Here is a 144,179-nt window from a genome sequence, read left to right as displayed (position 1 = left end):
GGGTTTCCACTGTTTAGGTACATCAGGGGTTTTCCAATCGCGACATGGTGTCCGATCTCAATTCCAGCCAAAAACGTCAAATGGCGCTGCTTCCCTTCCGAGCTCTGCCATGCGCCCAAATAGTGGTTTACCCCCACATGTGGGGTATCAGCGTACTCAGGACAAATTGCAAAATAACTTTTAGGGTGCTGTTACCCTTGGAAAAATAAGAATTGAGGGTGAAAAGATCATTTTTGTGGAAAAAATATGATTTTTTAATTGCACGGCTTTATGTTATAAACTTCTGTGAAGCCCTTGGGGGTTCAAAGTTCTCACCACACATCTAGATAAGTTCCTTAGGGGGTCTAGTTTCCAAAATGGTGTCATTTGTGGGGGGTTTCCACTGTTTAGGTACATCAGGGGTTTTCCAATCGCGACATGGTGTCCGATCTCAATTCCAGCCAAAAACGTCAAATGGCGCTGCTTCCCTTCCGAGCTCTGCCATGCGCCCAAATAGTGGTTTACCCCCACATGTGGGGTATCAGCGTACTCAGGACAAATTGCACAATAACTTTTAGGGTGCTGTTACCCTTGGAAAAATAAGAATTGAGGGTGAAAAGATCATTTTTGTGGAAAAAATATGATTTTTTAATTGCACGGCTTTATGTTATAAACTTCTGTGAAGCCCTTGGGGGTTCAAAGTTCTCACCACACATCTAGATAAGTTCCTTAGGGGGTCTAGTTTCCAAAATGGTGTCATTTGTGGGGGGTTTCCACTGTTTTGGTACATCAGGGGTTTTCCAATCGCGACATGATGTCCGATCTCAATTCCAGCCAAAAACGTCAAATGGCGCTGCTTCCCTTCCAAGCTCTGCCATGCGCCCAAATAGTGGTTTACCCCCTCATGTGGGGTATCAGCATACTCAGGACAAATTGCACAATAACTTTTAGGGTCCTGTTACCTTTGGGAAAATAAAAATTGGGATGAAAAGATCATTTTTGTGGAAAAAATATGATTTTTTAATTGTACCGCTGTACGTTATAAACTTCTGTAAAGCCCTTGTGGGTTCAAAGTTCTCACCACATATCTAGATAAGTTCCTTGGGGGGTCTAGTTTCCAAAATGGGGTCACTTGTAGGGGGTTTCCACTGTTTAGGTACATCAGGGACTCTCCAAACGTGACATGGCATCCGATCTGAATTCCAGCCAATTTTGCATTGGAAAAAGTCAAACGGCGCTCCTTCCATTCTGAGCTCTGCCATGCGCCGAAACAGTCGTTCCCCCCCACAAATCAGGTATCAGCGTACTCAGGACAAATTGCACAATAACTTTTGCAGTCCAATTTCTCCTGTTACCCTTGGTAAAATAAAAAAAATTGAACCTGAAGTATTTTTTTTGTGAAAAAAAGTTAGATGTTCATTTTTTTTTTAAATATTCAAAAAAATTCCTGTGACGCACCTAAAGGGTTAATAAACTTCTTGAATGTGGTTTGGAGCACCTTAAGGGGTGCAGTTTTTAGAATGGTGTCACTTTTGGGTATTTTCTATCATATAGACCCCTCAAAGTGGCTTCAAATGTGATGTGGTCCTAAAAATAAAATGGTGTTGTAAAAATGAGAAATCGCTAGTCAACTTTTAACCCTTATAACTTCCTAACAAAAAAAAATTTTGGTTCCAAAATTGTGCTGATGTAAAGTAAACATGTGGGAAATGTTAGTTATCAAGTTTTTTGTGTGCCGTATATCTGTGATTTAAGGGCATAAAAATTCAAAGTTGAAAAATTGCGAAATTTTCAAAATTTTTGCCAAATTTCCATTTTTTTCACAAATAAACGCAAGTTATTTGAATGAAATGTTACCACTAACATGAAGTACAATATGTCACGAGAAAACAGTGTCAGAATCACCGGGATCCATAGAAGCGTTCCAGAGTTATGACCTCATAAAGGTACAGTGGTCAGAATTGTAAAAATTGGCCCGGTCATGAACGTGCAAACCACCCTTGGGGGTGAAGGGGTTAAATAGCATATAGCAAATAACAACAAAAAAGGAAAAGAAAATCACCAATCCTTATTATGGGGTAACATTCTTGGAAGGAGATACAACGGCTATGTTTAGGCCTCAAAATATAATACCTCTTAATAGGTCTATTTGATATAGAATTTGTTGTTCCAAGTCTTCCATTTTTTTTGTATATTTGTACATGTGATTGTTGTTAATCGCAAAAATGAGTTCTAAATCACTATGTTGGCCTATCTTATCAAGTATGTCCGAAAACTTAGGAACCTCGACTTTCTTCCACCATTGTGCTAACATGGTCTTAGTCACTAAGAGGATGTGTATGATAATGTATCTTACCGAATCATCAAACTGCTCCATATCTAATGAAAGAAGTGCTCTTTCAGGCGTAATTGTGAAGTCCTTAGCAATGAGGTTAATGTGCTATGTGACCTGGAACCAGAGGTTTTTGATCTTTGAACAACCCCAAAATATATGGTAGAGGATCCCTTGATGTCCACAGCACAAAGGAAGATTATTATTATGCATTTATATAGCGCCATTTATTCCATGGCGCTTTACATGTGAAAAGGGGAAATATAGACAAGTATAGTAAACATGTGTAAGACAAGGGACACACAAGTACATAAGGAGAGGGGACCCTGCCCGTGAGGGCTCACAGTCTACAGGGATGGGTGAGAATACAGTAGGAGAGGGTAGAGCAGGTCGTGCTGTGGTTCAGTAGAGCGAGGATCATTGCAGGCTGTAGGCTTGTCTGAACGGGGGTCTTCAGGTTCTTCTTGAAGGTTTCCGTTGATGGTGAGAGTCTGATGTGTTGCGGCAGGGAGTTCGAGTATGGGGGAAGCACAGGAGGAGTCTTGTATGCGGTTGTGGGAAGGAGATCTTTAGATGATCGAAGGTTGCGTGCGGGTAGGTACCTAGAGACCATGTCACAGATGTATGGAGGAGACAGGTTGTGGATGGCTTTGTATGTCATGGTTAGGGTTTTGAATTGGAGCCTCTGGGCGATAGGAAGCCAGTGAAGGGCCTAGCATAGGGAGGAGGCTGGGGAATAGTGGGGAGACAGGTGGATTAGTCGGGCAGCAGAGTGTAGGATGGACTGGAGCGGAGCCAGAGTGCTAGAGGGGAGGCCAGAGAGTAGGAGGTTGCAGTAGTCGAGGCGGGAGATAAGAGCATGCACTAGTGTTTTTGTGGTTTCGTGGTTAAGGAATGAGCGGATCCGGGAAATATTTTTGAGTTTGAGGCGGCAGGAGGAGGCGAGGGCTTGGATATGTGGTTTGAAAGAGAGCGCAGAGTCGAGGATCACCCCAAGGCACCGAGCGTACGGGACTGGGGAAAGAGAGCAGCCGTTGATATTGATGGATAGGTCTTGTGGAGGGGTAGACTGAGATGGGGGAAAGATGATGAATTCTGTTTTGTCTATGTTCAGTTTGAGAAAGCGAGCAGAGAAGAAGGCTAAGATAGCAGACAGACATTGTGGGATTTCAGTCAGTAAGGAGGCGAGGTCGGGTCCAGATAGGTAGATCTGCGTGTCATCGGCATAGCGGTGATACTGCAAACCGTGGGATTCTATGAGCTGTCCCAAGCTGAAGGTATAGATGGAGAATAGTAGGGGTCCTAGGACAGAGCCTTGGGGAACACCGACAGACAGGGGGCGAGGTGAGGAGGTGGTGTGTGAGAGGGAGACACTAAATGTTCGGTCTGTTAGGTATGATGAGATCCAGGATAGGGCCAAGTCTGTGACAGACAGGTCCAGGAAAAGGAGGACAGAGTAGTGTCGCTTGCTCTTGGCGGTTAGTAAGTCGTTAGTGACTTTAGTTAGGGCAGTTTCAGTTGAGTGATGCGGTCGGAAGCCAGATTGTAACCGGTTAAAGAGGGAACAGGAGGAGAGGTGGGAGGACAGTTCAAGATATACATGCTGTTCCAGTAGTTTTGAGGCGTAAGGGAGAAGAGATATTGGGCGATAGTTAGACACAGAGGATTGGTCAAGGGAGGGCTTTTTGAGGATGGGTGTGATTGAGGCATGTTTGAAGGATGAAGGAAAGACACCATTTGTAAGTGAAAGGTTGAAAAGGTGTGTTAGAGAGGGGATGAGGACTGTGGCCAAGTTAGGGATGAGGTGAGGAAGTGTCAATGGAGATGTTGAAGTCGCCCATGATGATGGTGGGGATGTCAGCAGAAAGGAAATGGAATAGCCAGGTGGTGAAGTGGTCGAGAAAGGTGGAGATGGCTAGTTCTGGGGGGCAGTAGATGACAGCCAGTTGGAGGGGGAATAGATGCAGACAGAGTGCACCTCGAATGAGGGAAGAGTAGCGGAGGGTGGCAAAGGAATTGGGGTAAAGGAGCAGGTATCAGACAGGAGCATGCCACCTCCTCCACCACGTTTGTTGCTGGGGCGAGGGGTGTGAGAGAGATGTAATCCGCCATAGGAAAGCGCAGCTGGAGAGGCTGTGTCAGAGGGAGTGAGCCAGGTTTCAGTGATGGCGAGGAAGGAGAGTTTGTTGGTGATAAAGAGGTCATGGATAAATGATAGCTTGTTGCAGACAGAGCGTGCGTTCCATAGGGCTCAAGGTAAGGGGGTTGAGGGAGTGGGGGCTGGATGAATGGGTATGAGGTTATCATGGTTGCGAAGACGTGTAGAGGATCGTGGCAGGGTGGTAGAAGTGAGTGTAGGGATGTGTTGAGGAGGGCCAGGATTTGGGGATATGTCGCCAGCAATAAGGAGTAGTAGACAGAGCATTAGAAGGTGGGAGCAGGATAGGACATGATGTGGCCGTGTGTGGCTGGAGGAACAGTGACGAAGAGGTGAGATGGCTGGGAAGGATGGAGGGGGAAATGACAAGTTCCTTACTGGGTGGAGTGATTGCAGGAGTTAGGGAGAAATAGAGTAGTATGGGGGTGATAGTAAAAAGAAGGTGAAACATTGTTGTGGTGTTATAGTCCGTTACCTTACAGTCAATTCCAGTCCAATTCAAGTCTAATTCAAAGTACTTAGAAATTAGTACTTTGAAATTGATGGAGCTGACTATGTCTGGAGCAGACTCATGGTGGTCAATATATGTGCAGTTAAAGACAATCAGGTGTGAGTGAAAAGTGGGGTGTGACTGCCCAGGCCAAATGCACAGAGTTAAGCAGAGGTCATAAAAGGGGGAAGGGGTTATACAGACCACTTAGATGTGTGGCAAAGATAACGAGATGGAGTAGAATTATGGATACAAGAAGATGGGTAAGCTAAGCATACCATTTAAAATACAATGCAGTTCACATGGGGTGTTCAGGAGCATGAGAAAGTGGTGGAAATTCAGCAAAGCATACCTGTGGGAACAGAAGAACATCTCGGTCAGATGATGATGATGATGACAGTACTGTAGGAGTCATGAGTGGCGAAATGCATTCTAGAATTCAAGTCTAATTCAAAGTACTTAGAAATTAGTACTTTGAAATTTATGGAGCTGACTACGTCTGGAGCAGACCCATGGTGGTGAATATATGTGCAGCTAAAGACAATCAGGTGTGAATTCTGTGTTAAAATGTGATAACCTTGTCGGGGTATAGTACCACCTTTTTTGAAAGTTTAAAATAACCCTCGTGAAGACCCATTGATATGTTGGAGTTGTAAGTGAATTTGATGGCATCGTTCCAATTCTCGAGACTGATATCAGCACCTAAATCGGACTCCCATCTCTTCATGTATATGTTTTTGTGGCTTGTTAGGTCCTTGACGACAGATCTATACAAATTACGCAGACTCTAGAGGTTTTTATTTTTACGGTTGCACAACAGTGAAGTTAGCATTTCTGCATAATCAAACTTCAACATGTTGAAAAAGATATTTGCCTTTCATGTTATTATCTTTCAACCCTAGTGCACTTCTCCCAGTCTCTAATAATATAACTTTCCCTGCGGTAGTCAACTACTTGAGCCTAAATGAATTAGAGGCTCCTCAACTTAGGTATTTTATGCATGCGGGCAGGTCTGCCACGGCCCCCTTGAGACTACACCCAGGCTCCAATCCAGCTCTGCCTCCACCCCTCTAACCTTCCATAGTCCCACTGCCTACTCTTGGAAAGCTCTACTTTTGCACCATATCCTCACCAATCACACATTAACAGTTCCCATCAAACAACAGATCACATAACCAGCAGCTTTTTGGGGGCTAAAATATTTTTAAAACAGCCACCACAACAAAGTAGTCTCTTCTGGCAGGGCCCTACTCTACTCTAACCTATTAAACATTTCTTAAAATATCCAGTACAGTTGTGCTCAAAAGGTTACATACCCGGCAGAATTTCTGCTTTCTTGGCCTTTTTTCAGAGATTATGAATGATAACACCAACACGTTTTCTCCACTCATGGTTAACAGTTGGGTGGAGCCAATTGTCAAACTACTGTGTTTTCTCTTTTTAAATCATAATGACAATCCAAAACATCCAAATGACCCTGATCAAAAGTTCACATACCCCATTTCTTAATAGCGTGTATTGCCCCCTCTAACATCAATGACAGCTTGAAGTCTTTTGTGGTAGTTGTGGATGAGGGTCGTTATTTTCTCAGATGGTAAAGCTGCCCACTCTTGGCAAAAAGCCTCCAGTTCCTGTAAATTCCTAGGCTGTCTAGCAAGAACTGCGCGCTTGAGATCTCCCCAGAGTGGTTCAATGATATTGAGGTCAGGAGACTGAGATGGCCACTCCAGAACCTTCACTTTGTTCTGCTGTAGCCAATGATAGGTCGACTTGGCCTTGTATTTTGGATTGTTGTCATGTTGGAGCGTCCAAGTACGTCCCATGCACATTTTCCAGGCTGATGATTCCAAATTTGCCTCCAGTATTTGCTGATAACGTGCTGCATTCATCTTTCCTTCAACATTGACCGTTTCCTGTGCCTTTGTAGCTCACACATCCCCAAAACATCAGCGATCCAGTAGCTTTACAGTAGGAATGGTGTTCCTTTCATCATAGGCCTTGTTGACCTCTCTCCAAATGTAACGTTTATGTTTGTGGTCAAAGAGTTCAATTTTGGTGTCATCACTCCAAATTACCTTGTTCCAGAAGTTTTGAGGCTTGTCTCTGTGCTGTTTTGCATATTGTAGGCGAGATACTTTGTGGCATTTGCGCAGTAATGGCTTTCTTCTGGCGACTCGACCATGCAGCCCATTTTTCTTCAAGTGCCTTCTTATTGTGCATCTTGAAACAGCCACACCGCTAGTTTTCAGAGAGTCCTGTATTTCAGCTGATGTTGTTTGTGGGTTTTTCTTTGCATCCCAAACAGTTTTCCTTACCTTTAGTAGCCATTCAAACCCATTTGTGTCAACTTCTTTGCATGCTATCAGGCCAAAATCACCAGGGTATGGAAACTTTTGATCAGTATCATTTGGCTATTTTGGGGTGTCATGATTTAAAAAAGAAAACACAGTAGTTTGACAATAAATGGCTTCACCCAGCCATTAACCATGAGTGGAGAAAAAGTTTTTGCCGGGGTATGTAAACTTTTGAGCACAACTGTATATTGTTATACATTTCTCTTTAAGGGAATGTGCTGTATACATTTTTTAAATTGACCAATAATACAACATACAAGGGACAAATAATGCCACACCATGACCAGATCACATCTAACCACCACATAGTCAACGAATAATGCCACATACAAGGAACAAACACCACCACACCATAACCAGACCACATATTACTATCACGTAGTTACCGAATATTATCACATACAAGAAACAAATACTGTCACACTATGACCAGAATACATATTACCACATGGTGACTGTTAATACCACATACAGGGACATATACCTCTACACCATGACCAGACCACATATTACCATTGCATAGTGACCAAATACCACATGCAAGGAACAAATACCGCCACACAATGACCAGATCACATATTACCAGTGACCAGACCACATATTACCATTACATAGAGACCGAATAATACCAGATACAAGGAACAAATACTGTCACACCATGACCAGGTCATATATTATCACCACATAGTGCCTGAATACTACAATACTGATGATTAATAAAAAAACAACAACAATGCTAACATTACCATAAGTGACATTATACACTGGAACGCTGTACATAGTGTACAGTGTATAGTGTTAATGTACAGGTAATACAGTGATCACCAGTGACATTATACACAGGAGCTCTGCATATACCACATACTGTATGGTGTCAGTGTACAGGTGTGGCGAGTAATCCTACTGCTGCATATACATTAAATGGGAGTATACTCTGGACGACAGAACAGGAGAAGGACTTGGGTATTCTGATTACAGGTAGCTGAGCAGCAACACTCAATGTCAGGCAGCAGCTGCAAAAGCAAACAAGATTTTGAGGTGTATAAAAAGATAAAATCAGGTGATCCCAGCGTATTGTTACCCCTTTATAAATCACTGGTGAAACCACATCTAGAAGAGCCAGTTTTAGGCTCTGCATTTTAAAAAGGACATTCAGAAATTAGTCAGTTCAATGGCTGGAAACTAGATTATTTCCAGGGATGGAAGGCTTCTAAGATGATGAGAGGTTGGAAAAGTTGGGCTGGTTTAGCTTCCAAAAAAATAGAAGATCTCATTCATATGTATAAATACATGTGTGGTCAGTACAAAGGACTGGTGCATAACTTTTTCCTACCAAGGACCATACTAAGGACCAGGGGGCACTCATTACGGGTGGAAAAAAGGTGATTCCGACAGCTAAATAGGAAAGGGTTCTTTACAGTTAGAGCAGTCAGACTGTGGAATGCACAACCACAAGAAGTAGTAAATGGCAGACACTAATAGCTTTTATACAAGGGTTGGATGATTTCATCAGTACACATAACATTGGGGGTTATAGATAATTTAGAGACACAATTAATGGAGAAAGGTTGAACTTGATGGACTGACTGTAAGTCTTTTTTTCATCCATATTTGGACTTAGCGGAAAGAGGAAACAGTCACCGGTTACCTACAAATTCCTGAAGAGGCAAGTGGTCAAAAACCCACAAGTGACTGTAAACTACTTACAGCAAGATTTGGTGGCAGTGGGCACTGAGGGTTCATTTTGCAGTGTGAAGTTATCTACACGCAAAAGTGTTTTGGGGTGGTCACAAACAACAAATTTTCAAGGGAAAACTGTTTCATGAAATAATTTTTATTTAGGCAGAGGTCACACGTGGCTTTTTTTCGCGTTTCCGCGGCGGTTTTAACCGCGCGATTTTGCCGCGAAAACTAAGCATCCCATGCATTCCTATGGGATTCCGCAATGCTGTGCTAATGCTGTGGTTTTTACCGCGGCGGAATTGCTTCGCGGTAAAAAGTATGCTCATTAATTTCGCGGAATCGCAGCGATCCCGCACACATAGGAATGAATTGTTCTGCTTACTTTCCGCATGTGGCTGTGCACACCAATACGAAAATTAAGCAGAACATTTGCGGATGGTACCCACGGTCCGGAGGAGAGAAGACTGTCCTCCGGGCTTTGGGAACCATATCCCTGTAAAAAATAGAATTTAAAATAAAAAATATTGTTATTCTCACCTTCCGACGTCCCGCACAGCCTTCCCGCCTCTCTCCACGCTCCCTGTCCCAGTAAGCCTTTGCGAGCGATGATGTCCGTTCTTGCGGGATCGCGAAGTTTCACGGTCATTCACGCGACGTCATCGCGAATGACCGCGAGATGTCACGATCCCGCGAGAACGTACGTCATCGCGGTAATTGTCGCAAAAGATTAATGGGACCGGGAGCATGGAGAGAGGCGGGAAGGCTGCGCGGGACGTCGGAAGGTGAGAATACCAATATTTTTTTTTTTTTATTATTTACATTCTATCTTTTACTATTGAGGCAGCATAGGCGGCCTCAATAGTAAAAAGTTGGTCACACTCGTCAAACACTATGTTTGACGAGTGTGACCAACCTGTCAATCAGTTCTCCAAGCAATGCTACAGATCGCTTGGAAAACGCTAGCAATTCTGCAAGCTAATTACGCTTGCAAAATGGTAGTTTTTCCGCGGGAATTAAAAATGCGATTTTCCCGCGGAATGGAATTCCAGAACTCTCAAGGTAATTTCCGCGAGAGTTCCGCTACATGTGAACCCAGCCTTAGGGAATTTTTGGAAACCTTGAGTAGTTTTGAAGAGTTTTTAAAGCATTTGGAAGAGAATTTTTTTTTTTTTATTTCTGAAATGTGTTTTCATTTTTTTCCAGCCTTTTGATTTAACAGTGCCTAGTTTGGAGTGGATTTCACCAGGAGCCCCTTCGTAGAGGTAGAAATCACTTTCTTTCTTTTTTTTCCCTCCACATTTATGGACAGCAAAGTGATTTTACAATAAAAATGAATAGGAAGAGTCTTCGGGTAAATGCAGAATTAGACTTTTTCATGTGGTTTCTGCCTGAAAAAGACTTACACTGAGAGCTTGTGCCCCTTACTTTCACTTAGTCAGTCAGAGATTGCAGTCACAAGATGGCGCCACAGGACCAGAGAAGCAAAGGGAACAGATGAAGCTGGTAAGTATAGTACTAGGGTCAGGGAGCTTGGATTACTCTAGCGCTGCAATAAAAAAAAAACCTGCTGGAGTGGTGCAGATCTGCTCCAAAAAAAGTCCTTAAAAATCTCTGTGCACACATACCCTCACTAGAATACTAAACTCTAAAGACGTAAACTTCCACTGACCCAAAAAGATCAGAAATTTCAGTTCCCAAATTTTCAAAACCATATACATACAGTTATGGCCAAAAGTATTGACACCCCTGCAATTCTGTCAGGTAATACTCAGTTTCTTCCTGAAAATGATTGCAAACACAAATTCTTTGGTATTATTATCTTCATTTAATTTGTCTTAAATGAAAAAACAAATGTCTTAAATGAAAGAGAATGAAGCAAAAAGCAAAACATTGATCGTTTCACACAAAACTCCAAAAATGGGCCAGACAAAAGTATTGGCACCCTCAGCCTAATACTTGGTTGCACAACCTTTAGCCAAAATAACTGCGACCAACCACTTTCGGTAACCATCAGTAAGCTTCTCACAATGCTCTGCTGGAATTTTAGACCATTCTTCTTTGGCAAACTGCTCCAGGTCCCTGACATTTGAAGGGTGCCTTCTCCAAACTGCCATTTTTAGATCTCTCCACAGGTGTTCTATGGCAGTGGTCCCCAACCTTTTTTGCACCAGGGACCGGCTTGAACCAAGACCATTCTTCCATGGCCCGGCAGGGCGGGGATGGAGGTGTGACAGGGGTGGGGCTTTGGTCATAAGGGGGCGGGGCTATGGACGCGGTTGTAGTTTAGCAGTGCATATTTATCATTTAATTATAACATTTTTAATGTGACTCAACTCACCATAGGTTTTGAATGAGTGTGAGCACCTGGCTTGTTTCTCTGTTTCAGTGGGAGCACTGGGCTACTTCTACTGATGACCGTCACTGCTAATGATGATTGGAACCTACAAGGAAATGGAGCATTGAGCACTTAAGAACAATTGTACTGGAGTACTGTACATGCTGATTATTTTCTAATCATCAGAAAATGTATGTGTGGTCCCCCCCGTCCAGCTCTGTGTGGCTCCCCCTGTTGTATGCATGGCTCCCCTGTCCCATCCTGTATACATGGCTCTGCTCCCACTCTCCCATCCTGTATACATGGCTCCGCTCCCATCCTCCCATCCTGTATGCATGGCTCTGCTCCCACTCTTCTATCCTGTATACATGGCTCCCCTGTCCCATCCTGTATGCATGGCTCCGCTCCCACTCTCCCGGCCTCCCTTGTATATATGGCTCCACTCCCACTCTCCCTCCCTTGTATATATGGCTCTGCTCCCACTCTCCCTCCCTTGTATATATGGCTCGGCTTCCACTCTCCCTCCCTTGTATATATGGCTCCGCTCCCACTCTCCCTCCCTTATATATATGGCTCCGCTCCCATTCTCCCTCCCTTGTATATATGGCTCCGCTCCCACTCTCCCTCCCTTGTATATATGGCTCCGCTCCCACTCTCCCTCCCCTGTATATATGGCTCCGCTCCCATTCTCCCTCCCTAGTATATATGGCTCCGCTCCCACTCTCCCTCCCTTGTATATATGGCTCCGCTCCCACTCTCCCTCCCCTGTATATACGGCTCCGCTCCCACTCTTCCTCCCTTATATATATAGCTCCACTCCCAATCTCCCTCCCTTGTATATATGGCTCCACTCCCATTCTCCCTCCCCTGTATATATGGCTCCGCTCCCACTCTCCCTCCCTTATATATATAGCTCCACTCCCAATCTCCCTCCCTAGTATATATGGCTCCGCTCCCACTCTCCCTCCCTTATATATATAGCTCCACTCCCAATCTCCCTCCCTTGTATATATGGCTCCGCTCCCATTCTCCCTCCCTTATATATATGGCTCCGCTCCCATTCTCCCTCCCTTGTATATATGGCTCCGCTCCCACTCTCCCTCCCTTGTATATATGGCTCCGCTCCCACTCTCCCTCCCCTGTATATATGGCTCCGCTCCCATTCTCCCTCCCTAGTATATATGGCTCCGCTCCCACTCTCCCTCCCTTGTATATATGGCTCCGCTCCCACTCTCCCTCCCCTGTATATACGGCTCCGCTCCCACTCTTCCTCCCTTATATATATAGCTCCACTCCCAATCTCCCTCCCTTGTATATATGGCTCCGCTCCCACTCTCCCTCCCTTATATATATAGCTCCACTCCCAATCTCCCTCCCTAGAATATATGGCTCCGCTCCCACTCTCCCTCCCTTATATATATAGCTCCACTCCCAATCTCCCTCCCTTGTATATATGGCTCCGCTCCCATTCTCCCTCCCTTATATATATGGCTCCGCTCCCATTCTCCCTCCCTTGTATATATGGCTCCGCTCCCACTCTCCCTCCCTTGTATATATGGCTCCGCTCCCACTCTCCCTCCCCTGTATATATGGCTCCGCTCCCATTCTCCCTCCCTAGTATATATGGCTCCGCTCCCACTCTCCCTCCCTTGTATATATGGCTCCGCTCCCACTCTCCCTCCCCTGTATATACGGCTCCGCTCCCACTCTTCCTCCCTTATATATATAGCTCCACTCCCAATCTCCCTCCCTTGTATATATGGCTCCGCTCCCATTCTCCCTCCCCTGTATATATGGCTCCGCTCCCACTCTCCCTCCCTTATATATATAGCTCCACTCCCAATCTCCCTCCCTAGTATATATGGCTCCGCTCCCACTCTCCCTCCCTTATATATATAGCTCCACTCCCAATCTCCCTCCCTTGTATATATGGCTCCGCTCCCATTCTCCCTCCCCTGTATATATGGCTCCGCTCCCACTCTCCCTCCCTTGTATATATGGCTCGGCTTCCACTCTCCCTCCCTTGTATATATGGCTCCGCTCCCACTCTCCCTCCCTTGTATATATGGCTCCGCTCCCACTCTCCCTCCCCTGTATATATGGCTCCGCTCCCACTCTCCCTCCCCTGTATATATGGCTCCGCTCCCACTCTCCCTCCCTTGTATATATGGCTCCGCTCCCACTCTCCCTCCCCTGTATATATGGCTCCGCTCCCATTCTCCCTCCCTTGTATATATGGCTCCGCTCCCACTCTCCCTCCCTTGTATATATGGCTCCGCTCGGCTCCCCCATCCTCCCCATCATACTTACCCTCACGTCGCTGAACTTCCTTCCCGTCGCTGCACGTCCCTGCATCTCGCGGCGCTTCAGCTTCTTCCTGTGCGGAGCGGTCACGTGATACCGCTCATTAAGGTCCATGAATATGGACGCCACGCCTAAGGGAGATGAGTGGCGTCCATATTCATGACCTTAAATGAGCGGTAGCACGTGACCGCTCAGCGCTGGATGAAGCCGCCGCGGGATGAAGCCGCCGCGGGATGCAGGGTGAGTATCAGCTGCTGCACCGCCCCCCGGCTCCCCTTGTGTCCGCGGACCGGCAAGGGCACTGCAACGGCCCGGTGCTGGGCCGCGGACCGGCGGTTGGGGACCCCTGTTCTATGGGATTCAGGTCTGGACTCATTGCTGGCCATCTTAGAAGTCTCCAGTGCTTTCTCTCAAACCATTTTCTAGTGCTTTTTGAAGTGTGTTTTGGATCATTGTCCTGCTGGAAGACCCATGACCTCTGAGGGAGACCCAGCTTTCTCACACTGGGCCCTACATTATGCTGCAAAATTTGTTGGTAGTCTTCAGACTTCATAATGCCATGCACACGGTCAAGCAGTCCAGTGCCAGAGGCAGCAAAGCAACCCCAAAATATCAGGGAACCTCTGCCATGTTTGACTGTAGGGACCGTGTTCTTTTCTTTGAATGCCTCTTTTTTTCTCCTATAAACTCTATGTTGATGCCTTTGCCCAAAAAGCTCTACTTTTGTCTCATCTGACCAGAGAACATTCTTCCAAAACGTTTTAGGCTTTTTCAGGTAAGTTTTGGCAAACTCCAGCCTGGCTTTTTTAATGTCTCGAGGTAAGAAGTGGGGTCTTCCTGGGTCTCCTACCATACGGTCCCTTTTCATTCAGACGCCGACGGATAGTACGGGTTTACACTGTTGTACCCTCGGACTGCAGGGCAGCTTGAACTTGTTTGGATGTTAGTCAAGGTTCTTTATCCAACATCCGCACAATCTTGCGTTGAAATCTCTTGTCAATTTTTCTTTTCCGTCCACATCTAGGGAGGTTAGCCACAGTGCCATGGGCTTTAAACTTCTTGATGACACTGCGCACGGTAGACACAGGAACATTAAGGTCTTTGAAGATGGACTTGTAGCCTTGAGATTGCTCATGCTTCCTCACAATTTGGTTTCTCAAGTCCTCAGACAGTTCTTTGGTCTTCTTTCTTTTCTCTATGCTCAATGTGGTACACACAAGGACACAGGACAGAGGTTGAGTCAACTTTAATCCATGTCAACTGGCTGCAAGTGTGATTTAGTTATTGCCAACACCTGTTAGTTGCCACAGGTAAGTTACAGGTGCTGTTAATTACACAAATTAGAGAAACATCACATGATTTTTCGAACAGTGCCAATACTTTTGTCCACCCTCTTGTTTATGTTTGGTGTGAAATTATATCCAATTTGGCATTAGGACAATTCTTTTTGTGTTTTTTCATTTAAGATAAATTAAACGAAGATAATAATACCAAAGAATTTGTGTTTGCAATCATTTTCAGGAAGAAACTGAGTATTATCTGACAGAATTGCAGGGGTGTCAATACTTTTGGCCACAACTGTAAGCCTCAGAAGTTTTGGGATTATGTACTGTGGAACAATAAAAACAAATCTGGAACTTTTCTCGAGGATGAAGAATGAAACATATGATAATAAATGGATATTAGTTGAACTGAGATATTTAAATTGCTTTTTGATTGGTTTAATGCAAGTGGCATAAATCTTGGAAAACTTGTAGTGGGGGATCAGTGATTTTTATTGCAATTCTATAATAATTGTGGATATAAGTTAGAGCTTTTTGGGCCGCACTTACGTAAACACTGTGTTGCAGGGGCGTAGCGAGGGATTCAGAGAGGGTGAGGAACAAATCTGAGTTTGCCCCCAAACCAGGTAATGCATATGCGTGTTTACAAGGGAGGTACACCCTAATTATAGTGGGCACCTTAGCAGTGAACAATGCTGTTACTAGATAAAAATCAAGATATAATGACTTAAATTGATATTACCATGTAGTCGTTTATACCAGACCATATACTGATTACAATACAGTAATATGAATGTTATATATGACTTTCTTTGCTAACCCCAAAAAGTAATAACGCTCTTCGAGCGTCACCAAAAAGTAACAATGCCCCCTGGTTGGCCCCAAAAAGCAATAATTCACCCCCAAAACAGTAATAACGCCTCCAGAATGCCCCCTTAATAAATAATACATTTCCCTGAGTGGCCCCCCCAAATGAATTTATAAGTCATAATACCCTAGAAAAAGAAAAACTCATTCCAAGTCTCCGACAAGCAAACTGGCTGACTCTTCTATGAGCATCCAAGACATCGTCATTCCGCCTGCATCCTGATCCTGTGAGTGCCCCCACTGTTTTGAAGGGCAAAGGCCTAAATTGTCCTACAAGACGATGAGTAGTAGTAATGGAGGGAGCCCAATGGCTTGACAACAGATTTTAACTGTATTGGCATTGTGTGAAAATTGGTGCAGCTGAGAGTGGCGCAAGTCCAGGGATCCGGGAGGATTCTTCCATGTGAGTGGACTAAGATGCTTATTGTAGAAAAAAGGTTGTCCAACATTTTTAAAATGTCCAGAATTACATCTCAGTCCAGCAACACCACTCCATTGGTCCCGCCAGTTTTTATTATCTGTACTGCAGTGATAACATTAGGACTTCCTTCACATGAGTGCTGCCGCCAATCACTATCCTCAGTGTAATATTTACTGACCATGCCACCATCAATGCTTAAGCCAGTGATTGTCTGCAGGTGTCTTATGATTTGGAATGTTATCATTGCAGTACAGCTAGCAAAGACCACCGCAGTCAATTTATTTTGCACTTTCATTTTTTCCTTCCCTACTCCCAGAAGTTTTAAAGGTGTTGTCTGGTCTAAAATGAAAAGTCTGCTGTCACTATGTGTGACTGTAGATTTTTAAATCCTCCCAGTGCGCGCACTGTTCCATTCTCTGCCCTGGGAACAGCGGTCAGGTATGCATATGAATAATCCTGGGCAGAACCTGTCTAGTGGGCACGGACTCACTCAATAGAATCATGTGATGACATCCACCTGAAGGCTACAGACCAGCAAACTGCCAAAACTTCTATAGAAAATGAATGCAAGGGTCTGACGCTTCCACCGCTAAGGTGACAAATACGTAATAAGGCACGATGAAAAATACAAGTATAAATAAATATAGTACCGTGAAAACGTCATCTGCCGATACAGCTCAATCAGCGGAAAAATTAAACTATATAGCACTCAGAATAAAGCGATGCAACAATAATTTTTTCTATAAAAGTTATTTTGTAAAAGCACCAAAACATAAAAAAAGATATAAGCACAGACACAATAGGAGCCTGGAGAGCAATTAGGAAGCTGTATAAGCTCCCAATTCTTTGTATCTAAATATATGTTGATTTGGAAAAACCCTAACTTACAAGGGTTACAAAATTAACTATTTAAAGTATGGAAGGGGAATAAAATTAAACTTTTGGGAGATATACCTATTAAAAACAGACGAGGGAAGATTATTAAACTGGAAAGAATTGTCAACTAAGTTTAAGCTGGAATACAGCAATTATTTTTAATTTTTGCAGGTGACTAGTTATTAGAAAACATTTTAATAAGAGACTTAGGGAGAGTAGAGAAAATAAACAATTTTGACATTTTAATAGGTATGGAGACAAATCTTGATTAATTATCCAACATTTATAATCATATTCTGGCTCAAACGCAAGTATTCTGGAAAACTAACATTTTCTATTTATGGTCACCATAGATGAGGACTTATATGATAAAATGTTGTTAGGCTGGGAAAATATTAGGAAAATAATGATAAATGAACAATGGAGATAGATGCACTTCAAATTGATGCACTACGCGATTGACGCCTTTAATTTCGCTTACAAAAATGCTCCTGCTCATTTCCTTAGCAGCTGTCCAAAATGTTATTTACAAAAAGCTAAGTTAATACATAATATATGGGAGTGTCCATACATTCAAGAAGTTTGGGAAGATACAATTATACATATCCAAAAAATGTGGAAAGTTGATTCCCAAAACTGTACAATCTTGTTTATTTCATTTTATCAGATTGGAAAATGAAAACAATACAAGAAATGGCATCGTCCCTGACAATGTGCAGTCAGTTCTGCTGGTAGTAAATAAATGTATTCTTAGACACTGGTTGGAAAAAGAAACACCTGAAATATCAGAAATAACCTTGAAATCACTATTAGATAAAACGGACACAGAAACACAAAAGGAGAAAAACAGGAAATTTCTTTATAAAATGGAGGACATTTATTGAACATACAGGTGCTTCTCACTAAATTAGAATATCATCAAAAAGTTAATTTATTGCAGTTCTTCAATACAAAAGGTGAAACTCATTATATCCTCATACTATAGTTGTTACACACAGAGTGATCTATTTCAAGTGTTTATTTCTGTTTATGTTGATGATTATGGCTTACAGCCAATGAAAACCCAAAAGTCATTATCTCAGTAAATTAGAATACTTTATAACACCAGCTTAAAAATGATTTTAAAATCCGGAAATGTTGGCCTACTGAAATGTATGATCAGTAAATGCTCTCAATACTTGGTTGGGGCTCCTTTGGCATCAATTTCTGCCGCAATGCGGTGTGGCATGGAGGTGATCAGCCTGTGGCACTGCTGAGGGGTTATGGAAGCCCAGGTTGCTTTGATAGCAGCCTTCAGCTCATCTGCATTGTTGGGTCTTGGATCTCTCATCTTCCTCTTGACAATACCCCTAGAAGAAGAGGGGATGGGAGGAAAAACAGCAGACATGAACATGCAGCAGAAGGACAAACTAATCAGGGATACTAAAGGTGGTAAAGAGGACCCAAGACAGGGTACTCAGGAGGAAGCTAAGAAAAATGAAGCAAAACTTCTTTCCTGCATGCTGACCAACACAAGAAGCCTGACCAATAAGATTGAAGATCTGGAGTTGGTAATGTATGAGGAAAAATACGACATAGTAGGAATACTTGAGACATGGTTAGACGACAGCTATGACTGGGCGGCTAACTTGCAAGGATATGATTTGTTTAGGAGGGATCGTAAAAAAAGGAAAGGGGGTGGAGTCTGTCTATATATAAAGTCCACTTTAAAGTCCACACTAAGAGAAGATATACAAGAGGGAAATGAAGAGGTGGAGTCTCTATGGGTGGAGATGCAAGGAGGGAAAAGTAATAAAATCCTCATAGGGGTTTGTTATAAGCCACCAAATATAACAGAAGCCACTGAAAATGTATTATTGAAACAAATAGACAAAGCAGCAAATCACAATGAGGTGATTATTATGGGGGACTTCAACTACCCCGACATAGACTGGGAAACTGAAACCTGCGTATCTCAGAAAGGAAACCAATTTCTGTCAGTGACCAAGGATAATTATCTGTCACAACTTGTGCAGGGCCCAACTAGAGGGACAACCCTTCTGGACTTAATTTTAAGCAACAGGCCAGATAGAATAACAGAAGTACGAGTCGATGGGCACCTAGGGAACAGTGACCACAATATAATACAATTCCACTTGTCCTTCAGTAAGGTGCCCTGGAAGGGGGTTACAAAAACGCTGAATTTCAGGAAAGCAAAGTTTGATCAACTTAGAGAGGACCTTCGCCGAATTGATTGGGACAATGTCCTCAAAAATAGGAGCACAGAAAATACATGGGAAATATTTAAATCAGTTTTACACACCCACTGCGAGCTAGCCATACCGTACAGAAATAAAAGGGCTAGAAACAGGAGAACACCAATGTGGCTAAATAAGGATGTAAAAAGGGCAATAAATAACAAGAAAAAGGCATTTAGGAAGCTAAAACAAGAAAAAAAGTGTAAAAAACAAATACATTTAGCAAAAGTGGAAACTGAGAGACTCATTGCTAAGGAAAGTAAAACAAACCCCAAACTATTCTTTAATTATATAAACAGTAAAAAGATTGAAATTGATGGTGTCGGCCCTTTAAAGAGCAATGAGGGTGAAATCATAGAGAGCGATGTGGGAAAAGCAAATGTTTTAAATACTTTTTTCTCAACAGTGTTCACACAGGGAAAAGGATTTGCCAGGGGAAATGCAGAGTGATAATGTAAACTCCCCATTAAGTATTACCTGCCTAACCCAGGAAGAAGTGCAGAACCGCCTTAGTAAGATTAAAATTGACAAATCACCAGGCCCTGATGGCATTCACCCTCGGGTATTAAGGGAGTTAAGTAATGTGATAGACAGGCCTCTATTCCTTATATTTAAAGACTCAATAGAAACAGGGTCTGTTCCTATTGATTGGCGGCAAGCAAATGTGGTGCCAATATTCAAAAAGGGGTGTAAAAGGGAACCTGGAAACTATAGGCCGGTAAGCTTAACATCTGTTGTGGGTAAAATTTTTGAAGGGTTTCTAAGGGATACCATTATGGAATATCTCAATGTTAATAAATGTTTAACTCCATATCAACATGGATTTATGAAGGATCGGTCCTGTCAAACTAACCTGATCAGCTTCTATGAGGATGTAAGCTCTCAAATGGACCAAGGAGAATCATTGGATGTCATTTATCTCGACTTCTCTAAAGCATTTCATAGAATCATAGAATCATAGAATCGTAGAGTTGGAAGGGACCTCCTGGGCCATCTGGTCCAACCCCCTGCTCAAAGCAGGATTCGCTAAATCATCCCAGTCAGATGTCTGTCCAGCCTCTGTTTGAAGACTTCCATTGAAGGAGAACTCACCACTTCTCGTGGCAGCCTGTTCCACTCATTGATCACTCTAACTGTCAAAAAGTTTTTTCTAATATCTAATCTGTGTCTCCTCCCATTCAGTTTCATCCCATTGCTTCTAGTCTTTCCTTGTGCAAATGAGAATAAAGTTGATCCTTCTACAATGTGACAGCCCTTTAGATATTTGTAGACAGCTATTAAGTCTCCTCTCAGTCTTCTCTTTTGCAAACTAAACATTCCCAAATCCTGCAACCTTTCCTCATAAGACAGGGTTTGCAGACCGGTCACCATTCTGGTCGCTCTTTTCTGAACTTGCTCCAGTTTGTTGATGTCTTTTTTAAAATGTGGTGCCCAAAACTGGACACAATATTCCAGATGAGGTCTGACCAAAGAGGAGTAGAGGGAAATAATGACTTCACGTGATCTAGACTGTATGCTTCTGTTAATACATCCTAGAATTGCATTTGCCTTTTTTGCTGCTGCATCACACTGTTGACTCATATTCAGTCTGTGATCTATTAGTATACCCAAGTCTTTTTCACATGTGCTGTCACTTAGCCCTATTCCTCCCATTCTATATATGCTTTTTTCATTTTTATTGCCCAGATGTAGTACTTTGCATTTCTCCCTGTTAAAAACCATTCTGTTAGTTGCTGCCCACTTCTCCAGTTTATTTAAATCTTGTTGAATCCTCTCTCTCTCTTCTCTAGTATTAGCTATCCCTCCTAGCTTTGTGTCATCAGCAAATTTAATCAGTTTACCCTCAATTCCTTCATCTAAATCGTTGATAAAGATGTTGAACAATACAGGGCCCAGGACAGAGCCCTGTGGTACCCCACTTGAGACATTCTTCCAACTGGATGTGCAGCCATTTACGACCACTCTTTGGGTCCGATCACTAAGCCAGTTATGAATCCACCTAACAGTTGCCTTGTCCATTCCATACTTAGTCATTTTTTCAATAAGGATTGTATGAGAGACTTTGTCAAATGCTTTGCTGAAGTCAAGATATACTATATCTACAGCATTTCCTTGATCCACCCAATCAGTGATACCGTCATAGAAGGAAATTAAGTTAGTCTGACATGACTTATTAGTTACAAACCCATGCTGACTCTGTTTGATCACTTCATTCTTATCCAGGTACTGACATACATTTTGTTTAATAATTTGTTCAAAGATCTTTCCTGGTATAGAAGTCAGACTCACCGGCCTATAGTTGCCTGGGTCCACCTTCTTCCCCTTTTTGAAGATAGGAACAACATTTGCTCTTCTCCAGTCTTCTGGCACTTCTCCTGTTCTCCAAGAATTTTCAAAGATTATGGAGAGGGGTTCAAAAATTTCTTCTGCTATCTCCTTCAGTACTCTGGGGTGTAATTCATCTGGACCTGGAGACTTGAATTCATTTAGGTTAGCCAAGTGTTTCCTCACTATCTTTCTGTTTATAGATATCCTGGATTCTTCTATTCCCTTAATAGGACAGTGAAGAACAGTTGATGTTACATTTCCTTTCTGAGAGAAAACAGATGCAAAATAGGAATTTAAAAGTTCAGCCTTCTCAACATCCTGTCTTACCATTTCATCATTTTCATCCTGTAAAAATCCTATAGCATCTTTGACTTTTCTTTTACTTTTGACATATCCCCAAAATCCTTTATTATTGCTTTTGACATCTCTTGCAAGCCTCAATTCATTTTCAGCTTTAGCTAATCTGATTTGTGCCCTGCAGGTTCTGCAGACAGCATTATATTCTTCTTTAGATATGCCTCCCTCTTTCCATTTTATAAACATGTTTTTCTTCCTTTTTAGCATGTGCTTAAGTTCTGTGTTCACCCATCCTGGTTTCCTTAAATGCTTCCTATTCTTCCCTCTTTTCGGAATTGTTAACAACTGTGCTTTGAGAATTTCATTTTTCAAGATTTCCCATCCTTCCTGGACATTTTTGTTTTTAAGGATATCCCGCCATTGGATCCCTCCAATTATCTTTTTGAATCCCTTAAAATCTGCCTTTCTGAAATCTAACCTTGATGTCTGAGTCTTCACAGGTCTTCCGCCTCTAGTTATCCAAAATTCTAAAATAGCATGGTCGCTACCTCCTAGGGTTCCAGCCACTTTTACCTCCTCAACCATTTCCTCCCTGTTTATAAGGATTAGATCCAAGGTAGCAGTTCCCCTTGTTTTCTCCCCTACCTTTTGGAAGATAAAGTTGTCAGCAAGAGAGGATAAGAATTTCCTTGACCTGTTAGTTTTGCCTGAGAGAGATTCCCAACAAATGTCTGGATAGTTGAAATCTCCCATGACAACTATGTCATATTTTTTGGAGAACTTGGCCATTTGATGCATAAAGAGTTCATCCATATCTTCAGCTTGCACAGGCGGCCTGTAGTAAATGCCTACAATGGTGTCCTTTCCATTGTTCTGTCCTTGTATTCTTACCCAAACAGTTTCCACAGAACTCCCAGTCTCTGAAGCTTCAATCTCTGTGCAGATATACGCGTTTCTAACATACAATGCAACACCCCCTCCTCGTTTATCAAGTCTGTTTCTTGCAAATAAGTTGTATCCTTCTAGTCTTGTATTCCAATCATGTGTATTGTCCCACCAAGTTTCAGTGATTCCAATAACATCATATTTCTTTTCCTGTGTTAGTAGTTCCAATTCTCCTTGTTTGTTGCCCATGCTTTGTGCATTAGTATAGAAACATTTTAGTTTGTGATTGGTTTCTCTTTCTCCAATATTTTTATTAATTAGATCCTTTCGTCTTTGTTCTTCCTTTCCACTTCTAATAGCAGAGTTCTCAATAACATTTGTCAGGTGTATGGCTTTTTCTGGTCTTTTGCTTCCCTTCCCATGTTGTTCTAGTTTAAAGCTCTCCTTACAAGTCTAGCAAGGCGACTTCCAAATGCATGCTTTCCAGTCTTCGTAAGGTGCACCCCATCTCTAGCAAGTAGTCCATCGTATAAGTAGTTCACTCCGTGATCCAGAAATCCAAATCGTTGCTGACGGCACCATCGACGTAGCCAGTTGTTCACCTGCAGAATCTTATTCCACCTCCTTGTTCCATGGCCATCCACTGGGAGGATGGAAGAGAAGACCACCTGCGCTCCCAGTTCTTTCACTTTCTTGCCTAAGTCTTCAAAGTCTCTGCAGATGGTTTCCAGGTCGTTTCTTGCGGTGTCATTTGTACCCACATGTAGTAGCAGGAATGGGTAGTCATCTGTAGGTCTGAAGAGTCCTGATATCCTGTCAGACACATCTTTAATTTTTGCACCTGGAAGACAGCACATTTCTCTTGTAGTTATATCCGGTCTGCAGATAGCGGCCTCTGTTCCTCTCAACAGGGAATCCCCCATGACCACCACTCTCCGTTTCTTCTTCACAACATTTTTCTTTCTCCATCCAGGAGGACTCTGAAGGCGTACAAGGTTGCTGTTTGTTGGCAAAGTCTTATCCTGATGTATTTCTTCATCGTTTTCCTGCGTGAGAGCCTGGTACTGGTTTCTGAGCAGTATGGGTGCTGACTGCCTCCTGATCCTCCTGCTTCTTTGGGTCACATGTCTCCATTCCTCTGTTTCTTCAGGTGCACTTCGAATTTCTTCTCTTTCTGTAACATGAAGAGATAATTCTGCTCTGTCCAAGAACTCTTCACCTTCCTTAATGATCTTCAACGTAGCTAACCTCTCTTCGAGATTTTGCAACTTTTCCTCCAACAGGGACACAAGCTTGCATTTGTGGCATGTGAAGTTTGGCTTTTCCACTGGTAAATCTGTGAACATGTAGCAAGAAATGCAGCTCACCAAATGGCTCCTGGCCTCTTCCATCTTGAGATTTCTTAAAAACATTTGACACTGTCCCACATAAAAGATTGGTAAGTAAGATGAGAAAGCTTGGGCTAGGGGAAAATGTGTGTAGATGGGTAGGTAGCTGGATTAGTGATAGAAAGCAAAGAGTGGTTATTAATGGGCATACTCAGATTGGGCCAGGGTTACTAGTGGGGTACCACAGGGTTCTGTATTGGGCCCCCTACTATTTAATATATTTATTAATGATCTAGTGGATGGCTTACACAGTAAAATATCAGTATTTGCAGATGATACAAAACTATGTAAGGTAGTTAACACAAAGGAGGACAGTTTGCAACTACAGACAGATTTGAGTAAATTGGAGAATTGGGCTGAAAAATGGCAAATGAGGTTTAACACAGATAAGTGTAAGGTTATGCACATGGGAAGGAGAAACAGATGCTACAATTACTTACTAAATGGGAAACTGCTGGGGAAATCAGACATGAAAAAAGACTTAGGCATCTTAGTCAATAAGAAGCTAAATTGGAGTGCCCAGTGTCAGGCAGCTGCCAACAAAGCAAATAGGGTCATGGGATGCATTAGAAGAGGTCTGGGGACACGAGATGAAAACATAGTTCTCCCTCTGTACAAATCACTCATCAGACCACACTTGGAGTATTGTGTGCAATTTTGGACGCCGGTGCTCAAGAAAGACATTACTGAACTTGAAAGGGTTCAAAGGCGGGCTACTAAACTGATAAATGGAGTTGGTTCACTACAATACCCAGAAAGGTTATCAAAATTAGGTCTATCTACTCCAGAAAAGAGAAGACTTAGGGGAGACTTAATATATATGTACAAGTATATCAGAGGGCAATACAGAGATCTCTCCAATGAACTGTTTGTACCAAGGACTGTGACAAGAACAAGGAGGCATTCTCTTCGTTTGGAGGAAAGACAATTTCTGCACCAGCATAGAAGAGGGTTCTTCACGGTAAGAGCAGTGAGGCTCTGGAATTCTCTTCCTGAGGAAGTGGTGATGGCCAACTCATTGAATGAATTTAAGAAAGGAATGGATGCTCTTCTTGTGAGTAACAGTATAGAAGGTTACGAATAACAGAATATTATAGGTAGATGGTTGACCCAGCTTAGGGGAAGGAATTTTTTTCCCTATGGAGAAAATTGGCTTCTACTCTGCGGGTTTTTTGCCTTCCCCAGGATCAACAATGCAGAACAGCTGCACTAAAAATAGGCTGAACTAGATGGACATAAGGTCTTCCTTCAGCCTTCAAAACTATGTTAGTATGATTCTCTATGGGGTTAAAGTCAGGTGAGTTTGCTGGCCAATCAAGCACAGAGATACTGTTGTTTTTACACCAGGTATTGGTACTTTTGGCAGTGTGGACAGGTGCCAAGTCCTGGAGAATGAAATTTCCATCTCCGAAAAGCTTGTCGGCAGAGAGGAGCACGAAGTGCTCTAAAATTTCCTTGTAGACGGCAGAAGAAAGGAATAGATATTCCTAAAAACTCAAAAGTAGATGCCGCAAATAGCATGCAAAGGGAAATAGAAGTACACATAAGTGAAATACTTATCCCACAAAAAAAGGACTTGGTGTAATAGTTTATTAGTATCTAAGACTGGGGGAGCTTGTGGAGACGTACTTTCTTCTGCGGACTATGTCTATTTGTTCTACATGTGGTGTTTTGAACCATCAGGGGTTATGATTATGTTTCCCTATGGTATATAAGTGCCAGAGTGATAAGGGTTTTTTGCAGCCCTCCATGGGTACAGTCAAATTTGTACATTGACTATATTGTGCCTGTTATTATGGATATTTATGCTAATTTATTTTCTTTTGTATTGCCATTTGAGATATAAGGTATTATAAACCACATGCTTATATGACTATTTTGGGGGAGCTTATAGCTCCTTTTTGGGCTAATAAGGTTTGTTATTTGTGTCATGTTTATGACTTTTAAATGTTTTTAATTGGTTATACCTGTTTGTATCTAATGTATTTGCATATTCAGGTGATCCTGGTCAAAGTCTGTAGCTTTTCTCTTTTTCTTATGATTGTTGTTTGCAGACTTTCTGTGTATCCCTTTAGTGTGGTGCACTCTAATCCTTTTTTGACTAAATGTGGAATCCCTGTGCTCATACTGACCGTACGAATAAAGCTGCCTTATCAATTTTACCACACACGGAACGATCAAAAAAATGTCATGTGCCCAAAAATGTTACCAATAAAAACATCTACTCATCTGGTTAAAATACAAGCCTTCACATGACTCTATCACGCGAAATATGGAAAAAATTATAGCTTTCAATATATGGTGATGCAAAAACTAGTTTTTGCAAAAAAAAAAAAGACTTTGTGTGTGACAGGTGCCAAACATAAAGAAAGCAATATAAATCTGGTATCGCTGTAATGGCACCAACTGAGGAATGAAGTTGTGTAATCACTTATACCGCACAAGAAAAAAAAATAGATAAAACCATTTCTTCACCTGCTGTTGATTTGTTCATTTTGCCTCCCAAAGATTGCAGTAAGGGTTGGCTCCTATTTATCCTACGCTCTATCATGAGCGCTTACATTGGGGTTTCAGTGTAAATCTCTGAAAGACGTGATTCAAATAGAACATCCGGCAGAAGATTCCCAATAACGAGGCAGATTGAGGCACTGTGCATGCTGTCTGACCTGTATTCTGGCGGTGTCCGTCTGTTTATTAGTAGCACATAAAAGTGCTGTCAGCTGCAGTTTTGTGCACCTCTGAAAAAAAGGACTCCACTCAACAGAAGCCATACGGAACCCAGAGTAGCTCTGCTGCATCATTATAGTGAGTGCCTCCCTCAGGGGTTTCATCTGAATCACGTCACTCCGAGGTTTAGATGGAAACCCCAATATAAGTGCTCAGCATAGAGCATTGGATAAATGTGCTCCCAAACATGTAAAATGTTCCTAACAAAAGCTTTAAATCAATCCACAAAAAAGCAAGTCCCCACTAAGGTCCATCATCTGTCGATGGAAATTTAGGGGCTTCCACGTTACTGGTAGTACAAAGGCTCTGGAAAAGTGATATGCGTGACGACTCCTGGAGTGGACCCTCTGGGTCGTGACACCAACCCTCCCAGGGCGAGCTGACCTAGTGAAGACCACCCCCTATACAGGGAGTGTCAGGGGCAAGCCTCAGGGGGTGAGGCACCGCGACTGCTAGCACAAGGCGGCCGGCTCACAGGAGACACGAGTGGGTGAGTGTGTCTGCAGGAACGTGTAAAGCGTGGACACGGGAACACGTGGTATACAGAGACTTCGTTCATGTGAGTGAAGCAGGATGCGTGCAAGGCGCACGTCAGAGCACTGAGTCAGGCAGCAGGTGTGCCAGGAGGTGTAACAGAGTACAGGAGCAGGCTGTGTGCCAGAGGGCACAACTGAGCATAAGACAGAGCGCAGGATTGGTACATGTGCCAGGAGGCACAACAGAGTAAGAGACTGAGTACAGGGTCAGAGCATGTGCCAGGAGGCACAACTGAGTATAAGACAGAGCACGGAATCAGAGTGTGCCAGGAGGCACAACTGAGTATAAAACAGAGCACGGAATCAGAGTGTGTGCCAGGAGGCACAACTGAGTATAAGACAGAGCATGGAATCAGAGTGTGTGCCAGGAGGCACAACTGAGGATGAGACAGAATACAGGGTAAGAGCGTGTGCCAGGAGGCACAACCGAGTATGAGACAGAGTACAGGGTCAGAGCATGTGCCAGGAGGCACAACCAAGTACAAAGCAGAGGACCTGAATACAGCACACAGCCAGGCAGGGACACGGCAGACCAAGCCAGGAAGCACAACAATAGCGCCCGCCGAGATTTGCCGGCAGGCACCCAGCAACAATAGGAAGATTTTTCCTATTGGTTTATTTTGGTCACTGTGATAGACCCTATCACAGTGAAATTAGAACAGTGGGGAAAAAAAAAATTTAATATTCCAAAATAAACAATTGAAATATATGATGAAAGATATGTCAGAAAAACCCCTCTGAAAAAATTGGATGGCAGACCATCCGGTAAAAAGCCACTCTATGCTCCGGATGTAGTGGAAGGTGAAACCGGCAGGGTATAAAAATAAAGAAAATATGATGTGTGTAATATACAATATAAAAAAACACACAGAATAAAATAATCAAACAATGGCCTTTATTAGGGTATAAAACAACAATAGATGTACACTTAGAATAATTAAAAAAGGCACCCCAAATGTAAACATGGTATTATAAATCCATAATGGGCTATATAGTAAAGCTTTCCTAATAACCATGCTATACTGGCTCAATGAGTAACAGGTAAGAAAATTATATATACATGAAATGACCCCAAAAACACAAAAATAGTGCAATGTGTGGCAACAAATGCCAGCTTCAAGTAAAAAACAATGGTGGTATGGCTCAAAAAGTGAACGTGAATACCAATGAGTGATGAAAATAAATATAAAGCGCCACAATGAAAAAATTCCACAAGGGATAAGCATTACCTGATGGGCCAGCTAATGGTGCCTGAATGAACGCGCCCTGATGCGCGTTTCGGAGTAAACACGGCTCTACGTTATAAACCTCTGTGAAGCACTTGGAGGTTCAAAGTGCTCGCCACACATCTAGGGGCTCTCCAAACGTGACATGGCATCCGATCTCAATTCCAGCCAATTCTGCATTGAAAAAGTCAAACGGCGCTCCTTCCGTTCCAAGCCCTGCCGTGCGCCCAAACAGTGGTTTACCGCCACATATGGGGTATCAGCATATTCAGGAGAAATTGCACAATAAATTTTAAGGTTCATTTTCTCTTTTACGCTTGTGAAAATAGAAAAATTGGTTCTGAAGTAAAATGTTTGTAAAAAAAAATAAGATAAATGTTAATTTTTTCCTTCCACATTGCTTCAGTTCCTCTGAAACACATAAAGGGTTAAGAAACTTCTTGAATGTGGTTTTGAGCACCTTGTGGGGTACAGTTTTTAGAATGGTGTCACTTTTGGGTATTTTCTGTCATATTGACCCCTCAGGCTGTGTGCCCACGATGCGATTTTTAAGCTTTTTTGCCGCGATTTTCGGCGCGAAAATGTTTAAAAATCTTGTACAGAACACCCCCCATGCATTCCTATGGCATTCCGCACATGCTGTGCTAATGCTGCGCTTTTTTCCGCGGCGGAATCGCATTGCGTAAAAAATCACAGCATGCTCATTCTTTTGTGCGGAATCGCAAAGAATTGCCGCGATTCTGCCCGCACCCATAGGAATGTATGAGAATCGCTTACTTCCCAAATGTGGCTATGCCCACCATGCGTGAAGTTAAGCGTTTCATGTGCGGTTGGTACCCACGGTGTGGTGGAGAGGAGACTGTCCTCCAGGCCCTGGGTACAATACCACTGTAAAAAAAGAATAAAAAAATAAAAAATTGGGGTATATTTACCTTCCGACGTCCTGCGCTGCATTCCCGGGCCTCAGCGTTCCCAGTAATGCCTTGCGGCAAGGTCCTGTGATGACATAGTCTCGCGTGACTCTAGCGGTCTCGTGAGATCGCTATAGCAACGCGAGACTAACGTCATCATAGGTCTCGCAAGGCATTACTGGGAACGCTGAGGACCGGGAATGCAGCGCGGGACGTCGGAAGGTAAATATACCCCGATTTTTTATTTTTTTACTTTTTACATTCTATCTTTTACTACTGATGCTGCATAGGCGGCCTCAATAGTAAAAGGCTGGTCACACTTGTCAAGCATTATGTTTGACGAGTGTGACCAACCTGTCAATCACTTTCCAAGCGATGCTTGGAAAGTGCTTGAATATCGCACGCGAAAATCGCTGCAACATCGCGATGAAATCGCGGTAAAATCGCACGGAAAAAACACGCGATTTCTGGGAAGGAGTCCGGTTTTCAGTGTCTGGATTAAAACGCTACGTGGGCACATAGCCTCAAAGTGACTTCACATGTAATGTGGTCGCTAAAAAAAATGGTTTTGTAAATTTTGTTGTAAAAATGAGAGCGCTGGTCAACTTTTAACCCTTATAAGTTCTTAGCAACAACAAAAAAAATTTGTTTCCAAAATTGTGCTGATGTAAAGTAGACATGTGTGACATGTTATTTATTAAGTATTTTGTGTGACATACGGGCATAAAAATTAAAAGTTTGAAAATTGCAAAATTCTAAAATTTTTCGCCATAGTTCCTTTTTTTTTTCATAAATAAACGCAAGTCATATGGAATAAATCTTACCACTAACATGAAGTACAATATGTCGCGAAAAAACAAACTCAGAATCAGCAGGATCCGTTAAAGTGTTCCAAAGTTATAACCTCAAGACAGTGGTCAGAATTGTAAAAATTGGCCTGGTCATTAAGCTGCAAATTGGCTCCGTCACTAAAAGGCTAAAATGGTGTCTCTTGTTATTCTGTTCTGTTATTCTGGCACCTCAGGGGCTCTGCCAATGTGGCATAGCACCCTCAAACCAGTCCAGCAAAATGTGAACTCCAATATAGCGCTTCCCTTTTGAGCTTTGCATTGTGCCTCAAAAATAGTTTTCGACCACATATTAGGTATCAACGTACTCAGGAGAAATTGCACAACACATTCTGTGTTCTATTTTCTCCGGTTACCCTTCTGAAAAAAAAATCTGGGGCTAAAAAATTTTTTGTGGAAAAATGTGATTTTATTTTCACGGATATATGTTTTATACTTCTGCGTTCACTACACATCTAGATACATTCTTTTGATTGGTCTAGTTTCCAAAATGGGGTTATTTGTGTAGGTTTTCCACCTTTTAGGCACATCAGGGGATCTTCAAACGCGACATGACACCTGCAGACCAGTCCATCAAAATCTGTCTTCAAAAACGTCACGCCTTCCTTTCTGTGCCCTGCCGTGAGCCCAGACAGTAGTTTTTCTCCACATAGGGGCTGAGTACTCAGATGAAATCGCACAACAAATTTGGAGGTTAATTTTTTCCTGTTACTTTGTTAAAGTAAAAAATTTGGGACTAAAATAACATTTTCATGGGAAAAATGTGATTTTTTTTTTTTTTTTTAAATTTTATTTTCACTGATCAATGTTATAAACTTCTGTGAAGCACTTGGGGGTTTAAGTTACTCACCACACAACTAGATAAGTTCTGTGAGGGGTCTAGTTTTTAAAATGGTTAAAATACTTTTGGGGTGTTTCCACTGTTTAGGCACATCAGGGACTCTCCAAACGCGACATTGTGTCCGCTAATTACTCCACCAAATTTTACTTTCAAAAAGTCATATGTCACTCTTTCCCTTCCAAGCCCTACCATTCACTCAAACAGTGTTTTTTCCCCACATATGTGGTACCAGCATGCTCAGGAGAAATTGCACAACAAATTTTGGGGTCCATTTTTTCCTGTTACCCTTGTGAAAATAACAATTGGGTCAAAACTATCAGTTTTGTGGAAAAAAGTTAAGTAAAATTTTTAGTTCCACATTCTAAAAATTCCTGTGAAGCACCAGAAGGGTTAATAAACTTCTTGAGTGTGGTTTTAAGCACCTTGAGGAGTGCAGTTTTTATAATGGTGTCACTTTTGGGTATTTTCTGTCATACAGACTAGAAAAAATGGTTTTGTAAATTTTGATGAAAAAATTAGAAATCGCTGGTCAACTTTTAACCAGAAAAAAAAATATCTTTCAAAAATGATGTAATATAGACATGTGAGAAATGTTATTTATTAACTATTTTATGTGACATAACTCTTAATTTTTATGCCCTTAAATCAAAGTTTGAAAATTGCAAAATTTCTGTTATTTTTCACAAATAAACGCAAGTCATATCGAACAAAATTTAGCATACAGATGCACCAAGTATATCATGGTGGCTCACGCTGGTGAATACATTTGTCCTATGCTAAATGTTGGTTTCCTATTGTATAACACCTCCTTTGGGTGGTATACTTAAAGGGGTTGTCTACTACTAGGACAATCCCTTCTCACTCTGTATGTTTCCCACAGTTAAAGACACATAGACTCACCTAAGGGGCTGGCGGCGTTTCAGCAGTGTTGGCACTCACGTTCCCAGGGCTCGTGTGAGGTTGCTACGTCACACGAACCCTGCCTTCCATCAGCGCTGGCGTTACTGTACCTACATAGACTCACCTAAGGGGCTGGCGGCGTTTCAGCAGTGTTGGCACTCACGTTCCCAGGGCTCGTGTGAGGTTGCTACGTCACACGAACCCTGCCTTCCATCAGCGCTGGCGTTACTGTACCTACTTCCAGATAATTTGAACATCAAGACGAAGTGGTTGAAAAATACGGAAGTGGTGACTTGTTTCTATTACATTTTTCACCTGATTTTTCCTATTCTGGGTTTGGCTTAGAAATACTGAGGTAGAAAACTCACTAAATACTGAACTTGTAAACATGGCCTTAAAATGGTGTGCTCTACAGATTCCTCTGTAGAACATATGAAATTTAGTTCCTCCTCAGTTGACAGTTGTCTCTAACACGTTGGACCACAGAGCAGTAATAGATCTTACCGCCATGATGTCTGTAAGTGCTGCTTCATTGGCTCCTTCTCAGTCTCTGGAAGGAAGGCTTAGTTTCTTGATAGTCACTTCCCTAAGGTCCAGTTGGCACCTTAGGTGAATTTGAAAACGAGAGAACAATGAATGCGGTGACATTGTGTCAAATCGAGATTGGCCACAAACAAGAAAGGTAGAGAAAGATGTAGATATTTGCTTGGATATGACCACTGGGATTACACTTATGTTGCCCACTAAACAGTAAGAACCAAACAGGGAACCCTAAACTCTCAGGCCTGTAAGGGGTGTGGACTGGACTGTCGTGTTCCTCCCCTGAAGATACCAATTGCTTTGTGTGTAATGTGTCATTCGTCTTTTGTATATATTGTACTGTGATGTTTGCATATGTAATGGGTAGTAATGTGGTAGGCGTCAGGTTCCTGTCGCTGCACAGCAGGAATCCTGAGCCTTGCATTCAGCATTCTCCCATTCCTCTCCGGCCGCAGAGGAGGCTGCTCAGCAGACTCGGTCGATTCCGGCGCTCTGCTCAGACCAGCTCTGTGGGTTTGGTTGCTGCTGCCACCTCTGGTCCAGCTATAGAAACGCATGCAGGTCAGCAGCGAGCTACTACAGGGACTAAGTCCTCTTTTCGGTCCACTGAGCATGCCCATGGGACGATCTCTCATTGGAGATCAGAGGTCACATGCTCAGGTCCTTCTCCAGCTCGGATTGGACCATCAGGAAGGTCCCGGAAGGACGCTGCTATAATAGGTTCGCATGGCCGCTTGGCCATGCGCTAATATAGAGATAGATTTAGACCATGTGGAGTGAGTGTTGTATGCATGTATGAATGTCTCTGGTGAATGCCTCATTGGAAACCCCTACCCTTGGTACGCATGTGTTGTGTAACCTAGCCTGCTAGCGCCCAGGCTGAGGTCCAGGTAGAGGTAGAGTCAGACTGGCATCAACATCCACCGGTGGCTTTGTCTGTACGCCACGGTGCACATAGTCTGCACTCCTCTGTTGTCAGCATTCATTAGAGGCGTCCGCAGGTGCGACGCCGCACGCTCAGTAGGTCTAGAGGGACTCAGGCCTCATGTCCTTGGGGCTGAGTTCTGTGACCACATACTGAGCGCTCTCTTGCCGAGTGCTGTGAGTTTAACAGGCTCCGGCATTTATGTTCAGCAGTAGAGCGCTCTGTGTCGTAACAGAGTTCGCTTCTGTTCACACTGGGTGACGTTAACCCACGTGTGACCTTTTGTATACCGTTTTATTCTGCCGCCATTACCACCCCTGCACGGTGGACCCTGGGCTGCGAACGCACCTTACTATTATTTTATTATTTGGTGCGTTCCGCCAGCCTCAACATTATATTAGCGCCAGGGTCTGGCTAGTAATGGCGGATGAACAGCAACTGCTGCAGCACATCCAGCAGCTGGGGGGCAGGTTGGCGGCTCTAAAGCGTTCAGCTGCGGATGTTACTGCGGCCGCTGTTCAGGCAGCCATGGAGGCTGTCTCCCGTGTGACCACTGCCATCCCTGCTCCGACTTTGTCCCGCCTCCCTCTGCCCGAGAAGTTCTCTGGTGATAGTGCCTCATGTAGGGGTTTCGTCAGCCAGTGCGCTATACAGCTAGAGCTGCTGGCGGCACGATTCCCCTCAGAGCAGGCTAAGGTGGGATTTATCATCTCCTTCCTGTCGTGCAGGGCTCTGGAGTGGGCCACTCCGCTGTGGGAGCGCGGTGACCCCGTACTACAGAGTGCCTCTCAGTTCCTGGTCACTCTGAAGCAAGTCTTTTTGGGGCCTCGGGTCACACATGACACTGCGTGCCAGCTCCTGGCTTTAACACAGGGTTCGTTCTTGGTCAGCCAATATGCCATCCACTCTCGGACTCTGGTCTCAGAACTGGAGTGGTCCGATAAGGTCCTCATTCCCATCTTCTGGAGAGGCCTGGCTGATCATGTCAAGAACGCCCTGGCCACTAGGGAGGTTCCCGCAACGCTGGAGGAGCTCATTACCGTCACCACCTGCATTAATCTTCGTTTTACTGAGTGAGGGTTGGAGCGGGCCCAGTCCAGCCAGAGGTTTAGATTGGCACAAACCTTCACTAAACCTCTAGAACTCCCCGATCAGATGTCTGAGCTCCCAGAACCCATAGAGGTGTATCGCATGGGTTCCAAGCCCCAGTCCGCGCGAGCATCCCTAGTCTGTTCCCTCTGTAGGCAGCCTGGTTACCATGCCAACAGGTGCCCACAGCAGTCGGGACGCTCGCTTCTAGTGGCTGTCAGAGGGGGTCTATTAGACACAGCGACATTTTCATCCAAGTTGCCCTTTAAGGGGACACTTGAGTTCGGCTCTTCCACTCTGGAGGTGCAGGTTTGTGTGGATTCCGGAGCAGAGGGCAATTTTATGTCCTCCACCTTCGCCCAACGGCACGCAATCTCCTTGGTCTTGCTACCTCAGCCTGTCACTATCAGAGTGGTGAATGGAGTGACACTACCCTCCCAGATTATCCACCAGACTGCTCCACTGAGTCTCTCCCGGTCTCCATCCCATCAGGAGACGTTATCCCTCCTTGTTATGCCCGAGGGCATCGATCAGGTCCTCCTAGGGGTTCCCTGGTTGCGTTTCCACTCTCCTCATATAGAGTGGTCCTCGGGAAAATTTCTCAGTTGGAGTAAGTCCTGTCAGGGTAGATGCCAGAGGGACTGCGTACAGGTCACTACCACAGAGGTTCCCGCAGATCTTTCCTCGCTCCCCAAGCACTATCACCAGTACGCAGACGCTTTCTCCAAGAAAGCGGCGGAGAGTCTTCCACCGCACCGTCCCTATGACTGTCCTATTGACCTCTTGCCCGGTGCTGAGACTCCTCAGGGTCGTGTCTATCCCCTATCTCTCCCAGAGACCGAGGCCATGTCTCAATACATCTGGGAGAATCTGGCAAGAGGATTCATTAGGAAGTCAGTGTCACCAGCGGGGGCGGCATTCTTCTTTGTCCAAAAGAAGAATGGAGAATTACGTCCCTGCATTGATTAAAGGGGTCTTAACGCCATCACCGTTAAGAATAAGTATCCTCTACCCCTGATATCAGAACTGTTTGATAGATTATGAGGAGCAAGGGTTTTTTCCAAGCTGGATCTGCAGGGGGCCTATAACCTGATACGCATCCGTGAGGGGAATGAGTGGAAGACGGCCTTTAACATCAGGTATGGCCATTACGATTATCTAGTCATGACCTTTGGGCTCTGTAATGCTCCTGCCGTCTTCCAGGACTTTGAGAATGATATCTTTCGAGATATGCTCTCTACGTCGGTGGTTGTCTATCTGGATGATATTCTCATCTCTCCAGATATGGACTCCCACCGGAGAGAGGTTTGCAAGGTCTTCGACCGTTTACGGGCAAATTCCCTCTGCGCCAAGTTGGAAAAGTGCCTATTTGAGCAGGAGTCCTTGCCTCTCCTGGGCAATATCATCTCTGCCCAGGGTTTGGCTATGGATCCTGCCAAGCTGCAGGCGGTAATGGACTGGCAGGAACCCCACTCTCTCAAAGCAGTGTAGCGCTTCTTTGGGGTTCATAAACTACTATCGCCAGTTCATTCCCCACTTCACTTTGGTAGATCCCTTGGTTGCCCTCAACAAAAAGGGAGCTAACCCCAAGTTATGGTCGGAACAAGTCTCCAAGGCCTTTTCCTCCATCAAGTCCCACTTTGCTAGTGCTCCCATTCTACATCGTCCCGATGTAGATAAACATTTTATCTTGGAGGTAGATGCCTCTTCCATCGGTGCCGGAGCGGTCCTCTTCCAGAAGGACGCTCAGAGTCGGAAGCACCCCTGCTTCTTCTCTAAAAATTTTTCACCGGCGGAGAGGAACTATTCCATCGGGGACAGGGAGTTGCTAGTGATGAAATTGGCCTTCTCGGAGTGGAGATATCTCCTAGAGGGTTCTCGGTACCCTTTCCAGGTGTTCACCGACCATAAAAACTTGGTCTATCTCCAAACCGCCCAGCGGTTAAATTCTCGCCAAGCTCGATTGTCTCTCTTCTCCCGGTTCCACTTCACCCTACATTTCCTTTCTGGTGAGAAGAATGTCCGGGCCGGTGCGCTCTCTCTCTCCGTGGTATCGACGGAGGAGGAGCCTCGGTTAATTGTACCATCTGAGAGCCTGAGGACAGTGGCTCTGGTCGCCCTTGAGTCTGTATCCCCAGGCAAAACTTTTGTCCCTGCCCATTTGCGTCCGGAGGTCCTTGGGCTCAAGCGTCCAGGGTGGGCGGATTCTTTGGTACTAAGCGGACATTTGAGCTTTTGGCGAGGACGTACTGGTGGCCGCATATGGCCTGTGACGTCAGAGACTATATTCAGGCGTGCATCTCCTGCGCCAAGAATAAGTCTTCCCAGCAACGACCCGCTGGGTTACTTTACCCTTTACTGGTGGTGGACAGGCCCTGGGAGATGGTTGGCATGGACTTTGTGGTGGGTCTACCCAAGTAGCAGAGTGCCGGGATCGACGAGTCTGCTGAGCAACCTCCTCTGTCGCCGATTCCACCGGCCAGACCCCATTCCTCCTTAACTACGCCAACATCCTCGTGTCCCTGTGCCCATGCCCGTGTTATCCACCGACTCTAGAGTGGCAGACTGGGCGGTGGAGGCACGTAATATTTGGGACCCCACCCAGGATGCTATTCGGGCCTCTAAGGAGAGAATGAGGGTCTCCGCGGACGCACACTGGCGTCCTGCTCCAACCTTCTCCCCTGGCGACTTAGTGTGGCTCTCCGCCCATAACATCAGGCTGCGAGTCGAGTCCACTAAGTTCGCCCCTCGCTACATTGGTCCCTTTAAGGTCCTCGAGCAGATCAGCTCTGTGGTCTATCGGCTGGCCCTTCCACCACACTTGGCTATCACTGACACCTTCCATGTGTCCCTCCTTAAGCCGGTCCACATGTCCCGGTTCTCAGAGGTATCTGCCGGAACATCAGACCTGTCCTCAGACGAGTTTGAGGTTAATGCCATCGTGGGATGCAGGGTAGTGCATGGAAAAAAGTTTTATTTAGTGGACTGGAAGGGTCATGGTCCAGAAGCTTGGACCTGGGAGCCACTGGAGAACATCCGCGCTCCTCTTCTCATTGCGGCATTTGAGCATAGCGAGGCTCAGAGGGGAGGGGGGTAATGTTAGGAGAAGGGTTCCTGTCGTTGCACAGCAGGAATCCCAAGCCTTGCATTGGGCAGTCTCCCATTCCTCTCCAGCCGCAGAGGAGGTTGCTCAGCTGACTCGTCGATCCCGGCACTCTGCTCAGACCAGCTCTGTGGGTTTGTTTGCTGCTGCCACCTCTGGTCCAGCTATAGCAGCGCATGCAGGTCAGCAGCGAGCTACTCCAGGGACTAAGTCCTCCTTTCGGTCCACTGAGCATGATCGTGGGACGATCTCATTGGAGATCGGAGGTCACATGCTCAGGTCATTCTTCAGCTCGGATTGGACCATCAGGAAGGCCCCGGAAGGACGCTGCTATAAAAGGTTCATGCGCTAATATAAAGATTTAGACCATGTGGAGTGAGTGTTGTATGCATGTATGAATGTCTCTGGTGAATGACTCGCTGGAAACCCCTACCCTTGGTACGCATGTGTTGTGTAACCTAGCCTGCTAGCGCCCAGGCTGAGGTAGAGGTAGAGTCAGAGACTGGCATCAACATCCACCGGTGGCTTTGTCTGTACGCCACGGTGCACATAGTCTGCTCTCCTCTGTGGTCAGCATTCATTAGAGGCGTCCGCATGTGCAACGCCGCACGCTCAGTAGGTCCAGAGGGACTCAGACCTCGTGTCCTTGTGGCTGAATTCTGTGACCAAATACTGAGCGCTCTCTTGCCGAGTGCTGTGAGTTTAACAGGCTCCAGCATTTATGTTCAGCGGTAATGCGGCTCTGTGTCGTAGCAGAGTTCGCTTCTGTTCACACTGGGTGACATTAACCCACGTGTGACCTTTTGTATACCGCTTTATACTTCCGCCATTACTAAGCAGCAGTTTAACACCCCTGCACGGTGGACCCCGGGCTGCGAACGCACCTTACTATTATTTTATTATTTGGTGCGTTCCGCCAGCCCTAACCGTAATGTATAGCGTAAGACATAGGTTATGGCTGAGGACATAAGATAGGTAGGATGAGCTAGTGACTGTACTTAAGTAATGAAATTAGGGCAAGATAGTGTTAATGTTTGGGGCTAGCACATAGTGTGAGGGGCTTGATATTAGGGCGGGTGACTGTAGTTAGGCAGATAGAGACAAGTTCAAGTTGATGTATGAAGTGTCTGTGAGCATTGCTGTCATTTGGGTGAACTACTAAGATGGAGATTAACGGACAAGGAAGTAGTGTGACCTGGAATCAGCCAAAGATGAGACAGAGTTGACTTACACCTTCAAGGGGTCCTTGGATAGGACGTGCTTACAAAATGTCAAAGGTAATGGACCTAAACAGGACTGAGTTTGTGGGACTAGTGGGTGCTCTCGAGTGGTAGATCCAGGGCGCCGGTAGTGGAAGAAACAGAACGCAGAACCTTACTTTATGCGCTGGGGAAGTCATGGGCCTAAACTGTTCCCACAAAGCTGAAAGCTACAATTGTCCAAAATATCATGCTGAAGCTAAAATCTCCCCTCACTGGAGCTAAGAGGCCTAGGCCGACCCCTGAAAAACAGCCCATATAATTTCCCCTACTACACCAAATGTTACAGTTGGCACAATGCAGTCAGGAAGGTAACGTTCTCCTGATATTCACCATCCCAGGCCCATCCATCAGTTGCCTCACAGAGAAGTGAATCAATCAGCCAAAAATGTTTCTTCTGCTCCAGAGTTCAGGGAGGCAGCTCTACACCACATAATCTGTCGCTTGGCATTGTGCTTGGTGATGTAAGGCTGCATGCAACTGCAAGGCCATGAATACCCACGTCATGAAGCTCCCAACGTACAAGCTTTGAGCTGATGCTAACGAAAGAGGAGGTCTGAACTCTGCAGTTATGGAGTCAGCAAAAGGTTGGTGACTTTTCTGCCCTTTCCTCCTCAGCACTCGGTGAACCCGATCTTTAACGTTACGTGGTCTCCACATTGGTGCTGAGTTGCTGCGGTTCCTTCCGCTTCTCAATATCACGCACAGGTGATGGGGGAAGATTTAGGAGGAAGAAATGTCAGGAACAGACTTGTTACCCTGGTGGCTTCTATTACAGGACCTTTCTGGTGCCAGTGAGTTCTGTACCACTAGCCATTCTGTCACGTTAGTAAAGGCGGACGGCATGGCGGAGTGATGGAGATTATATACCAGGAGTAATGGGACGGAATGAAAAACCTGAATTCTATAATTATAAGGTGAGTTCTTTTGTCAATAAAGTGTATGTCATCGTAATCCTGCCCTTGATAATAATGAAATTATTCTTGTAAACTTGGAGCAGGGCCCTCACTTCTCTTGTTCCAATTATTGAATAATGTCTGATATGTATCTTCTGAATCGTAAAGCGCTGCGGAATATGTTGGCGCCATAGAAATATGGACTAGTTTACTAGGAGGCTCAGTGGCCACTGTTTTTGACGGCAAGATTCTCTCTTTTTTTGCTTTTTTTGTATAAATGATATAATGATATGGGAAATTTAAAAAAAAAAATCACTGTAGGTGTGGTAATAGCAGGTACGCAGGATGCAGTGACGAGACGCGAGACAGAAATGACTTTAAACGTTAACTTTAATAGATAAATGCCGTTAGGGCTATTGTTACGCAACCAACAGAATAACAGTAGTTGTCCTCGCAGGAGCCAATACACATAAGCAAGGATTGGGAGAACATGACTAATCCGGCAAAGACCAGTCACTATATGGCCACGGAATGGCCCGACTACTGGTCCTTAGTCACTATGTATCACTTATCCGTCCTGACGTCCCTCGGCGTTCTGTTCCACGGTGTGCCTGCGTCGCAGCCACTGGGCCCAGCCGCTGAAGATCTGGCGTAGTCTTCGGGCATTCCGACGCCCAGGAGGAGTAGGGGCACAACAGGCCCGCGGAGAGTTCTTTGGCGAGATGACCCCCAGCGGAAGTAGCGGGATACTGCCTGGGAGTGGGAGAGTGGAGGCCGCAACTCCCTGACAGGGACTGGCAGCGGCGGTGATAAGTGGCGGTTGATAGGCCACAGGCGCAGTCTGAGGCCGCACTGGAGGATCCGCTGCGGGCACAGGCCCAGTCTCTACCGTGGACTGGAGCGGTGGCAGCTGCGGGTGGCAAAGGAGTCACCGCTGTGGTCAGGAGTGAAGCGGCTGCTGCGGGCGGCAGCGAGGAGGCCACAGCCGCGAGCTGGAGTGAGGCGGCGTCGGCCGCGGACGGCTGCGAGTAGGCCGCAGCCGAGAGCTGGAGTGAGGCAGCTGTCTTCTTTTGTCGGTAAGCTCGGCGCCGTCTCCCTGTGGTCCACCGAGAATCTCCCTCCTGTCGCTGTTCTCTCTGGAAGCAGCTCGTGGCTCTGGCTCTCGCTCTCTGGCCCTCCCCAAGTCTCCACCTCCTTCTCTCTCATTGTGCTGACTCACACAGTCTGGCCCTCTCCGCCCCTCTTCTCTGGACTCCTCCCCCAACTGCCTTGTCAGTCTCAGCAGTCCATCCCCTAGCTCTGCTCCCTGGAAACAGATACCCCAGGAACCTGGAAGAAGGTCCCCTCGGTTCAGGCCCGGGTACTCGGCGGAGGCCTCTCCTCCTACATAGGCATCAGATTTGTTTTTCTTTACCCCCATTACAAGCTTTAGAATGACAAATTTCATACAAGTGCAAATTTAGATGCAAAGTTTTATGTTAAAATAAAGACATTTATTCAATGTATCATACACAGAAATTATATATTTCATTAGTTATTGTAAATAATTGTGTTTCCCTTAAGACCAACAGGATGGGATAGCAATTATTTATCGCATGATACATTCTTCTTCTTTCTCTGTTGGCTATTGATGATTGCATATGGCACATACGATAGATTAGGATGAAGCGCTGGGCAGACAGTGGGGGTTATTCCGTGTAAGTGAGCGATATCAGATTCATACAGATGCAGCAGAGGTGAATTATGCCCTCACAACGTACGCAATAAAGCCGTAGACCATGTGAGTACAGTGGGGCCCTTTAAGAGAAGGGACCTAACCCTGGTTAGTCTCATAACATTAAACAGTCCAGAGGAATTGCAGTTTGCAAACTAAGGCGGAGTGCACACTGCGTCTGCGCACTTAGCCTACATTGTAGGTCCGCAAGTTTTCCTGATGTGCACTGTGACCTTCACATAGGCCCCCTTGTCATAAGACATAGGGGAAAATGTGTGGTCTTTTGGTCACTGTCAGGCCAGGAAAGTGCAGCAGACTAAGAATTACTATATAGAAGGCCACTACAAAAAAATAATCGTATATACATATATGTGTACTTTTTTTTAAGAATGAGTCCTAGTTTATAGTTATTTTATTTTGTTAAATAAAAATCCGCCACAATTTGGCCAACATAGTTACAGAGGAGAATAAACAATAGTCCATAAAACTCATAAAACTATAGAGAAGGTAGAAATATGGTCTTGGATAGGTTAATCAGCAGCCAAACGCTTGTAAAATGGTCCCATATGGTGGATGGATGCCTAGGCATTCTGCCTGTTGTGGCCACATACCTCTTGAGAGTGGGCTCAGAGCAGTGTCATACTGGGTTGGCAAAGGTCCACCAGTAACATTGATCCATGAGGCCCACTTGTCCAGCTACATGCAAAAATAACCTGACCCTACTACTCACATTTACTTTTGCTTCTATGTAATATTAATTTGGCTAGCTTATTTAATGATTAGATGGTAGATGAATTTCTGCAAATTGTGAATCAACTGTAATAGCACTACTCATTAGCACTCCATCACAGAGGCCTACCAGAGGATTTTCCGGTTCCCCCGTGGTCCAGTCCCCCAGCCTTATCAATGGGAAATTAGAGCGATGGTTATGGGAGCAGCTGGCATCATAATAGTGGGCACATTTTGATCTTTGTTCCTTGTCCTTTTTTCTATGCATTAATAAAAGAGCCAAGTGGACACAACCATACTAACTGGGATCCACCTATAACAAGCCAAAATAGATAATGAAGAAACCAGAAAAGACGATACCAAATCAGGGACCCCTATTTTGGCATATTTATTTTCTGGTTTCTTCACTCTCTTCTATGCATGACACAGGTGAACCCCACATAGGAAAGGTAGTGCGTTCGGAATCTGCTATAGGCAAGACCTTTGGGTCTGTTCTACATGGGCTTTCATATGTGACACCCAATAGATTTTTCTGCAGATGACACATCATGATATGACCATGTATTGTGCCTAATGATAAACTCAGTTCTGCTGCATATGTATGACATAAATTGATATTGAGTCATGGATGAAGCACTGTTCTGTTATATCTCACTTAATAACAGTGACTCTTATTGGATAACCCCCAATGTTTGTCCGTGTCCTCCATCCAACAGGTTTCTCAAATCTGAAAACAGAACATACATTTAGTGAAGAAGCCTCTCTCACGTAAGTAATATATTAAAACTGATAATGTAAAAGACTTAGAGAGGTGAGGATCAAAATCATTCACTTATTGCCGTGTACACATCACCGGCCCACTGTGAAGGCAACCGATCTGGAAGAACCACCAATATGATGTAGGTTCGACCCTAGCGAGAAACGTCTGACTACACCGTGTGCAGGTGACCGGTACATTTCAATGTGGTTATAGAGATACATACAGAACAATCCAGAATATATTACACAAAATACATCCACATTCTCCAGCAGAGCCCTTGAGAGCCGCCATCTTCCTCTCTCTTTACACAAAAGCTGGACGGAAGACAAGTGCATAGAAAAAAAACGCAGATTGTAACATCAAACCCATTGTTTCCCGATGTGCTCATCATCCTTTGGTCCAGCCTTCGCACGGACAAACACACAATTATTATACACATCACCACATTTCACAATTCCTACTTCCTCCTACAGTCTCACGGGACCGGCCTGTGAATCTGGGGACAATAAAACCTAAGAGTCAAAACCAAACACTTACTCACACGTCCTACCAAAAACCCACTAAGCAATTACAGAGCAGCCAAGTAAGAAAGGATGTATAAATGGCACAAATACTCCTAAAAAACATACCAAAGAACAAAAAAAAAAATATATATAATGTACTCATATTGCACAAGAAAGATGTCACATGTTTTGGGGTTAAAGGCCATTTCCTACATTAGGAATTTTTTTTTTTTTAGGTGCAATCTTATTTATCAATATATATAGATATAAAACTTTATATAAAAATCTGTTTCATTTACAATTTACAAACTTTTTTTTGTACTTTTTTTTCTATTTTGTTTCTAGAGTCAGTAAATTCCATTAATATGGTTTAAAGGGACCCTGCCACCAGGTTTTGCTGATACGAGTTTACGGCCACCACCTTTCAGGGCTGATATTGAGCATTATAGATCTGCTCCCAACCCAACCTGTAAGAGAAGAAAAAGAGCTTTTATTATACTTGCCTGCGGGGCGGTCCGGTCCGAGGGGCGTCGATGTTCTTGGTCCGGCGCCTCCCATTTTCTTACAATTGCCATCCTATTTCTTGGTTTGTATGGATGATGCGTCCCTATGTCATCCACAGGAGTCTCCTTAGCATCGTTCTTCTGCGCAGGCGTAATTTGAGGGAAGAGCAAAGTCCTGCAGTGCGCATGCGCCGAGAAAGGTCAAAGAGCCTTGGCACCTTCGCACTGCAGCACTTTGCTCTGCCATAGTCAGGGCAGAGTTGTATGCCTGTGCAGCAGAGAAATGCCGAGGAGACTGTGTGGATGATGTAGGGACGCGTCATGCATACAAAGCAAGAAGGAGGACAGCGATTGTAGGAAGATGGCAGGCGCCAGACCAAAAGGAGCGACACTTCTCGGACCGCACCGCAGGTGGGTATAATAAAAGCTCTTTTTCTTCTCTTTCAGGTCAGTTCCAGGGCAGATATACAGTAATATAGCATGCTGAATATCAGGCCTGAAAGGTGTTGGCCGTATCTCATATCGGCCAAACCTGATGACAGGTTCCCTTTAAAGATGTTGTCCAGGCTTGGGATAAAAAGTCACTTTAAGTGATTGCAGAACCAAGACAGTGTTCAGTGCACACACAGTCACGATTCCCCTTGTGTGAGCGGGCGGCCATCTGTATTCATGCATGTGACTTGCATACTTGCCGACTGACGTGTGTCCGGCGTGTGACCGGAAGTGTGCAAATCGCCTACATGAGGTCTCGTAGAAAACTGTGGAATCATGATGGCGCACACACTGTCACAATTCATCAGACTGCAGTCACATAGGGTGGCCGCAGACTTTTCTACCAAGCCTTGACAATCATGTTAAAAGGCCTAAAAATTGTTGTTGGTTTTTTTTTTTTCTTTTAAATATCTTCCAAGAGGAAATTTTTGTTAAGAATACTGCCATATTTATTATATATATTGGTTACAAAAAAAATTAGCTTTTCTCAAATAAGATCTCCCTCTTTCTAGGGGTTACAGTATGTGTGGTGACCTTGCCCAAGGTTATAAAACTCTGTCACTTGCAGTGACTTAGTGTTTTGGAGAAGCTAATAATCTAATAGTTCTTTACTGTCACAAATCCTCTCGTCAGGTACATGAAGTGGCCGATATGCTGCAGTCGCTTCCCTGTGGAATAAAAAGAAGAGGTAGCTTGGCTTGTACATGGTCCTCTCCATTAAAGTCTATTGGAAAAAAAACAAAGCAGTTTTCTTCAAATCCACACAGAAAAAAAAAAGTGTAGAATTTATAAGCCCCGAATCATCAAAGTTTTTACACCCCAAAAATAGAGAAGAAACTTTGAAAAGTTGCAAAATTTTTGGCGCAATTCAGAGTTTTCACACCAGCACCACTTTTATAGGCGGGATGGGGGCACCGTGGGGCATGACGCCACAACTCATCTAGTTCAATGGCGAAACTACACTAGAAGTCTTACTCAAGTCCTTGAGTGAAGTAACATTTCTAGTGTGGAGCGCACTACTCATCAGATGCTCCTGATTCTTTGAAAGGCGTACACCTCTTAATGAATCAGGAACGTCTGACTCCACCACACCCCCTCATCAACACCGGGCTAGAAAACTACGGGGCATTATGAATCCGTCCATGGTGTTGGAAAGATGAGGGTCCCAGAGATGGAGATGGAACTTCTTTAATGGAAATTTGCAGCATTAGCAGACCTCCTTGTCCCTCGAGGGATCAGCCAAATAATCATCAACAATATTAAACTCTGTATATTAGCTTAAAGGGGTTGTATAGAATTAGAAATACCCCCATGTCCATACCGGTCCAGGACCTGTGATAGGTATTGAAGCTCATCTCAATTGAAGTGACTAGGGTTGGGCGCAACGCCACATGCAACTCATGGACAGGTGTGGCACTGTTTTTTGGAAAAATACATCTGTGTCTTTCTAATGCTGTACATTCACTTTAAGGGGGCAGGCACACGGCCGTATAAATCGTCCCCAGATCAGAACCCAGTGCACCGACGGACTAGCTGGCAGCTCTCCCGACCTGAGCATGACAGCTGTATAGAAATATATGAAGCTGTCACACTCAGCTCGGGAGAGCCGCCAACCAGTCCGTGCACTGAGTTCTGATCTCGGGCCGATTTATACTGTCGTCTAACTGCGGACTAAGAAATATATGAACCCATTAAAGTTTTTTGAAGAATCCAGCAAAGGAGAAAGTTTAACCTCTATAATTTAGGCTCTGATCACACAAACATCATAGCTTCCATTCACACAGAAGCTTTCTGAACAGACCCTGGCCACTTACAATAGAGTTCATAGAAAAAAAAATGTAACCCCTAATGGAATGGCAGAAATGTAAAATGTGAGTTTTACCCTTGAAATCAACCTCCACTACCAAATACTGTCATGTCACCATCTAGTACATTTTTAACCTTTTTTTTTTTACTTATATTCTGCATTTTAGCTGTAGCGAATAAATCCAATAAACTCTGCGAGGATCAAACCAATATTAGAAAATATATAAGTGCTCTTTTGAAAAATGTATTGGTAATGGTTCGAGGCCGTAACAGAAGTCTTAAGATAAATATAAAGTTTGTAAGAAACAATAAAAAATAATAACAATAATCAGAGTAATCTCCTTCAATATCCGTAAAAATAGTTTTGACCACGGAAATAAAGCAGCGGACTTAGGATTTCCCACACTGCAGTCCTCCCCGCTGTGGTCTCCTCCCGCACGTCACAGTTCAGTCATACGCAGAATATTTAAAAGTGTTTGAAAATGATGGACCCATTTTCCAAAGTTTCACAAAAAATGAACCAAGATGCAGCCAGGGAATATTCTTCAGATGTGAAGAAGCTGAAGTCTGGTGGAAAGACATAGGCTATTGCTAGGCAAGAAAGGAATAAACTGTGCTGCATCGGAGGGCAAGTCAAGTACAAGACCACTTATAATAATACCGTTACTTGGCTGGTATAATGCCAAAAAGGTGCCACGTGGTACAGGTGCCATAGTCCTTGGTTTTTTCTGGTAGCGTATCATCTACATGTATCAGCTCATGCCATGAAACAGCCTCCATAAGGTACAAATGGCGAGATGCCAAGAAGCCCCAAACACTTCCAACGCTCTGCATCTATCCTGATAAGTGCCATCTTCCTAATACCTCAGTATTGTGGCAAGTGGCTGATAATGATCCGAAGGCAACCCATCTTAAAGACAGAAATGGGCATCGGTCATGGGTACGGGCTTCACTGGAGAAGATTTTCAGCACACGAGGAGTGAGCCATTTCATACATAGACTGGTTGGCAATTCTCTGTCTCACTTGTGCTTGTTTCTTGACTTTCTTCCCTAGATTCTTCGAAAGGTGAGGGCTCCATTCGAGATGGCTTTGGATAGCGGAATGGATAGCCATTATCATCGAAGAACCTTCTGAAGGTAAATTCGTAGAAAGCATGTTCCGTGTGCTTGCTATTAGGCGACATGAAAGTGTCCCAAGCCATGGTGCTGTCCCCACTCTCATTCCACGGGCTTTCTTCATCCACCGGATCAAAATTGGATGTGTCCATTGGGTGACTGATTTTAGGGACATAAGGTGCTGGCTGCCGCCGGATATCAGAAGAGAAGTCAATGGACTTGAAGAATGGATGGGCTTTAATTTCATCTGCCCCGTTTCTGCCGAGTCTGTTCTCTGCAGCACAACAAAGTTTGCTGATCAGATCTGTCGCCTCTGGACTAAGCTTGATCTGGGAGGGAATGTGAAGCGTGTTCTCCCAATTTATTACCTTTAGAAACAAAAGTGAAGCCAATATTAGCGCGCAAGATACAACATACAGCTGATGTAAAAAAAAAAAAGTATAAATTCAAACCAAACTAGATCAAAGCCATTTTTGCCACTACTGACTACTGGAGATGAGCAAGCGTGCTCGGATAAGGTGTGATCAGAGCATGCTCGGGGGCTATCCGACTATATGTGTTGACTGAGCGTTTTCGACGTGCTCGAAAAATATGTTTGAGTCCCCGCGACTGCATGTCCCTCGGCTGTTCGACTGCCGCAACACATGCCGGATTGCCTAAAAAACAAGCACTATTGGCAAATGTATAACCCCAATATTACGTGAATAAAGCTGTAATTACCGGAATGTTCAGGAAAAAAAAAGTTTAAATATAATTTCTTTTTTTTTCACCATTAAATTAGCTGATGTCCAGACTGAATTTATTGACCAAACCTTGGCCAAAAAAATCCCCATGTTTCAGTATTGAGATTGGAGGATTTTATCTTAAATAAAGTGTACAAATAAATGGATAAATAACAAATAAATGAATGAAAGAATGAATAACTACTGATATGTACATAGAAAAAAAAAACAAAGGAGCTCTTACCTTTAGTTGCGTTTCAGTAGGGTTGGGGGCAAGGAAAGGAGGCTGTCCGACCAACATCTCAAACAGGATGACGCCCACACTCCACCAGTCACAGAGCTGCGTGTACCCTGCACAATGACAGCAGACCGTGGTAAGAAAGCATTCATGAGAGCAAATCGGAGTTATGTGATCATTCAATATTTTTTTTAAGTCTGTTTGTATAAAATATTTTTCATGATTACATATCGTATAATCGTATAAGTATATCCATCAAATACGGAATGTATCTAACTGTACATTTGACTCAATGACAGAGTAAATTTAATTTTACAATATTTAAATAAAAAAAGTTAATCCTTTGTATTTTTTCCTATATTCAGAGTTTAGAAAAAAATGCTTACATGTTAGAATTAGTGATGAGGTGAACGTGCTTGGATAAGGTGTTATCCACCATGCTCGGGTGCTTACAGAGTGTCTTCAGCGTGCTCGAAAAATATGTTCAAGTCCCCGCGCCTGCATGTCTCACAGCTTTCCGACAGCAATAAGACATGCATGTCTTCGCGGCTGTTTGTCAGGAAATCCATGTATGTGTTGCAGCTGTCGAACAGCCACGAGACATGCAGCCGCGGGGACTCGAACATATTATTCAAGCACGCCGGAGACACTCTGTTAGCAGGTGAGCATGGCGGATAACACCTTATCCCAGCACGTTCGCTCCTCACTAATTAGCATATAATAATGGTCTGTAAATTAGACAAGACTGATGATGGTCCATGGTCATTGTACATACATTATATTATCCATAGGCCTGTTTACTTTTACAGTACAGTCACTAGAGGCGTTAATTGCAGAGGAAAAATCTGACACAGATTTGCACTCCGCTAATTTAAAGGGATGAAGTCAGGGGTTAATATCCACAAAATGCAGATTTAAAATCCATACCGGAAGCTTATTTCTATATAGATCATTCTAAAATCTGCATTCCAATATATTAATGGAATTTGACAAAAATTTTGCCCAGTTTGCTGCTAGTGTTAAAAGCCCCAACATATCTACCCTTAATCACTTCCCACCATGGACAATTTAAATGTTTTGCCATTTTTGTTTTTTTCCTCCTCCTCTTCCAACATTCATATTTTATTTATTATTTTCATAGCCATATGAGCTCATGTTTTTTTTTTTCGTTTTTTAGAGACTAGCTGTAGTTTTAAATGACACCATATTGTAAAAAAACAAAAAAAAACAAACAAACAACATACTAGAAAACAGGAAAAAATTCCAAGTGCTGTGAAATGGTGAAAAAAACAAACAATTCCACCATTGTTTTTTTGTGGTGTTTTATTTTAAATGGAACCTGTCAGGAGAAAAAAACGCTAATAATCTGCAGATATGGTGTTAATCTGCAAGTTAATAGATTTTTTTTTTTATTTGAGTCGATTAAAAAATAAAATTTGTATATTTGAAAAACAAAAATTGATATTTGGTTTGTGTCGCCTTTTTTTAGCCGTTGGATCTCTGTGAGGGCTTGTTTTTTTGCATGTCTAGGTGTCATTTTTATTACCGTATCATTTTGGGATTCATATGTTTTAACTGCACTTGTTAAAGGGAGCGGTGATGACCGAAAAACGAATAATACTGGCTTTTTCTATTTTTTTTTTTCTTGTTTCACGGCGTTTAACGTACGGGTTAAATACACTGTGTTCTAAATTATTAAGTGTCAGAAAGATGTAATTTTTTGTTTTTCAAATAAACTCATAGATGGTATTGTGTATCAGGGCTCTTTGGATCACTGAAATCAATCTCAAACGCCTGTGATAATTAGTTTACCAGGTGAGCCCAATTAAAGGAAAACTACTTAAGAATGATGTTCCACATTATTAAGCAGGGCACAGGTTTCAAGGAATTTAGGAAAGAAAAAGGATCTCTCTGCTGCTGAAAAGCATCAAATAGTGCAATGCCTTGGTCAAGAGATGAAAACATTAGATATTTCCCAAAAATTTAAACGTGATCATCGTACTGTTAAGAGATTTGTGGTTGATTCTGAGCACAGACATGTTTGTGCTGATAAAGGCAGAATGAGGAAGGTTTCTGCCAGGCAAGTTCATCGGATTAAGAGAGCGGCTGCTAAAAAGCCATTACAAACCAGCAAACAGATATTTAAAGCTGCTGGTGCCTCTGGAGTCCCTCGAACCTCAAGGTGTAGGATCCTTCAAAGGCTTGCTGTGGTGCATAAACCTACTATTCAGCCACCCCTAAACAGTGTTCACAAGCAGAAATGGTTGCAGTGGGCCCGTACATACATGAAGACTAATTTTCATACAGTCTTGTTTACTGATGAGTGTCGAGCAACCCTGGATGGTCCAGATGGATGGCTGGTGGATGGCCACTATGTCCCAACAAGGCTGCGACGTCAGCAAGGAGGTGGAGGAGTCATGCTTTGGGCCGGAATCATGGTTAAATAGCTGGTAGGGCTCTTTAAGGTTCCTGAAGGTGTGAAAATGACCTCTGCAAAGTATATAGAGTTTCTGACTGACATTTGTCTTCCATGGTATAAAAAGCAGAAATGTGCCTTCAGGAGCAAAATCATTTTCATGCATGACAATGCACCATCTCATGCTGCAAAGAATACCTCTGAGTCATTGACTGCTATAGGCATAAAAGGAGATAAACTCATGGTGTGGCCACCATCTCCCCTGACCTCAACCCTATAGAGAACCTTTGGAGTATCATCAAGCAAAAGATCAATGAGGGTGGGAGGCAGTTCACATCAAAACAGCAGCTCTGGGAGGCTATTCCGACTTCATGCAAAGAAATCCAAGCAATAACTCTCCAAAAACTCCCAAGTTCAATGGATGCAAGAATTGTGAAGGTGATATCACAGAAGGGTTCCTATGTAAACATATAACTTGGCCTGTTAGGATGTTTTGGAGTTAAATAGCTTTTTTGTTCAGTGAATGTGATCTCCTAATGCTGCAAATCCCACAAATGAGCATTTTCAGTTCTTTAAAACAGATCAAATGTTTAGAAATTCTACTGTGCCTAATAATTTGGAACAGTGCAATTTGAGTTTTTATTCATTTTGGAGATTATACTGTTATCATTGGGAGGTTTCTTCAATAAAATTTGATGTATACTCTAACAGGTGATGACTTTTATTAGACTGACTGTCATTTGTACCGACAATTTAGGAAAATCATAGAAAAATATAATTTGCATAATAATTTGGAACACAGTGTATTTTGATACATCGGACTTTTGAAGATATGATAATACCAAATATGTTTATTTGTTTATTTTTACAATGGAAAAAATGGGTGGATTTTCTTTTTGCCAAGGTATTCTTACAAACTCTTTTTCACTTTATAAACTGTGATGATTAGATTACTTGTTATATATACTGCAATACAATATACAGTGAAATTCCTAGTCTCCTGTGCAGCTTTACATGAGTACCAGCATGGCAGAAATGGGGGTCCTTAGCATGCCCTGAGCTCCTAAGACATCCCGCATTTGCGTTGATGGTGGGAGGCAGATGGACGCCCAAATTTCTTCACCATGGAGGTTGCACCACTGAAATGCTGCGGTCAGTGATGACAGTGTCATTTAAAGGGTTAAACAACAGTGATTGTACCTAGATCGGGAAGTGGGCGATATCGGAAACGGTGTCAGTAATCATTTGAGATCTAAGGGGTAATGTTTCTCTTTGTGGAGAGTGACAAGCCAAGACTGGCATTTCAGAGTGAGGAGACTTATATGCCATACAATGCTCCTCTGGGAAATTAAATATGCAATTTGTCTCTGCAGAGAGGAAGAGGACTAAAACTCAAGTGCCGCCTATTGGAAATAGCAATTCTACAAGTCAATATCGACCCTTTAATGAGCCTTGCAATATGACAGGATAAAAGCCAAATCAGAATCCCAATTTGCAAACGGTGTTTTGAGGGTATTGCCCCTTGTAAGTGCAAAGTATTAAATTTGATCCAATACTTGCTACTTCCAATAGGTGGCACTAGAGTTCAAGTCCTCTTCCTCTCTTAACCCCTTTACCCCCAAGGGTGGTTTTCACGTTCATGACCAGGCCAATTTTTACAATTCTGACCACTGTCCCTTTATGAGGTAATAAATCTGGAACGCTTCCATGGATCCCGGTGATTCTGACACTGTTTTCTCGTGACATATTGTACTTCATAATAGTGGTAAAATTTAATTCAAATAACTTGCGTTTATTTGTGAAAAAAACGGAAATTTGGCAAAAATTTGGAAAATTTCTCAATTTTCCAACTTTGAATTTTTATGCCCTTAAATCAGAGATACGGAACACAAAATACTTAATAAATAACATTTCCCACATGTTTACTTTACATTAGCACAATTTTGGAACCAAAATTTTTTTTTTGTTAGAAAGTTATAAGGGTTAAAAGTTGACCAACGATTTCTCATTTTTGCAACACCATTTTATTTTTACGGACCACATCACATTTGAAGTCACTTTGAGGGGTCTATATGATAGAAAATACCCAAAAGTGACACCATTCTAAATACTGCACCCCTCAAGGTGCTCAAAACCACATTCAAGAAGTTTATTAACCCTTCAGGTGCTTCACAGGAATTTTTTGAATGTTTAAAAATGAACATTTAACTTTTTTTCACAAAAAAATTACTTCAGGTCCAATTTTTTTTATTTTACCAAGGGTAACAGGAGAAATTGTACTGCAAAAGTTATTGTGCAATTTGTCCTGATTGACTTTTTCAATGCAAAATTGTCTGGAATTCAGATTGGACGCCATGTCACGTTTGGAGAGCCGCTGTTGTGCCTAAACAGTGGAAACCCCCCACAAGTGACCCCATTCTGGAAACTAGACCCCCCATTGAACTTATCTAGATATGCGGTGAGAACTTTGAATCCGAAGGGCTTCACAGAAGTTTATAACGTACAGCCATACAATTAAAAAATCACATTTTTTCCACAAAAATGATCTTTTCACTCCGAATTTTTAATTTTCCCAAGGGTAACAGGACCCTAAAAGTTATTGTGTAATTTGTCCTGAGTACGCTGATACCCCACATGTGGGGGTAAACCACTATTTGGGCGCATGGCAGAACTCGGAAGGGAAGCAGCGCCATTTGACTTTTTTGGCTGGAATTGTTATTGGACGCTATGCCGCGTTTGGAAAGCCCCTGATGTGCCTAAACAGTGGAAACCCCCCACAAATGACACCATTTTGGAAACTAGACCGCCTAAGGAACTTATCTAGATGTGTAGTGAGCACTTTGAACCCCCCAGTGCTTCACAGAAGTTTATAACGCCCGGGCATGAAAATAAAAAAATCATTTTTTCCACAAACATGATCCCTTAGTCCCCAATTTTTTTCATTTTCCCAAGGGTAACAGGAGAAAATGGACCCCAAAAGTTGTTGTCCAATTTGTCCTGAGTACGCTGATACCCCATATGTGGGAGAAAACTACTGTATGGGCACACGTCGGGACTCGGAAGGGAAGTAGTGACGTTTTGGACTGCAGACTTTGATGGAATGGTCTGCGGGTGTTATGTCGCGTTTGGAGAGCCCCTGATGTGCCTAAACTGTTGACACTCCCCAGAAGTGACCCCATTTTGGAAACTTGAACCCCCCAAGGAACTTATCTAGATGTGTGGTGAGCACTTTGAACCCCCAAGTGCTTCACAGAAGTTTATAACGCCCGGGCGCGAAAATAAAAAAGTCATATTTTTTCCACAAAAATGATATTTTTGCCACCAATTTTTTATTTTCCTAAGGGTAACAGGAGAAATTGGACCCCAAAAGTTGTTTTGCAGCTTGTCCTGAGTAGGCTGATACCCCATATGTGGGGGTTAAACACTGGGCGCATGACAGAGCTTGGAAGGGAAGGAGCACCATTTGACTTTTTCAACGCAGAATTGGCTGGAATTGAGATCAGACGCCATGTTGCGTTTGGAGAGCACCTGATGTCCCCAAACAGTGGAAACCCCCCAATTATAACTCCAACCCTAACCCCAACACACACCTAACCCTAATCTCAGCCCTAACCCTAGCCCTAATGGGAAAATGGAAATAAATACATTTTTTTAATTTTATTATTTTTCCCTAACTAAGGGGGTGATAACGGGGGGTTTGATTTACTATTTATGGCAGGTTTTATATTTGGCAGCTGTCGCACGCTAAAAGACGCTTTTTATTGTAAAAATAGCTTTTGCATCACCACATTTTGAGAGCTATAATTTTTCACATTTTGACCAACCGAGTCATGTGAGGTCTTATTTTTTGCGGGACGAGTTGACGTTTTTATTGGTAGCATTTTCGGGCACATGACATTTTTTGATCGCTTTTTATTCCGATTTTTGGGATGCAGAATGAACAAAAACCAGTATTTCAAGAATTTCTTTTGGGGGGTGCGTTTACACAGTTCCGCGTGCGGTAAAATTGATAAGACGGTTGGGTCAGTACGATTACAGCGATACCTCATTTATGTCTTTTTTTATGTTTTGGCGCTTTTATGCAATGAAAACAATTTTATATAAAAAATTATTATTTTTGCATCGCTTTATTCTGCGAGCTATAACTTTTTAATTTTTTCGCTGATGATGCTGTGTGGCAGCTCGTTTTTTGCGGGACAAGATGACGTTTTCAGCGGTACCATGGTTATTTATATCCGTCTTTTTAATTGTGCGTTATTGCACTTTTTGTTCGGCGGTATGATAATAAAGCATTATTTTTTGCTTTGTTTTTTATTTTTATTTTTTAAGGGGTTCGCTAAAGGGGTTAACTAATGGGAGTTTTATAGGGCAGGTCGTTACAGACGCGGCGATACTAAATATGTGTACTTTTATTGTTTTGGGATTTTTTTTATTTAAAAAAAATGAATTTATTAGGGAGTATTGTTTTTTTTTTAAATTTATTTAGCGATTTTTTTATAAATCATTTTTACACTTTTTTTTTTTAACTTTATTATACTGTCCCAGGGGGGACATCACTGTCATGTGACAGATCGCTGATCTGTCACATCACAGATCGCTGTGACAGATCAGCAATCTGTCACAGGCAGTGCTGCAGGCTTCCTCATGCCGGCGCTTTGCAGGCATGAGGAAGCCGGCTCCCTGCAGGCCCTCGAAGTCCCCTCCCTTCCAATGCTTCCCTAAACCCCCGGTACACTGCGATCGTGTTTGATCGCAGTGTGCCAGGGGTTAACGTGTTGGGGCGGCTGATCGCGCTAGACGTACTATCCCCTCCATGGGCATAGGGGCACGGGTACCATGGACGGGATAGTACGTCTGATGTCAGAAAGGGGTTAAGTGGCAGTTTGCATACAGTAATCATTTGGGAACACTTGTGTCTTGGGAAGGATTGTTTGCTGCCTTTCTTGGATCTGGTATAGAACTCTGCAAAAATCCTTGTGCATTGTTTTACATGTGAAAGTTTTTGACCAGCATCTCATTTTTGTGTTGTTTTCCATATATGTTTATTAAATCTTTTATTGTTGGGATCAATAAAAAAGGCTTCTGAATCGGTCCGACTAGCTTTGTATGTCAATTTTGAATTTCACAGAAACAATGGCTCCAAGTGCTTACGGACTCCTCACCTTTACGCAGGAGAACTTCTGGGGCAATATAGTTAGGGGTTCCTACTAATGAATGAGCCAGACATCGATGGTGCTGTCTCTTAGCTCTATGTTCCAGCGTTTTCAGACGATCTCCACATCTGCAGTTGGATACGTCGTCCCAATGCTCGCTGGGCTCCATGCTGTCCTGTCGAATGTGATTCCCTGAGAGATAGAAAAATCTGGAATGAGCATAAGAGTTTCAGAATATTTCTCCAGTATATTGGCTGACTTAAATGTTAGGCAGAGTAAATACATTCAGATACTTATTAATAACAGATAAAACAGGATTTTTGGGTTGCTTACCGTAAAATCTGTTTCTCGGAGCCTTCATTGGGGGACACAGAGACCATGGGTGTACGCTGCTGCCACTAGGAGGCTGATACTATGCACAAAAAAAGGGTTAGCTCCTCCTCCGCAGTGTACACCCCACCGACCGGCAGGAAATTCCTCAGTTAGTGAGAAAGCAGTAGGAGAAGTAACAGAATAGATTGAAAAACAGGACAACTCAACTGTAAATAACCAACAAACATAAGAACAGGAGTTGCAGAACATGGGAGGGTGCTGTGTCCCCCAATGAAGGCTCCGAGAAACAGATTTTACTGTAAGCAACCCAAAAATCCTGTTTTCTCGTTTGCCTTATTGGGGGACACAGAGACCATGGGACGTCCCAAAGCAGTCCCTGGGGCGGGAAAGCAAACTTCCATCAGGCCTGCGGACTCACCACCGCTGCCTGCAGAATCCTTCCACCTAGGCTGGCATCCACCGAAGCGTAGGTGTGGACCTTGTAGAATTTCACAAATGTGTGAACCGATGACCAGGTTGCAGCTTTACAAGCTGCAGCGCGGAAGCTCTGTGGCGCACCGTCCAGGAGGTACCCACTGCCCGGGTAGAGTGAGCTCTAATTCCCGGAGGGGTCAATCGATGTATGACCCGGTAGGCCTCCAAAATTGCCGATCTGATCCAGCGAGCAATAGTAGCTTTGGAGGCCGGCTGACCTCTCTGCACCCCATCTGGAAGGATGAAGAGAGAGTCTGTCTTCCGCAAAGAAGTCGTCCTAGCTAGGTAGACCTTCATCGCCCTGACCAAGTCCAGCTTGTTCAAGGAGCGGTCCCGAGGACGAGCTGGACCCGGACAAAAGGACGGGAGAACAGTATCCTCATTCAGGTGGAAAGTGGACAGCACTTTAAGAAGGAAAGCGGGCGGAGGCCGCAGAACTACCTTGTCCTAGAGGAGTACCAAGAAAGGAGAGCGGCAAGAGAGGGCCGCCAATTCCGACACGCGCCGGATGGAGGCGATGGCCACTAGGAAGGCTACTTTCCATGAAAGGAGGGATAGGGGAAAGTTCCCTGAGAGGTTCAAAGGGAGGACCTTGCAGAGCCTCAAGAACCAGATTAAGATCCCAAGGATCTACGGGCGCTCGGTACGGAGGAGCCGTATGAGCCACTCCTTGAAGGAAGGTTTTGACCTGAGGACGGGAGGCCAACATCTTCTGAAATAAAATGGACAGCGCCGAAACTTGACCTTTTAAAGAGCTGAGGGCAAGGCCTGCATCACGCCCTGCCTGAAGAAACGCCAGGACAGAAGGGAGCGAAAAATGTATGGGCAGAATGTCGGTGGACTCGCACCAAGTGAAATAGGCCTTCCAGGTACGGTAATAAACTTTGGAAGACGATGGATTTCTGGCCCGGATCATAGTATGAATAACTCGATCCGAAAAGCCTGATCGTTTCAAAACCTCGGTTTCAACAGCCACGCCGTTAAATTGAGTGGCCGAGAATTGGAGTGGCAAATCGGACCTTGAGACAGCAGATCTGCCCTGTCTGGAAGCTTCCAGGGGGCGTCCGCGAGAAGGTTGACGATGTCCGTGAACCAAGCCCTTCTGGGCCAATTCGGGGCGATGAGTGACTGGAATTCCTTCCGCCTTGATTTTCTTCAACAGCCTGGGAAGAAGAGGCAGAGGAGGGAATAGGTAGGGGAGCTTGAACTGCGACCAAGGAATGGCCAGAGCGCTGGCGCCCACTGCGAGAGGATCTCGAGCCCTGGATACAAACTTTCCTGTTGAGGCGAGAATCTAGCAGGTCTACGTCCGGGGTTCCCCAACGACGGCATAGCTGAAGAAATACCTCCGGACGTAGGGACCACTCTCCCGCCACTAGACCCTCGCGGCTGAGAAAATCGGCGGCCCAGTTGTCCACGCCAGGAATGTGCACCGCGGATATTGCCGGGACTGAAAGCTCTGCCCAATGAAGAATCTTGGACACTTCTGCCAGGGCTGAGACACTCCGTGTCCCCCCTGGTGGTTGACATATGCCACCGCTGTGGTATTGTCTGTCTGAATCCGGATAGGCAGGCCCTTGAGAAGCCTCTCCCAGTGAACAAGAGACAGATAAATCGCTCGTATCTCGAGGACGTTGATCGGCAGAGCTGACTCCTGAATCGACCATCGACCCTGAACAGTGTGACTGCGGAACACTGCCCCCGGCCGAGGAGGCTGGTATCCGTTGTCACAATCTGCCAGTGAATGGGAAGGAATGGCCGTCCTAGGGAGATGAGAGGAGACATCAGCCACCAATTGAGGGACTGCTTGACCCGGTATGAAAGACAAAATGGGCGGTCCAGGGAAAGAACAGACCTGTTCCACCGAGACAGTATGGCGTGTTGGAGGGGTCTGGAGTGAAATTGGGCAAAGGGAACCGCCTCTGTCGCTGCCACCATCTTTCCCAGGACTTTCATGGTTGTCCGGAGAGATGGAAGTCGTAAGATATGCAGCGCTCGCACATCCCTCTGCAGGGAGCAAGTCTTTTCTTGTGGGAGAAAACCTTCGATAGACGATTGCCGAACAATAGACCCAGAAACACAAGACGTTGTGTCGGAAAAAGGCAGGACTTCCTTTTGTTGATGAGCCACCCGAAATTGGACAGGGTGTCGGGGACGATGGTAAGACTTTGGCGAGCTTGATGAAAGGATGGAGCTTCGATCAGAATGTCGTCGAGGTACGGAAAAAGAACGAGACTTTTGATTCTCAACAAGGCCATCAACGCTGCCATGATCTTCGTAAATACTCTGGGTGCAGTGGCGAGATCGAACGGCAGTGCAACGAATTGGTAATGTTCCTGGCGAATCGCAGGAATTTCTGATGGCCGGAGAATATGGGAACATGTAGATAGGCATCTTGAATGTCTATTTAACACATGAACTCCTGCGTCTCTATGGAAGCGATTACCGACCAGAGACTCCATTCGGAAATGACGCAGTCGGACTGTCTTGTTGAGTAACTTGAGGTCCAAGATGGGGCGAACTGTACCGCCTTTTTTTTTTCGGTACCACAAACAGGTTTGAGTAAAACCCTGTGAACCGTTCTGACTCGGGGACGGGCACGATCACTCCAGAAGTGAGGAGAGAGGCGATGGACGCAAAGAACCCCGGAACTAAGGCAGGATCTTTTGGAGGTTGGGACTCGAAGAAACGATCCCGGGGACGAGAAATGAACTCTATCTTGTATCCTGATGATACCACCTCCCTGACCCAAGCGTCCTCTACTGAGGCAAGCCAGCCGTCTCTGAAGAAAAGACGTCGACCTCCCAATTGGGAAGGACTCTCGGGGGTTCGTTGATAGTCATGCTGATGTGGACTGTCCAGATCTGGATCCGGAGGTTCTGCCCTGGGAGGAGTGAGATCGCCTGGAGGGAGTGGGTCTGAAAGACGCCTTTTTTCTATCCTGGCGTACCTGCGTTTTCTGTTGGTTAGAGAAGTTGTCTGCCGTATTGAAACGGTGGAATGTCCGAAAGGGCCGAAACTGACGTTTTAGCGGAGGTCTGCGAGGCTTGGACTGAGGGAGGAGGGAACTCGTGCCTCCAGTGGCGTCCTTAATAATCTGATCCATCTGGGATCGGAAGAGACGCGCTCCCTGAAAAGGCAGATTGGTAAGAGACTTATCTGAATTCAAATCCGCCTGCCAAGCCTTGAGCCAAATTGTACGTCGGATTGCCACAACGCTGCTTGACGCCTGAACTGCGCAAGTCGCGACATCCAAGGAGGCAGAGAGCAGATAATCCCCTGCATGGGAGATCTGGTTGGCCAGTTCGGACAATTGCTCTGGTTGGGCCTTACCTAGGATGCCCTTGCAGAGATCCTCTGCCCAAGTGGCTATGGCCTTCGCTACCCAAGAGGAAGCGAAGGCTGGGCTTAGCACCGCTGCAGCCGCTTCGTATGCTTTGCTAAGGATTCTATAATCCTATCATTCGAATCCTTTAGTGACGCCACACCTGAAATCGGGAGGACCGTGCTGTTAGACAGTCTGGACACGGGTGCGTCTACCGAGGGGGAAGCAGACCAGTTGTTGGTGAGCTCCTTGGCAAACGGGTACAGCACGCCGAGGCGCTTCCCTCTTTGAAGGCGCCTGGTCGGATTTTCTCTTTCCCTGGTAAGGATCTTGCCAAACTCAGAGTGGGAGGCGAAGACCCTGGAAGGTGTTTCTGCCCGTCTGAACGAAACCTCCTGTTCTGAGGATTTCGCAGGGAAGTCTGAGATTTCGAAGGTGTGGTTAATCGCAGCAATGAGGTTCTGTACCGTAACCTTCATGTCCGCGTCCAGCTCTAAGATCCCTTCGGATGACACATCCGAGAACGCTTCACCTGACTCGGGTCAGGAGGCACGGGAGGGCGACTGCTGGGAAGGAGTATGTGGGGATGTGAGGCCAGGAGGGGATCCCGGCCGGTGATCCTGTCTGGGCCTTTGCGGCTTCTGCTGGCTGACTCAGATGGAGCTTCATGTGACCTGCTGGACCCTGCAGAAGTGTCCAGGGGCAACTTATCAAGGACGGCTACTATGGACTGAGACACCCTGGTGAGGCCTGCCACAGATTGTGAAAGAGACGAGGCCCAACCAGGAATGGGGGGTTCGCTTTCACGTGGCGCAATAGGTGGCTCCTGGACGGAGTCATGCTGAATGGGATTGCTGCAGTCCAGGCAGAGGGGTGGGGGCAGGCGGACGGCCATGCTCAGCCTTAGAGATAGGATAATGAAGGAGAAAAGAAGAAACCTGCGGAAATGCTGGAAGGTTGAGAAGGGTGTCAGTCTGCAGTTGCAGAGCTACTCACGATGCGGTGTCCCCAAAGGTGCTGATACACGGCTCGTCTGAAGATGCAGGGCTCCAGCAGAGGAGAACGTGGAATCCCTCTGTGTCCAGCTGACATGGTGATAAAATGGCGGCAGCCTGAGGGAACCAGGATAAACGCGCGCCTTCAAACGAAGAAGATGGGCGGAGCTAGCTGCTGAGGCAAAGAGGGTACCGCCCGCTGCCCACCGCAGGCTCTGAGAGGCGGTGGGTGGTCCTAGAACGGGCGGGAGAGAAGCCCGCCTATGAGAGAGAGAGCGGGGGGCGTGGCCGCGACGTCAGAGAAGGCCCGAAATGAAGCCAGGGACTAAACTAATGGCGACGGCCGCCTGTCAGCGCGGGGCGGCGCGGAGGTCTCGCAGCGTCGCCGCGGCCACCTCCCTACCTATCACCTGGATCCCCTGCCGAACGCCGAAGAAAGAAGGAGGTGGAGAAGCATAGAACAAGGCCCGCGCAACAGCCGGGGCCCGTACGAATGCGGCGGCCGCCGGGAGGCGCGGGCGGAACAGAGACTCCACAGTACTCCCTCGGCGACCGCTCCCAAGAATCCTGAAACCGCCAGGGGGCTGCGTCTTGGACTGCATACTCACCTCCGTTTGCAATAAAGGTACCTGATATATCCCACGCTGTCTGCGTCTTTGTGGTATCCGCGCCTCATCCGACCGACAGGCTCTGGTAGGCGAGTGGGTGGGAGGCGGGGGGCGAGGACTCTCCTGATCGCTGGCACGCACCCGTGCTAAGCTGTGGTCCCGCCACTGACAGCTATGAGGATACGGGGTGGCAGTACACGCCGTACTCATAGTCTCTTGTGGGAGTACAGTAGTGACCATTCACACTGTATCCCTCCGGAAACCTGAAAAGGAACGACGCACATCGAGGTAGATATGGGTCTAATGAAAGACCCGTGTCCACCTCCTACTGACACTAAGCTAAACTGAGGAATTTCCTGCCGGTCGGTGGGGTGTACACTGCGGAGGAGGAGCTAACCCTTTTTTTGTGCATAGTGTCAGCCTCCTAGTGGCAGCAGCGTACACCCATGGTCTCTGTGTCCCCCAATAAGGCGAACGAGAAATATTATATTTATCACATTTACAATAGGGATGAGCGAGTATACTCGTTAGGATTCGGTACTCTGCGAGTAATGCGGTACTCGCGGTACTTGAATCCTAGCAAGTAAATTTCACTACCCGCCTCGCAATATTCGGATCTCCCGCCCGGCATGTGTCAGCCAATCACAGTAAAGCCAACGCCTTCTTTGTTGTGGCATTACTGTGATTGGCTGGCCGCGCAGCCTCATATGTGTGTGCGGGGGTCTGTAAAGGCTCTGCCGGGCTGATCGAGGGTCTGTGCGTGCTCTGCCGGGTTGATCGGGGGTCTGTGCGTGCTCTGCCGGCAGAGCCCTCACAGACCCCCAATCAGCCCGACAGAGCACGCACATACACAGCCCCACAGACCCGGCACACATTCTCCACCCATTACTCGCATTTCCCATAGATATACATTGGACTCGTTACGAGTACCCGAGTATTAGGAGCTACTCGTAACGAGTACAGTGAGTCCGAGTATTTCACTACTCGCTCATCCCTAATTTACAATAATTAGTTTTCATTTTTTTAGTACATAGTAAAAGATACAATGTATTTCATGATCTTTCAGAAGATCGGCTTAGTTCAGTTTAGCCACAAATATACTCTATGATAGCATGGCTAGTGGACACATGGGCCACAACCACAAGAGGTGTAGAACAACATTTTTGCCAGGGACGAGTCCTGCTTTGAATATTTGGGCCATTTGTGTGCCACAAATAAGCTAAAACAGCTTTTTGTTATAATATATTTTTTATGTAAACTATTATAAATTCGTCAGGTTTTGGACAACCCATCCCTAATGCTGAGGGCACATCCAGACTGCTGTGCACATCAGTCCCAGATCAGACCACAATGCACGGACGGATTGTGGGGCTCATGCTTAGGGCTCATCCAGACAGTCATGCCATCGGTCCCAGATCGGACAGCAATGCACAGACTCGCCGCAGGTCTCATGCTTAGGGCTCATCCAGACTGTCATGCACATCGGTCCAAGATCAGAAAGCAATGCACAGACTGGCCACAGGTCTCATGCTTATGGCTCATCCAGACTGCCGTGCACATCTGTCCTAGATCGGACAGCAATGTACAGACTGGCCGCAGGTCTTATATTTGGGGCTCATCCAAACTGCCGTGCACATCGGTCCCAGATCGGAAAGCAATGCACAGACTGGCCACAGGTCTCATGCTTATGGCTCATCCAGACTGTCGTGCACATCTGTCCTAGATCGGACAGCAATGCACAGACTGGCCACAGGTCTTATGCTTATGGCTCATCCAGACTGCCGTGCACATCTGTCCTAGATTGGACAGCAATGCACAGACTGGCCGCAGGTCTTATATTTGGGACTCATCCAAACTGCCGTGCACATTGGTCCCAGATCGGAAAGCAATGCACAGATTGTCCGCAAGTCTTATATTTGGGGCTCATCCAAACTGCCGTGCACATTGGTCCCAGATCGGAAAGCAATGGACGGACTGGCCGTAAGTCTCCAGATCCGAACATAACAGTTTCATAGGTTGGGAGAACCGCAGCCAGTCTGTGCATTAGAGGTTCCTGTTCATATCAATGTGCACAGACATCTGAATCATCCCTCAGCCTGTTTACACGCATCTGTTTTTTTGTTTTTTTTAAATTGAAGCAAGATGACTTTCTGGACTTTTTTTTATCTGCTGACTCTTAGCAATGTATTAGTTAATTACGGATGAAAAACTCAAGTACCAAGTTTGTCTTCTGTGTGTCATCCGTATTACACAAATCCCTATAGGCTTCAATGGCCGAGCCTGATATGCAAAAAGAATGAGAATTGGACAAGCTCTGAGTCTCACCAGAGACAGATACATTTTTAAAACTGATGAGTGTACGGATCAATTAAATTCTATGGGTCAGTTCGCCATCCGAAAAAAATAGACAGCGCTAAGACGTGTCACATAGAAGTGTGAATGTAGCCTAACTGATCAACTTTTTGAGAAGTGGCAAAGGTGATGGAAAAAGTGCAATAGGTCAAATTATTTGCAAATGTGGGTTGCGCAAATATTTTCACCTTCTCTTACCACAATTGTCGTGTATAGCTTTTCATAAACCCACCACATTGTCTAACAAACACATAGAAACAAGCACAGCATGCGTTTGCATTGTGGATACCCATAAATACTTACTTACCTTTCTGATAGTATTTGGAGTTATGCGTCCATCTAAACCCAGTACAAAGTCCAAAATCTGTTAACTTTATATGTCCATCTAGATCAATGAGGATGTTGTCAGGCTTAATATCCCTGTGGATGAATCCCATCTTGTGGACACTTTCAATGGCCAGAGTCAACTCTGCAATGTAAAACCTGGCCAAATGCTCTTGAAATACCTCCATGCGTATTAGGAGACTCATCATATCGCCTCCAGGGATGTAATCCATCACGAAGTATAAATTATCTTTGTCTTGGAAGGAATAGTAGAGTTTCACCACCCACTCATTGTCAGCCTCGGCCAAGATGTCCCGCTCAGCTTTCACATGGGCCACTTGATTTCTGTTAAGAACATCCTTCTTTCTCAGGGTCTTCATAGCGTATAAAGCTTTGGTGTCCACTTTGCTGGCCAAGCAAACTTCCCCAAAAGCACCTATGCCCAGGGTATTGATTTTCACAAATAAGGACTTGTCCATTTTGGCTCTTTTTAACCTGTTGTAGTTGGACTCTTTTTGGTAAAGGATTTTTCTCATCTGCTCCTTAACGGCTTCACAGAGTCCAGCCTGAAAAATACGAGACATCAAACATACATGTAACATAGTACGGTATAAAGGAGACATGGTTTCTCTCTAGATCAGTGATGTCAAATTCAAATACATAGAGGGTCAAAATTAAAAGCTTGGACAAATTAGCAGGACAATCTTGATATTTATTAAAATAAAAAGTCTACAATGAGGAAGTTTTTCCTTATCTTCAACTATAACGGTGAAACTTTTCATAAGGAAACAAACTTAAAGTTGTCCCACGAACAAAGTACATTTTAATTAATAGATCTTAAGAGTCAGATCACATGACCGGTATTTCCTTGTGGGCAGGGACATACATAGAAACTATATAGCTCCATACCAGAAGTTCTCATTGGGGAATGTAACGAACCCACACCTTGCCACCCTGCCTGATGTCACTATTATGTCGGAGGGATCACGTGGTATAGTCTTTGCACTTGCACCAATGTGACGTTCCGCACCCCCTGGGGACACATAAGGTCAGCTTGACACAGTTTTACACAGACAACCCCTATCCACACAGGCCCAGGGAGGCACGGGGAGTGAGAGGATGTGGCTCACGCAGTCATTGACGTGGTGCCACACTTGCTCACAACCCTGACACGCTGAGAGGCCCCTTTCACTAGCAGCAATGAAATTGCGCCTGGCAGTCCAGTGGGACTGCCACCAGTTCCTCATTAGATATAAGCCCCCGGTCCATTAATGGGATTATATGAGGTCAGAAACCAGCCCCATTAGCAAGGAAAGTTCAGCTGAGAACATGAGAACACGGACGTGTGGATTTGTGGATCGAGATAAAAGAGCAGCCCAAGGTTAAATTATATATTTAATCGCCTTATGAGCACACTAAACTAAACACTTTATACACGATTGTTATACATATATAATGATTAGATATGCAAATACAAATAGTGGAAATACAAAGTATGCAGAAGATAAGAGTCAGTTACCAGTCAGATGAAAGGCTTGGCTTGTGGGGGAAGGGCTGCCACATGGGAGGCTGATGGTCCCCTCTGTTCCTTGACATCTCCCCACACAATATGTCATTGTTACCTCCCCAGAAAAAAGCAATAGGCCATGATTTATACATGAGGATTTAACCCCTTGGGGTCACTTCCATCCAGCCCCCCTGGACTATACCTAAATCCCCTTCCCGTGCATCTAGCAGCTAAAAACTAAAAAACTTAAATGATGACATTTGCAGGAAGGGGGGGGGGTGAGAAAAGGTGGGATTATGGTTTAATGTCATGAACATACTGTAATTGTTTGTACCCCTTTTCCTTGTTGAATTAATAAAAACAGTTTAAAAAAAACCCAAAAACCTATGATGGGTCATAACTCCTTAATGGACAGTCCTAGGGAGGCGGTTTTGGCATCATTGGATCCAGCTAGGTCCCTGCTACACGTTGAGAACAAACATGGCTTTGATACCAGGCTCCTACTAGCTATTTTACGCACTCCCCACCCTGGGGTGCTTCAATGGATCAAGACCCTGGAAGGTGTTTGACCCCTACCAGAAATCTCGAAAAAGTAACCAGTGTGTGGCTAGGACGTACGATAACTCCATATTCTCCTTATGAATTCCTAGCTGCCTGAATAAAGCAGTTACCCTGCATGGGCTCCACAGGAGGTTTTCCTGTAGGAGCTTGGATACTAGCTAGTGTGGCTGGACCACCTGCTGCGTTAGGTTTCCTATTACAGCTACACATGCTTTCAGTAAGATTGCAAGCTGCTATTAAATCCCTCCAACCTTCAAAGGAACCCCCCCAAAAAAACAAAAAATAAAAATAAACCTAAATATTTGGTCAGATCATGGAAGAGATTATCTTACAATTTTGCAGCCCTTACAAATTAATTTTCCTCTTATTGAAGCCCTTTCATTGCCCCCATAAAGTATGATGTCAACAAGAGTCCCCTAACCATGGTATGATACTCCCAACAGTGAATTTCTCCACAGTACCCACAATACGTGCGGTATGATGACCCCACTGTACCCTCAACCCCATAGCAAAGTATGGTCACCCCAATACAGTATGATGTCCTAACTGTGATCCCCACTCAGCTCTCCATCCAATATAAAAGGCTCTACATAGTCCTCCATAAAGTATAATGGGCCCCACATAGTCCTCCATAAAGTATAATTGGCCCCACATAGTCCTCCATAATGTATAATGGGCCCCACATAGTACTTCATACAGTATAGAATGGAGCCACACAGTCCAGTCCAGTAGAGATTAGTGGATCAACAGCTGGTGAGGAATTAACAAAGAATCCCAATAGGGATATACCTTATATATACCTTATACTTTGGCAAAACCATTGTGGATTTTCCAAATGTAACAATGCAGACAACTAATATAAATGCAATATAAATGCAAAACAAAACTAACAAAAATTTTACTGAAAATTTAAAAAATGCCTCACTTATGCAATTTCTATAATTACTATCCATCTTGTTTACAAGGTACTGAAGCAAATATCTCGTGAATGTCATGTACTGGAGACAGTAGGAGATCCTTGAATCGAAAATAGATGATTCTTTCTCTCCAGCTGTCACAATTAGACAATCTCAAAATAAATGTTTCGGGAAAAATGTCACTAAATATAGCAAATAAATGACCACATCATCTAATATAATCTGGGATTTATTTTTAAGCGGTGCCCATGATCAGTCTATATGTCTGACAGCAGGAATGTAACACCAGCTCTTATTACCCAACCAGCAACTGTCTGCGCTCCAGAGACATATTTTTATGTTGAATAACTTATTATCCTTATCTACATTTAGCCATGCTATTGTCGGACCTGCAAAGCTAGGCTACTGCCTATAATAATGCGTCCACATTTTAGCATCTCAAGCCATTGCCTCAAACCCTACTGTAAAATCTTATGTAGTCCGAGTTGAGGAGTCCAAGTCTTGTGAATGCTAAAATGTACTCCTCGTTACGGGAATCTGAATATGACCTGGAAGAGGGACCTTTGGATCAGGTCTCCATAATATCATGGTTCAAGACAACTTACGTATTGCTGTATTGCCACTTACTGGCATTCACCTATACCTGGCAAAGACTGAATTGGAGGGCACTGCAAACTGGATTTTCATTCCTCGGAAAAAAACGGACCTCAGATAGATAGCACTATTGCCAATGTTATTCAATTGGGTTGTTCAGGTGTCCATTTTTTACATGGACCAAAATGGTGTGCGGAAAAACAAAATTGCGGCATGCACTTGCCTCCTCCGTACTTCAGATGACTCTCGCCTATTCAGATCTCATACAGATCATCCAGATTAGCATCTAGTATTTACAGAAACATTGAAAGTTTGCTGATGTACAAAAGCAAAACGAATGCCGTGTAGATGAAAGGTCATCCATTGTTTCTGGATAATAGACAAGGATTTCAGAATCTCGTGTGCACTAAGGAATCGTTCCGTGTGCTCCATGAACTGCACATAGAGAGCAAACGTTCATACATTATAGCCAAAGTGCCAGTGCACATGGCCGATTTTCCATAGAGACCAACGGTCTGCGTGGAAAAAATGTCATCTACACTGGTCTGACTTATGGTTCACACTAGTGTATGTAATTAGCAGGCAGCTCCATCACTCGTCTGCTATGCGGATGAGCAAAAGGAACCAGTATCGAGAACTATATAGTGATAGGGGTGACAGAGAATGATTCTTACCCATGTTATTGACACTTATAGATTAGTGTTAAACTCGAGAAAGAGAGACAATTACCTCGGCCATCTCTTGTTCCAGCTGTAGCCGCCTATTAATCTTTTGCTGGTAGGTTTTTATTACATTCTCCACATGTTGCTCCATGTAAAACTTGAAGGCAAATGGTGAGTAGCTCTTGATTCTAGACTCCCTCTTCTCCTCATCCTTGCTGTTTTTACGCACCGGTACAGGTGACGTTTGTATCTGTTTTTTATCCTTCCCAGGCTTACTGGTTTTTGAAGGTTTATTTGCTTTCTCATGTTTTACATCACCATTGACTTCCTCCACTTGATTATTTGTCACGCTGTCCACAACGCGTAGATTCTGCTCCACTCCTTTGCATATAGAGTTTATATCATGCTGTTCTGGGTGGAAAATGTGCTTTGGGTAGGGTGGTGGTGGTGGAAATCTCATATCCTGACCACTATAATCTACATCAATCCCATAAGCACCTTGGCCGCCAACAGGTAATGGATGGGGCTCAATCTTCTCTAGATTGTCTGAGACTGCTGTTTGTGAAGGCAACCAGGCAGGATGTGTAGGGCCCACTGCAGTCAGGGGTTCTGGCCTCATAACCCTCATACTTTTCACTGGTTGAAGAACGTGGGCTGAAGTCACAGTTGTGATGGTTGGGGAGACCATAGAAGTATCTGGTTTGTTCTGAGGCGTTTGCCACATTGGCACCTGCTTTTGTTGCTGGTGGTTATTAAAGGAGTTAGTACGGCTTGGTACCTGGGACTCTGTTCTGAAGGGGACATGTTGCCGTATTGAGGATTCAATCACAGCACCTTGTAGAGAATCACGGCGTGACTGCTGATTTTGCCACACACCTCCCATATCATACATTTCCATATTAATGCTATTCGGTGTTGGATTCATGAGGTTCTGAGGCACATCAGGAAAGTCGTTAGTATATGGAGACCCCCTAGACATGACAAGCATCTGATGGGAAGGACTTGACTGCTTGTGGTGGGGATGTGGCATGTACAGACCTGCTGATGCTGGCTGAAATGTATGGCCTGGGCTTGTCTGTACCACTGGTCCTTTGTTCTGAATATTTGCATAGCCCCCATCTTGTTGCATTTTGTTTTGAAATGAAGGGGTTCTTTGCACACCGTAGCCCATTGGCTCTCCCTGTACCATCATATGCTGACGGGCATAGTGTGGGCTGTTTGATGTGTGAGGAGGCTGCATTGGTAGACCCTGGTTGGTGATGGTATAGTTCATGGCAACTGATTCTACATTGGCAGCATAGGCCTTCTGTTGGTGCTGATGACCTGCGGTAGAAGTATGAGCAGTAGGTCTTGGAGATGGTCCATTCATTGCTCCTGACTGAGGAGCAGACAGCAAATAGTCCATGTATTGCCGTGGAACATCATTAAGAACATTGGCACCTTCAACAGGAAAGTTTGGCCCATCATAGGCTGCGTTATTCATTGGATGGTAAGGCGGAAAAGGTTCACTTGGTCCTTCAAAGCTTGACCGGTGAAGAACATTATTTGGGGCTGGACCTTTCCCTTCAAAATAAAACACATACAAATAAGAATTAACAGCACTAATTACTTTCCAACTGCTTTTCCGTATGTACTGAATTAATGCACAGGAAACAGAATTTTATAGGGTAACCTTCACTTGACACCAACTCCATATTTTATTTAATTACGTCTCGGTATTTATATCAAATTGGAACCTGTAGAGAGTGTTTTTAATTGTCCCCTGCCATATTTAACCATAAATATTGTCTTAAATTATAGTATTTGACTCTATTTAATCTCAGCATTGTGCCTAATGTATGTCCCGGACCTATGCATATGTATACACACATATGCCTATATAAATATATAGTAAAGCATAGGCCAAAATGGCAATGGTCTCTTGGCATAATCAAGCTTATGGGTACATCACATTATAGGTTTCTCTGGTTAGTGCAGCCTTCGTGACAAACTGACAAAGGGGCCAACCTCTTTAAAGAGAATCTGAACCATGAAAAATAGCCCCAGACCACTATTATATGTGGGTAAGGGGTGTACCGGGACCGTGTAATACTCCACTCCCTTCCTTTAAGTAAATATTGCCTTTATGTATAACTATATATCTTCTGCTGATATATAATTGTAACATAGGGAAAGCATAGTACCGGAGTCGGTCACTAGATGGGGTACATGACACCTTAGTGTAAATAGACAGTGTATATAGGTAACTATAGGAGTAGTTTACTGGGGGTAAGGGAGGAACAGTTTCCTGGTCAGTGGAGAAGGAGTAGGGAGCCCATACTGCTCGGGTGGGCTTAGAGACTGTGCCACCCAACAGCTCCATAACATTTAAAGCTTAGGACCCAGCCATCCTGGGTCCAGTGGACAGAAGTGCAGCTGAAGCAGCAGTGTGACAGCAGTGGGGAGCAGAAGTGGAGAAGAGGTCCAGAACAGTATGGGGACGCAGGTTGCTCATCATATGGCAGATCATCGCATGGGCTAATGCCCTCAGATCCGGGGCGAAACAGACAAGGGAACCCCCCAAGCACAGAGTCTGAACAGGGAGGATGCTGTATTCCCGCAAGAGGCGGTACGAGCCGGGCACATACTGGGGGACTAAGGAAGGAGTGCAGGGAAAGTGGAGAATGGAAGCTATTTGGAACCCTATGCAAATGCTGTCTCTGATAAGGATGTGCTGTGCAAAGAGAAAAGTAAAGTTCTATGTTTTCAGTTTGAAATGGACTCTGTCTCTTATTATGCAACAACGCTAGCAGTGGAACTTCAGCCAGCCCGATGGGACCCTGATGGTGCAGAAGGTGAAGCAGAAGGTATGCTGCAGAGGGGACATTATATTCATGTTACGGGAGACCAGGGCGCGGTAAAGCACATACTCTCAGCCACGACTACGGCCCTGGCACTCCCTCATATGTGGATAGCTGTAATTTACTCAATTTCTGAACTCCATTTTACTCTTCTTCAATAAGCTGGCAAATAGTCCATGCTCTGCATCTAATACATCTAAAGACTCCTAAGCTAACAAAATAGTACACAGAACTCCTACATGCCTCATTAACATATATAAAGGACTGTTCGATAACAGTCCCTGAGAACCTGCTCTTCTCCACTTCCTGGGACCCCGCTAGTTTCCACTCCCAGGGAACCCGCTGGACTCCACTTCCTTAGAACACGCTGGACTCTCACTTCCTGAGAACACACTGGACTCTCACTTCCTGAGAACACACTGGACTCCATTCCCTGAGAACCCGCTCGTCTCCACTCCCTGAGAACGCGCTTGTCTCTACTCCCAGGGTACCGGCTGGTCTCCACTTCCAGAGTACCGGCTGGTCTCCACTCCCAGGGTACTCGCTGATCTCCACTCCCAGGGTACTCGCTGATCTCCACTCCCAGGGTACCCGCTGGTCTGCAGGGCTTCACTTCCTGGGAACCTGCTGAACTCCACTACCTAGAAACCCACTGGTCTCCACTGCCTGATAACCCACTGAACTCCACTTCATAGGAACCCACTGGACTCCACTTCCTGGGAATGACTCCTTAGCCAGTCACAGGCTGCAGTGGTGACCCACCCCAACATGCCGTTGCCTGAGTAGTCATTTCCTGTGTGTTGAAGAAAACCAAGAAGTTGTGGCTAGTGAGAACCCATGAAGCATTGACACAAGAGCAATGGGAGATTGAGGAGCATAATTTATTTTATTTTTTAATTAAATTTTTTTTTCTACATATTAGCTGGACAACCCTTTTAAATACACTACAAATAAAACTAATTTTAACAAGCATAAAACAGCATGGATGTGCTTACAGTGAATCCATTATTCATATGGGATTTTACCTGGTGACGTTTGCTTTATTACTTGAACGATCTGCTCATTTCTGGGGTCCAGATATCCCATTTTACTGTAAAATTCAAGTGCTGCCTCAATGCTTCGGCTCCCAGTCTGCTTCAAAGCTCGTATTGCCATTTCCTATTTACAAAGACAAAATAAAAAAAGAATAAATGACAAGATTAATGGTATCCAGATATCTTAAGGAATAGTGTTATTTTATCAGAATACAGCAAACTTTATAGAAGATGGGGAGTGTTGTTGGGTTACTGGTTGATGACTTTGAAATATATGAATACAGTAACTGCAACTGTTCTTGGAAGATACTGGGTCTCCTTGTGGAGATTCAACTGCTGCAGGGAATTCGACAAGCAATGCTTCCTAGGAAAAAATATGTCAATTAGCTCTCCAGTAGGAGAAAAACAGTTTCTATAATGCCCCCTATAGGTAGCAACTCTGTAAGTCAATTTACTACCCATTAATGAGCCTTGAAACTTAACTAGGGTTACGAGCCAAACAAGAGCCACCCATCTGTAGACATCTGTTCGAGTTCTTGCTTCTCGTCAGTATACAATACCACTGTATGCAAATGAATTCTTCTCCAAGAGGAAAAAGGGTGACTCTGTAGTTCCAACCAGTGGAGATAACTTTCCTTCAGTATAGACTCAGCTTTCTTATTTGGACGTGAGCTAATTTACATATCCTTATCCCAGGGTACACTGCCAGGCCTTTTAAGTATCTAGCTAGCTGCAGACTTCAGATACAACTGTTGAAATAGCAGATTTCCACCATTATCTTCACAATTATTGCCCTTTACTTGATAGCTATCCAAACGCCATTCTCAAAAGGCTTTATGGGGTTTTTTTTGTGCGTGTCTATGATGGCGTTAGTAAAAAGTATAATTAGACTAGTGATTGTGCATCTTTTGGCTACTTCACACCTCATGTTTATTGGCAGGTAAAAAGTCATAACTAAAGCTGCCAGTGTAATCAAGCTGCCAATCACCCAATGAAGGAGCGAAACGCAGAGAAAAAGATCATCGTTCTTGGCGGTGTATTGTCCTGCACAAATAGCACTCACACTGTCAAGAACAATGGCAGCCTGTGCTGCGAGCACTGAGTGATCTAAGATAGATCGTGCCGTATGGATCATTTACCACGGTCTGCCTCTATATATGGGCCATTAACTTACTGCCGATCAGTGAAGGTTGGTGGTTGTTTAGTTTCGCAGGTTGGTCCATGTAGACGTACCCTAAGTCAACATGGTATCAACATACACATTCAAATTACTACGATTGTTGGCCAAATTAGATAAATGTCAGCTGATGGCTCCAATGTTGGTAGAATACATCTGATGTGTCTGTCGGCAGCACAACAGGTTCCTGGCAATGGAGGAAACATGGACTGGCACATTGGGTTGCAAAATGCCCGATCCTGTGTTCCACCAGTTGATACCAGTCCTCTTTACTTTCCAGTTCTCAGGCCCAGGTTTATCTACCAGTTATTTTGGCATCCTTTTAACGACAATTAAAGAGCAGTGGCATCAGGGTTTAACCCCCCAAAAAAAGATATTGCGAAAGGAAATCTACAGAAAGGAGGTTCAATGAAACTAAGCAACAACAACAAATAAAGACCGGCTCGTAATATGACTTCAGGTTTCCATTCTGAACAGCAGTGGCTAAAATAAGAGATGGTGTGACCGGTTGACACTTCATGGATGCCATGAGCAGTTTTTCTTAAACCATCAATTATATCACCAAGAGCGAACCCACCCAAAGCACATAAAGTGTTCTAATTATCTCAACCTTGACTATAACTAGAAAACCAAATGAAAAGGTTTTGCATAGACCTGTCCAAATTTCCATTCTGTAGCTGTTATATTCATGAACACATCCCATAGCACATGGGCTATCCTGCGTTGGAAGGCAATGCTCAGAATTTTGTTGTACAGAAATGACCCACTTGCTGTTGGGTTGCCCACCGGTTACAAAAGATTTCTGGAGGTCACAAAAAATGTGACCACCTTTTACCAGATTTTAGTTTAGGGACCCTACTAACAAAAAGGGATTATCCAAAGTGAACAATCCGTTTTGTTGTCAAGACAGCTTGGAGCAAAAGAGCAAAAAGGTTTACCCGTCCAGGCCTCCAGACAAATGCACTATCAGGATGCAGTGGACCCATATAGTTAAGATGGTAGCACAGGTGCAAGAATACCAATGAAACAACCGCTCACAGCCTACCAATACATGGAGGGGGCGGTTGCATGGTATGTTAATGCACAATAAAAAACTTGTATGCAGCGTTGTTCACACTATGGCAATGCACTAGCATCCAGGCCAGCCTAGTAGTGACACCCTTCTATTAGCTCAGGCAGGCTGCCCAGCGTTATCAAAATGCATGCCATGTGAACAGACACCACAGTTTACAAGATAAAATGGGCCCAACTGCACCCTGAATAAAAAGTGCAAAAAACACATTAAAAAAATGTGGAGTATTAGCTGATATTTTGGCCAAAATACGTGAGCCCGTAACCTGCGCCAAAGGTCTCCACGTTTACGGGTACCTTTTAGTGCATTTGTCTGGAGGCCTGGAGGGGTAAACCTTTTTGCTATTTTGCTGTTTTCTATTATTGGAGGATTTTTAGTCCTCTTTCTGTGCTATTTTAGTGTCAAGACAGCTTGGCCCAACATTGCAAACTGTGATCAATTTGAAGTCTTCATCTTCATAATTGTATCCCAAGCTGTATCTATACAGAGCAGCAAGGTATAAACCAAGCTTACCCTACAGATGGGTGCCATGGATCGCGGGTGTGACCTTTAGCTGCACATGGCTATCACAGGCACAGGGGGGCTTATCTTAGTTATCCCACCGCTGGCACCATGTGCTAAAAAAACAGCAAGCTAGTCTTACCCTAACAATTTACTGCAGAGGCTTTATTTTAGTTATCCCACCACTGCCACAATATGTTACAAGCTGTTGAGATTTATGTATGTCCCACTTTCCAGTTCCACTTTGGAACTTGCAGCTCTCCGGCGCCCCCCTTACCCACAGGTCAGTCAGGGAACTACACCTAGGATAATTAGTCGCCGGACGAGCTACTTGTTGTGCAATGACTATTAGGCCCGCTTGCTGTGAGGGAGTTATAACTAGTCCTGGCCGCAGCAAGACAAATCAGCTTATGAAGCCCGCTCAGGTCACTGCCAGCGCTACCCACCTAGCCAGAACACACTTCGCTGCCACCAGCTTCAGATTTCTCTTATTAATATGTAAAATTAATAGAGGACTACAAAGCAAACCCAAATCAGTAGCGTAATTAGCTTACAGGCACGTGAATTCGTCACAGAGCAAAGAGACTGAACTAATAAATTTTATAGTTTATTCCCAAAAGATGGGCAGTATTTACAGAAGATAAAAAGGTTTTATGATATGAGACAATAACAGTATGTACAATGCAACTATAAATAAAAGGGATTTAAAAACAGAGAAACTTACATATTGCTTAGATCATTTCAGGCAGAACCAAGCTGGGGGTCGAGCCAGACTTCATAGGTTATGGATGAGGTCTTGTGGCAACAGCTCCCAAGCAGCAACTTTGACTGGGGGGGCTCAGTTGCAGACTTATAAGTCTGGGCTTGTGACCTCACCAAAGGGGGCTGGCTTGTGACAGTCCTCCCCCCTGCTCATCTGGCTGAAAAACTTATCATAACCATAACTCACAGAGGGTGCCTCGTATAGAAACGCACATAGTATCATCTTTTCCAGTCTGTCGCTGGCATTCATCCAAAACCAAACACAAACTAGTTATTCCACACCGTTCAGGAGAAATCCATTTCTCTGGTTCTGTTGGCGCTGGAACTTAGCAAGAACCACTGTAGTGAAGCCCGATCGGGGCACATCCCAATATGTAATTTTTATATTTCTGTCACGGACGGGGTCCGATGTACGCCCATTTTACTATCTCCTATATATATATATATATATATATATATATATACGACCACATGTGCTTAGACAAAGAGCATTCCTTTTGGAAGGGAGGGGGGAAGAGCAGGAAGGAGTGAGTGTAGTGTTACAAGCTGTAAATGAAGATGCAGGCAGGGGGAGAATACAAAGCTGCAATGTGTGATAGGCGCACAGGGACAAGAACAGGGGGGTCACTTATCTCTGAGCAGCTATGCACCCTTCTAGAAAGTGTAGTGAATGGAATGTTCCGAAAAAGTCATACATGATATTTTTACGTTATCGTTACAATGGGTATCAATTTGTGCCTAAATTTGCAAGATTTTCTGGTGTAAAGCAGAATAAAATCTGTCTAAAAGTTGTTCAGCATGAAGAAAGAAAGAGGAAAAAAAAGACAGATACAAGCTAAATTGTTCTTTACACAATTTGTAACTTTTGCAAGGTCTTGCACAAGTTGCCACTTTTTTGGGCTCAGTTATACGAACAACTTGCATAAATTGGTTGTTAAGCATGGTTCAAGCTGTAAAGAAAACCAAAGAACTTTCTATGTGATGCAAGGGTAAAAGAGGCCACATGACATACCAAGAGTTTAGTTTTTCATAGTTCAATAAATTAATGAGACTGCAGGAATTCACCTATCTCACGCAATGGATTACTTCAAGTCACTGCTGAGAATAAAGCTGAGTTAATCTGACTTCTAAGAATTTCGGGAAAAGAATTTTAGATTCATGGCTAAGATTATAAGCAACCTCCAGCTGTGGCCAAGCATCATGGGAGACGAAAAACTCAAAGACGAACATCAAACTCTTCTTTGTATGAACCCATCACAGAGATGGAAGTACTGCCGCCCATAACAAAGCTGGAGCAAAACAAGAGCAGCTATGAACAATGGAGAGATGGGACCAAGAAGAAAATGCATTCTAAATACGTGCAGACGTTACTTTTTTATTTTTACACAATATGGCATATTTAACATTGCTGTCTAATTTTTGGACAGTCCAACTTAGACTAGACTGCATTACTGTTTAATTTTTGGACAGTCAGATTTAGACTAGACAGGTTCAAAGTGCACCCGATTTTTCATATCTGCTCATACTGCTTGACAAATTTGGCAACTATTAAGACTGTCTAGTATAAGTTTACAGTATCTATTTACTGACCTAACTTGTGTCATAAACTTGTCCGAAAAATTTTGCACATGGTGTCACACATTAGGCCATGCCTCTCCCACTTAGCCATGTCCTTTCACCAAAGCTACACTTCATAGACGCTGAAATTGTTGAAAACACATGTTAAATATCAGTGGAAGTCATGCAAAGAAGCTTCTTGACGCAAATTGTGCAATTTTGTGTATTTTTTTTTTAACAAGAAATCACTTCATATCGCGGCGACCATTACAATTGAGTGCACAATTTTGCAAATTTAAGAGTTCTCTGCAAAAAAAAAAAAAAAAAAAGCTTAACCAGCAATTTGCAATTTTGCTGCACAATGCATTGTTTTGGCCAGTCATTCTAGTTTTACACTTGCATCTTAAGGCCCCGTTACACACAACGATGTCCCAGCGATTCCACCAACGAGCCGACATGGATGGGATCGCTGGGACATCATCGTTAGGTGATCGCTGGTGAGCTGTCACATAGACAGCCCCTCTAGCGGTCAGGACCAGCGAGCAAGCTGGTATCTAGGGTAAACAGCGGGTTTCTAAGAGACGCGTGGCTCTTTGTTACCCGCTGTTTACCCTAGATACCAGCGTGCAGCATCGCTGATCGTTGGTCTTCCGCTGCCACGCGATGCGTGCTGGCCAGCGGGAGACCAACGGTCAAAAAATGGCCCAGGACGATCCTGCGCGATCAGCGATACTCGGCAGGGGGGCCGGTCGCTGATGGATGTCACACACAGCGAGATCACTGGCGAGATCGCTGATGCGTCACAAAATCAGCGATCTCGCTAGCGATCTCGCTGTGTGTGACGGGGCCCTTAGAATAGGTGTCTCAAATATAATCTTGGACTCCCTGAACAATTATAGGTGAAATAATCGTATATTAGTTGACACCAATAATTGATAACCAGGCGATCTCTGCATGCTCTTTTTGAGTAGCTCCAAACATTCGGCAGTGACCCGGTAACTATATCAATGCTCCCTTTCCATCCCAAACTTCTCAAAAGCACTCTCCCTTTCCATGGTTTTCATTAGGGTTTCTACCAGGGGACTGGTGACTTCCAGTGGGGTAGAGGAACCTTTGGTCCCCATTAAGCACCAAGGACTGGCAATGGTCTCTGCACAGTTGGTGTTTCTAGCTTCTACTTATGCATACAATGCGCTACCTCCTCTAGGTTGCTAAGAAAGTGATCCCTGTAACCTGAAAGACCTAAAACCTTCTTATAAATGGTGGAATAATTTGAGGAAATACGGTACTCTGAGGTCTTGAGGATACAATTTGGTATCAAGGTACCCATCGTAACTTTTCTAAACAATGTTTTAGTTGCATCCTTTATTCCCTTTTGTACCTTCTGCTCCATGGTCCTACTACATAGCAGCCTCTCACCATATATGATGCCTGTCTTCTTTGGCCAAGCACTAGACTTTATGCTTTGCGGCCTAATGATCTATTACATATTTTTTGTCTCCCTTCTCTACCTCACCAACCCAACATGTACTCATTTATATTCTGTATTTTTACCTCTTTTTCATTTATTGACTGTGGCACTGTTTTTTTTTTTTCATTTTGTATTATTACATTTCTTATTGGTGTGGAAATGCTCAAAAAATTGGATTTCTTGGCATCATAGCTCCCCACTCTATTTCCCAGAATGAAGCAATATAGAAAATGAACAACCTAGTTAATTTGTTGTTTTAACAACCAAGTATGACTAAGAATTGACTGGAACAAGTCAAAACAATACTTGAAGCCCGTCCCGTGTATGTCCCGTGTAGGTAGAACAATATGTGCCTGAAAATAATATTTCAATTCCCTACTGACTAGCAAGAAATTGTACACATTTTATACTAATGTCACGGCATAGTGATCTTCTAATTTAGTTGTACCCTCTCTTTCTAATGAAGGTACAATGGCATTTTTCCAGAAAAGATCATCTAGATTGAAACTATATGTAACACAAATTCGGAGGGGTGTAAAGCATTTTTGTGGCACAAGCTCTCTACAAGTCATCATTCCTGCCATTCTCTTTTGAGAATGTAAACATTTCATACCTGCTTATTGAAGACAGATTTCTAAGAAATGCTGCGGGTGAAAAACGCTTCATCGACTGACCTATGAAACTTGGTGTACCACTCAATTTTAACCATTTTTTTGATAGTGCAGTAAGAAGAAATAAACTTATATATGCACACACAACGTAATGGCCGAAAGTGTTGGAATCCCTTTAAATTATTCTAGAAAATGAAGTATTTGTCTCAAAAAAATTATTGCAATTACACATTTTGTTATACACGTTTATTTCCTTTGAGTGTATTGGAACAACACAATTAAAAAGAAAAAAAAGACAAATTAGACATAATTTAACACAAAACCTGAAAAATGGGCCGGACAAAATTGTTGTCACCTTTCCAAAATTTTGGGTAAACAACTTTTTCAAGCATGTGATGCTCGATCAAACTCACCTGTGGCAAGTAACAGGTATGGAAATATGAAAAACCCACCTAAAACCATATAAAAAGGGGAGAAGTTGCCTCAATCTTTGCATTGTGTGTCTGTGTGTGCCACACAAAGCATGGAGAACAGAAAGCGGAGAAGAGAACTGTGTGATAAGAACCAAAATTGTTGAAAAATATCAACAATCTTAAGGTAACAAGTACATTTAAAGAGATCTTGATGTTTCTTTTCAATGATGCACAACATAATCAAGGAGTGCTCATTTCAAGAACTAAGTCACCCTCCTTCTCTGTATATACAATATTAAAATTGCAACATCAAGGAGAAAAAGTTGTAGAATTATAACAATCACAGCATGGACAGATGTGTTAATGATATGCAAGTAATTAAAAAATGGAAACAATATTTTTAAAACATCTCAATTTATTCAGTATTGAGTATGAGTGCCATTAATAGTTATTAATGGTTGTCTGAGGAATGTTTTGCCTTAGTGAATGTACTTGAGCAAAACATCAAGATCCACTGCTGGCAGCTCCTTTTGCTATTGCCACCAACCAATGATGTCCCAGATGTGCTTAAGGGTATGTTTCGGCGGTCAGGATTTCCTGCGGATTGGATGCTGCGTACAGCTCTGCGTTCAGTCCGCAGCGTCCAGATGTTACAGCATAGTGGAGGGGATTTTAGGAAATCCCATCTCCACTATGAGTGCAAGGACGCCTCTGGCATCTCTGCGTATATGCACATGCGGCGCATCTTTCTAGACCGCAGCATGTCTATTTATCTTGCAGAGACGCATGGTCTCCACAAAATAAATAGTACTGTCCTATGAATAGGATGCGGTGATTCCGCATGTGTTCAATGAACACATGTAGAATCACTGCACGTACAATAGGGGGCATTGCTTTGCGTGGAGCGGGTGTCCGGACAGGAAGTCTCTAGTCCCTGCATTTATCATCCCCTTCTTCAACTTCTGACCCAGCTGCTCCCTCCTCCCTGCCAGGGACTTTTGCAGTGACCCATGACTCATACAGGGTAAGTTGACCTCCTGTTTCTACAAAGAGCTTAGAAGGCTTCAGCAAGTCAGTTCTTTTTTATCACGTGATGTCATAGACCTAATGGAGAAAGAGTAGAATTATCTGGGTAAAAAGGCAAAATGAGCAATTGTAGGTACAAAGTGCTGTATAATATGATTATTGCAAAATATTAAGAGAATATCAACTTTGATGTGATGAGGAGTAGCGCTTCTGTAATGGGAAACTGTCTGGAGATGCTGGACACAGGCTTGTGTTTGAAGATTTGGGCACCTTTCAGATGTATGGTTTACTATTAAATTTTATAATATTCTAATTATTAGTCATTTGAATAAAAAAAATTATTTTAAAAGAAAAAAATCTTGTGTTGTAATTTCTATATAGCATGAGGGTATGTGTATTTATGGCAAGAAGAAAACAAGAGGGCAGGTCTCCAATATTTTTCAATATATTTTGGACACATGTTTAAAATTCTTTTTTTATTTTTATATTTGTTCAATGTCCATCAGAAATCCACCTGTTTACTTATGTTGCTCTAAAACGATCACTTATTACGGTATGTTAGGAATCTTTTTTTCTGCAATCTGGCTTTACAAATTCAGCTTCTACGGCCTTCCAGCTATGTGCAGCATGTGTTGAACCAGCAACGTTTACAACTAATTCTGAAAAAGCATTCCCGCTCCAAAAATAATGTGTCTGGATAATACATAGGCAAACCAAGGAGGACACGAGCTGTTCTGTGTCAGTGACAACGAGGAGTCCAACTATAACTGAGCCCTGGAACAATATCTCCAGGACGTCATACATGTTAATAGTATTAGTTCATTTGCATATGCGATGCCAAATTATTCAATAATCGTATTGATGACAGTACTGGAAGCTTCAGCCTCCATCTAGGTAGACCGACCCTATAGTGAATTCTTTGTGGCCATAACTTACAATGGTAAAACTTGAGTTCTGCTGGGTTTATCAAATTGATGGAATACTTCCTGCTGCAGAGACTACACTCCCATCCTTTTAAATAAACAGTTATAACTCAAGGGAATACTAAATTAGCAAATACCTTCCTGGACAATCAATTCTTAGAGAGCACCTATCACCAGTCTAGGGCGGCCCTTTTTATTTAAGAATAGAGTGAGCAGCCTCAGACTTGTGATTTTTCTAAATATTAGCTCCTCACAAAAGTGGTTATAAGGGTCCCTAATGCCCCCAAAAGGATCCAATTTTCTAGCAAAAATTGGCTTCAAACTACCGTGTTTTAGAACCCTGGCATGCATACTGGGATACCATCACCCTCCTCGCTGTGAAAGAGCAAGATCTCGAGTGTTATTGAAAGATGGCACTACTTGCACTAATCCAGCATTGCTCCATACTTTATTAGGGGCTCCACAATAACTGCTCTAATGATGTGGATAGAGAAAGGCTGTGATTCCTACTTCCCTTGCAGATGCATAAAAAACCCCTGTGTGTGTTGATGTCCCTATTCGTACAGAAAAATTGTCTGTCTTTCTTTTCCTACCCATACAGAGAAATCTTGTGAGTTTTTTTTCCCTGGCCATATATAAAGCATGTGAGTCCAGCTTCCTCCACCTAAACAGAAAAAGCCTGCAAGTCCTACTGACCCTTAACATAGTGATTGACAGCGCTCCCTGTATGCAAACTCATACGCATAAAATGCTGTCAAAGCTGTGAGGTGCAGAAGTAGGACTCACAGGCTATCTCCATGTAAGGGCAGCGGAACAAGAACCCACAGGAAAGTAGGACTCACAGGCTTTATCCATATATAGGGAGTAGAAGCAGGACCCAGAGGAAAGCAGGACTCACAGTCTTTCTCCATGTGAAACAGAACCAAAAGGAAAGCAGAACTCAGGCTTCTCCATGTGTGGACAGAGGAAATCAGACCCAAAGGAAAGCAGGACAAACAGATTTCTCCATGTGTGAGCAGAGAAAACAGAACCCAAAGGAAAGCAAGACTCACAGGCTTCTCCATGTGTGAGCAGAGGAAACAAACCCAAAGGACTCACAGGCTTCTCCATATGTGGGAAGTTTCAGCAGGACCCAAAGGAAAGCAGGACTCACAGTATTTCTCCATGTATTAGAAGTGGAACCAGGACCCACAGGAAAGTAAGACTCATAACCTTTCTCCATGTATGGGCAATGGAAGAAGAACCCACAGGAAAGTAGGAATCTGACAGAGGAAACAGAACCAAAAGGAAAGCAGGACTCACAGGCTTCTCCATGTGTGGACAGAGGAAACTGGACCCAAAGGAAAGCAATACTCACAGGCTTCTCCATGTGTGAGCAGAGGAATCAAAACCCAAAGGACATCAGGACTCACAGGCTTCTCCATGTGTGGGCAGCTTCAGCAGGACCCAAAGGAAAGCAGGACTTGCCGGCTCCTCCATGTGTGGACAGTGGAAGTAGGACCCACATGAAAGTAGGCCTCACGGGCTTTACCATGTGTGGGGAGTGAAAGCAGGACCCAAAGGAAAGCATTTATAATGCATAATGTGGAATCCTATATATCCCCAAACACGGGGTGTTCTCCATTACTTTTCAGTACTACTGGTGAAGAGTAGGAGACCTACCAGAGCCATTAAATAGAGTTTTACAATACCCTCTTAGGAGATAAGTATGCGAACTTCCAAAAGAGAAAAATCTACAAAAAAAAGTACATGAAAGACAGGGAAAGATCAGTGGGTAAATTGTTTTGCTCAAACCTGACCTTACCTCATGGCCTCCAGCACACGAGTCATGTGTTAAAACTGTACAGGACAATGGAGTCCCCTGTGGCTCCATATTATGTAGCTACAGAGTTTGCCGCTTCACGATGGGTGCCATATGTGGGAGAAGCAATACTTCTAGGTGATATATCTTTGTAATATGGCATTCATTAGTGCATGACCCATATGAACTCAGAGGCTAGCAATTCTAGCTAAACTATTATGGTTTTCAGGCAAAAATGAATGTGGCATATTGGACCCCACCAGAATATCCAGGTTTCTAACAGGAGACACGATCCATTTTAAAACTCTTACTTTTCAAGTTACAAAGTTTGGAATAACGTAAAAAAAAATCATGATTAAGAGCTAGTGTAGTTCGAAATGCGTCGACAGTTATACTATCGTGGCTTTAAAATTTTTCTTTTTCATGTTTTAACCTACCAATAAATGTGATGTGTTACTTTTGCAATTGCTGGATTTTCCAATATTTTTTCACAATAAAAAAAACATGTAGTCAGAGCCAATGCATGAATTATATCCAGAGAGGAATGTGTAAGATATACATACTGCTCATACCTTCACAGGAGGCAACTACATTACAGGGTAAATAATTCACTGTGGACACGATAAACTTATGCAAGCGCTGTCTGTTACACTACTTGTTCTAAAAGTCTCCAACAAACCTTCCAAGTCACACATCTCACCAGAAAGTGATGCGATGGGTGAAAACAAAATGATTTCAAAATAGTTCAATCAGTGCTGATCCGAGTGTAGAGACCAACACTAAAACGAAAGGGCAAAAAACAAAAAGCCACCCAGCCCTCTTCTCCCCAACACTGAAGATCAGCTCAATAGAAATTCTATGGCTTTTGTCTTTAGTGTCGAGATTAACGCTCAGCTGACTCCACCAATCAAAACTTGTCACGTGTCTCTAGGATATGTCAAGTTGCACTTAAAATATATGGTGGGATTATGCGATTATTTGTATAACTTTCACTGTATGGAACATTAGAGGCACAGAATCTTTCCTGCTGCCAATTCATTCAATCCCAAAATTCCCTAGATCCCTCCTGCCAATGCAAATTCCATATACAAGAGCCCCAGGCTGAGAGGGGTTTTGCTCTACTTTTTCTGTGTATCAAGCCAATTACGTGAAGAATAAAGAGTCTTACCTTGAAGCCAATTTCACACGTTCAGTATTTGGTCAGTTTTTTACCTCAGTAGTTGTGAGCCAAAACCAGGAGTGGGTGATAAATACAGAAGTTGTGACGTGTTTCTGTTACACTTTACCTCTGATTGTTCCTCTCCTGGTTTTGGCTTATCAATGCGAACCAAAAACCTATGTTAAATACTGAATGCGTATTTTGTAAGCCAACATCAGTAGAGGAGCAATGAGAGGAAAAGTATAATAGAAACACCTCACCACTTCTGTATTTTTCAGGATTTGGATGTTTCGCCCCCAGCAGTTCGCCCCCGCACATTTCGTCCCCAGCATTTGGCCCCCAGGATGTTTTGCCCCCACACCTTTCGCCCCCAGCAGTTCGCCCATTTCGCCCCCAGCAGTTCACCCTCGGATGTTTTTTATGTTCTAGGGTGATAATACTCCTTTAAGGCCAAATGGGGGGGTGAAATGTGCGGGGGTGAAATGATAGGGGTGAAATGTGCAGGAGCAAAATGTACCTGGGGCAAACTGCTGGGGGGCGAACTGCTGGGGGAGAAAACTTCCTATAACCCCCTTGTAAATACTGTGATGTTTTACTCCTTTTTCTAGTTCAATAACAGTAGCTTAGTACTCTTGCCTGCCATGTTTCAGAAGCAGTAGAGCTGTGGTCTTTCATGGTTTCTTTTCACTTCTCCCGTATTCATTGATAGTCCACTCCTGACCCTTCTCACACTGCTTGCTGGAATCACAGGACTATAAGATAGCAAGTTCCCTGTCACGTCTTTACTGTGACAGAGAGGAGCCAGAAAACCGCAACGTCTGATTTCTCCTACTCTTGCGCTGAACAGAAGAACTTCACCTTCATATTAAATGGTGTAAATTTTTTTTGCATCGCAGGGGTTAATCTGCTCTGATGAGAGCTCCTTGAGCTAAGGCTCTCAGCTGTGCACTGTTAGCCACTCCCATCTCCTATATAAACTGGGCCTTGACTAGCACTCATTGTGAGAGTTAGCTTTTGCTGCAGGGCTGGAGGAGGTTGTTGTTGGTTGTTAGAGTAGGCTTTTGGTGGATTTATCTGTGACTGTTGCTAGGTTTGGAGTGTGTGATATTTCCCTTTCATCCTCCACTCCCCGGTTCATTACGCTGTTATTTATTTGTGTCTATATTTGTATGTTTGGTATTTTTCGTTACCCCTGTTCGTATTACTTTGTTAGTCTGGTTGGTGTAGTACGGTACACTACTACTCCCCTCTTTCTTGGGTAGGGGAACGGTACAGATTGAGGGCAGATTCAGAAAGCTAAGACAAGGTACGTGGCCCCGGCGTCTTCACCATCAGACGTAATCTGGGCAACAGGGCGAGCTAGGGAACCCCTAGCATTAGGTTCAGTAAAGGAGCCCCTGGTCCTGGGACACCCGGCAACAGGGTCATGACATTCCCTGTACAGATAAATATATTAACCAAATTACCTGTTTAAGTTATTTTAGCAGTATGTCTATCTATATATACCAACAGCACTGTGTAAACATGAATTCATCATTTTCATCAAAATGTTTGAGCCCATTTGCAAGCAACAATGCATCCCTATACAAAAGTATGCCCTCTGTCAATGCATAGGACTGCTCTATTTAGAAAGGCTTAAGGCCCCGTCACACATAGCAATCTCGCTAGAGAGATCGCTGCTGAGTCACAACTTTTGTGACACAACAGCGATCTCACCCTGCCGGTATCGCTGATCGCTGCAAGAAACCTCTGGACATTTTTTTTGTCGCTGATCTCCCGCTGGCCAGCACGCATCGCTGCGTGTGACAGGTGGGAGACCAGCGTTCAGCTGTACTAGGATGTAAAAAATAATAAAAAAAATAAAAAATATTGTTATTCTCACCTTCCGACATCCCGCACAGTCTTCACGCCTCTCTCCACGCTCCCGGTCCCAGTAATCCTTTGCAAGAATGACCGCGAGACTTCACGATCCCGCGAGAACGGACGTCATCGCGGTCATTCTCGCAAAGGATTACTGGGACCGCAGCGTGGAGAGAGGCGGGAATGCTGTGCGGGACGTCGGAAGGTGAGAATAACAATATTTTTTATTTTAATTCTATTTTTGACATGAATATGGCATCAGCGCTAACGAACACAGCGATGCCGCGCGCTCGGCATCGCTGTGCTGATCGCTGGTGAAGCTGTCTGTTTGACAGCTCACCAGCGATCACATAGCGACTTACCAGCGATCCTGACACGTTGATATCGTTGTCTGGATCGCTGGTAAGTTGCTATGTGTGACTCCAGCTTTAGAAAGAAGTGTGGATAGGGTGCGAGGCCTTGAGGGTATGTATCTAAATAATCTATCTACTATATCTATCCATCCGTCTATTTACTCAGGCAGGAAGGTAGTACTGTTGAGTAGTAATTCCAGATTATTTTACTTTAGCCCATCTGGAACTGTATGGTGTGTACACTGACAGTGAATGAAGATATTGGACAGCATAGAACAATCATTTGGTTAATTCTAGAAACTTCAGCATTTATACACTAGGATTTTTAAGTAGGCGATTAATATTATGTTTTTGGAGCATATTTCTATGTTATGAGTTTTATTATTAGGCATCCAATTCCCAACCTCCCATTATGTTGCACTATGGATGATCATTTCCATGAGCACGAAGGGCGGAGGGGCTATAAAAGCAGCTTCTGCAACTGTAAAAACACAGCAAAAAAAAACAAAAAAAAAACGCGTAAAATCTAAACACAGTAAAAACCAGACCCTTGTTCCACAGATCCGGAAGAGGTCCAGCAGGAAGTCACCACCGAAAGTCAAGCATGTGTGACAAGTCTGGTTTCTTCCCATAGACTGCAGGTAATACGGGATATACCCCCGGAGTGGATCTCATCCTGCTGCTCATGGATGTAAACTCTGTATGCTGCCAAGTTTAACAGTCGTGTTTTTTAACCTTCCTCAGCAATTACTGAGCAATGATTACATGTCTACACCCAGAACATTTGGCTTTCTAATAATAAGCAACTTTCCTGGCAGAAGCTTTTTGACAGAATGACTTAAAATATTCAGCAAAAGCAAAATGACTGTCAGCGATCATCCTGCTTAGAATTACTACTGCTCCTAATAGACTAAGGAGCAAGACTTAGCTCCACTACGCCTTCCTCATAGCCTGACTTGAGACAGAGAATGGTTTACTGTGCCTAATGGGGTTGCCCGGTTTAGAAAACCCATGTACTACCTGACTGTGCACACACCGTCTTTTAAACTCAGGTGAACCCGATGAGTTTTTCAAGACTCTTCAGGAAACACTGGAGGTTTTTTTTCCCCTGAAGCTTCTTTTGTGTAATTCCCTTTTCAGTTGTTTCCTGAGTGTTTTTTTTCTATGTATTTTTTTTTGCAGCCAGTGATTTTGGAGGGTTTTCCCGTGGATTTTTGTGATTTTTTTTTTTTTTTTTTACTTTTGTTTTCCAGTCATTCTTTTTATTCCATTGAATAATGAAGAAACCGCTAAAGTTTTTTCAAATATTGGCAAAGCGCTAAAAGAAACCGTCCGGTCGACAACCAGGCGTCTTCTGAGCTTTCCCATTGAGTTGTATTGTAAATTACAGAGCTGAAACCGCCAGTAGAACAGGTCAATTCTTTTAACCGCTTGGCATTTTTCGAAACCGGAAGTGGTTAAAAGAAGCTCCAAAGAATGAACGTACGAAAAGCGAGTCGTTTTTACATAGAAATGCTTATGTTCGTTCTTTTGCACATTTTTTACAGTTTTTTTCAGGCAATATCAACCTAATAAAAACGTTGTGTGCATATAGTCAATCAGGAAATTCTGCATAAGTTAATATTAGGGAATCCTCTGTTCAGGATATTCATTGCATGGCCAGAGTGGAGAGTGTCGCTATCACTCTCCGGAAGACTTGTCCTGCCCTGCATTACGCAGAAAGCCTCGTCATTTGGATTAGCCATTGGGTACACCTTGATTTTCCCTGTGGTGGTGCTGCAAGGTAATCGTTTCCCCATAGATTACACCTGATTGATGAAAGTCAATGCATGAGACAGAAAATCTACAAAGTTGACAGCAACCGTTTTATAAGATTTGATGATGATTAGTGAAAAAAAAAAAAGATCAACACTGCTACAACCCATGGACAAGAGCGTTGACAGAAGTGGGCGATATAGCTAAAAATATCTGTTTTCTTTATTGTTTTTGATGAATTTTGATTTTCTACTTTATTTGCTAAATGAACTGAAAAAAACAAGACAACTCATTTCTTCTAGTAGTTTCCTTATAAAAACTTTTCAATGTGTATATATCTATATCTTCCCCGAGGACGCATTGCGAAATGTACATTGAAGGGTGATGGCGAGCCGTGCACTGTGGCAATATGGGTTCATAGTCCTTTATTATTCTTATATTGATGTTACACTAGATCCATTATTTTTGTATATATTTAGGTAATTTATCCTTGGTATTTCATCAGTTATTATGCTTTGAAATCTATTTTATTTATTTCATTATGAATTAAGAGCTGTATTATTTATTGTACGCTGGTACTTTGTTTAATATACTGTATATATATGTATACATACATATTTTACATGGTTTTACATGTATTATATTGTGTTTTTAATGACATCATAGCATCAAGCACTTTGGATCAGAAATAAGGGTTACGGGACTTTTTATGTGATTATTTATTCTGCCCTTTTTTCTGGGTCACTCCTTATTATCTGTCTACATAGTAACTTGTGCACTGTGTTCCTCCATCTTCATTTATTTTAATTTATTTGTCTTGTTTGTCCTGTCATATATGGATTTAATCAATATATCTTATCCACTTTGTATATAATAAAGATTATTTTAATAATTCACATTGGTCCTGTGCTGGATTTTTGCAGGTGTTATTGTGTTTCTATTTGTATGACTGACTTATTATTCTTCAATATATGTTTCTACCCTATGCTGTAGGTGGTGAAGAGAATGGGAGAATACTCTGTGGACTGACAAGACAAAAGTTTAACTTTTTGGAAGATTTATGTCCCATTACGTCTGGCATAGAAGTAGCACAGCATTTTACAAAAAGAACATCATACTGTCAGTAAAACATAGTGGTAGTAGTGTGATCGTCTGGGGCTGTTTTGCTGTTTCATGACATGGAAGACTTGCTGTGGTAAATGGAACCATGAATTCTGCTCTTTACCAAAAAATCCTGAAAGAGAATTTCCAGACATCTGTTCGTGACCTCAAGCTGAAGCACACTTGGGTTATGCAGCAGGGCAATGATCCAAAACACACCAGCAAGTCCACCCCTGAATGACTTTAAGAAAAACAAAATTAATACTTTGGCATGGCCTAGTCAAAGTCCTGACCTTAATCTGATTTAGATGCTGCGACATGACCTTAAAAAAGCGATTGGTTCATGCTCGGAAACCCTCCAATGTAGCTGAATTACAACAATTCTGCAATGATGAGTGGGCCAAAATTCCTCTAGAGCGTTGTAAAGACTCATTGCCAGTTATCGCAAAGGCTTGATTGCAGTTGTCGCTGCCCAACCAGTTATTAGGATTAGGGGGCAATCACTTTTTCACACAGGACCCTGTAGGTTTGGATTTCTTTTTCCCTTAATTATAAAGACCTTCATTTAATAACTGCATTTTGTCTTTACTTGTGTTATTTTTGTCTAATATTTAAATTAGGTGATCTGAAACATTTAAGTGTGACAAACATGCGGAAGAATAAGAATAATAAATCAATAAGGGGGCAATCACTTTTTCACACAACTGTATACCAATAAAGTTTTTTTCAATGCCAAATATCAGGAAGTATAAAAAACAAAGCAGCTTTATTTAAAGCATAACACATCAAGAGACAAAAACTGCAGCATCAAAAACGCGATAAAAACGCAATGAAAAATTACAGGTAACCTAAATTAAATAATAGGTGTAGAAATTCTGCAACATCAAAAAAGCACCAAAAGCTCATTAGGGGAATGGGGCCTTAGTGTTTGTTTGTTTTTTTAAACATGTATTTAGGTGATAAACACTATAAAGGGCATGTTAGGCAGGGAATTTAACAACAAATATAAAAATGTTGGTGTATAAGAGGGCATAGGGGACCCGTCAGGTTCCCTTTAACCCCTTACTTACCGATAACGTACTATTGCGTCATCGGTAAGTATCCCCTGCTTTTTATGGGGCTGTGCACAACTCTTCCTTTTTTTTTCCTCGGACCATCATGCACGAGTTGCATCCGATTATCGGATCGTACTTGGCCATTCATGTCAATGGGTCCGTGGAAAAAAATCAGATCGCAGTCAGATGAGAGCAGTACAATTTTCACAGAATGGAGAAGATGGAGAAATATCTGCACGTGACAGAATGACTGTGAAATAAAGAGATCATTTTTCACTTGTGTACATTTATAGTCAAAGAGGAATTTCCAAAGACCATACTTTACATTTTCTTCATATTTGCAGCCATTAATAATCCTCTTTACATGCTTTGTCCTGTGCAGCCAATTCAATGGTAAGGAAGAGACAACGCCTCCCTGGAAAATGCCTCGAATGCTTGTAATTAGACTGACACATTTCCTCTCCCAGTAACGGGCTGAAGAAACTGCAAGGAAACTCAGGCCACCCCCCACCCAGAACCACACCGCTCCAGTATTTCCACTCTGGAATGTAGGATCTGGTTAACCCATTTGTGTCTGTCCGATTCTGTGCAGGCAACACTCGAGCAATATATATAGCAGGGTATCTTCATGGTGCACTGGAAATACTTGGAATATACAGATGCTAGCATTCGTCCAGTACCGCCAACGTCTTCATAGGCTATGCACCACCATGCATGAATAAATCTGAGAGCCGAGAACTGATCTGTATATTAGGCTTATTAGGCTGGGGTTTCACAACGAATTTGGTCATGAGTCATGACACCTGTCCCGCCACCAAGGTTTTCCCAGTGCCATTGCTACATCGTGAATGGGGTCCTATTACGATCCCGAGGGTACTGCAAGTTGCAAAAAATCAGACAAGGTTGGACTTCTTGCGGTATTTTCAGGGTCGCAATGAGACCCCAATTACTTGTGAGCTGCGATGTAGCACTGCCACTGAGCGAACCATAATAGCATGACAGGTGGTGCCGCCAAAGTTGCCGTGTAGCCTTACCCTTAGGGCGCATTCAGACATCTGTGCAAATCGGTTCCTAGATCAGAACGTAATGCATGGACTGATCTGAGCATGACAGCTTCATAGAAATATACAACACTGTGACACTCAGATCAGGAGACCCTCAGCCACTCAATGAATTGGGATCCGATCTTGGACCAATTTGCACGGATATCTGAATCCACACTTTCTCTAAGGAGTCCTTCACACATCAGTGATTTTTCTCGTACACAAAAAAATGGTCTAAAGTTCATCAGTGTTTCTGATCAGACTTTCATCAAAGTCAAGTCTGGTGAAAGTGTTCATTTTTGCTATCAGAATTTGGTCAAAGTTTCATCAACTTCTCTGGAATGAAAAAAAAACCCAAACAAATAAATTGTTTTTTTTTTGGTTTCCCACGCTTTTCCAATAACTTTTAAACAGATCCACAGACTTGCATTGGCGATTTTGATCCAACACTCAGATCAATCTGGGATGGATCTCCATACCTTTGTGAGGACCACTCGGCCAGAGGAAAAAATTGGACACGTGAACTGCTCCATAGACTATCTTACGAACGAGTGTCATCCATGAAAAAAAAAACCAGATAAATTTTGTAAGATGTGTGGAGGAGCCCTTACGCTGTTTATAGGGGGAGTAAGGAGAGATAGTGGATGGTTAGCATAAGCCTAGGGCTACATGGTAACCTGCGGTGCAGCTCAAAGATCATGGTGTCGCATTGTGATGTTGCAACTAGTAGTTGTCAATGAATGTCACTGTCACCGTGCAATTTGCAACTGCAACCCCTGCACTGACTCAAGTTACGCCCTTGGCACAAATATGGTGCCGCAGGAGAAATTATACAACAAGCAAGGAGAATATGGATTTATGCATCCGCCATGATTTAGCATTACAGTCACATTTTCTGTGTCTTTTGGCAGCAAATAATTATAGACAGGCAGAAAAAGTAAATGATAAAGACTTCTTGCTAACACTGCAATGAGATATTAATGTGAAAACTACAGCTAAGATACGGCATGCACCCAAGAAAAATAATATAATTATAAATTAGGTTTACTCTAAATTACAGGACTTGGAAAACCTCGATCCTAGATCAGCCAAGGCAGCATTTGGAATGGGGGTTTCCAAAGTGGGCACTGCTTACTTGGCTGTTTTCAAAGCATCCATAGAGCCGGATGAAGAGTCCTTACCATTCAGTCTGCACCAGGAGGTGGCCGTCTTGCTTTATTCCAACAAGTGGGTGTCGGGAGAAAATCTTTTTATGTCCATCTAGTACTACAATCAGTGACGTAACTAGATAACTAGATACAGATGGGCCCCGGTCCCGATGCAGGATTTGAACCCCCCCTCACCCCAAATCAGACAAATCAGGAATAAAAAAATAAAATACAGTGTCTGTAAAGTCATGGTGCACTTTTGATCAGTCACTGGAAAGCAACAAAAAATGATAGAAATGTGAAATCTGCTCCAATTAAAAGAGAAGCTCTCCCAGTTTCATACCTATTCAGTGCAGTTCGATGTGGGCTCCATTTGTTACCCTACACACATCCAAACGATAGTGAAGTTCTTGCCACACACGGGTAAGGATGTCTGGTGTAAGGGCAGTCTCACACGTCCAGATAATTCCGGTATCAGAAAAAACTGTACCGGAGCTATCCGTGTCCGTGTGGATACGTGGTACATCTGTGTGGCACACGTTCCCCCCGCTGGCTGGTGCTGAACGCGGCTGTCATTCTCTCCTGCTCTGCCAGCAACAGCGAGCAGGAGAGAAAGAATGAATGACAACCCCACGTGGGGGGCCCCCCTCTGTTTGTGAACCAACCCGGCAAAACTCACAGCTGGGGGCTGCTATTCTCAGGCTGGTAAGGGGCCATTGATCTCAGCCTCAGTGACGTCACCGCTAGTTACTGAGCGTGTGCCAGCTGCTTCCCATTCATTCCCCAGTAGTTTACAGTCAGAGCGGACACATTAGCAGCGCTCCGGCTGTAAACTGATCAACCCCCTGAGATGGATTACGCCGTGGGATGTGACTGATCGCCGGACAGGTATGGATATTGTTGGTTTATTATTTTATTAAAAGATCAATGGCCCCTTACCAGCCTGAGAATAGAAGCCCCCAGCTGTGAGTTTTGCTGGGTTGGTTCACAAACAGAGGGGGACCCCATGTCAGGTTTTCTTTCATTCTTTCTCTCCTGCTCGCTGTTGCCGGCAGAGCAGGAGAGAATGACAGCAGCCTTCAGGACCAGCCGCCGGGGAACAGCGGCTTACAGTAGCGCTTCTTCCCCGGCGGCCGTCCCGTGTACACGGAGGACAGTGTGAACTGTTCTCCATGTGCACATGTTCAGCATGTTTTGCGGACCGTACGCTCCCACAAACACTGACATGTCAGTGTGTTTTGCACATGGACCGTGTGTCCATGAAAACGCGCTGACATGTGCATAGAGCCATTCATTTTAGTGGGTCTACGTGTGTCAGTGTCTCCGGTAAGTGAGAAAACTGTCACTACACATACCGGAGCTACTGACATGTGAAACCGGCCTAACAGAGTGAATAACTTCTGTGATTCTCTGTTTTAAGTGATTAATGTCGTTGATACGTTCAATGTACACAGGTTGCTTCATATAACCCCAAAAGTAAAAGTCTAAGGGCGTCAGATCCGGGGATCTTGGTATACTTGTATACTTTCATGTGACTGGTCAAAAGTGCACCATGACTTTGCAGAGATATATATATATATATATATATATATATATATATATATATATATATATACTTCCTCCATCCTGGTATATATGGCCCTTATCCTGGCTCCATGATGGTATATGTCCCTCATTCTGCCACTGTTCTTGTATAAAAGTAAATAAACCATTATACTCTCCAATGGGTGTACATACAAGTCATATGGCCCCATAGTAAAAGTATAATGAATCCCATAGTCCTCCATATAATAATAATAATAATAATAATAGTAATCTTTATATAGCGCCAACATATTCCGCAGCGCTTTACAGTTTAACAGTTTCAAGACACAAGTCATAAGTAACAACGTTAACAATACAATAATTGAAGCAAAATAAGACGACCCTGCTCGTGAGAGCTTACAATCTACAATGAGGTGGGGGAGATACAAAGTACAGGTGTGTATTTACAATTGTGTATTTACAATGAAGGTCCAGCCATCTTGAGGGAGTGAAGGATGGATGGAGATAGTGAATGGGCTACACAAGCACAGTTACACAGAGAATGACTTTGATCAGTGGACGTGATAGGCCGCTCTGAACAAGTGTGTTTTGAGGGAGCGCCTAAAACTATGCAAATTGTGGATAGTCCTGATTTCTTGGGGTAGAGCATTCCAGAGGATAGGAGCAGCACGGGAGAAGTCTTGGAGTCGGGAGTGGGAGGTACGGATTAGTGCAGATGTTAGTCGAAAGTCGTTTGCAGAGCGCAGCGATCGGCTAGGCCGATAGACAGAAATGAGGGAAGAAATGTAAGGGGGTGCCGCACTGTGGAGAGCTTTGTGGGTGAGAACAAGTACTTTGAATTGGATCCTATAATGAATGGGCAGCCAATGTAAGGACTGGTGAAGAACGGACGTGTCCGAGTACCGATTAGCCAGATGGACGATCCTGGCCGCTGCATTAAGTATGGACTGGAGGGGGGATAGTCGAGTGACGGGGAGGCCAATTAATAGAGCACTGCAGTAATCCAGGCGGGAGTGGATCAATGCAGCAGTGAGGGTTTTTGTTGTTTCATAGTGAGAAAAGGGCAGATTCTAGAGATGTTCTATAATAAACTGCACATCCCAAAGTCATCCATATAATATAATGCACAGCCCATAATACTCCATATAGTATAATGCACCTTCATAGTATAATGCACCCCATAGTTAACCATAAAGTATAATGCACTACCATAGTCATCCGTAAAGTATAATGCTCTCCCTATAGTCACTCATAAAGTATAATTATGGCTGGTTTTAGGCAAAGTGGGGCTCTGGGCAAAAGTTTAAAATGGTGCCCCAAATGCTAACATAATGCACCCCCATAGTCATTCATAAAGAATAATACACTCCCATAGTCATCCATCAAGTATAATGCATCATATAGTAATCCATATATTATAATGCACCCCATAGTATATTGCACTTCCATAGTCATCCATAAAGTATAATGCACCCACATAGTCACCCAATAAGTATAATCATGGACGGTTTTAGGCAAAGTGATGCCCTGGGCAAAAGTTTAAAATGGGGCTCCAAATGCTAACATATTGCACCATCACACAGAAACATTTCGGTTGTATTTACATGTGCTGATTTCAGGCCGCTAAACAAGTGTGATCAACAAAATTGAAGTCGTTCAAAGCTTGTTTTCCGGCCTCTTTACACCAACTGAGAAACAATGATGGAGACAGAACGAGCACTAGTAAATCAATCTGTTCCCATACAGTATCATGTTAGCAGCAGCATAGCTGCAGTTTTCCCCGGGCAATGTGCTGCTCAGAACAATGATTTTTGTTCTGGCATAAACAATCCAGTCACTTGATGAGTAGAAAGCATTTTGCTTGTTTAGTATAATACACCCCATAGTCCTCCACATAGTATAATGTGTAAGACAGTCCTCCATGAAGTATAATGCACACCTCATAGTCCTCCATATAGAATAATGCACATCCCATAGTCCTCCATATAGTATAATGCACCCCTCATAGTCATCCATGTAGTACAATGCAGTCCCCATAGTATAATGCATCCTACAGATCTTCATATATCAAAATACACTCCTCAGTCCTTCATATAGTATAACACACTCCTCATAGTCCTCCATGTAGTAAAATGCACTTCCCATAGTATAATGCACCCCATAGTTCTTCACATAGTATAACACATTCCCCATAGTTCTTGATACAGTAGATTGCAGCCCCCATATATTATAATGCACTCCATAGTATTCCATAGAGTATAATGCAGCCAACCCATAGAGTTAAATGCAGCCACCCCATAGAGTAAAATGCAGCCACTCCATAGAGTAAAATGCAGCCCCACCATAGAGTAAAATGCAGCCACACCATAGAGCAAAATGCAGCCACTCCATAGAACAAAATGCAGCCACTCCATAGAACAAAATGCAGCCACCCCATAGAATATAATGCAGCCCCCTTCAGAGTATAATGCAGCCACCCCATAGAATATAATGCAGCCCCCCCTTAGAGTAAAATGCATCCACCCCATAGAATATAAAGTAGCTCCCTTATAGAGTATATATAGAGCCCCCCATAGAATATAATGCAGCCTCACAGTATTATGGCCACCAAGTACTACTCAGTGATATTTTAAAAAATACAATACTCATCTCTCCACCTCGTTCCCCCTGCTGCTCTAGGCTCTGCAGAGTGTTTTAGCAGCTTCATTGAACGGCACAGTCACGTCATCTCGCACCTGCTGTGTCAGAAGCAGAGGGGAATGATGGGGGAGGGAGCATCATCTGACACTCTCTCCTCCATTATTGCTTTCACCTGTATTGGCATCTATGATGCTGATATAGTTGCATGTGGCGCGCAGGGGGGAAAGGTGGAGCGGCGCTGTTGCTGGGCTCCCTGACTCACGGGTCACATAGCGGCCATGTGGTGTGCCGCTGTTAGCGGCACGTCACTGGCTAGGGGCCCTAGGCAGCTGCCTAGTCTGCCTGCCCCTAACGCCAGCCCTGAGTTTAATGCACCCCCATAGTCATCCATAAAGTATAATGCACCCATATAGTCATTCATGTACTAGTATGGGCACTGATTTAATAAATAAATACTTATTGTCCGTTTGCTCCCCTGCCCCCCCCCCCGATTCTGCTGGCATCGGCGGGCCCCTGACCCGTTGGTCCCAGTTTCCACAGTTTTTACGCTCCACGACCCCTGTTTACAATACTGGCTATTCCTTATCTATTTTCTCAATCCCTTTACAAATGTGAATAATGTACATCCGGGAGCAATAGTGATCATATTTGTGTAGCTTCTGTCATGATCTCAGTGCGGGTTTGACTCGCACACGTGGGGTTAATGTCTGGAACCAGTGCTGATGACTGGCATTTCTGGGGTTAAAGGTTGTGATCCCGATGCAGGCTTACCTGCACATCTGGGGCTATGATTGTGGCCTCTCCCTGGTTCTGGGGAGGCTTCTTATAGCCTCAGGATGCTCCCATCCCTGTCAGTTATACTCTTGCCCTTGGCATTGTGTGGTGACCCCTGAGTGTGTTTGTGCTGTGTTCTGGTTACTTGATTCTCTGTGTATGACTCGGTCTGTTCTCTGGATATCGCTTTGGATTCTGCCTGATACCTCCTATGTCTGTTTGGTTTTGATCTCTGCTTGGCCCTGATTATCCGCTCTGTCTCATCCCTGGTACTGTACTGTGATCCTGTGTATGACCTTTGGCTTTGTCTGACCTCCCGTCTGTTTATTCCTCCTGTACCTCGTTTAGCACTGCTTCTGTACTCAGGACACGCGCACTGGCTCTATGAGCAAGTGTAGTGCGGTGTCTCTGACATTATAACTGACCCTTTCAGTTTTTTGTTGTTTTTTTTTCTGAAGGAAAAAAAAAAGTGTGTTATCCTCATGGATCCCATACAAGCCTTGGCTGATCAGGTCAAGCACCTGACCCAAATGTTCCATAAGCTCAATGTGGAACAACGCACGATGGCCCATACCCAGCAACTGTTGGTGGTTACTGTGCAGGGGGCTGTCGATGCAGGGGCTTCTGGTTCTGGGGGTAGGGATGTGTCATTAGCATCCCCCGAATCTCCGGTCAAATTACCAGACCTTTTCTCAGGGGATAAAAAGGAGTTCAGGTCTTTCAGAGAAGGATGCAAGCTTTTTTTTTCTCTAAGGCCCCGCTCCTCCGGGGATGAGTTCCAGAGGGTGGGGGTCATTATTTCCCTACTTCGGGGGGCTCCGCAAGCATGGGCTTTCTCTCTGTCCTCCTCTGCTCCTGAACGTATGTCAGTGAACGCATTCTTTGAGGCCCTCGGGCACATTTATGATGAACCTGACCGAGTGCGATTGGCAGAGGACATGGTGATGAGTGTCTTTCAGGGGAAACACACAGCTGAGTGGTTTTGTTCTGAGTTCCGCCGCTGGGCGGCAGAGGTCTCTTGGAGCAACGCCGCACTCCGAGGACTCTTTCGCAGAGGCTTGTCTGAGCGGCTGCAGGATGCCTTGGCGTTACATCCCCCACCTAACTCTCTCGAGGACGCCATGACCCAGGCCGTCCGGATGGACCGCAGGCTGCGGGCCAGAGGGGTGATGCAGGTGGATACTCCATTATTCCCCAGTGGAAAAGAGACTGCCCCTGAGCCCATGGATGTAGGCGCCCTCTCCCTGAAGGATACGGAGAGGAAACGCCGGAAGGACAAACAGTTATGCTTTTACTGCGGTAAAACGGGACATTGGAAAAGGGAGTGCCCGAATTGCCCGTCTTCAAACCCGGTCAGCGGGAAACGACTAGGTCTGGGTAGTCAACGGGGAGGCTGCTCAGACCCTCAGGTACCATTTTCCTCGTTTTCTAAAGTAGTACTGCCTGTGGAACTGTTTGTGGATGGTAGTTCTTTTTCCTCTACAGCCTTTGTGTACTGCGGATCATCTATTAATCTTATTGACTCCCAATTGGTCACACACTGCAAGATAGGGACAGTTAGGCTCAAGGTTCCGATCAAGGTGATGGCCATTGACTCATCTCCCCTCACTAAGGAGGGAATTCGCTTTATGTCTGATGTGTTTTCGCTCAGGGTGGGCGCTACTCATGTGGAAAACATAAGTTGTTTTGTGCTGGACAATCTACCTGCAGGGTTGGTGTTGGGCATGCCCTGGTTACAACACCATAACCCAGTTATTAACTGGAAAACGGGGGAGATTGTACAATGGGGGTTTAATGATTTTGAGTTATATGATAAAGCCGCACTGCTGGTTGAACCTGTTAAATCTGTGTCTGTATCATCTGTCGAGCTGGAAGGTATTCCGGAATGCCTGAAGGACTTCGAAGATGTATTCTCCGAAAGCGAGGCCGAGACGTTACCGCCACATAGACCCTTTGACTGCGCTATTGAGCTGGTCCCGGGGGCTAAATTACCCAAAGCCCGTCTGTTTAATTTGTCCGGTCCTGAGCGCTTGGCTATGAAGGAGTACATTACTGAAAGTCTGCGCAAAGGAAACATATGTCCTTCAGTCTCACCTGTGGTGGCAGGTTTCTTTTTTGTAAAGAAAAAAGATGGCGGGTTACGTCCCTGTCTCGACTTCCGGGAGCTTAATCAAATTACTGTACGGAATACGTACCCCCTTCCGTTGATTCCCGATTTATGTAACCAACTATCAGGGGCAAAGTGGTTTTCTAAACTGGACCTTCGGGGGGCATATAATTTGATAAGGGTCCGAGAGGGGGATGAATGGAAAACCTCGTTCCTCACGACCGAGGGACTATTTGAAAATTTAGTCATGCCGTTTGGTCTTACCAACGCCCCTGCCATATTTCAGAATTTCATCAACGTGGTATTCTAGGATCTCATTGGTCGTTTTGTCGTTATCTACTTAGATGATATTTTGATATATTCCCCCGACAAGTATTCTCATTTGGAACATGTACGAACTGTGCTCCCAAGGCTGAGAAAAAATCATTTGTATGCCAAATTGGAAAAATGTGTATTCTGTGTACAAGAGTTGTCCTTTTTGGGGTTAATTGTATCCGGTGAGGGTTTTCGCATGGACCCCAAGAAGGTGCAGGCCATTGCGGATTGGGTGCAACCCCGAGATCTTAAGGGTCTTCAGCACTTCTTGGGGTTCACCAATTATTACCGCAAATTTATCCGGGGGTTTTCGCAAGTGGTCAAACCTCTCACGGATCTAACATGCAAAGGTGCGGATGTGAGAAATTGGTCCTCGCTCGCAAAAGCGGCCTTTGCGACGCTGAAAAAATGTTTTATGTCTGCTCCTGTGTTAGTGCAGCCAGATCCGTCCAAACCATTTGTCGTGGAAGTGGATGCCTCTGAGGTGGGGGTGGGGGCGGTGTTGTCCCAAGGGCCTGCCACTCTAACCAACCTCAGGCCATGTGCTTTCTTTTCCAAGAAGTTCTCTGCTGCGGAAAGAAATTATGACATAGGCAATAGAGAGCTTCTTGCGGTCAAATTGGCGTTTGAAGAATGGAGGCACTTTTTGGAGGGGGCCAGTCACCCGGTTACGGTGATCACGGATCACAAAAATTTGTCGTACATTGAGTCTGCTAAAAGACTAACGCCCAGACAAGCCCGTTGGTCACTTTTTTTTTTCCCGTTTTCAGTTTACAATTACATTTCGTCCAGGGTCTAAGAATGTCAAGGCTGACGCCTTATCACGCAGTTTTCAGCCGGTGTCGCCCCCTGAGCCACCGTCCTCCATTCTTCACCCTGGGGTTGTGATAGCAGAGGTCTCATCTGAATTGGAACGGGAGATTCAGGGGGCCCAGTCGCAGGCCTCGGCGGCCAAGCCGGAGGGGAAGTTGTTTGTCCCAGAGCAACTTCGCCTGAAACTCTTGCAGGAGTTCCATGAATCCAAGCTGAGTGCTCACCCTGGTATTTCAGCCACACGTCTGGCGGTGGCTAGGATCTTTTGGTGGCCTACCCTTGGTTCGGACATAAAAAAATTCATTGCTGGTTGTGGGGTCTGCGCTCATTCTAAAGGCTCTCATAGCCGGCCGGCAGGGGAGCTGATACCCTTGGCAGTGCCCGAAAGGCCATGGACTCACTTATCCATGGATTTTGTTACCAATCTCCCTCCATCTAAGGGTAATACAGTGGTATGGGTAGTGGTGGACAGGTTTTCTAAGCAGGCTCATTTCGTACCCCTGTCCGCACTACCGTCAGCTGAGACGTTGTCCAGGTTGTTTGTGCAGCATGTGATCCGGTTGCATGGGGTACCCCTGAATGTGGTGTCTGATCGTGGTGTGCAGTTTGTGGCTAAGTTTTGGCGTGCTTTCTGCAAAAAATTAGGTATGTCTCTGTCCTTTTCGTCTGCATACCATCCTGAGAGCAATGGGCAGACGGAGCGCACTAACCAGTCCCTGGAACAGATCCTCAGGTGTCTAACCTCTGCTAGACAGAGTGACTGGTGCGATGCACTGCCGTTAGCTGAATTTGCCTTCAATAGTCGGGTGAGTCAATCCACTGGTAGGTCCCCTTTCTTGATTAACTATGGGTTCAGTCCTCATTTCAGTGAGTTTTCTCGTCTGGATTCGGGGTGCCCCGGGGCTGAGGACTCTGTTCAGCGGTTAAAAAATACATGGGCAGAAGTCCAGCGGCGTATATCCAGGTCTCAAGGCAGGTATAAGTATTTCGCGGACAGGAAACGAACACCTGGTCCCATGTTTCGGGTGGGAGAGAAAGTTTGGCTCTCCACGCGAAACATTAAGTTAAAGATTCCGTCAGCCAAGTTAGGACCCAAATTCATTGGCCCGTACAAGATTGTGGAAAAAATCAATCCAGTGGCGTATAGGCTGTGCCTTCCACCCTCTTTCAAGATCCCTAACGTCTTCCACAAATCTCTACTGAAACCTTTTGAAGCAGTCCGGGGAGACTCCGAGTCTGCTGCTTCTCCTGTTTTGGTCGAGGGGCAGGTGGAGTACGAGGTTGGTCATATCGTAGATTCCAGGTTGGTACGGCGGTCGGTACAGTACCTGGTTCATTGGAAGGGGTATGGACGGGAGGACAGGTCCTGGGTGCCGGCCCGGTTGATGCATGCTGATCGCCTGGTACGGGCTTTCCATGCTAAGTACCCAGGCAAGCCTGGGGGTCCAGAGGCCCCCCGTTGAGAGGGGGGTACTGTCATGATCTCAGTGCGGGTTTGACTCGCACACGTGGGGTTAATGTTTGGAACCAGTGCTGATGACTGGCATTTCTGGTGTTAAAGGTTGTGATCCCGATGCAGGCTTTCCTGCACACCTGGGGCTATGATTGTGGCCTCTCCCTGGTTCTGGGGGAGGCTTCTTATAGCCTCAGGACGCTCCCATCCCTGTCAGTTATACTCTCGCCCTTGGCATTGTGTGGTGACCCCTGAGTGTGTTTGTGCTGTGTTCTGGTTACTTGATTCTCTGTGTATGACTTGGTCAGTTCTCTGGATATCGCTTTGGATTCTGCCTGGTACCTTATATGTCTGTTTGGTTTTGATCTCTGCTTGGCCCTGATTATCCGCTCTGTCTCATCCCTGGTACTGTACTGTGATCCTGTGTATGACCTTTGGCTTTGTCTGACCTCCCGTCTGTTTATTCCTCCTGTACCTCGTTTAGCACTGCTTCTGTACTCAGGACACGCGCACTGGCTCTATGAGCAAGTGTAGTGCGGTGTCTCTGACAGCTTCACTATATGACATCCAGCTTTTTGTGTCTGTAAGCCATGTTCACACATTATAGAAATACTGTTTAATTTTTTTGCAGGATCTGAAACCAAACTACACAATAACAATCTTCTCCCCCTTATTTGATGCATTATTGGTGCAGATGTGAACCCGCGTTTTTAATGTGTTTTTTTTATATATAATTTTTATTAAATTTGAATATTTAACAGGAAAGAAAGGGATGTTTTTTTTTTTTGTAGTACAGATTCCGCACTTAAGGCCGTTTTTACACGTCAGTGTCTCCGGTACGTGTGTTGACAGTTTTCATACGTACCAGAGACACTGACTCACGTAGACCCATTCAAATGAATGGGTCTATGCACAGGTCAGTGTGTTTTCACGGACCATGTGTCCATGTGCAAAACACGCAGACATGTCCATTTTCACACGGGCCGCAAAACGTGCCGCACATGTGCACATGGAGAACAGTGTACACTGTTCTGCGTGTGCAAGGACGGCCGCCGATGAAGAAGCGCTACTGTAAGCGCTCTTCCCTGGCGGCATGTGATTAAGACGGCTGCCATTCTCCCCTGATTTGCCGCCGGGAGATTTCCTCCAGGAATTCCCGGCATAGAGCTCAGCGAGACCGCGCCCGGCTCTGCCTCCTGTCTGCAAGACTCCATGACTCACAGCAGCGATGGAGGAGCCAGGCTCAGAGCTCCTGCAGCTGGAGCCCTCCTGGAATCCTCCGCTGTGTGCTCCCCTCTCACCTGGTGCCAGACACCAGCCCTGTCCTTCAGCCCCGGGCGCCCACACTCACCTATGGACTCCCCGGTGCCCGCTCCCCTCTCAGACGGCCGCCGGCAGGGCAGGGGAGAATGACAGCCGGCTTCAGCACCTGCCACCGGGGAACAGAGCTTACAGTAGCGCTTCTTCCCCGGCGGCCGTCCGTGTGGTACTGATGGGGCACAAGGTTGCTATGGGACGCCTTCACACCCAGGGCGGGCCCAGGCCCGGGCCCGATGAGCTTCAATGGGAGATGTCACGGCAGCTGGGACCCGGCCCGTGACCCTGGGCGCCCATTGTAAAAGGGGAATATTTCAGTGTGCTTATGTTGGTGAAAGTTTAAAAGTGATTTGTGTCGCCACCTGTGGTGTTCGGCAATAGAGATGTAAGCCGACGCTGCAGACAGATCCTCTGGGACAGATGGTGTGGTGCAGCAGTGATGTTATAGCCCTCCACAGGCACGGCTGTAGTCCCAGGGCATTGTAGGTGAAGTGACACTTAGATGGTGTAGTGTCAGGCGCAAGGGATGTAGCAGTGCTGGGCAGGTTGGCGCAGGAATAAGTGGAGGACACCAGGGCATGTAGTTCCAAAGCTTTACTCACAGTCTGTTGCAGGTACAGGTGCCCGCATCCGTGCCGTGTCCTCCGGGTCAGGAGCTCAGCCAACTTCCAGGCAAGATGAAGTACTCCTTTCCAACACTCCGCCAACATATGTGCCTTTTCTGAACGTCTCCTCTTATAGCGCCTTTGAATGAAGTACTCCTAGTACTGAGTTACACTGGAGTTCCTCCTGTCAGATGTTCCTATGAACACTATTTGTACGGCAGACAGCTGCAGCCTGCTTCGGGGACTCCTTGCTACTAAGTCCCGGCTCACTAATAGGTTGCTGTTGTGCCCCCAAGTCTTGTGTGGGAATAAAGTGGTCACTACTTCTATTCCTCCGGTGTCTGCTGCAGGACCATTAGTAGCCGTACAACCTTGGGGACCGGACCCCGGCCTTGCGCTTAGAACTTGAAAAGGGTTCTCCTCTAACCCTGGTCCTTGTTCTCTTATTCTCTTCACGTTCCGTGCTATTCCTTCTTCCCAATGGAGAATCAAGCTTCCTTTCTCTGTCTCTTTCCTGTGCCAGCAGACCCAGATCACTGTGACCTGCTGCAGCACTTCCTTCTTCCATCCCTCTCCCGGGGATCTTCTCTTTCTCACTCTCTGTCCTTCTACATCCTCACTCATTGACTGAATGAAAGACTGACTGACTGACTCAACTCTTCCCGCTCTTTTGTGTGAACTAAACTCCACCCACCTCCCAGCACGTTTCGTGTTCCAAGCAGGGAGCCACCAAGTGGTGAAATGCTATACTCCAAGCAGGGAGCCGCCGAAGGTGCTTTGCTACACTACTTTGTGGTGTGGGGTGCTGGAGCGTGGTCAGGTGTCTCCACCTTACCTGGATGGTGGGGTACCACACCTCAGGAGGAGGTGCAGCACCTCTGTGGCGACTGAACCCTCAGGGGCGCCACAGCTACATGTGTGCCGCAAGTAGTACACACAAGGACACTGATATCTCCGGTATTGTTTTGTCCGGTCAAGCAAGAGAGAGGGAAAAAAAAGCACCAAAACCGCACAGTTCAGCAGCGGCTTTAGACCACAGGGGGTGCAGTTCTCATGAAATCACATCCACTTTGCTTGGACAGTTAAACAGCAGAATTTCTGTGCAGAAAATATGCAATATTTACATGTGATCAAAGTCTAAAATTGTTAAGAAAATGTGATTCCATGAGATCTCCCCCCTCGGTGCATCTAAACACGTTGCTGAACTCTGCGGTTTTGGAGCAATTTTCTCTATAGGCTTCTTCCGGAGAAAAAAAAAAACGCATGAAAAAAACACTGCTGTATTTTTAAGAGCAGAATCAAAGCTTTTCTATAATATTAAAAAAGGAGTTAAAAATTCTGCCTCATATCTGCACCAAAATTGCATCAAATAAGTGGGAAAATGCATAAAAGAAACTCCGCAAGCACACAATAATCAGAGATTGTTATTGCATCGTCTGGTGTATACACCTGCAGAAAAAAGCAGCAGAAAGAGCACAGCATTTATTTGTGTGAAGTTTTATTACATTTTTTATGGGTTTAATAGAGTAATATTAATCACAACTTTTTTTTATTTTTTATGTCTTTTACCGATTCCCATGAATAATCTTATTTCTGTGTTGTGGGGGCCGTTACGATTACAGGTACACCAAATATATCTGTGTTATTTGCAAATTTGCAATGTTTAATATTTTAAAAAACATTAAAAATGGGGCGACTCACAAAAATAGAGAAAATGAATTTTTTGTAATTGTTATTTATTATTTTTACGTGAGCAAATTAAATCTTTTTCTTCACCTCAGTATAGAGGGACCATAGAAATACATTTTTATATATACAATGCATTTCTATGAACATGGATAATCTGCTCCTGGAGTCACTGCATGCACTAGAGGTCAAGATTACCAAATTGTCCAAACTACAGGGTGGGCCATTTATATGGATAAAACGGGACGGAGAAAACTTTTCAAGATGGGTGGTGACCATGGCGGCCATTTTGAAGTCGGACATTTTGGATCCAACTTTATTTCTTTCAATGGGAAGAGGGTCATGTGACACATCAAACCTATTGAGAATTTCACAAGAAAAACAATGGCGTGCTTGGATTTAACGTAACTTTATTCTTTCAAGAGTTATTTACAAGTTTATGACCTCTTATGAAATATGTTCAAAGTGCTGCCCATTGTGTTGGCTTGTCAATGCAACCCTCTTCTCCCACTCTTGACACAATGATAGCAACACTGCAGAAGAAATTATAGTCTAAGTAGGAATGCTTGGACCTGACACCCATAATGTGGTGGTGCACCATCTTGCTGGAAAAACTCAGGGAACGTGCCATCTTCAGTGCATAAAGAGGGCAACACATCATCATGGAGCAATTTCAGATATCCAGTGGCATTGAGGTTTCCATTGATGAAGAATGGCCCCACTATCTCTGTACCCCATATACCACATCATCAATTATGGGTGTCGGGTCTGAGCATTCCTACATGATCAGTTTCCTGTAAAGTGGATTGGTCGTCGTGGGCCAGTTGAATGGCCACCAAGGTCTCCCGATCTGACCCCCTTAGACTTTTATCTTTGGGGTAATCTGAAAGCAATTGTCTATGCTGTGAAGATACGAGATGTGCAGCATATGAAACAACGGATACTGGAAGCCTGTGCTAGAATTTCTTCTGCGGTGTTGCCATCAGAAGAAATGCTATCATTATAAGCTGTGGCTCTTTGGCAGAGCTGAAGCCTGTAAACATGGAGATGTGAGTTTGAGTCCCAGTGAGAGTTGATCACAGGAGAAGCAGTGGATATATAATTTAATTTATGCACTGAGCAGAGAGAAGCGTCCCCACCCCCCAGGAAGAGGAGGAGCTACAGAGTGATGAAGTCAGAGAAAGGTAAGTATTAGGCTGGTTTCACATTAGCGTTCAGGGACTTTACGGAGGACTGCGTACTCCCTCTGTTAAGCTCTGCATCCTTCTGCATGCGTCCTGCAAACCTCTCTTTAACATTGGGTACACAGGACATGCAGATGCGTCGTTTTGATGCACATCCACATACATCTGCATGTCCTGCGTACCCAATGTTAAAGATAGGTATGCAGGACGCATGCAAAAGCATGTGGAAGTAGGCGGGGCTTAACGGAGGACGTACGCAGCCTTCCACAAAGCCCCCAAATGCTAATGTGAACCTAGCCTTAGTGATGCTTATGTACTAATCGTGTATTTTCTGTGTTTTCGAAAAAAAATGCTCAAATCGTCCCGGTTGTTCGACAGCCACAATTCCTGCATGTGTTCTGAATCCAGAACGGTTGGAAACTATCTCTCACACAATTGTAGCACTTGTTCTCCCATCTGTCAATGTCCACCTTTTTATATTATAGTCAGCAGAAATAGAAGATATTCAGGGAGGAAGAAGGGGGAAACGTGGAGAGGAACAGGTCCAACCCTGGACTATTGTCAGTCAGCTTCCTCTGACATTACTAGCATTGATGAAATGTTTGTCACGAAACACTAGGACCTCTCTATGTTTTCTTTTCCAAACTCTAGACAGCCCCACCAACAAAGTAAAACCTACAAAGTCCCAATGTCAATTTATGAATCATTTAACAAGCTGGCGTCACATGGGCACTACGAGAAATAGTACTTTTATTCGCCTGATAAATACTGGACAGCTCCGCTGTCAATCTCAGAATAATAATTCTGGGCAAAATGTTCACTTTTGTTAAAAAGATTATGAACTCCAAACAACATTTTGAACTTCAAACAAAATTATACATTTGGGGCAGAAGTGGAACATAACTCTCGGCCTAGAAGACCGAGGTCTCAGACTAAGCATCTCCTGCTCAAAATTAGACATCAGAAGGATTTATAGCATTGGGGTGGTCTAAATACTCTTGAATGAAAATTTCCTTTTTCGCAAAGTTATTCTTTATACGGTTTTGAGATACATACAGCTTGTATATCTGAGGACACTTAATTCTTCTAGGATCTGAAGTCCTTAAAAGGGGACTATGCCAGCACAGAATGACTGTTCAAACCAAGTACAGGCACTCGGTGCATCGTGGCGGGGCCAATCATTTAAGTGCAGCTTCCTACCTACTTGATTTCCTTCCATCTGCACCCTTCTTTGACTCAATAAGCCAGAGCTGTCAATCAAAGAAGAGGGCGAAAGAGATATAGGGAAAACAAGTCGGTGGTAAGGTGCACTTAAATGTTTGGCCCCGCGACGGTGCACCGAGCGCCTGTAGTTTGTTTAAACAGTCATTCTGTGCTTACAGAGTCCCTTTAAGACCAACCATATTAATGAAGATGAATTCTACTGTATGGCAGCCGTCATAGGTATCTATTTATGGAGGCTTGAGTCTTTGTGATTGGAAACCTCAGGGTACATGTCGCCACGTATTCTCTAAACCAGTCGTTTCCATCCATGAGCTCTCCAGCTGATGCAGAACCACAACTCCCAGCGTGCATGCCCCAACTGCCGCAGGCAACAGCTGGTGATGCATGAGTTGGAGGCCGCTGCTCCGAAGTGAAGAGGTGCTATACATAACACGGCCATTTGCTTCAGACTGCATTTATATTTACTAATTAACTCAGAGATACACTTGGAGACTACAATCAAGTAAAAAACTTCTAAAAATGCAACCAGTGCCACAAAGATCAAAAGAATGGTGGAATGCAGTCAATAAAAAGAAAGATAAGCCAACACTTAAATTCCAAGAGCATCATGTAATGCACATGACAAGATCTAGTAGGTGCAGACCAGCTTAGCAAGAAAACATCCCGGCCATTCTGGATTCCTCTTGAAGACAGTGTCGAGACCTCAGACTTTAAATACCCCTGGACCCCGGAGTGCTCTTGGATTAGCCTGGTTAGGAGAGAGACTGCTTTATCTTTGGAAGAGAATTTGTACAATCTGGTCAATATATTTAAGCATCCCCCACATGCCATCACTGCAGTGAATTTAGCTGAGAGTGACACTTTCCACTGGAAACCCTATGACCCGATTTGCTATCTGATCTTTTTCAGAATGTGCGGTGTGGTGTCCCATTCATTTCCATCTAAATATATTTTGCAGAGGTCAATTATTCTACCCAACACAACGAATCGGATAATAATTTGACTATTTTTGAGTCCAACTGATTATTGACGCGCTTGTGGCAGGATTCACTTAGAAAAATAATGGCTGCTTTCTTCCAAAAACGTTCTCAGGTTGTATAATGTATTTCAGCTCCACTCCCTTGGAGTTAATGGGCAGAGTTTCATTTCCACACACAACCTGCAAACACGTGTGGCGCTGCTTTTGCAAAAAAATAAAGACATAAAAATAAAGGATAAAAGAGTGGCCATGCTGCCTGATATCAGACGAGTTGATATCGTGGTCGGAAGAATAGAAGGAACAAGGCGAAGAAGAAGACCATCAACCTGATCGCTTGATATACTATGTAGATAACGGCAGAGAAGACCCTGGTGGACCTATCTAGGCTTGCACAAGATCGATCTTCCTATAGATCGTTCATCCATCAAGTCACTATGGCTCGAGATTGGTAAATAATAAAATAATGAATTTCACCATACTATTAGATCATCAACTTCCTCAATGATTTAGCTGCAAGTTTGGCTCATGACAGTCATCAAGTGACCGGCATACCCCATGAAAGTGCACTAAGCATTCTCTGAATATAATAATACATTTATTGAAGACATGCCTGAAGCGTACCTGATCACAGCCAACTTTCACCAGGTCTTGCAGCATTTGTCTATTCACCTCTACCGATGCAAGGTTTCCAGATTCATTGGCGAAGGGTAGAAGAGAGTAGCGGATCTCTCGTAGAGCCTTCTGGTAGGGTGCAAACTTGGCCGGTTGTCGAAGCTGCTGCTGTTGCTGTCTACCTGCATCTTTGCCAGAAATAACTTTGGAGTCCATTAGGCCATCATTGGCAGGTCCAATAGATAAACCCTGAGCCAGTGGTTTGGATGGCTGTTTCAATCCCTCACGGATTTCCTGCAGTCTCTGCCTGCTGTTTCCAGAATACGTGGTGGTGGGGAAAGTTTTTGGTCTCATAGTGAATCCAGTTTCGGGTATTCAGCAGGCAGTTGTTTTATAATCTTGGATTACCATTGGGTTTCCGTGTTTTATGTTGCAACCACTCACGAGCTGTGACGAGATCCACATTCTCAACCTGAAAGAGAAGATACAGAAATGAACAGGTCTTACTGGTATGCAAGCAGGTGGAAAAATCTTGGACGGATAGTCGTAGTAGTAGCCCTTGAATTGGCTCCTGCAATCTTGTATATCGGATAAAGATGGTGGCCTGAGAACAGCGCAGTAGAAAACTCAATAGATGAACAGAACAGGGCAGGATGAGGACACGAGTAATGAATATCATCTCGTTGCCAGGCACAAAGAAGTGCAAAATATAGGCACTCTCCACCGACAATGACAACTTCTCATTGTTTTTCATGAACAGGAGAGCGGTTGTCACACCGAAAAGCTCAATTAGATGTGCAGCCAGAGGAATGTACAAGGATTCCCATACATGCCTTCAGGAATAGGAAAGAGCAAGTAAAGCCAAGTCTGTGTATTCCTGTCCGCTTAATAACATACCTGAAATATCTCCTGTGTTTATACTAAACTAAACCTTCCAAGCATGCAGCCGCTTTAACCTTTACAGAAAGCAGACGTTGCTCGGGACAGTGTTAGCTCTCCATCTTGTAGCTTTCAAATAAAGGTTTGCTCACACAGTGCTTTTTTGCAACCCCCCCCCCCGCGGACCCCGCATAAAAAAAGAGCGTTGGCAGGAAGAACGTTGCATGCATTAGTCATATTTTTGATGATTTTTTTATGGGTTTTTTTTAAACGCGATTTTGATGCAATAAACTGAACGACTAAAAAAAAACGCAACGAAAATGTTGAAACGCAAAGAAACAAACACCATATGATTAAGATTTTAGGAATCTTAGTTATTTTGCTGCTATTGTAAAATGCCCCAAATTGGCTTTTGGAAAGGCTAAGTTCACATAAGTGTATACACAAAATAGTCAAATTTTCATCCAGACAAATAGGACAATTTTTCATGTGTATTGTCATCTGTATGGCATCCATTTTTATACATCTGCAGTTATTAAAATTTACGGGAAAACATAAAATTTCCTATATTAATAATGACAATGTATCAGTAGAAATCCAGATGCTATACAGATGATCTGCATGGGATCCAATTTTGTTTTGTGCAACCATAGACTTGGAAGCGCGTCTCATCTAAAATACGGATGAATCTAGGGCAGTGATGGCAAGCCTTTTAGAGACCAAACTGCAATCCAAAACCCACCTATTTTTCACAAAGAGCCCTGAATACTGAGGTTTTAGATTAGAAAGACAACTCATACATTAGCGCGCTATACAGTCAATATCAAAGAGCTTGTAAGTGCTGCACTCCAAGCCTAAGATACTAGCCACCAATTGTAGTGAAGGTCTGTTCTTGAGAATGGAGAGGATTTTTAATCAAAAGTAAAATTGCAAAGTTGTTTGTTTTTACAACCTCTTTGCAATTTTAACCCTCTATCATGATGAGAACAAACCCTAGTTCAGCTATGTCTTTCTTATACACCGGAGACCAGAACTGTACACAGTATTCTAAGTGTAGTCGCACTAGTGGCTTATATAGAGGTAAAATTATGTTCTCCTCATGAGCATCTATGCCTCTTTTAATGCATCCCGTTATTTTATTTGCCTTTGCAGCAGCTGCCTGACACTGACCACTAAATGTGAGTTTGTCGTCCACCCATACACCCAGGTCTTTTTCAGTGATCGTTTTGCCCAGTGTTTTACAATTAAGCACATAATTATACATCTTGTTCGCTCTACCCAAGTGCATGACCTTACATTTATCCCCATTAACCCCCAAGGGTGGTTTGCACGTTCATGACCAGGCCAATTTTTACAATTCTGACCACTGTCCCTTTATCAGGTAATAACTCTGGAACGCTTCCATGGATCCTGGTGATTCTGAAATTGTTTTCTCGTGACATATTGTACTTCATGTTAGTGGTAAAATTTCCTTCATATAACTTGCGTTTATTTGTGAAAAAACGGAAATTTGGCGAAAATTTCACAATTTTCCAACTTTGATTTTTTATGCCCTTAAATCACAGAGATACGGCACACAAAAAACTTGATAAGTAACATTTCCCACATGTTTACTTTACATCAGCACAATTTTGGAACCCAAATTTTTTTTCCTTAGGAAGTTATAAGGGTTAAAAGTTGACCAGCGATTTCTCATTTTTGCAACACCATTTTATTTTTACGGACCACATCACATTTGAAGTCACTTTGAGGTGTCTATATGATAGAAAATACCCAAAAGTGACACCATTCTAAAAACTGCACCCCTTAAGGTGCTCAAAACCACATTCAAGAAGATTATTAACCCTTCAGGTGCTTCACATGAATTTTTTGAATATTTAAAAAAAAAAAATGAACATTTAACTTTTTTTCACAAAAAAAATACTTCAGGTTCAATTTTGTTTATTTTACCAAGGGTAACAGGAGAAATTGGACTGCAAAAGTTATTGTGCAATTTGTCCTGAGTACGCTGATACCTGATATGTGGGGGGGAACCACTGTTTCGGCGCATGGCAGAGCTTGGAAGGGAAGGAGCGCCGTTTGACTTTTTCAATGCAAAATTGGCTAGAATTCATATTGGACACCATGTCACGTTTGGAGAGCCCCTGATGTACCTAAACAGTGGAAACCCCCCACAAGTGACCCCATTTTGGAAACTTGACCCCCCAAGGAACTTATCTAGATATGTGGTGAGAACTTTGAACCAACAAGGGCTTCACAGAAGTTTATAACGTACAGCGGTACAATTAAAAAAATCATTTTTTCCAAAAAATGATCTTTTCACCCTCAATTCTTATTTTTCCAAGGGTAACAGGACCCTAAAAGTTATTGTGCAATTTGTCCTGAGTGTGCTGATACCCCACATGTGGGGGTAAACCACTATTTGGGCGCATGGAAGAGCTCGGAAGGAAAGCAGCACCATTTGACGTTTTTGGCTGGAATTGAGATCGGACACCATGTCGCGTTTGGATAGCCCCTGATGTAACAAAACAGTGAAAACCCCCACAAATTTCACCATTTTGGAAACCAGACCCCCTAAGGAACTTATCTAGATGTCTGGTGAGCACCTTGAACCCCCCAGTGCTTCACAGAAGTTTATAACGCCCGGGCGTGAAAATAAAAAAATCGTATTTTTTCCACAAACATGATCTTTTAGTCACCAATTTTTTTTATTTTCCCAAGGGTACCAGGAGAAATTGGACCCCAAAAGATGTTGTCCAATTTGTCCTGAGTATGCTGATACCTCATATGTGGGAGAAAACTACTGTATGGGCACATGTCGGGGCTCGGAAGGGAAGTAGTGACGTTTTGGAATGCAGACTTTGATGGAATGGTCTGCGGGTGTCGTGCGTTTGGAGAGCCCCTGATGTACCTAAACTATTGAAACTCCCCACAAGTGACCCCATTTTGGAAACTAGACTCCCCACAGAACTTATCTAGATGTGTGGTGAGCACTTTGAACCCCCAAGTGCTTCACAGAAGTTTATAACGCCCGGGCGTGAAAATAAAAAAAAACATTTTTTTCCACAAAAATTATATTTTTGCCCCCAATTTTTTATTTTCCTAAGTGTAACAGGAGAAATTGTACCCCAAAAGTTGTTTTGCAATTTGTCCTGAGTAGGCTGATACCCCATATGAGGGGGTAAAACACTGTTTGGGTGCATGGCAGAACTTAGAATCATAGAATCGTAGAGTTGGAAGGGACCTCCTGGGCCATCTGGTCCAACCCCCTGCTCAAAGCAGGATTCGCTAAATCATCCCAGTCAGATGTCTGTCCAGCCTCTGTTTGAAGACTTCCATTGAAGGAGAACTCACCACTTCTCGTGGCAGCCTGTTCCACTCATTGATCACTCTAACTGTCAAAAAGTTTTTTCTAATATCTAATCTGTGTCTCCTCCCATTCAGTTTCATCCCATTGCTTCTAGTCTTTCCTTGTGCAAATGAGAATAAAGTTGATCCTTCTACAATGTGACAGCCCTTTAGATATTTGTAGACAGCAATTAAGTCTCCTCTCAGTCTTCTCTTTTGCAAACTAAACATTCCCAAATCCTGCAACCTTTCCTCATAAGACAGGGTTTGCAGACCGGTCACCATTCTGGTCGCTCTTTTCTGAACTTGCTCCAGTTTGTTGATGTCTTTTTTAAAATGTGGTGCCCAAAACTGGACACAATATTCCAGATGAGGTCTGACTTGGAAGGGAAGGGGCACCATTTGACTTTTTCAACGCAGAATTGGCTGGTATAAAGCCCTTTTATTCTCTGGGTCAGTACGGTTACAGCGATACCTCATTTATGTCGTTTTTTATGTTTTGGCACTTTTATGCAATGAAAACAATTTTATATAAAAAATAATAATTTTTGCATCGCTTTATTCTGCGAGCTATAACTTTTTTATTTTTTCACTGATGATGCTGTGTGGCAGCTCGTTTTTTGCGGGGCAAGATGACGTTTTCAGCGGTACCATGCATATTTATATGCGTCTTTTTGATCGCGCGTTATTGCACTTTTTGTTCGGCAGTATGATAATAAATCATTATTTTTTGCTTCGTTTTTTATTTTTATTTTTTAAGGGGTTCGCTAAAGGGGTTAACTAATGGGACAGTTTTATAGGGCAGGTCGTTACGGACGCGGCGATACCAAATATGTGTACTTTTGTTTTTTTTTGTTTTTTTTCCAAAAATGAATTTATTAGGGAATATTTTTATTTTTAATTTATTTAGCGATTTTTTTTTTTAAATTATTTTTACACTTTTTTTAACTTTATTACATTGTCCCAGGTGGGACATCACTGTCCTGTGACAGATCGTTGATCTGTCGCATCACAGATCACTGTGACAGATCAGCGATCTGTCACAGGCAGTGTGCAGGTTTCCTCCTTGCCTGCGCTTTGCAGGCATGAGGAAGCCAGCTCCCTGCACGCCCCCGAAGGTCTCCGTCGCCATCTTGGATCCGGGGACCTGCAGGGAAAGAGCCCCCCGCAGCAGCACTGCACATTGCGCTGCCGTGGGGGGCTCAGGGAAGCACGGAGGGAGCCCCCTCCCTGCCGATGCTTTCCTTTAACCCCAGGTACACTGCAATCGTGTTTGATCGCAGTGTGCAAGGGGTTAATGTATCGGGGGCGGTTCTTGACCGCCCCTGACACATTGTGCTGGGTGTCAGCTGTGATAATCAGCTGACACCCGGCCGCGATCAGCGGCGCTCACCACGTGGGCGGCGCTGATCACTGTGACGTACTATCCCGTCCCTGGGAATTAAGTCCCAGGGCACATGGACGGGATAGTACGTCACATGACAGAAAGGGGTTAAAATTTACGGGAACACATAAAATTTCCTATATTAATAATGACAATGTATCAGTAGAAATCCAGATGCTATACAGATGATCTGCATGGGATCCAATTTTGTTTTGTGCAACCATAGACTTGGAAGCGCGACTCATCTAAAATACGGATGAATCTAGGGCAGTGATGGCAAGCCTTTTAGAGACCAAACTGCAATCCAAAACCCACTTATTTTTCACAAAGAGCCCTGAATACTGAGATTTTAGATTAGAAAGACAACTCATACATTAGCGCGCTATACAGTCAATATCAAAGAGCTTGTAAGTGCTGCACTCCAAGCCTAAGATACTAGCCACCAGTTGTAGTGAAGGTCTGTTCTTGAGAATGGAGAGGATTTTTAATCAAAAGTAAAATTGCAAAGTTGTTTGTTTTTACAACCTCTTTGCAATTTTAACCCTCTATCATGATGAAAACAAACCCTTTAAGGCAGGGATATCAAACTCAAATACACAGAGGGCCAAAGTTAAAAGCTTGCAGAAAGTTGCAGGGCAACCATGATATTTGTTAAAAAAAATGTCTACCATTGAGGAACTTTTTCCTTATCAAATAAAACGATTAACGTTTGGAATTATAGTGAAATAATACAGTATAATGTTATGTAACAGCAGTAAAAAGCCGATGGCCCAATGGCCTAATTTAAATATGTAATGTCAAAGGATAAAAAACCTTGAATAAAACAGATAAAGTATGATGCAAGCAAAAGTGCTCCAAAACACAGTATGATGCCCCTACAGTGAACTCCACCACATGCACAGTATGATGACCCTACGGTTCCCCTCGCTCTCAGTTCCTCCAGTAAAGAACTGGGGTCATCACAGTATGATTCTCCAACTGTAATCACACACAGCTCTGCATCTATATATATATAAAAATGAATGTATGTATGTGTGTGTCACCAACCAATCACAAAGCATCTTTCATTTCACCAGAGCTGTTCAAAAGAAGCTCAGCTCTGATTGGTTGCTATGATCAACAGTTTTCCTTGCATACAATCACTAAGCATCTCTCATTTCACCAGAGCTGGTTAAAAGTAGCTGAGCTGTGATTGGTTGCTATGACCAACAGTTTTCTCACTGCATGACAACACCTCAGCAGACACTTACATGGTGGGAGAAATCTAGCATCCCCAGGAACATAAGCTCCCAGCCATTGTCTGCCCCCCCCCAGAAAGGAACACAGAGCACATGACAGAAATGAATCCCCCCCTCCCATGGATCATTGGTATGCAAGTTAGGGCAAATCCACTCAGCATTTTGGTACTGACCCCAGGCCTTTCTTAAAGGGATCCCGGTATGGAAGTCAGGGCAATTGCCTTCAAATGCTCTGGTACTGACCCCAGGCTCTCTTAAAGGGATCTCCTGTACAGAAGTTAGGGCAAATCTTTCAGCGCTCCGATTCTGACCCCAGGGTTCTATTAAAGGGATCATTCGTATGGAAGTCAGGGCAAATCCACTCAGCGCTCTGGTTCTGATCCCAGGCTTTCTTAAAGAGATCCCCGGTATGGAAGTTATAATAGAATAATAATAAATGTTATTTCTATAGCGCCGACATATTCCGCAGCACTTTACATTTCAGAGGGGACTTGTACAGACGATAGACATTACAGCATAACAATAATCACATAGATCATAACAGATACCAAGGGGAAAGAGGGCCCTGCTCGCAAGCTTACAATCTATGAGGAAAAAGGGGAGACACGAAAGGTGGGTGGTAACAGTTGCCCTGATTGTATGGACCAGCCATAATGTTAAGTGTGTAACAGTACAGACACAGAGGGCTAATGGATGCATAAAGCATGTGGGAACATGATGCGGGGAACCTGGTTATGGTAAAACTTTTGGCTCTGCCACACAGGGATAGATTAGGTTAATGCGTTGAGGCGGTAGGCCAGTGTGAATAAATGCGTTTCCAGGGCACGCTTAAAATTGTGGGGATTGGGGACTAATCATGTTGACCTGGGAAGTGCATTCCAAAGAATTGGCGCAGCACGTGTAAAGTCTTGGAGACGGGAGTGGGAGGTTCTGATTATTGAGGATGCTAACCTTAAGGTCATCAGCAGAACGGAGGGCGCGGGTAGGGTGGTATACTGAAACAAGGGAGGAGATGTAGGATGGTGCTGAGCCATGGAGAGCTTTGTGGGTGAGGGTAATAAGTTTGTACTGGATTCTGGAGTGGATGGGAAGCCAGTTTAATGACTGGCACAAGGTAGAGGCATCAGTGTACCGATTAGTGAGGAATATGATCCTGGCTGCAGCATTCAAGACAGATTGGAGGAGGGACAGTTTGGTAAAAGGGAGACCGATTAGAAGAGAGTTACAATAGTCGAGACGAGAATGAATAAGAGAAACAGTAAAAGTTTTTGCGGAGTCAAAAGTAACATAGTTTTGAATACTGAAGAAAGACCTTATGTCCATCTAGTTCAGCCTATTTTTAGTGCAGCTGTTCTGCATTGTTTATCCTGGGGAAGGCAAAAAACCCACAGAGTAGAAGCCAATTTTCTCCATAGGGAAAAAAATTCCTTCCTCTAAGCTGGGTTAACCATCTACCTATAATATTATGTTATTCGTAACCTTCTATACTGTTACTCACAAGAAAAGCATCCAGTAAGAAAAGTTAGGGCAAATCCACTCAGCGCTCTGGTTCTGACCCAAGGCCCCTCTTAAAGGGATCCCCGGTATGGAAGTCAGGGCAATTGCCTTCAAATGCTCTGGTACTGACCCCAGGATCTCTTAAAGGGATCTCCTGTACAGAAGTTAGGGCAAATCCCTCAGCGCTCTGATTCTGACCCCAGGGTTCTATTAAAGGGATTATTGGTATGCAAGTCAGGGCAAATCCACTTAGCGCTCTGGTTCTGATCCCAGATTTTCTTAAAGGGATCCCTGTTATGGAAGTCAGGACCGTTCCACTTAGCGCTCTGGTTCTGACCCCAGGCTGACGGGATGATGTGGGATATTAGGGGTAGTAGTCCGGCGGCTCTGGTTGACGGGATGATATGGGATATTAGGGGTAGTAGTCCGGTGGCTCTGGCTGACGGGAACGATGTGTGATATTAGGGGTAGTAGTCCGGCGGCTCTGACGGGATGATGTGGGATATTAGTGGTAGTTGTCCGGTGGCTCTGGCTGACAGGATGATGTGGGATATTAGAGGTAGTAGTCCGGCGGATGTGACGGGATGATGTGGGATATTAGTGGTAGTTGTCCAGTGGCTCTGGCTGACGGGATGATGTGGGATATTAGAGGTAGTAGTCCGTGGCTTTACCGGGATGATGTGGGATATTAGTAGTCCGGTAGCTCTGGCTGATGGGACAATGTGGGATATTAGGGGTAGTAGCCCGGAAGCACTGGCTGATGGGACGATGTGGGATATTAGGGGTAGTAGCCCGGAAGCACTGGCTGACGGGATGATGTGGGATATTATAGTAAATGTCGCTATGCGGAGTGGGCGGGCTATACACTCATATATATATATAATTTGTTATAACTAACCGTAGTTAGTTACTATGCCCGGGCAGCGCCGGGCTCTTCAGCTAGTACAGTATAACGGGCACATAAAGTCTTTCATACAGTACAATGGCTCAACATACTGTATGCCCTGTGGCAACTACAACCTCTGAGCTTCATACAAGAGAGAGCACCAAAATAGGTTTGTCCATTGGCTGGTTCTGTTTGACTAACCTTAGCGGAGACTCAAAAGACGATTTTGGTGTGAATGACCTATGTACAATATTGGGGTCTCCTCGATCTACAATATCGGGGTCTCCTCGATCTCAGATGTCAGTGAAGAACAGAATCTCACATTTGGATTTTACATCCTCAAACTATTTGTCCTCAGGTGAGAGAAACTGCCATTTCTGACAGCTGCTTAATCCCTTCTCACCATTATAGGGGCAATAAAAGGTAAATACATTAATAAAAGCATATTATAATTAAATTCCTAAATGTCTTTACTTAGCAAGTTACACTCAATAACTCAAAGTACTAATCACTGTAGAACATTACCATGTCCACCCCCTTGTTACACTGACACAAACCTGTACTAGACTGGTAATAGGACACGAGCCTGTGTGGTAGGAAGCTCCATTGCTGTGATCTGGAGATAACTTTATGATATGTGGTATATGCTGCTTAGCATTTGGAAACACAGGGTGGACAGCAGTTTTAGCAGCTAACAGCCTCTTCTTACATCAGCACCCCTGGTATCTCCAGTATTAAATCAGCTAGACAGGGTGGACAGCAGTGTGACCGGCGTCTTCTTACCTCAGCACCCCTGGCATCTCCAATAGTAGATCAGATACACAGGGTGGACAGCAGTGTGAGCAGCCTCTTCTTACCTCAGTACCGCTGATATCTCCAGTATTAGATCAGATACACAGGGTGGACAGCAGTGTGAGCAGCCTCTTCTTACCTCAGCAATCTGGTATCTCCAGTATTAGATCAGATACACAGGGTGGACAGCAGTGTGAGCAGCATCTTCTTACCTCTGCACCCATGGTATCTCCAGTATTAGATCAGAATATCCACTAGGAGTCATATTAACATCCTAGGACAGGTTTCTGTCAGTGTAACAAGATGGCGGACATTTGTATGCACTATATTTACTACCTTCCTTGAAAAAAAAGTTAGATTTTTGGCTTAATATCAATTAGGAATTTACGTATAAAACCATTTTAATTATGGTTTTTTTTAATTCTGGGAGAACCCCTTTAACAACATATGTATGCTTAACTGAGCTGAGTGTGCATGTTTCTGGTGCCGGGGGGGATTCAAAGAGGAGGAGATGTCAGCCAAGCATGCATTCAGCCAAAAACTATGTAATGTATGTGGCCAGACTTAGAATTATAACACAAGCATCAAATATCATCACCATCAACTGTTACAGTCTCGCAGAATTAATAAAAATATGTATTTATACGGAAAGGATCCAACCGCATTTGTTGTGACTGAAGCCAACTATACAGATTTATTCTCCAAACTACTTTATAGGTAAAAAATGTCTCCCTCTCAAAAAAGCAAACATTTTCTTAAAAGGAGAGTTCCAAGTAACAATGATGTTCCAATACGGAAAGTCACATAGCACGCTACAAAGTAAGTGAACCCAAATGTCACAACTCAAGAAATTAGTTGCTGAAAATCTGACATTGACAGGGATGGCATGTGTTTGGCCCCATTACGGTTCCCTATTAGTAAAACTAGACGTTACCGCATCATTAAACACATAAAAATATTGTGTGAAATGGGAGGTGGTGATGACAAAAATGCACAATACTTCATGTGACTAGAACCATCCAGCGCACACACGGCTACATATCCTCCATCCACGTCTCATTCCGCTCAGTAATACAATCGTATCGACATTCTGACTAACTAAATTGTGACGGATCCTGACGTCGTCCTGTTTTCATCATAAATAATAAATCACATCAGCGGCAATCAGGGATATACCGCGGTGGCTTCCCTGCAAGGAAACGTTTAATTGGGACCTTTCGAAAGGAATATCAAGAACATATGCTGCAGATATCCTACGGTTCAAGACGGTGCAGATAAGCCTGTGCTCATCTTCTTCCTATTTCAACCATACAATGTATTTCATGGGCTCGTTAAAGAGTCAGTGAAACAGGTTAAAAGCACATCTGATGAAAATGGGATCACAAAGCCCCCCTCACATCCCACCGTAAAGGACCAAAATGGACAGCGACCAACTCTGCTGGGTCAGAGAAGTCCACATACCTGTGGTCACGGAGTGATCGCCACTCGGATAGATGTGCGATCAGACTCGTATTTCTGTGAGTCAGACACTATATTTAACTCTTTTTTATGAAGAAAAATGCACATCTGCTTTACAACCGAGTATAAAAACCGCCATATAACAGGACTACAAGTCCCGATGTATCAAGACGGTCAAAAGGCATGAACTCTTAATTCTTGGCGCTCATCAGGTCATAAATGGATCGGGACTTCATTACCCATAAATGGCGACTCTCGGCTTTCTTCATTACGGTACCTTACATTCCTCTCGTATAAGACTTAAACAACCTCAACCCACGTAAAAGTGGCCTCATGACACCCCGCTGTGAAACAGAGCTAAGTAGTCCGAGGACGTGTCCGTCGTGTTGACAAATTGGTTTCAAACGCGGCGAACGAAGCACGTTACCTTGGCTCGTCTCCCAGCCTTGGCTGTGCCACTTTCCAGTTAATGGCATGATCGTTTCCTTCATAGAGGGACTCTGAGAAGAGACTTCTATGTGACAGAGAGGGGAAAAAAAAATCTGAGGAATAGGACACCTCCTTTCTCTTTGGGAAGTTGCTTAAAGTTCCTCCTTCACCTCCTCCTCTTTCCTCTTGGCGTCAACTACTCAGTCACAGAGGCACATTCCAAGCTGGGGAGAATTTACAGTCCGATCAGAGACTTAGGAAAAGAAAAAAAATCCCCATGTGCATCTCATGCAGCAGGAATGAGCTGGGCCCGGACGAGCACACTGACTTATTATTAGGGTTTGGATTTCTTTTTTGCTTTAAGAAACCGCAGTCTATACGTAGAAACTATATAACCGAAGAACTATAAACTACATACAGGAAAGATGTATATCTTTGTACCGTGTTAGCCAGTAGATAGAAAAATATTCAGAATTGAGAGTCCTCAGTGGTTGATACCTTTTAATGGCTAACTGAAAAGATGGTAACACATTGCAAGCTTTCGAGACTGCTCAGGTCTCTTCATCAGGCTAGACTAATACAAAATCTGAAGAGTCACATATTTATGCTACATAGACTACATAGAAACAGTACTACATAGATACAGATACTATGATACTGATATGGTTCCGAGTATAAGGAAAGGTCACACGCAGCATATCATAAAGACCCGAATATGGGAAGCATGACCAAGACCATTCAGAAATGCAAAAGTAGAAAATCTTTACTGAAAAATAGATAAAAACATATCAAAAATACAGATCCGGGAATCCGTACAAGGTTAAGAACCAGACAAAAGGAAAAATGGGCAAGACAGTGAGAGGATGGCACAACGCAGATGGGCATGCATGAAGGAATGACGATGAAGTAAATGACGTACCGAATATATAAATAGAAAGAAGGTACAATAATCAAAGGTGAATGATACGAGTAATAATAAAAATAATTATAATAATAAAGTACAAGAATATACAATATATATAGATGACAGTTATAACCAATAAGCATAAAAGAAGATAATAACGATAGGCATCAAACATACTGTATATAAAGTGGTTATTGCAATCACACACAACAAAGAAAAGCACTCAAAATATACGGTAATATAATTTACACAAGGTTACAGCATGATCAAATATGTAATGCCAGCTAAAATGTCCGACCAATCCGACGCACGTTTCACACAACATGCTTCATCAGGGGTACTAATACTATATCATACTGGAGCCTGCAGGGAACATTTACAGTGTAGGTTTAACAAACATATGCATAAGCCCCCATTAACGGAGTCATGGCTCATTTATTAGAGTGGCTTTTTTGTCCTCTATTGGACCGGTATGCCTTTTTGCTTTACTGGCCAGCATTGACACGCAGATCTACCTATCTGGACCTGACCTCGCCTCCTTACTGACTGAAATCCCACAATGTCTGTCTGCTATCTCAGCCTTCTTCTCTGCTCGCTTTCTCAAACTGAACATGGACAAAACAGAATTCGTCATCTTTCCCCCATCTCACTCTACCCCCCCACCAGACCAATCCATCAATGTCAATGGCTGCTTTCTTTCTCCAGTCCCGCATGCTCGGTGCCTTGGGGTGATCCTCGACTCTGCGCTCTCTTTCAAACCACATATCCAAGCCCTCGCCTCCTCCTGCCGCCTGAAACTCAAAAATATCTCCCGGATCCGCTCATTCCTCAACCATGAAACCACGAAAACACTAGTGCATGCTCTTATCATCTCCCGCCTCGTCTACTTCAACCTCCTACTCTCTGGCCTCCCCTCCAGCACTCTGGCTCCGCTCCAGTCCATCCTACACTCTGCTGCCCGACTAATCCACCTGTCTCCCCGCTATTCCCCAGCCTCCCCCCTATGCCAGGCCCTTCACTGGCTTCCTATCGCCCAGAGGCTCCAATTCAAAACCCTAACCATGACATACAAAGCCATCCACAACCTGTCTCCTCCATACATCTGTGATATGGTCTCTAGATACCTACCTGCACGCAACCCTCGATCATCTCAAGATCTCCTTCTCTACTCCCCCCTTATCTCTTCTTCCCACAACCGCATACAAGACTTCTCCCGTGCTTCCCCCATACTCTGGAACTCTCTGCCGCAACACATCAGACTCTCACCATCAATGGAAACCTTCAAGAAGAACCTGAAGACCCACCTGTTCAGACAAGCCTTACAGCCTGCAATGATCCTCGGTCTACTGAACCACCGCACGACCTGCTCTACCCTCTCCTACTGTATCCTCACCCATCCCTGTAGACTGTGAGCCCTCGCTGGCAGGGTCCCCTCTCCTTATGTACTTGTGTGTCCCTTGTCTTACACATGTTTACTATACTTGTCTATATATCCCCTTTTCACATGTAAAGCACCTTGGAATAAATGGCGCTATATAAATGCATAATAATAATAATAATAATAATAATTGATGTGCTATTTTATACATAGGTATTCAGGTGTACATTCTTATAACATGGGCGCCTATGAACAATTTCTGAATCCTGGCATACATCATAGGGGAATCATCCAGATGTCCAGTACAAGAGTATGTTCACATGGGACCTGCATCACATTTCAATTTTGACTTACTCCACGACGATTTAGTAAAATCTCATCTGAGATTTTTCTCCCCCATGTGCACAAGCTATGAATGACCCCTAACATGTTGACTATATTGGGAGAAGTGTTTTACATCCATTCACATCATTCTACTATATCTTATATCAGGGCTAAACGTTTACAGAAACACAACAATTTGTATTAGAATGTTGCATACAATGTTATCCTATGAGGTTGCATGATATGCGTGTCCCATTTTTCACAAAAAAATCCATTTAAAGTCCCTCCACCAGATACCAAAAAACACAGCTAAAGTATAAGATGAGATTGCCGAAAAATGCACCAATATCGTGCCATTGAGCCCCATCCGGTATGCTCATTTTGCAGGTTTTTTTTACCTTTGCTTCTTTGAAGACAACCTAATCTCATAAGTTGTGGGGAAAGCGCGCACAAAAGGGTCAGCCCTATGTACGAAGAAGAAAAAATGAAAAATGGCATTACTCACCTAGGGGGTGGTATGGTGCTCCTGTTATTTAAAATTCCATCTGCTACTGCCTTGTGACTGGGGTGAGGCCCAAGGTGAAAATGTCCAAAAAAAGGAAAATAAACATTAAAAGGCTGTACAGATGGAGAAAGAATCACTTGCTGCAAAGATATGGGCGATGAAGGTTCTTTTATTACGACAATGGCGTTCAAACGCGTTATCCTAATAAAGGAACCTTCACTGTCCATCTTTGCAGCAAGCGATTCCTTCTCCACCAGCGCAGCCTTTTAATTTTTTTTTTCCATTTTTTGGACAACCTAATGGCATTCACACCAAGAATCTACACCACATACTCCACCTATGAGTGTAGCCAAACTCTGGCATTGCCGTGTTGATCTCCCTGTAGAGAAAAGGTCAGTGATGAGACACTCACAACCCCCAAGCTGCCAATACATGGCAGAGATCCCAGGTAAATGGATGATCAATGATTAACAATTTTATGGAAATAGCGCCACTTGAGGCTGCGTCTGGCACTGCAGTCAATTCAGGAAAAAATGGGGCCAAGACATACAGTATATCAGAGAGTAATTACTGCAATCGGAGAAAGTTCCCATTGCAACTTCATAGATGCTGCTGTCAATCGTGGCATTGGCTGATAAAAGGCTAGCAATGGGGTCTCCATTCTGACATACTTTAGTGTTGCATTAACAATAAAGCGATCACAGCTTCATCTAATAAAAAAAATAGTAAATATTTTTTTTCAAAATATAAAAATGAATGCCCACCATTAATGATGCACTCCCCATAGAGCACTGCTTGCCCGCTATTAGTTTTGCTTTAACCCTCTAGCATTGTTTTCCCACTTTTAGTCCTACTTTGCCCCTCCGGCATGGTTTGTCCAATTCTAGACTTGTCCCCACTCTTGCATTGCTGGCTTAAGGCCCCGTCACAAGAGATCGAGATCGCTGCTTTTGTGACGCCACAGAGATCTCGCTGGCGAGATTGCTGTGTGTGACGGGGATCAGCGACCGGCCCCCCTGCCGGTTATCGCTGATCGTGCTCGATCGGCCTGGGCCATTTTTCGATCGCTGGTCTCCTGCTGGCCAGCACGCATCGCTGCGTGTGGCAGCGAGACACCAGCGATCAGCGACGCTGGACGCTGGTTTCCAAGGTAAACAGAGGGTATCCAGGAGTCACGCGGCTCTTAGATACCCGATGTTTACCTTGGAAACCAGTGTCCAGTGTCGTTGGTCCTGATCACTGGAGGGGCTGTCTGTGACAGTTCACCAGTGATCAGCCTAACGATGTCCCAGCGATCCCATCATGTCGGATCGTTGGTGGGATCGCTGCAACATCGTTATGTGTAACGGGGCCTTTAGTATTAATGACATGCCCCTGTTAGAATTGCAGACTGAGTGTCCAGTATTAATGCTGCTCGCTCCCCGTTTAGCACTTCCTGGCCAGTATTAATGATGCATGCCCTCTCTAACATTGCTTGCCCAACATAAATCTTGCATGCCCCATCTAGTAGACATGAGCAAACAAATTCACCGGACCCTGGTCCAGCAGCCAGGTCAGTATTCTGTCATAGCTGCACTCATGAAGTCATACGAGGCTGGCTAATCAAAAGAGGCAGGTAGGAGGCAGATGGCAGGGATACGGATCAGGCCGCTGGGCCGGGGTCATCATGGCAATCAATTTTCCCATCTCTAAGTTCTAAGATAGCGTTCCCAGTACTAACAATGCATGTCAGATCTGGCACCGTTAGTATCAATCCCACAAGTCACCATTAGAATTGCTTGTCTAATATTACTTATGTATGCCCCCTCTTTGGCATTGTGTATAGATGATGCATGCCTCCTCTGATATTTTGTAAAGATGATGAATGCCCCCTCTTTGGCATTGTGTATAGACGCTGCATGCCCCCTCTTTGGTATTGTGTATAGATGATGCATGCTCCATCTTTGGTATTGTGTATAGAAGATGCATGCTCCATCTTTGGTATTGTGGATAGATGATGCATGCTCCATCTTTGGTATTGTGGATAGATGATGCATGCTCCATCTTTGGTATTGTGGATAGATGCTGCATGCCCCCTCTTTGGTATTGTGTATAGACGCTGCATGCCCCCTCTTTGGTATTGTGTATAGATGATGCATGCCCCCTCTTTGGTATTGTGTATAGATGATGCATGCCCCCTCTTTGGTATTGTGTATAGATGATGCATGCCCCCTCTTTGGTATTGTGTATAGAAGATGCAAGCTCCATCTTTGGTATTGTGTATAGATGATGCATGCTCCATCTTTGGTATTGTGTATAGATGATGCATGCCCCCTCTTTGGCATTGTGTATAGATGATGCATGCCCCCTCTTTGGCACTGTGTATAGATGATGCATGGCCCCTGTTTGGCACTGTGTATAGATGCTGCATGCCCCCTCTTTGGCATTGTGTATAGATGATGCATGCCTCCTCTTTGGCACTGTGTATAGATGATGCATGGCCCCTGTTTGGCACTGTGTATAGATGCTGCATGCCTCCTCTATGGCACTCTGTATAGATGATGCATGCCCCCTCTTTGGCATTGTGTATAGATGATGCATGCCCCCTCTTTGGCATTGTGTATAGATGATGCATGCCTCCTCTGATATTTTGTAAAGATGATGAATGCCCCCTCTTTGGTATTGTGTATAGATGCTGCATGCCTCCTCTATGGCACTGTGTATAGATGATGCATGCCCCCTCTTTGGTATTGTGTATAGATGATGCATGCTCCATCTTTGGCATTGTGTATAGATGATGCATGCCCCCTCTTTGGCATTGTGTATAGATGATGCATGCCCCCTCTTTGGCATTGTGTATAGATGATGCATGCCCCTCTTTGGCACTTTGTATAGATGATGCATGCCTCTTCTTTGGTATTTTGTATAGATGATGCATGGCCCCTCTTTGGCATTGTGTATAGATGATGCATGGCCCCTCTTTGGCACTGTGTATAGATGATGCATGGCCCCTGTTTGGCACTGTGTATAGATGCTGCATGCCCCCTCTTTGGCATTGTGTATAGATGATGCATGCCCCCTCTTTAGCATTGTGTATAGATGATGCATGCCCCCTCTTTGGCATTGTGTATAGATGATGCATGCCCCCTCTTTAGCATTGTGTATAGATGATGCATGCCCCCTCTTTGGCACTGTGTATAGATGATGCATGGCCCCTGTTTGGCACTGTGTATAGATGCTGCATGCCCCCTCTTTGGCATTGTGTATAGATGATGCATGCCCCCTCTTTAGCATTGTGTATAGATGATGCATGCCCCCTCTTTGGCATTGTGTATAGATGATGCATGCCCCCTCTTTAGCATTGTGTATAGATGATGCATGCCCCCTCTTTGGCATTGTGTATAGATGATGCATGCCCCTCTTTGGCATTGTGTATAGATGATGCATGCCTCCTCTTTGGCACTGTGTATAGATGATGCATGGCCCCTCTTTGGCATTGTGTATAGATGCTGCATGGCCCCTCTTTGGCACTGTGTATAGATGATGCATGGCCCCTGTTTGGCACTGTGTATAGATGCTGCATGCCCCCTCTTTGGCATTGTGTATAGATGATGCATGCCCCCTCTTTAGCATTGTGTATAGATGATGCATGCCCCCTCTTTGGCATTGTGTATAGATGATGCATGCCCCCTCTTTAGCATTGTGTATAGATGATGCATGCCCCCTCTTTAGCATTGTGTATAGATGATGCATGCCCCTTCTTTGGCATTGTGTATAGATGATGCATGCCCCTCTTTGGCATTGTGTATAGATGATGCATGCCTCCTCTTTGGCACTGTGTATAGATGATGCATGGCCCCTCTTTGGCATTGTGTATAGATGATGCATGGCCCCTCTTTGGCACTGTGTATAGATGATGCATGGCCCCTGTTTGGCACTGTGTATAGATGCTGCATGCCCCCTCTTTGGCATTGTGTATAGATGATGCATGGCCCCTGTTTGGCACTGTGTATAGATGATGCATGGCCCCTGTTTGGCACTGTGTATAGATGATGCATGCCCCCTCTTTAGCATTGTGTATAGATGATGCATGCCCCCTCTTTGGCATTGTGTATAGATGATGCATGCCCCCTCTTTAGCATTGTGTATAGATGATGCATGCCCCCTCTTTGGCATTGTGTATAGATGATGCATGCCCCTCTTTGGCATTGTGTATAGATGATGCATGCCCCTCTTTGGTATTATGTATAGATGATGCATGCCCCATCTTTGGCACTGTGTATAGATGATGCATGCCTCCTCTTTGGCACTGTGTATAGATGATGCATGCCCCCTCTTTGGCACTGTGTATAGATGCTGCATGCCCCCTCTTTGGCATTGTGTATAGATGCTGCATGCCCTCTCTATGGCATTGTGTATAGAAGATGCATGCTCCCTCTTTGGAACTGTGTATATATGATGCATGCCCTTTCTTTAGCATTGTGTATATAGATGATGCATGCCCCTTCTATAGAATTGTGAATAGATGACGCATGCCCTCTCTTTGGCATTGTGCATAGATGATGCATGCCCCCTCTTTGTAACTGTGTATAAATGATGCATGCCCTTTCTTTAGCATTGTGTATAGATGCTGCATGCCCCCTTTTTGGCACTGTGTATCGATGCTGCATGACCACTCTTTGGCATTGTGTACAGATGCTGCATGCCCCCTCTTTGGCACTGTGTATAGATGATGCATGCCCCCTCTTTGGCATTGTGTATAGATGATGCATGCCTCCTCTTTGGTATTTTGTACAGATGATGCATGCCCCCTCTTTGGTATTGTGTATAGATGCTGCATGCCCCCTTTGGTATTGTGTATAGATGATGCATGCCCCCTCTTTGGTATTGTGTATAGATGATGTATGCCTCCTCTTTGGCATTGTGTATAGATGATGCATGCTCCCTCTTTGGTATTGTGTATAGATGATGCATGCCCCCTTTGGTATTTTGTACAGATGATGCATGCCCCCTCTATGGCACTGTGTATAGACGCTGCATGCCCCCTTTGGTATTGTGTATAGATGATGCATGCCCCCTCTTTGGTATTGTGTATAGATGATGTATGCCTCCTCTTTGGCATTGTGTATAGATGATGCATGCTCCCTCTTTGGTATTGTGTATAGATGATGCATGCCCCCTCTTTGGCACTTTGTATAGATGATGCATGCCCCCTCTTTGGTATTGTGTATAGATGATGCATGCCCCCTCTTTGGCACTGTGTATGGATGATGCATGGCCCCTCTTTGGCATTGTGTATAGATGATGCATGCCCCTCTTTGGTATTACGTATAGATGATACATGCCCCATCTTTGGCACTGTGTATAGATGATGCATGCCCCCTATTTGGCATTGTGTATAGATGATGCATGCCACCTCTTTAATATTTTGTATAGATGATGCATGCCCCCTCTTTGGTATTGTGTATAGATGATGCATGCCCCCTCTTTGGCACTGTGTATAGATGATGCATGGCCCCTCTATAGCATTGTGTATAGATGATGCATGCCCCCTCTATAGCATTTTGTATAGATGATGCATGCCCCCTCTTTGGCACTGTGTATAGATGATGCATGCCCCCTCTTTGGCATTGTGTATAGATGATGCATGCCCCCTCTTTGGCACTGTGTATAGATGATGCATGCCTCCTCTTTGGCACTGTGTATAGATGATGCATGCCTCCTCTTTGGCACTGTGTATAGATGATGCATGGCCCCTCTATAGCATTGTGTATAGATGATGCATGCCCCCTCTTTGGCATTGTGTATAGATGATGCATGGCCCCTCTTTGGCATTGTGTATAGATGATGCATGCCCCCTCTTTGGTACTGTGTATAGATGATGCATGCCCCCTCTTTGGCACTGTGTATAGATGATGCATGCCCCCATCTTTGGCACTGTGTATAGATGATGCATGCCTCCTCTTTGGCACTGTGTATAGATGATGCATGCCTCCTGTTTGGCACTGTGTATAGATGATGCATGCCCCTCTATAGCATTGTGTATAGATGATGCATGCCCCCTCTTTGGCACTGTGTATAGATGATGCATGGCCCCTCTTTGGCACTGTGTATAGATGATGCATGCCCCCTCTTTGGCATTGTGTATAGATGATGCATGCCCCCTCTTTGGTACTGTGTATAGATGATGCATGCCCCCTCTTTGGTACTGTGTATAGATGATGCATGCCCCCTCTTTGGCACTGTGTATAGATGATGCATGCCCCCTCTTTGGCATTGTGTATAGATGATGCATGCCCCTCTATAGCATTGTGTATAGATGATGCATGTCCCCTCTTTGGCACTGTGTATAGATGATGCATGCCCCCTCTTTGGCATTGTGTATAGATGATGCATGGCCCCTCTTTGGCATTGTGTATAGATGATGCATGGCCCCTCTTTGGCATTGTGTATAGATGATGCATGGCCCCTCTTTGGCATTGTGTATAGATGATGCATGCCCCCTCTTTGGTACTGTGTATAGATGATGCATGCCCCCTCTTTGGCACTGTGTATAGATGATGCATGCCCCCATCTTTGGCACTGTGTATAGATGATGCATGCCTCCTCTTTGGCACTGTGTATAGATGATGCATGCCTCCTGTTTGGCACTGTGTATAGATGATGCATGCCCCTCTATAGCATTGTGTATAGATGATGCATGCCCCCTCTTTGGCACTGTGTATAGATGATGCATGGCCCCTCTTTGGCACTGTGTATAGATGATGCATGCCCCCTCTTTGGCATTGTGTATAGATGATGCATGCCCCCTCTTTGGTACTGTGTATAGATGATGCATGCCCCCTCTTTGGTACTGTGTATAGATGATGCATGCCCCCTCTTTGGCACTGTGTATAGATGATGCATGCCCCCTCTTTGGCATTGTGTATAGATGATGCATGCCCCTCTTTGGTATTGTGTATAGATGATGCATGCTCCTCTATAGCATTGTGTATAGATGATGCATGCCCCTCTATAGCATTGTGTATAGATGATGCATGTCCCCTCTTTGGCACTGTGTATAGATGATGCATGCCCCCTCTTTGGCATTGTGTATAGATGATGCATGGCCCCTCTTTGGCATTGTGTATAGATGATGCATGGCCCCTCTTTGGCATTGTGTATAGATGATGCATGGCCCCTCTTTGGCATTGTGTATAGATGATGCATGCCCCCTCTTTGGTACTGTGTATAGATGATGCATGCCCCCTCTTTGGCACTGTGTATAGATGATGCATGCCCCCATCTTTGGCACTGTGTATAGATGATGCATGCCTCCTCTTTGGCACTGTGTATAGATGATGCATGCCTCCTGTTTGGCACTGTGTATAGATGATGCATGCCCCTCTATAGCATTGTGTATAGATGATGCATGCCCCCTCTTTGGCACTGTGTATAGATGATGCATGGCCCCTCTTTGGCACTGTGTATAGATGATGCATGCCCCCTCTTTGGCATTGTGTATAGATGATGCATGCCCCCTCTTTGGTACTGTGTATAGATGATGCATGCCCCCTCTTTGGTACTGTGTATAGATGATGCATGCCCCCTCTTTGGCACTGTGTATAGATGATGCATGCCCCCTCTTTGGCATTGTGTATAGATGATGCATGCCCCTCTTTGGTATTGTGTATAGATGATGCATGCTCCTCTATAGCATTGTGTATAGATGATGCATGCCCCTCTATAGCATTGTGTATAGATGATGCATGTCCCCTCTTTGGCACTGTGTATAGATGATGCATGCCCCCTCTTTGGCATTGTGTATAGATGATGCATGGCCCCTCTTTGGCATTGTGTATAGATGATGCATGCCCCCTCTTTGGCATTGTGTATAGATGATGCATGCCCCCTCTTTGGCATTGTGTATAGATGATGCATGGCCCCTCTTTGGCATTGTGTATAGATGATGCATGCCCCCTCTTCGGCATTGTGTATAGATGATGCATGCCCCCTCTTTGGCATTGTGTATAGATGATGCATGCCCCCTCTTCGGCATTGTGTATAGATGATGCATGCCCCCTCTTCGGCATTGTGTATAGATGATGCATGCCCTCTCTTTGGCACTGTGTATAGATGATGCATGCCCCCTCTTTGCACTGTGTATAGATGCTGCATGCCCCCTCTTTGGCATTGTGTATACAGCTCTGGCAAAAATTAATAGACCACTTTCAAATGTTCAGTTTGTCTGATTTTTCTCCTTATAGGTATATTTTTGAGTAAAATGTAAATTGTTCTTTTAGTCTACACACTTCTGACAACATGTCTCCGAATTTCCAAGCATTACTATTTTTTTTTTTAAAGAAAAATGGTCAAAATTAAAAAGAAAAACAGTGCTTTTAGACCTCAAATAATGCAAAGAGAACAAATTCATAATCATTTAGAAACAACAATACTAATGTTTTAACTCAGGAAGAGTTCAGAAATCAATATTTTGTGGAATAACCATGATTTTTAATCACAGCTGTCATGCCTCTTGGCTGCTTACCACCAGTCTTTCACACTGCTTTTGGATGACCTTATGCCACTCCTGGTACAAAAATGTAAGCAGTTCTTCTTTGTCTGATGGCTTGTGACCATCCATCATCCTCTTGATTACATTCCAGAGGTTTTCAATGAGTTTCAGGTCTGGAGAATGGGCTGCCCATGACAGGGTTTTGATGTGGTGGTCTCTTAATTTTTGCCAGAGCTGTATAGATGCTGCATGCCCCATCTATGGTACTGTGCATAGATGATGAGTGCCCCCTCTTGCAATTTTTACCAATAAAAGGTATCAACCCCTGCGGACTCTCAATTCTTGCTATTTTTCCCTCGCTCCTGGCAATCCCGGTATGAGGATGTGTATGACCGCACGCCCCCCTAGCGTCTATGCTGCATTTCCTGCCTGCTGATGACTATGCCTGATATTCCGTGTCCAAGGCTGTACATGTGTCTTCTGGGAGGAATGTAGGAGGGGACGTGGGTTATTACCGGTTTCTCCGTCGTTGCTGCTTACGGTCCACGTTGCTGCTGCTGGATATGGGTTCCTGGGGGTCTCTTCTCTGGTCTCCCCCCACAGCACATACACACAGAACAGCAGGACAGACTTGGACGCTCACTGCATTGTTTGCATTCCATTGTTATCACGTGTCCAGTTCTGCCTGCGTCATTTCACTGCCTGCTGAGGACTGGAGGAGGCTGAAAGGAGGCAGAGCCTTCACCCCGGGTAGATGCAAGAGCCTAGACCTCTGACTGTCATGTGATCAGTCACGTGGTGTGTGGAGATATGGGTGCATGAATTAGATTTCAAAAAATCGCATGCACGTGGTGCGAAAAAAAACCTGCATCGTAACCAGGAGAGGGTGATAAGTACAGAGGGGGTGACAGGTTTCTATTATACTTTTCCTCTGATTGTTCCACTCCTGGTTTTAGCTTATAAATACTGAGGTAAAATACTGACCGTGTGAATAATAATAATAATCTTTATTTATATAGCGCCAACATATTCCGCAGCGCTTTACAGTTTAACAGTTTCAAAAACAACAGTCCTAAGTAACAACGTTCACAATACAATAATTAAAGCAAAATAAGATGAGATGCGTGAATGTGGTTTTACCTTTATACTGCGGACGTCCCTGTGGATTTCACCCTCTGACAAAGGTTAAAATGTGCAGCAAATTCTACCATTCCGGAACGACATCTGCACTGTAAAAGTTCCATCTAGGCGTCCCCTTACAGGGGCAGATACATTTACGTCAAAGACCACCCGCTGATCCGACAGAGAAGTCAATTGGTGCTTGTTTAATAACATTTACATGTCACCGTTATTGTGAGAATTTGTGACCGATCGTTCATGGGATGTTACATACAGAACACTCTACAGTTTCCATCAGCGTAAAGATGCGATCAATGACAGACACGCTTTATATCATTTGGGGTTAGATCGCTGGCAATGATCAGGAGCGACAGTTCATTAAAGGGAACCTGTCACCTCTTGTGGCCGTTATAAGATGTGTCCACCGCCTTTCAGGGCTTATCTACAGCATTCTATAATGGTGTACATAAGCCCCCGATCCGACCTGAAAGATAAGAAAAATAAGTTTTATTATACTCACCCAGGGGGGCGTTCCTGGTCCGATGGGTGTCGCAGGTCCGGCGCCTCCTGTCTTCTTGCGATGCCGCCCTCCTGTTGCTTCATCACTCCCGTCATCGCATTCCTGCGCAGGTGTACTTATCTATCCTGTAGAGGGCAGAGCAAAGTACTGCAGTGCGCAGGCGCTTGGCCTCTCTAACCTTTCCCGGCGCCTGCACACTGCAGTACTTTACTGTGCCCTCAACAGGATAGATAAGTACGCCTGCACAGGAGCGCGATGACAGGAGCGATGAAGCAACAGGAGGGCGGCATCGCAAGAAGATGGGAGACGCCAGACACGGACCTGCGACACCCAGCAGACAAAGGTGGTAAAATAAAACTTATTATTCATATCTTTGAGGTCGGACCGGGGGCTTATCTACACCATTATAGAATGCTGTAGATAAGCCCTGAAAGGCAGCGGCTGTATCTTATAGCGGCCAAAACAGCTGACAGGTTCCCTTTAATACTATGTTCCTTGTTTATACTTCTAAGTAGTTTGCAATTTACAGGTTTTACTTGAACGAAGGATATGGATACCTTTGAAGTCAATTTTTTTTATCATAAATTCAACTATGACTCTATCAGGCTTAACATATTTTTCGGAATTAGGTTTCATTAAAAAAATGTTGCACTTTTTGCTTTTAACAGCCTGTGTTCTGCACATTCTATTACAGGCTGCGGCATGAGTTGTCTGAGAATCCAACAGTGAGCTCCTGAGTTTATAAGTCTTTTATCTATCATGTTATATAATTTATGATCAAATGAAAGTCCATCTCAACTCTGATTTGTTGTGTGGTCATTAATCAGCTAAGAGGACCTCAGAAAAAAAAAATTACCCCATGTGCAAGACATTGCAGTAGCTTAGGTATCCATGGTTATGACCACTAACTGTCTAACTGTCATTATATGAGTGGTCGTAACCATGGATACCTAAGCTACTGCAATACCCTGCATATGGGTTAAGCGACATAGTAAATCTGAAGAACTATACTACATTTCTAAATGGAGCTATTTGCTAATATTATTTTATTATACATACTACATATTGGGATACGATCTTGGAGATGGGAATACCCCTTTAATGTAACATCTATCCTTTATTTGCAGATTCTTAGGTAATTCCTGGAAAACACCTTTTTTAAACATCCTGTGTGATTTGATAAACTGGGTGCAAAAAGTGAGAAGTTCACAAGGATTATATGGAGCGTGCCAAGTGTAAATGCACATTTGCTATTTTTTTTTAGGGGCCCCAATGTTGGTAGTACACAGCACAGCATCACACAGACTACACCAGATATTTATTTGCCAACATAATTTGGGCAGCGTACCTTTTATGGGATAACGTCCTGTACAAAGAGAAGAACACTGAACGGACATGCAAATGTATCTGTTCCAATATTTCTCTGTGTAGGTTCCATCCCTGGCTGGGGCTTACAAATATTGATGCGCAATACCGGGCAATAATACCACACTGTGACCTTAAGGAAAGAGAGGGAACAGAGAAGAAAGATATGAAGGACACTGAGAGACAATCAGGCTGGAATAGATACAAAAAACAATGACATAATAGACTATGCCACAGAAGAAAAATGATTATTTTCTCTTTTTATACATCCTAAAATTTTACTTGCTTTTGCAGCTGCTACTTGGCATTACGTAGTGCGGCACCTAGAATACTCACATCCTTCTTTTACTCTGTTCCAGAATTGGAACCAAGAACAATATTAACACCTGTAAGATGTCCGCCGGACAGGTCCTTAAAGGGAATCTGTCATCATTATATGATATCTCAAAAAAAGGGTATCATTCAATTGTGTGTCACATAAGGATTCTCTTAGTACTTTTGCTTCCCCCTGACCCCGCACCTTTCATGCATAAATACCTTTTTTGTATCGGTTCAGATGTATGTAAACTGCCGCGTTCCGGTCCGCTGGGCGGGGCTTATTCACCTGCTCCCCCCCCTCCCTGTCTTGCTCTACGCATTTCTTCTTGTGTAGAGCAAGACAGGGAGGGGGGGAGCAGTTGAATAAGCCCCGCCCAGCGGACCGGACAGCGGCAGTTCACATACATCTGAACCGATATAAAAAAGGTATTTATGCATGAAAGGTGCGGGGTCAGGGGGAAGCAAAAGTACTAAGAGAATCCTTATGTGACACACAATTGAATGATATCATTATATGATCTCTCAAAAAAGGGGTGACAGATTCCCTTTAAGAGGAGATATGTATCATTACGGTTGGTAGCTTCGGTGATGTGAGCTCGGAAAGCATGCTCCAGCACATATAGTGCCGAGAGAGTTATTAGGGTATTCCAGTGCAGGGTTTTATGAGCAGTCAAAAGAGGTGGGTGGGAACGACCGCTCACATATCCCCACACCAGGTGCGTGGTTTGGCAGATACAATGGAGACCAAGTGTCTCATTCATGGTCTGTGACTGGAGGTGTGGAGGCCTCCAGTGTGTTTGCTGAAAGACACTGACCTGAGCGGGCGCACCTGCAGTGCCATATGGACTGTTGATTTTCTGTTTGCTTCCACTTTGTGCCGGAAAAGACTATCTTTTGTTTGCTAGTGCCTAAGCAGGTTTATGGAGTTAATAAACTTGACTGGACATTTTTTTATTAAACCGCTTCCTGTGCCTACCTCAACCACAGCTCAGTGAGTACAGATCCCTACACACCATACTGTGACCATACAGTGGTAGATAGCGGTCCTGTAGACCAAGCAAGTGATTATAGTGCAATTATAAATAGCGACTCATAGTTCACGCCCTTTCTGATGGAGTTGTTCACTTTATTCATATTTTCCATCTGGCCCAGACTGACATGAAAATTTTTTCCCGACACAGAAACTTTTTCCCGCCACGACTCATCTACGAAGTTTACAACAAAAACACATTTGTCTATTCACATTTCCAGCCTTGTCCCCACCTGCACATACTTGCCATCTTCCTGATATCTCTATACTGAGCTTGCTGTCGAAGTGTACATGAACAGTACTTCACTGCACCACTGGATAGAGTTGGATTCACATCTACACAGCTCAGGACTTGCTGTATAATGTTCTTCATGCTGCTGCTGCTTCTCTCTGCATGTTAAGAAGCGAAGAGCAGGAATGTGTCTTCGTGTGAGGGTTTCAATATGACACAGATCATAGCAGCAAGTCTCCTCCAACCACCTCATTCCATTGCAAATCAGGAGAGAGGGGAAAATTAGGGAAATCGAGGCTTCAGATTATAAAATGGGCATAAATAGTGTTATTCCTTATGTACATACAGGAGAGTTTATTAAAAAGTTTCTTGAAAGTACAGTTATTCTTTAAATTCTTTGACCTTTCTATCTTGGAATGAACTGTTGATCATGTTTATTGTTTTTTGATCAAGTATGTGATGGTGTATTACTTACCATTTACACACAGCAATCAAACGTTGTGTAATATTATTGCACCATCATTAAAATGTCAGGGTAAGGAGCCAGTAAAGTGCTTCTTGCCAGGGCGATTGCACAACCTTTGTGCTGAAACCTATTTGGAAGAATAGATTAAATCTGCATAACTGTAACCACTCTACAATTGTGCATTACATACCTTACATGACAATTGCATGTCTTCTCTCTTCCCCACCCCCAATTCATTACAACTCCATGTGCTCTCTCCCACCTCCACTTCATTACAATATCATGTCCTCTCTCACACTCACTCCCAATTCATAACAATTCCAAGTACTCTCTCCCACCCTCACTCCCCATTCATTTCGATTACATTCTCTCCCACTCCACCCCTAATTCATTACAATTATATGTCCTGTCTCACACACCCCCAATTCATTAGAATTACTTGTCCTTTCTCCCCTTCTCACTCCCAATTCCATGTTCTCTCTCCCACCTAATTCATTACAATTACATGTCCTCACTCTCACCAACACCCCTAATTCATTACAAATCTATGTCCTCCCCCAATTCATTGCAATTACATATTCTCTCACCCCCACCCCCAATTCATTACAATGCCATATCATCAAATCTATGTCCTCACTCTCACCAACACCCCTAATTAATTACAAATCTATGTCCTCCCCCAATTCATTACGATTACATATTCTCTCACACCCACCCCCAATTCATTACAATTCCATATCATTGGCTCATTTAATTACAATATCATGTCCTCTCCTCCATCCACCCCCAATACATTACAAAGCGATGTCCCCCTCTTTCATTACAATTTCATCTCCGCTTCCCCCAATGGTGCTGAAAAAGAATATAATAAGGGCAATCTGGACGTGGCTCCACCTTCCCCTGGCACTAGCCCAGTTTGCCACATTATAATTTGTCCTTGGCTGTGGACTATAAGAAACTGCTTCACAGGCTGCATATGGCCTGCATGTTTGAGTCCCTTGGCTTACATGGTCCGTGGCTACCCTGATGAAAGCTTTGGTGAACATGTGGTGACATGTTTCATATATGGTTACACATATATGAACATCTAATGACAGCAAGTGGATCCCAGCTGTTGATCACTGTTGGCAGTGAATTAATCTGTGTACTGTCCAGCTGTTCAACAGTGAATATATATTTATTCAGGAACAAAGATTACACAGCTTACAACTGGTATTTCTTATAGCTTAGGATCTTAGAATCTTCTCTGCCAGCCTGCAAAGTGAAAGTAAAATGTGCTCCAGCTACACTCACAGTGAACAGGAACTTCTTGTGTTTTTGTTTTTTTAGTTTTCATTGCTTTACTGGCAATATAACACTATGGTTGGAAATAGAAACTCATGCTCCTTTAAACAATAGTAAATAAACATTATCCCAACATCCCCACTCAACAACTACTTATTCTGTTAGTCCCACAGTGGTTAGGAATTCTCCAAATTTGCCTCTTTGTCATAACATCAGCTATCATCCGGGTGGTCTTGCAATAAACAAACTTAATTATGCCACGTGATGATGTTTACCGTCAATGTATTTGGTTCTTGCATTGGTCTTCTCACTGCATGCAACTTTAACCCCTACCCGGCATGTGCAGCTGGAGCTGCGTTCCCACAAATCGCCCTATATATATATATGGCACCATGATCTTGTGGGCTTTGGGTTTCTGAGTCATTGGGCCCATAAGCTGTTGACAGCAGATTAATCTCTGCACTATCCATCCGTTCAACAGTGAAAATCTATTCATTAAGGAACAAAGATAAAACAGCTTACAACTGGTATTTCTTATAGCTTAGGATCTTAGCATCTTGTCTTGTCTTTTTTAACAGTGCTTTACTGGCAATGCAACACTATTTCTGGAGACAGAAAACCATGGATTATTAAACAGTAGTAAATAGTAGTTGCTGCAATATGTACAATAGTAAGGGTGGTTTTACCCTATTTTTGTAGAGTGGGCAATTTTTACTCCTTGGCAAAACTGTGCACAGTTTACTGTACATTGCGACTTTGCAGTCAAAAACCACATTTAGAACAAAATTATTGTACATTGATTGCATAACTTCTACAGGTGAAACCAGTTCCTTCAATTTATTTTAGGCGTAGAAGCCGTGCAATCAGAAATAGTATCGCAGAACTGTGACAGTCTCGGAAAAAAATTGTATGTTTTTCCCTGAATAGCAAAAAGACTGCCATTGGGCTCATGTGAGAGCTGAACACGCTTATCAGTGTACTGAAATAGATATCTCACTGACTTCAGGTGTTGTGAAACATCCAGACCATCATGCCTCCATGACACCCCTGATCGATACTGTCTATTACCCAGATTCCTCTGCATGGCCATGAATATTTTAGGATGTGGGTTTGGTAATGAATAGAAAAAAAACAGAACACTATAATCATTTATATTAAATTCTTTTAGATAATTATAGAACAGCAGATATATCTTCACTAACAGAAAAAATAATAGGCACTGGGGTTATATTGAAGTATGTCTAACCATAAGCGGCTATTAGATGGAGGCTGAGAAGAGATGACTGCTAACCACATGTGTGCGGTCATCAATGGACCCTACTGTAAGGATGCCGTCATATTGGGAACCTTTTAGCTCAGGATCACTTAGTGTTTCACAATCAAGGAGTTACACAAGACTTTAGGTATGTGTCCCCCCTCCAATACTGACACAATACTGTTAGCAGTTAGTCATAGCAATGCCTTTTGCTCAACGCTGTGCCAGAAAATTTGGCCAACAGATTGCGCCTAGAGGGAAGAAGAGTGTAAATATCCATTGTTATACCCCTGTCTTCCTCATACGCCCTAGGACTCCCATCCTCTCCACATGTGACTGACTCTTTTATATGGCATTTGTTTTTTTAACAGATTAAAGACAATGACTGTAACCCATTGAGGTCTGGAGTGCACCCACAATACATCGGAAAGAATGCAGAGAATGCAAGCAGCTTACATTCCGGGAGAGAACAGCACCTTGTGTTATCACACTCACCCAATATGAACAATTAAGGGGTTTGTTTCCTTTTGGTTAAAGGCACTCTGACATTCTTGACCGTATGCATAATCACAGCTATTCATTAGGGTATATTAACCTTCACACAAGTGGAGCCAATTTCTATAGGTCAACTTGTTTACTACTGCCAGTAATAACCAATGATGAGTCTAACTTTCAATCAGGCCCTTGGATTGTGCAGAGACAAATGCTGTGTTCCCGTAGGTGCAGACTTGAGTTGGTTTTGGTATGGAGAGAACATTCCTGGATGAGATCAGCCTATGGTCATAGTAGGCGAAAGAGGACCGGATGGAACAAAAGTCCTTCCATGTATTAAAAGGATTGTCCTCCACGAGTGGCACACCCCCTTGTTAAGTAGTACCCCTTGTAAAATTAAAGTCCTCCATATAGTATAATGCACAGCCCATATTCTGGTACAGTAATAGATAGGTATATCAGAGTAAAACAGAGGTACATCCATGTAATGTAAACTATGAATGAGAGCCAAGTAGACCTACTAGTGTATAAGCACTATAAAGGATAAAGGCCCCGTCACACATAGCGATCTCGCTAGCGAGATCGCTGCTGAGTCACAAGTTTTGTGACACAACAGCGATCTCACCAGCGAGATTGCTTGTGTGTGACAGCGATCAGCGAACGGCCCCCCTACCAGTATCACTGATCGCTGTAGGAAAGCCCTAGACTTTTCTTTGGTCGCTGGTCTCCCACTGGCCAGCACGCATCGCTGCGTGTGACAGGCGGGAGACCAGCGATCAGCTGGTAACTAACGTACACATCGGGTATCCAAGGGACGCACGTCCCTTGGATACCCGATGTGTACGTTAGTTACCAGCTCCCTGCATCAGTGCGCTGGTAACTAACAAACACAGCGACACCGCGCGCTTGGCGTCGCTGTGCTGATCGCTGGTGAAGCTGACAGCTCACCAGCGATCATGTAGCGACTCACCAGCGATCCTGACACATTGATATCATTGTCGGGATCGCTGGTGAGTGGTTATGTGTGACGGGGCCCTAAGCCTCATACCCTGCAGGTGAAGGAGGATTCAGGCTGGTGCAATGCAAAGAAGAGACCCCAACGCGTGTTTCGTTTGTGTTGTAAGTTGCTTTTTCAAGGGGATAAGTGCGGGTAGCACTTGCTCCGGGGCGGCCTGTGGGGGTCTTCATGTAGTGCTCTGATTAGGTATTCATGAGTATGGCTTCTGCAAGTTCACTGATCCCTCACTGATCTGCCTCCTAGTTTACTTAATGAATAAGGGTTTTTTATATACCGCACATATATATAATATTCATTATGTAAACTAGGGGGCAGGTCAGTGAGGGATCAGTGACCTTTCAGAAGCCATACTGATGAATACCTAAGCAGAACACCACATGAAGACCCCCACAGGCCGCCCCGGAGCACGAGCATATCATTAACTCAAAACTGAAAATAAAAATTAAGGAACAAGGAACAACCACAAGACGGATTTCATTAACCAAGGCATCATTTTAGTCAGTATAACGGCGCCGACCAGACACTGTGTGTAGGTTACTGAGCACAATCCTGCTGACAGACTCAATTTAACTCCATAGTAAGCCGCATCTTCGATCCCATGCTGTAATGTCTTCCCCTCCATGGTCAGGAGCAGAGGTATGAGCAGGCCATGTTCCTGCACGGTCAGACACAGCTGCTTATCTTCCATAAAAATTGAAATTCCCATTGCCTGATCCTCCTCTCCCGACAGATGAGTGGGAAGTGCCCAAACAATCATCAGACAATACATTTACAGTACAATGGATTTTACAGAACCCATTCTCATGCAGTGGATTGTTCTGTCGCAGATTAGGACCTAAATATGTGG

The 144,179-nt window shown here is 44.0% G+C and overlaps 1 protein-coding gene across 2 annotated transcripts; it reads right to left on the bottom strand.

Moving 5' to 3' along the window:
* Window positions 1–41,476: 41,476 nt before the first annotated feature.
* Window positions 41,477–134,920, bottom strand: LATS2 (large tumor suppressor kinase 2). Of its 2 annotated transcripts, none has more exons than XM_073583045.1 (8): window positions 134,749–134,920; window positions 110,748–111,210; window positions 72,688–72,820; window positions 68,890–70,385; window positions 64,565–65,147; window positions 56,180–56,362; window positions 48,608–48,714; window positions 41,477–48,009 (listed from the first exon to the last, which is right to left on the bottom strand). In XM_073583045.1, exons 2-8 carry the CDS (start codon window positions 111,090–111,092, stop codon window positions 47,515–47,517), a joined length of 3,342 nt encoding a protein of 1,113 aa, XP_073439146.1. In that variant the 5' UTR covers window positions 111,093–111,210; window positions 134,749–134,920; the 3' UTR covers window positions 41,477–47,514. The 2 variants fall into 2 exon arrangements, with proteins under 2 accessions (XP_073439146.1, XP_073439147.1); XM_073583046.1 differs by lacking the exon at window positions 134,749–134,920 and adding an exon at window positions 122,648–122,743.
* Window positions 134,921–144,179: the final 9,259 nt, after the last annotated feature.

This window comes from Dendrobates tinctorius, unplaced genomic scaffold (assembly GCF_039654945.1).
Source record: "Dendrobates tinctorius isolate UK_male_01 unplaced genomic scaffold, ASM3965494v1 ptg000075l, whole genome shotgun sequence".
In the NCBI taxonomy this organism is placed as follows: Eukaryota; Metazoa; Chordata; class Amphibia; order Anura; family Dendrobatidae; genus Dendrobates; species Dendrobates tinctorius.
This window is presented reverse-complemented; position numbering and strand designations above follow the sequence as displayed.

What these genes read in the sequence shown, in the direction of transcription:
- LATS2 (XM_073583045.1), bottom strand. Translation starts at nt 111,092, where the DNA reads ATGAGACCAAAAACTTTCCCCACCACCACGTATTCTGGAAACAGCAGG. An exon ending in AATAAAGCAAACGTCACCAG is followed by an intron (nt 70,386 to 72,687) that starts GTAAAATCCCAT and finishes TTTATTTTGAAG; the next exon opens with GGAAAGGTCCAGCCCCAAAT. An exon ending in CTACTGAAACGCAACTAAAG is followed by an intron (nt 48,010 to 48,607) that starts GTAAGAGCTCCT and finishes TTGTTTCTAAAG; the next exon opens with GTAATAAATTGGGAGAACAC.